Genomic DNA, 128,060 nt, shown 5'->3' on the forward strand with positions numbered 1-128,060 from the left:
CGGTGAATTATATCCTTCCTTATGAGTATATAACTCTTTACTATATGTATTAAATCTGTGGCACTTTAAGTCAAATTTTTAAAAGGTTTTACTTACTTCTTCTGAGAGGGGAAGGGAGTGAAAAAGGAAAACATCAAATCAGTTGCTTTTCACACGCGATCAACTGGGGACTTGGCTGAACGTGCCCTGACCATGAGTCAAACTCGCGAACCTCAGGTTCCCAGGCCTGCGCTGAAACCGATGAGCCACACCAGCCAGGAATAAGTTTTTAAGTAGTAAATTTAAGAAAAATGTGCGAGCTCTGCTCGCACGAGTAAGAACTCCGTTATTAGCGCAAGCCGCCCCCACTCTCGGTGCACCGTCTTTTGTCCTTCGGGGCTCCTACTCCCAATCCACCCTGCCCCAAGCAAAATGTCAGACCCTCCCCCTTTCTGGACCCAAGCCGTTGGTGCCACAGGGGGCGGGGCGTGAACCAAGGCCCCGCCCCCCAGCCAGAAAAACTGCGTTTACAACCTCAGTGGATACCACCTCTGGCTCTGCGGGCGGTGCTAGGCTGCAGCTGCGCTCCAGCCGAGGCCCCGCCCCCTGCAGTAGAGCTGTGGCGTCACATCCGGCTTCTCATTCCTCTGATTTCCGGCGCGAGCTGTGAGAGAGTAGTGTGAGTGGCCAACTCGTCGGAATCATGGTGAGCCTGGCCCCACTAGCCCTACCCCGCTATACCCCGCCGTGTCCTGCCGCTCCGCCGCCCCCTTTTGTGCTTCCAACGCAGCTGGTTCCGTGTGTCCGTCCCCCGCGGCTGCCGCACGTGGTGCCGGCTGTGGCTTGCGGCCTGCGGCCCGCCCGCCCGCCCTTGAAGCCCTCGGTGCGCAGCAAGGGGAAGGGTGGGCCTCCAGGCCCGCCTGGTTCTGACATGGCCTCTCCAGAGTCCCAGAACTCCAAGGCCCGGGACTCACCCCAAGCGGAGAAATTTCTAGTGCCCCGGGCGGGTCGGCGAGGCAGGCCCCGCCTTCCTCCGGGCGGAGTTTGGGGCGGCGTGGAAGGCGCGGTCGGGTGGCAGCTAGGCCGCTGCGTTCGCTCGTGTGCTTCGCATTTGTCCCGCAGTGGCCTGCAGACCCTGCCTGCCTTATCCTTAGATAAAAATCAACTTCATTCTTGCTGTTTCTAACAGTCAATCTCTTCAGTGTATGATTTTTATTTCTGGAGCACTTGTAGCTCCAAAGCGCAAGGTCGCCTTCCTTATACAGCTTTAGAAGTCTCTCCCTCCTCTTCAAATGAATGCCCGGATGATGGAGAGCTTTGTTTGAAAAAGTACACTGTTTTGTAAATTAGTTTTTTACTTACCTACTTGCAAGTGTAATGGAAGGCATGTAAGTACATGTATTGAGGAATATTGGCGTTCAGGTGGTTACTAGGCCTATCCTGGGGATCATTTTCTAAATTAAAGAAATGTCCAGCCACTATGCTGGACACCTGAAACTAATATAAAATAATATGGAATGTTAATGCTAATTGAAAAATAAAAATGAAATTTAAAACATCTTAAAAAGAATATCGGCATTCAAACTAGTTCTTGATTTTCCTTTTTAGGCGTCCCTTTCCCTTGCACCTGTCAACATTTTCAAGGCTGGAGCTGATGAAGAGAGAGCAGAGACAGCTCGTCTGGTAAACCTTGTTCTCTTTCTTTTAAAGATCCAGTTATACTTTTACAATTGTAAGACTACAACTGATTTTGAAAATCTCTTTGATTTTTACTCCAGTCTTCCTTTGTTGGTGCCATTGCTATTGGAGACTTGGTGAAGAGCACCTTGGGACCCAAGGGCATGGTAAGAAAAACTGAATTCTTAATGTTTTCATATTGTTTTAGAGTCCTTAGTAGAAATAGACATAGTAAATGACAGTTTTTTTTTTTGATGCCCTTTAATCTTTTGAAACTTAACTCAATTATACAGGCATGGACATATTCTTCTTACTAAAAATCACAGCAGTACCCCTATGGCTGAAATCCCATTCCATGCCACTTACCTCCCCAGGGACAACTGTTATTATTAGGATGTAAATTTTCCTAGAATCTTTGTTCACTTATGTGAATGTATATTCATCTTATGTGTTTTCTTCTCTACTCATAAGATTATGCTTTTTTTTTAATCATAGATACTACTTTTACATAGTTTTTCTATAGTGTGCTTTGTTGAAATCTTGCCTCTTCAAGTGTCAAATAGTAGTCAGCATTTTGATTATTTTATAGTTTATATTTGTGACTATATTGGGTGACACTTAATTTGTTTCTATTGTTTTGGCTATTACAGAACAATAACTTTGTTTATGTGTCCCTTGATTTTCTAGTGTTTTTACCAAGGTAGATATCAAGGCTTGCTTGTGGGTGTACGCATTAAAAAAATTGTAATGGATTCTGCCAAATAGCCATCCAGAATATGTACCCATTAGCAGTATGGGAGGGTATTGATAGACCCATGTGTTAAAGATATGCTTACGTCTTTAGCCAAATACATTCCTTTTAGGACAAAATTCTGTTAAGCAGTGGTCGAGATGCCTCTCTTATGGTGACCAACGATGGTGCAACTATTCTGAAAAACATTGGTGTTGACAATCCAGCAGCTAAAGTCCTAGTTGGTGAGTCTGAAGATGATACTGTTTTGTTAACTTTGAAACACATTTTTAATAGGTTATGTTGACTTTTGATTAACTGTTTCAAACTATTGTTAAAATATAGGGTTCTGGAATGCTGTGTAATTAATTTTTATTTATGGTAAAAGTATTGCATTTTGTACCAAAAAGTTCCAAAGAATTTGTCATGTGAGGAATCCAGATAGGTGAGATTTGGATTGGTAGTGGGTATATTTGGAGGATTAGGTAAGCTACAGAGAAGTAATTTAAAAGGCAGAATCAAATATAAATGAGTTAATAATCAACTTGTTTTTTTAGATATGTCAAGGGTTCAGGATGATGAAGTTGGTGATGGCACTACTTCTGTTACTGTTTTAGCAGCGGAATTACTAAGGGTAAGACTATCTGAACAAGTTGGCTTCATTTTATTAATTGTTTTTTGCTACTGTGGTTTTGAATGTCAGAAATAACCAAGTTCTTCCTACGTTTTTTACTATTGACAAGTATTTTCCACTCTTTATTTATAGGAAGCAGAATCTTTAATTGCAAAAAAGATTCATCCACAGACCATCATTGCGGGTTGGAGAGAAGCCACAAAGGCAGCAAGACAGGCTCTGCTGAATTCTGCAGTCGATCACGGGTCAGTATGCCAGAATGGTATTACAAACATTTGACATTCTTTGTAAAGTATGCTCAACTACAAAGCCTAGAGAATACAAAAATGTACACAAACGTACTGCTGCCTCATCCTGCCCCAACATAAAACCCCACATCACCCCCCAAAGATAGCCACTAAGTTAAAGTTTGGGTTTTCATTTTTTGCCTATTCACAATAAGTAAAACAAATAGGAGCATTGTGTAGTGGGTTATTAGCCTCTTTAATGTAGTTGAATAACAGCCACATTTCTGGGTGTTAATATTCTCTGATATTTTTTAATTTTCTATAATATATATATATTTTTTAAGATTTTATTTTATTTTTAGAAAGAGGGGAAGGGAGGGAAAAAGGGAGAGAAACATCAGTGCATGGTTGTTGCTCATGTGGCCCCCACTGGGGACCTGGCCCGCAACCCAGGCATGTGCCCTGACTGGAAATCAAACTAGTGACCCCTTGGTTCACAGCCTGCAGTCAATCCACTGAGCCACAGCAACCAGGGCTTATTCTCTACAGTATTTTTAATTGAGGTATGGTGTCGATTGTTGAGGTATGTAGTATAATTTACCTATCTGGAGTTGGAGTTTTGTATCATGACAGTGTTCAGCTTCATGTTGTGACAAACTTGTTACCCCCAAAAATGTTTCAAGAAGTGAGTGTTGCTGGGTTCAAAGATTTATAATCCTCCAGAAAAAAATTTACTAATTTACACTTCCAATACCTGTGTAACAGTGCCTGTTTCCTCATGTTCTTGACAGCGTTTTGTATGCTTTTGTGTGCTTGTGTTTCTTCATTATAGTTTGTCAATTTGGTGGTGGGGAAAATAGCGCCCTTAAATTTGCATTGCTTGCTTACTGGTGAGGTTTCATTCTTATTACATGAGTCCTCACTGGTTGGGGTGAAAGTATCTATTGACATGTGAGTATCTGAATAAATTTTGAAAAGTAAAATAGGGTTGATACCAACAAAGAAGTAAGTTTAAGCATTTCATTTTAAGAAAGTCATGAGTTTTTCTATTTGATTGTTTTTTAGTTCTGATGAAGTTAAATTTCGCCAAGATTTGATGAACATTGCAGGAACAACATTATCCTCAAAACTTCTTACTCATCACAAAGATCACTTTACTAAGTTAGCTGTGGAAGCTGTTCTCAGATTGAAAGGCTCTGGTAATCTGGAGGCGATTCATGTCATCAAGAAACTAGGAGGAAGCCTGGCGGATTCCTATTTAGATGAAGGTATGTATATAATGTTGAATGTGGGCAAACAAGCTATGATGGGATGTTGAGGGGTAGGTAAATACTGAGTGAATCCTATTTTTAACTAATCAGGACTAGTAACACTTTACAAAGCCAGAAAAACCTATCTATCTTTAAGGACAGAAGTTACATTGCATTCATTTTTTGTCATTTTCATCTATCTGTTGACATTGTTCTTCATTTCACACCATCCCAGCATTTTTGGATAAAATCTAGATTCTGTTTATGCCATGAAGATATTTTCAGTCTCTAATAAGAGAAATTACACTTATTTTTCTGGAAGCCAGCTATCTTTGAATGATGCTTTCTCTCAGGATTATATGTGTTCTCCAGGAAGGGTCTAGGGTAAATCATTTAGTTGGCAGGTGTTGAGGATATACAGGGTCTGGAACAAATAATGCCCATTTTTTATTCCAAAATCATAAGCACATAATTCTGTACCATAACATCACATTCAAGCACAACATGTGAAATTTTAGGTGAACTATTGAAATTAAAACTAGAAACTATTACACACATATTATTACCCTATCAATTACACAAAAGCAGGCATTACTTCTTCCAGACCCTGTATATTTATTGGTATTCTTAAAGAGTGGTTAGTCATAACAACTGCTACTTTCCTAGTGTATTTTGTTGATAAAGTAGGAATTTCCCAAGTACCTTTACATTGTATTTACTTAATAAAATGGCCTGTAGATGGTAGTTTATGCATTCTTTTCTATAGATAAGGGGGAAAAAAAGGAGTAAGTTGTGCATTTCAATTACTGCTTTACCAGTGATTGAGAGTCCTGGCATTGCTATATATCAGTTGTGTCTTCCAAGGGAGTAACAATTCTGAAAGTATTCTTGGTTGAGTTTATGTGCAAGGGCTCTATAACATTTCCAGGAGGGGCTGTTGGTAGGAAAAGATAAAACAAGGATAGCTATCTTTGTTTAAATATCTGCTCTGTGCCAAGCATTGTAATAGGAATTTTACTTAAAATCTCATCCCTTATGATACTGACCCAGTGAATGAGTTATGTTCAGCTTACTAGAGCAGGAAGCCCAAGATGATAATGGCTTAATCAAAGTTACATATGCATCTAAGAGAAGCCCGGAGAGGCAATACTGTGCTCAAATGATAGTTCTAAATCAGCAGGGCCTTAGGCTGGTGACTAATATCTGTGCCACTGGTTATATTCTTGTTTTACAAATGAGTAACTGAGGTTGAATAAGTTTTCCCAGGTTGCTACCATATATCACCTGTGTGCAGCAGAGGGATAATTGGGGCCATATTTGTCTGACTCCATTGACCATGGCTTTTTCATTTGATCACCAGCCTCAGTTCTTTACATTTCAGTAACTTCTGGCAATTCCCTGTGTATTTGAATCTTCACAGCTTGTTTTCTCTTGTATTGGTTTTAAGCTAATGATAGCAGACTTAATACCTTTACATTGTAACCCACATTCCTGTGTATGTAGTATGTTGTATATCTGAGATAAAAGTTTCAAAATACTGTGTTTACTCTAGATATTTGTGCTGTGCTCTTAAATTTTTGTTTCATATAATTTTTAAATTACCTGCTAAAATGATTTTTATAATCATTGTTCTAGTGGAATGCTTTATAGGGTCTCTCTAGGAGCTTAGACGAGGTCTAAGCATTAAAGTCTTAAATTAGACTTAAGTGTATTCTTTGAAAGTATTGGGTTGGCCAAAAAGTTGGTTTGGTTTTTTTCTGTAAGATGGTTCTAGTAAGCGTTTAGTTGTCTTTAATTTCATGCAAAACAGTTTTGTTAGATTGTATTGTGACAGCTGTTATATCAGTGTGCATTAAAAAAAACATCAAAATTAGTGAATTCAAGAAAGGTAAAAATGTAACTGAAGTACAAAAAAAGATTTATGCAGTGTATAGAGAAGGTGTTATGACTGATTGAATGTGTCAAAAGTAGTTAGCAAAGTTTCATGCTGGAGATTTCTTGCTGGATGATGCTCTGTGGTCAGGTAGACCAGTAGAAGTTGGTAGCAATCAAATCAAGACATAAATTGAGAACAATCAACATTGTACTATATGGGAGATAGCCAAAATACTCAAAATATGCAACTCAATAGTTATTGGTGAAAATTTGAAAAATGTGTCTTATTTTACAGAAAAAAACTAAAGACTTGTCAGCCAACCCAGTAATTTGATAAAGCAGACTTCATAAGAGTTACTAACTTGACCCTGAAATGTTTAATACAATACTCTCCTCATATTGTAGGCTTTCTGTTGGATAAAAAAATTGGGGTAAATCAACCAAAGCGAATTGAAAATGCTAAAATTCTTATTGCAAATACTGGTATGGATACAGACAAAATAAAGGTATGCTTACATTTCTTGAAACTTTTATTTCTAGCTGCTATAAACTCGGGCTGGGAATCAATTGCTCCCAAAAGCTTAGGATATATATGTGAATATATATACACACAAGCAAACATTTTTTGGTGTATTTACATAAAAATGTTTACATATGCTATGGGACTCTGAAGAGTAATTAAAGTGATGCTGTTTTTCTGCTTTCCCCTTTCTTAGATATTTGGTTCTCGTGTAAGAGTCGATTCTACAGCAAAGGTAGCAGAAATAGAACATGCAGAAAAAGAAAAAATGAAAGAGAAAGTTGAACGTATTCTTAAGCATGGGATAAATTGCTTTATTAACAGGTCTGTGTGTTCTTATGCTAACCTTATTTGTATCTAAGAAAGGATTTTTTCCTAAAAAGACTTATGGAAATACCTTATATTTAGCGATTTATTTAGGAGCTATTTTATTTTTTCAAATATAAATATAATTATATAGCAAGTCATTTGCATTATAATAATTTAAGGTAAACTTTGTGATTACACTTAAACCTTTTTCTGTTAACAGTAATAGTTTTTTGATTTGGCAGTTACTAGTTTTGACTATAGTATACATATATTTGGCGGAAAGTTAATTTTGTATTAAATAATGGGAGTTTGAAGTAGCAGAAAGCTAATAGCATAGAAATAAAACAATAGAGATAAAAATAAAAAGAATTTAAAGGCTTTTAATTTGTATGAAAAAATATACATAAGCCTTTCTACGTATTCTAAGATTTTATTTATATATTCTTAGAGGGGCAGAAAGAGGGATAGAAACATCAATGAGTGGATGTCTTTTTGCACACCCCCTACTGGGTTCCTGGCCCACAACTCAGGCGTGTGCCTTGCTTGACTGGGAATTGACCAGAGGCCCTTCGGTTGGCAAGTCAGCACTCAGTCCACTGAGCCACACCAGCCAGGGCTCATATATTCTTAATTACTAGTATTTAAGGCTTTTATGGATTTTTTAAATGAGGAAAACATCAAGAGGAACAGCACAGTTCAGTGAAACGGTCTTAGTTAACTTTGAGAGATGATGTTTGAGGAAAAATAATTGTTTTAGGCCAAATGTTTGTTGGCTTTTGAAAAGTAAGGTTGTAAATTTCTGTGTGATCTATGAATCTGATAACGCACATTTTGCCTAGCAGTGCATTATAAAATTATAGGTGTTTTTTTTTCTTGAACTTACAAACTTTTAGACAGATGTTTTTACTTTTGTTGTAAAAGTAACATGTTTATTTTGGAATGTAGAAAAGTATAAAGAAGAAGCAATCCAGGGTCTTAACCTCAGGAATTCTTTCCTTTAAGTTGACTTCTGTGTGTGGTGGTCTAATTTGTTATTCACTTAGTTGTGATCATGTGCTATAAATTCGTGATTCACTTTTTTTTTTTTTTAATACTACATCGACACAATAAATACACAAAATTAATAGAAATTACCTGAAGGAAATAGCAGGCCACCATCACTTTTTAAATCAAACAGTACATACTGTTACTTAAAATTACAAACTTTTAAATAATTTTTAATTGTCATTTATACACATATATTCTCGTAGGGGACATTGGGGTTACTGGCAAATTTTGTTATTCTACATAAAAATTCTTACAAATATCTTCATTATATGTTTTAATATCTAATTTTCTTGCTGCAGATTATCAACAGTAGAATTAAGGCATTTGAGTATTGTGGTTTTGATACATTGCTGTTGAATTGCTTTCTAGTTTATACCAATAGCAATATTGTAAAAAACTTGTTTGTAATACTAGCATAGATGCACTAGTGTTATAGTTTATAAATTATTGTATATTTAAGAAATTTTTATCTTGTTCTGATTTATATTTCATTGATAACTGTTGAGGTAAAATTTTTTCTGTCCCCCCCCATGGTTTAATTTTTGTTAGTCTGTGGTATTTTATCTTGTGATGTAACAGTGTATTTATGTATTTTATTTATAGGCAATTAATTTATAATTATCCTGAACAGCTCTTTGGTGCCGCTGGTGTTATGGCCATTGAGCATGCAGATTTCGCAGGTGTGGAACGCCTGGCTCTTGTCACAGGTATGGGGGAAAGTCATTCATTTCTAGCAAGCATAACAGTCAGTCTTGGATTTATTGAGTTTTCGTATAGTTGACTCTTTGAAAGGTACAGGGTGAGTTAGAGATGCCAACTCCCAGCCTCAGGCAGTTGAAAATCTGCATATAACTTCTGACTTTGCAAAAACTTACAGTCAGCCCTTCTCACCCAATTGCAGTGAAGAAGGTGATCCTTGAATAACATAGGTTTGAACTGCACGGGTTTAGCTTTTTACGCCCACTTATAAGTAGAACCATGGAATTCAAACTCATGTTGTTCAAGGGTTAACTGTATATGTAACACATTGCTGAGAGTACAAAGAAATCCCTTTGAGTTAGTCTGAAATCTCATGTATACTTTTTGGCTCTCTTTAGTTTAGTTACATTATTTTTGTTTTTTATAAAGACTTTATATATTTTTAGAGGGGAAGGGAAGGAGAAAGAGAGGGAGAGAAGCATCTCTCAGTTGCTTATTATACACCCCCGACTTGGGACCTGGCCTGCAACCCAGGCATGTACCCTCACTGGGAATCGCACTGGCAACTTCGGTTCGCAGGCAGTGCTCAGTCTACTGAGCCACACTAGCCAGGGCAGTTACATTATATTTAATATGCTAAATTATACGCTAGGTTTATCATTGGTATAGATGACTTTTTGTTGTGTTATTTTAAAGATACGTACTATGTTATCTTTCAAAAACCCATAGGGCCACAGTCCTAAACATAAAATCTATAAACTAGAGCTTAAAAAAAAGAATCTTAATGTCTTTATCTAGTAAATGCCTTACTTATTTTTAGTGCTAAGTGAGTAGTTTAGTGCTTTGTGCCATATATAATAGTACAGTTATGATAGAAATCTTTACTGAACACTTAAACAAATGACAGAGTGGGTTTCATTAAGTTTTGAAAATTTCTGAAAGTAGTAAACATTAAAATAGGTGTGAAACAGTCTGGCAGTGTATGATGAAAAGTTGGTATTCTCCAGCATCCACCCTTCTGTAGAGGTATGAGTGATGTAATTCCAGTTGTGTGCAATAGAAATGGTGTTTATAGGTAAGGTATGTCTAAATCAAAGTGATACAGAGTGCAACTTGTTAACTTTCTATTTGTGATAATGGTTTTTAAAGTAACCTCTAAGTAACCCTGGAAGGACTAAGCATTAAAAACTTACTCTCTTTTAACTTTTAGGTCCCGGAAAATAAAGGAGTAGGTTGGAAAGTTGGTTGGGGACCTGGCAATGAGAATGAAGGAGAGTGGGGTTTAGGGTGGAAAGCCACTGGGTATGGTGACTTTGGTTTGGAACTGCCCTGAGTGTTCAAAGAAATTAAAGGATACTAATTAATGTAGAGGGTAGAATTGGCCTCATCTCAGAATTCTTAAGCCATTTTTAATAATCTGAGAAGCATAATCTTCTGACCCAAAAAGACACATTTTCATTTTATTTATTAATTCGAAATGTGTTTGCCTGCTGTAGTTAAAGCCATTGCTTAGCCATGTTTAACCATGGCTAAAGCCAGTTTAGCCATGGCAAAAGCCATTGCACACTTGATGCTTAAGGTGATAAAACTTAAGATGCTCGTGTTTGTGTAACTCCTTTAATTAAGCAACAAAATTAGACATAAAGAAATGTAAATGATAGCACATTGATGGGATAAGTTAGTGATACATGAAATTGCCACATACACTCAGAAGAAAATTTACTGCACCAAGTGTACCAACCGAGGTTGACCCCGTGGTGGCTCCCATCCTATTAGCTTATATGAAGTCATAGTGTGTGAAATGGGTTTTTACAGATACCAAGAAATACCTTGTAAGCAGATAGAGAGGAGTGAGTGTAGGGTAAGTGAAAATACTCAAAGGCCAAATTAGTCTCATTTTTGGGATGTGCCCCAAACACCAATAGGATCTTTTTATCTAGAAAACAAAGTCTCAGAAATTTGCCAACCAAAAAGAATTATAGCCATGTAGATTATCAATTTAAGTTAGTAGAGTTGGGAAGACCAGGCTTCTTTTTAAAAATTGTAAAGTAGACATATGTATAAAGCATCAATTATTCAGCAGATACATCAATAAGATGAAGAGGTATTCTGCTTTATTAAAAGAGAGGTGGATGAGCTAGAGAAGAGGATTTTAAAATGGAAATCTAATGTGCTTAATTAGGATCCAGGAAAGAAAATGGCTAGCCCTTTCAATTTACAGCGTGGAGGAGGGAGGGGAAAACAGGAATAGAAATACGACATAAGGAATAAAATGAATTTACTTTTTTGACACTTCAAATAAGTTTGCTCTGAGAAATTCTCAGTATATATTTCCCCTTTCTAGGTCTTATAAGGGTCTAGGTCTTTCTGCCATTTTAGTTATTGTCATAATTAGCAGGTACAAAGTGCCCATTAAGCTGTTCGAAAAGTTCATACATCCGTTGACATAATAGGACTAATCAGGTATTTTCATTTTTGTCTGGGAAATTGGGTCATAAGGGTACTGATTTTCTAGACTGGATTCAGAAAATAATCTGTATTTAAATGTAGACTTAAAAGTAAATGTTAAAGTTTCCATTTAGGGGGCTTCCAGCAAAGATGGAGGCGTACGTAGACACGCTGTGCCTCCTCGCACAACCAAAAGAAGGACAAAAATTTAAAAACAAAGAACAAACAGAACTGACAGAAAATCAAACACTGTGGAAGTCAGACAATTAAGGAGTTAAAGAAGACATTCATCCAGACTGGTAGGAGGGTCAGAAACAGGCAGCCAGGCAGAGAGGACTCCCTGCAAGGCTGCAGCTGGCAGACCGGCAAGGCAGCGGATTGAGGACTGGGTTCCACGTTCATTTGCAGATAAACTGGGAGAAACAACTGGGGAGCTGGGTGGACTGTATAATCCAGGCCCCCAGGGCGGGGAAATAAAACCTCAAACCATTGATTGAAAACACCTGTGGGGATTGAGGCAGTGGGAGAAACTCCCAGCCTCATAGGAGAATTTGTTGGAAAGAACCACAGGGTCTTAGAACGTACACAAACTACCCACCTGGGAATCAGAGCCAGAGGGGCCCCATTTGCTTGTGGGAAGTGGGGGAAGTGACTGAAATCCAGCAGAGAGTGGAGCAAACACTATTGTTCCTTCTGTGACTCCTCCCCCACATACAGTGTCACAACAGTGATGTGGTTGCCCCGCCAAGCCCAAATGAGAGAACAGATCAAAGCTCCAGAGAAAACACAACTAAGCATTGAAGCGGTAGCCAACCTATCAGATGCACAGTTCAAAACACTGGTAATCAGGATGCTTACAGAATTGGTTGAATTTGGTCACAAATTAGATGAAAAAATGAAGGCTACGCTAAGTGAAATAAAGGCAAATGCACAGGAAACCAATAGTGATGGGAAGGAAACTGAGACTCAAATGACAGTGTGGACCAGAAGAAAGAAAGAAACATCCAACCAGAAAAGAATGAAAAAACAAGAATTCAAAAAGAGAGGCTTAGGAACTTCTAGGACATCTTTAAACGTTCCAACATCTAAATTATAGGGGTACCAGAAGAAGAGGAAGAGCAACAAGTGGAAAAGTTATTTGAACAAATAAAGGAGAACTTCCCCAATCTGGCAAATGAAATAGACTTCTAGGAAGTCCAGGAAGCTCAGAGTCCCAAAGAGGTTGGATCCAAGGGAGGAGCACAGCAAGGCACATCATAATTATATTAGCCAAGATTAAAATGAAGGAGAGAATTTTAGAAGTAGCAAGAGATAAGGGGACAGTTGCCTACAAAGGAGGTCCCATGAGACTGTCAGTTGATTTCTTAAGAGACCTTACAGGTAAGAAGGGGCTGGAAAGAAATATTCCAAGTCATAAAAGGTAAGTCATCCAAGATTGATCTATCCAGCAAAGCTTTCATTTAGAATGGAAGGACAAATAAAGTGCTTCTCAGATAAGGTCAAGTTAAAGGAGTTCATCACTAAACCCTTCTTATTGAAATGTTAAAGGAATTTATCTAAGAAAAAGAAGATAAATATGAACAGTACAATGACAGCAAACTTACATCATTCGCAATCATACCAAAAATGAGCAAACAACTAGAACAGGAACAGAACTACAGAAATGGAGATCACATGGAGGGTTATCCACAGGGGAGGGGGAAAGGGGGGAAAGGTACAGAGAAAAAAATAGCATAGATGATAGGTAGAAAATAGATGGGGGGAGGGTAAGAATAGTATAGGAACCATAGAAGACAAAGAACTTAATATGTATGACCCATGAACGTGAACTAAAGTGGGGGAATGTGGGTGGGAGGGGGTGTGGAGGGGAGTGAAGGGGGAAAAATGGGACAACTAATAGCATAATCAAAAAAATATATTTTTTTTAAAGTTTCCATTTAACCTTTAGGGGGCAGTAGTATACACTGTCTGCATAGGTCTGAAGCCAGACTGCTTGGATTTGAATCCCACCTTTATCTTACTTGTTCAAGCTGTGTAACCATGGATAAGAAACTAAATATCTTTTTGCCTTTATTTTGTCATTTCTAAGTGGAATAATAATGGGCCATATTTCATTAGGATTGTTTTAAGAGTAATCAGTTTCATAAGAGGTGTTTCAAAGAGTGCTTCACATATAATCAACTTAAAAAGGTTTTATCTGTTAATTACTGCTTGTTCAAAAGCAAATTTTAAACCTGTTAATGCATTTAATTATATTTATGTTCATAGGTGGTGAAATTGCCTCTACCTTTGACCACCCAGAACTAGTGAAGCTTGGAAGTTGCAAGCTTATTGAGGAAGTAATGATTGGAGAGGACAAGCTCATTCACTTTTCTGGGGTGGCCCTTGGTGAGTGATTATGTAGATCTTGGTTTAGGATCCTATATCCTTGCTAGGCTCTGTTAAAGTGAAAGAAACAATTACATCGTCACTAGAATATGATATGTTTTAATTCTCATGGAGCATGATAACATGTTAATTTTGATGTTTCGAGATCACCCTTATGTTAATCTTACCTTTGTGAACAGTGCATTTTCAACATAGTTGTTTTTTAGATAACAGTTATTATGAATATGAATGGTCAGCAAAGAGAATGTGTAACAGTGGAAGACATGTCAGCTTTCAAGATAAAGTAATATAACTAACACCTATATGAATGATAGGAGGCAAATTTTTGTTTTATAATTAAATGCTCACTGTGACATAAGAATATTATTTTTTAACATTAGGTGAAGCTTGCACAATTGTTCTTCGTGGTGCCACTCAACAAATTTTAGATGAAGCAGAAAGATCTTTGCATGATGCTCTTTGTGTTCTTGCCCAAACTGTGAAAGATTCTAGAACAGTTTATGGAGGAGGTAAAACATTTTATTTATTTTCTTAAAATACAGTATAAATTGTTTGTGGTTTTAAGGGTTCTTATAGAAACCATATATTGCTTCTGCACTTAATTTTAAAATGCTTGACATATCTGAGGGAAGTCACTGTCTTTGAGACAGCTAAGCATAATGATATTTTATTGGGTTTTTAATCCACAGGCTGCTCTGAGATGCTGATGGCTCATGCTGTGATGCAGCTTGCCAGTAAAACACCAGGTAAAGAAGCTGTTGCAATGGAGTCTTTCGCAAAAGCACTGAGAATGGTAAGTTGAAAGAAGAGGTGTGAACTTAAATTTTGTTGGTGTCGATGGTTTTTAAGTGGATATATTTTTCTAACTTGGGCAGAAAATGTTTTTTTTCTTGGTCTTAAGAAAAAGAGCAGGATCACAGCACCTTTAAATTTAATTCTGGAGTTTATCTTCTTTATGAGCTGTAATTAAAAAGAAGCAGATTTTACAATGTTTCCAAATATGTAATTTTTAAAAGCTATCCTAGTTAGGCATTATTGAATTTTACTAGAATAGGTAGTAACCATTTGTCTTCTTCACTTCATAGTTGCCGACTATAATAGCTGACAATGCGGGCTATGACAGTGCAGATCTGGTGGCCCAGCTCCGAGCTGCCCACAGCGAAGGTGATACAACTGCTGGACTCGGTAAGGAATCAGCTGGGGCCTTGGAATTGTCAAGAGTAACGCTTTACCAAGTTTTTTTGATAATGAATTCTCATGATAACCATATAAAACACTTTTTTGGCTCTTTTGTAAGCATTACATATTCTAGGAAAATATTTTACTTCTTATACTCAACACTGCCAAACTTTGTTATTCCATAAAGGGTGTGAATGTAGTTTGGAGATTTGTAACTAGTTTGTTATATTATGGTTATAGAATTAAAGTACGCAAACAGTTACATTCCAAAGTAAATGTAAACTTGACTATATCTCTTACAATATAAGCCACATTAACTCCCAGTCTCACGGTAAACTACTTCTGAGACGTTCTTGAATGCAGATCTCTGCTACATAGACAAAAGTGTGGCCAAAAAGGTAAACTTAGTTCAGATTGAAAAATATCCCAATAATCTAGGACCTTATGGGAATCATCTTAGAGGGTAGATAATCCTGTCACTGGACAAGAGGGAGTTGATGAATTATGATCTGTATGAAGATGAAAGTAAGTTTCTCTTCTCACAAGAAGAAAAATAGATGACATCTAAATTCTCTCATCCAGTCAAGGTTCCATGGTACTTAATGATGAGAAGTTCTTTGTAGTAATTTTACATATGTAAGTAGATTAAGATAAGTGATCTATGTTTTGTATAAATTTTTCATTATTTGACGTAGTTGTTCTCCATTAATACATATAGTCAGTACGTGTTTTGATTTTTTAAAGATTTTTCTTGAGTGATAGAGTTGAGTAATTTGGTGTTGTAGTTTTATTTTTCATGAGAGGATTAATTTTATTTAAGTCATTAGTGATGTTTTGATACTTGTTAAAACTGTAGTTTATTTAGTAAATGCATTTTCTTTTCAGATATGAAGGAAGGTACTATTGGCAATATGGCAATATTGGGTATAACAGAAAGTTTCCAAGTAAAGCGACAAGTTCTTCTGAGTGCGGCTGAAGCGGCAGAGGTGATTCTCCGTGTGGACAACATTATCAAAGCAGCACCAAGGTATATTGTAGCACTGGAAAACATTTCTTAGAAAAAGCTACTAACATGGAAACAAAAAAATAGGTAACTGCATATAATGGTAGTTGATAGAAAGTGTAGCCATTTTTGCGTAGATGAAAGTATTATGCAAGTTATTTTAAAACAGGTTATCACAGCTCTTAGATTTAAGCCAGGAAAGCTTAGTGGGGAGAGCAGGGTATGGTGACATGGAATAGCTCTTAGCTCTTAGGCTCGTAAAGAGCCAGGCTTGGAATGGTCAAGAACCAGAGAGCTTTTGGGCAGGGGTGTAGTAGTAGAAACTGAGGTCTTTTTCCCATGATGGGTCCGCTCCAGTTGTTTTCTGTCCTAGTATACTTTTCCATATCGACATTCTTTTTTTTTAAGATTTTATTTATTTAATTTTAGAGAAGGGAAGGGTGGGAGAAAGGGAGAGAAACATCAGTGTGTGGTTGCACCTCATGTGGCTCCCACTGGGAACCTCTCCTGCAACTCAGGCATGTGCCTTGACTGGGAATCGAACCAGTGACCCTTTGGTTTGCAGCCTGCACTCAATCTACTAAGCTACCAGCCAGGGCTTATTGACATTCTTAAGCATGTAATTAGCACAGTTCTTTACATGTTCTTACACCAGTAGTTTTTCTAAAATACCGAATTCTTTTAAAAAGAATTCTCATTTGCATAAAAATGGTTAAATGACCCTAGCTGGTATGGCTCAGTGGATTGAGCACAGGCCTGCTAACCATAGGGTCACTGGTTTGATTCCCAGTCCGGACGTGTGCCTGGGTTGCAGGCCAGGTCCCCAATAGGGGCCGCATGACAGGCAACTAGACTGATGTTTCTCTTCCTCTTTTTCTCATCCCTCCCTTCCCCTCTCTCTAAAAATAAATAAAATCTTTTTTAAAAATGGTTAAATGGCCAGAAAATTTTAACTTTTGAAAATTTATTTAATCATTTTAATTTTTCTTATTAATAGTCACCAAAACCATTTATTTTATCTCTTGGTGGTAGTTCAGGGAGGGGATAGTGCTTTAGACCAGGAGATGGAAGTGAAGGCGGTGAGAAGTGGTCGATAAAAGATGCATATTTTGAAGGTAGGGTCAGCAGGATTTGATTGTGGGTTGGATACATGGTGTGAGAAGAAAGAAGATTCTGGGTAATTCTATGTTTTGGTAGGGAGAAATAAGGAGTTTCTCTTAATTGAGATGGGAAAGGCTTTGGGAGGGAAGAAGTGCATTTCAATTTGGGATATTTGAGTGTCTTTTGATGATTCAGTTGGTTTGTTCTTTCTGTAGTTTAGGAGAGAAGTTGGAGCTGTTATAAATTTAGGTGTTGTCAGCTTATATGTAGTATTTAAAGCCATTAGACTGGTACGTCCTCAAGAGAATTAATGTAGTAAAAGGAGGAAAGCGGTTTTAGGGACTGAGTACTAGAAAATTCTGGTTATAAGTTTGCAAAGATTCAGAGCAACCAGCAAAGGACACTGGAGTGTAAAGAATGAATAATTATTTAAACTGTTGGAGGAACAAATATGAAGGACACAGGGACGAGAACTAAGGGGGGTGAAAATGGGAGGGAGGTGGGGAGCAAGGGGCAGGGGGGCTGGGATGGAAGAAATAGACAAAAAACTGTACTTGAAAAATAACTAAATAAAATTATTTAAAAAATAATTATTTAAACCGAGTGATGGCCACAAGAGGGTTCATGATACAGTCTCTGCTTCTATATGCATTTGAAATTTTACATAACACAGATTTTTTAAAGATTGGTTGGTAGGGAGTTGCTACTGAGGTGGGAGGAAAAACCAAGGGAACAAGTGTCCAGAAGCAAAATGAAGGATCTAGGGAGGAGGAGTGATCAATTGTCAAAATGATGCAAGTAGGTTAAGTAAGACAAGGTAAGGATGGCAAATTGACCTTAACAATGGATTTAGTAACAGAGGCAATTGGTAATCTTGACAAGCTGTTTAGTGGAGTGGAGGGAGTGGGCAAAGAGGAATTGGAGAGAGTATATATAGACTGCTTTTTGGAGGAGCCTTGTGAATGGAAGCGCAGAAATGGGGTAGTAGGTAGAGGAGGTGTAGGTGTTTACTTTAAAAATTCAGTTTAAGTGGGAGCAATTTTCTAGAGAGCAAATGATTGCACGGAAGTGGAGCTGTCCACTAAGCAGCTGCAAGAGGGAATGGGAGATCAGAGAACAAGAGCAGGAGTTGGTTTTGGACAGGAGCACAGGGAGTTCATCTGTAGTAACAGGAGGGAGGTAGGAATGCTACTAGGAAATGGCACCTGAAATGCACTGAGTTACAGAGGACCTTTTTTGTGCAGAACCTTGCAGTACTTATTTCATTGGTGTCTGTGAGTGGTAGCTATCCTAATATTACTATATTAGGGGAAGTAAAGTAGAAAATAGTGATTCGGATGTAGAGAGAACAGATGAAATGCTATTTAAATCCACTGTGACATGTAGTGGAAAGAGAAGCAGGCCGAAAAAATCTAGAGATTCTATGCTTCTTGTATTGGCAGGATAGGATAATGAAGAGTACTTCCTCACTGGTTTTCCATGTTTTGAAATGGAAAATTAGTGAGAGGAGGAATTGACAGAAAGGTTTTTTGGAAGTAGTTCCACTAAAGATTAAGGGCAGTTATGTTTTCTGTTGTCTTTAAGCAGAATGATAGCAAAAGGAAACAATTCTATAATTAAACTTTTCTGACTTGGGATCAAGGTCACATAACCACATTCACTCAGAAATTTTCACAGTAGTTCAGCTCCCTCAACCACCTTTGAAACACACATTCTTAATATCTAGCTTGATCTGGTAACACTGTTTTAGAGGTTTAAGCATCTATTAAATATATCAGAAATTCTGCTATATGGGGTGTGGACTTTTCATGCTAGTTAGTAACACCCAGGGAACCCTTTGACAGCTGCTTGATAACTTTTCCTGTAGTGACATCTTTTAGCATCCTTTAGTCAGACTCCCACTAGCCACCATGGTTGGAAGGGTTTATATGATTCCAGTATGCTGTACTCCTTGGGTCTGCTTGTAATCTTTTCTGCTTCTTTTAACCATTGTGCTTACCTCTAGAAGCAGAGTTTCTCAAGCACTTGCTCCTCGACAAGGCATTAAGTAAAAAAATTGCACTAGTACCCACACCATGTCATCTTCCTGAGCCATTCAGTATGTGGTTAGCAGAGAATAAAAGTTTAACATCTAAGATGCAAGAAGTACTAATGGCAAGTTGCTGGACCCCATCAGCACCTTACCTATTGACATTTGTTTTCTTCAGTTAGAAAGATCATACAGAGATTTTCATTTAGAGGCCCCAAAGCATTTGTACAACTTCTGGTTAAGAGTAACTATCTTTGACTAATTTAGTAAGATTCCTTAATACATAATTAGTTGAAAATATGAATTAACCATTTCCTGAAAAATACATGTTATCATTTTCTCAAAAATAACATTTGTCAAGTAAGTCATTTGGACAAGAAGTTAAGAACTTGCTAAATTAATACAGACCTTCATATTCCACAGATTTTTGTAATGTCCTCTTAATAAAATGGTAATTGAGGGATGCATGGGTAGATATAAAATTGGGTTATAATGGTCTTAAAATTAGGATTCTAGCGGTGTTTGTATTTAATATAAATTTTGATTACAATCATGCTTTTCATTTTCACCATTGACTTCTTTCTTAAGTTTGTATTGTATAATCCTTGCAGGAAACGTGTGCCTGACCACCACCCTTGTTAAGCATTCCCGTTTGCTGTTAAGTGCTCTGGACCAGTTCATAGTAAAGTTGTTCGGAAGACTTTGACTTCTTAAAGACGACTGTGGAATCCAAGTTTATCAGTGGTTCTTATGTCATAAGTTTGGACATTTAGCTGACCTTTTACTTTAACATGGGTCTAATTTATTTGCTGTCCATTTTCCATAAAATTTAGTTGATTTAAAAGTCCATTTCTCATACTGTGCACCAGAATAAAAATTTGAACAGTTACTTAGTTGTTACCTCTCTCAGTGATTTCTTGCTTCTTATAACTTAATGGATATGAATGATTGTAATTTCACTAGAGTTGTTTCAGCTTAACTACTGATTTATGAAATGGTTATCTTGGTTAATACAAGTCCAAGTCATATGTGGTAAACATACACTAGTGTTTTGGTTCTCAATTATACATAATCTTTAGTAACTAACCATTTATTTTTATTTAGTGAAACTACCATAGTCTTTAGTACTCATATAATTTTGTGGAATCTTAACTACTACCTCATTATATGGAAAAGCTTACATGGGAAAAATTTAACGGTGGTTTCTGTTACTTTGAAAGAGTTATAGGTTTAATGCTGGTTGTTGCAAGCTGCTTGAATTACCTTTGACGCTTTATAAGGTAATGCTCTTTTAAAGAAGGCAGGCTTTGTTAAGACTTCAGTGTTATTGCTAGGTTTTTTGTTTTTTTGAAGAGTTATTTATTTATCTTTAGAGGGGAAGGGAAGGAGAGAGGGAGAGAAACATCAATGTATGGTTGCCTCTAGTGCGTCCCCTGCAGGGAACCTGCCTGCAACCCAGGCATGTGCCCTGACTGGGAATCGAACCGCGATCCTCTGGTTCACAGGCCCATGCTCAAAGGTTTTTTCTTTTAAGCAGATGGATTCTAGAGAGAGAATGATAATGGGTATAAGTATGTGCTGAGTTTAATGGTCATTTTAGATTTGGAGGTTATTTATACAGCATTGTATAGCAGAATGCACATGAAGTAAAATGAGAAAGCCCAGTAGTAGGTAATAGGTTTTTACTGGGTATCCATCTCTGTGCATCATGGAAAGACATTTTATTTCTAGGGAACAGCAAGAGGATTTTAAAGAAACACTGAATTAACCAACCTTTTTGTTTTGTTTTTTTTCTAAAAGTTTGTTTCAACCTTTTATTACTATTTTGTAGAAGCTGTTAAAACTGAAAAAAATTGGTTTCCTTTGTTGTGATGCTAGCTTTTGTCTTCCAATATTCACATAAAGGAGAAATATGCTGAGATCATTAAAGAGTAATACTAATTTTATACTTTATAGCAGTACTGTTTGCTGCATGATTTTTTAAGTACTTTATCATGCATGATGACATTAGTTTACATCCCACAGTGCCAGTGGAGCAGATGAGCATATCAAAATAACTTGCAGAGGTTTCAGTGAGAGAGGTGCATTTAAGCATCTCTCCTGAGGGACCAGATGGCCTACAGTAGCATTTTATTTCTAAAAGCATTCTTGGGCACATTTTTTCCTCTAAAGATCTTAAAAAGAATACACCAGTTAAAAGTAGAAATATGGGAGTTGAGTTGTTGCGTTCAACAGTACACCCATGTCCCTTTTTGTCTTTGAATTCATATCCTTTGAAGCACTTAAAGATTTTATTGTCATGGCTGTAGAATATTCCAAGTTAACAAATTTTAAAATCTTTAGTTTTCGAAGTTCTAAACTAGTCTCCTCTAATTCCTGTAAGTCTTGGGATGGAGTTTCTGTAAGGTCTGAAATAGAAAATATGGAAGCAATGTTATTTGCACAAGACTTTTGTGACATGGAAATGAGAGTTGCAATGTACATAATAGCTATTGCATAGAAAATTGTCTAATGCTCAGGAATTTTAAATCTATTCTAGTAAACTTAGGGTTTTTTGCTGTTTTTCGAAGGAGAACGTGTGTGCTGGTTACTCACCTTTTAGCTCACCTCAAGCCAGGATCCATTCTTTACCTGTTTGGGTGCCATGGGGCATCGCCTTGACTGCTTCCCAGCTCCTTGTGGACTGGCTTCCTGTGGTTTAACTCAGGAGGGACCAGCAGGATGTGGGGAGGGGGAATTGTTTTCTTTCAGATTTTACTCTTTGTCTCTGAAAGTGGCTGCATCCTTGTGAGACCTATCATTGCTGTTGCTTCGCAGGGTATTCACAGCTCTTAACTAGATATGGGTGATATTTCTGTTCCACTCTCAGCTGTGTGAGTAAGGCAGCTGCTGCTATTGATCTTGTTTCTGTGTGTCAATATTACTACCTCAGTACTGTTCCCTCCACCTCCCCTTTAATCCTGTCTAGTAATCAATCCTTTGTTAAAGTCTCCCCATGTAAACCATATGGGGATGAATGAATTTTTTGGCCAGGACCCTGACTGATAAGTCAACAGAATGTTCTTTATACAGAATTCTAAGTCTGCTTTGTCTCATACTTTGGAGTATTAGAGCATCCCTAGAACAGGAGTGTAATTTTATTTTAGAAGAAATGAAGGAGAAAGAGAAACATCAGTGTGTGATTGCCTCTCATGTGTCCCATACTGGGGACCTGGCCTGCAACCCAGGCATGTGCCCTGACTGGGAATCGAATTGGCAGTTCTTTGCTTCACAGGCCCGTGCTCAGTCCATTGAGCTACACCAGCCAAGGCTAAAGAGGACTTTTTAAAATTAGGATTACTATAGAACATTTCAGATCCTCAATATGAAGAATAAAGCAACCCTGACTACACAGTTTTCATTTATAAATTGTGAGCTGTACAGTACATAGGGGTATTGAACAGGTTATGTGGATTAATTTAAGACCCTGAGGATAGCACCATTCTTGTGGGCTGGGTGCATGATAAAATCTCCAAAGTGCAGGTACCTTGGTAGAATTTTGCTAGCCACCAGGGATTCAAAGATAAATATCACCTGCTTCCTGTTCCCCAGAAGTAGGTTATGTTTAGGGGGGTCATGTAAACTTAGTTGTTTTTTAGTAGTATTAATATTCCTTCTGTGCTAGTGAGATTATAAGGTCTATGCATTTTTTTTATTATATTGACAAAAGCCAGAGTAAAGTGTCTAGCAGATAGACACCTGTGTCTTTAGTCTCATACCTCATGACCCTCAAGATACACAAAGGCTTAGTACCAAGGAAGAGTCTCATGTTTTCAAGTACAGCAGTTTCTTATATTTTTTTCAGTGTTGTTTCATTGTAACATTGATGCAATGCTATAGGAACTTAACTGGTTTATGTTAGCCTATGGTAAAATTGGCTGTTATGGGCCCTTTCACTTAAAGTGGTAGAACCTATCAACGTTAACTGCGGTCTTAAGGTAGTTTGGTGATTTTGCTGATCCTAGAATAATGGAAAGGGCAAGTATATTCAGAAATTTAAAAATAAAATCTTCGGTAATCATGTCTGTGATTTTAGGTAAGCCAGAAGAATTGGATGACATTGCAGTTATATTTCTCATATTCAAGACTGCAGATACTGTTGAAAATTTTATTGAAAAAGCTTTTTTGTTCCATTGTGTTTGTTTTTTTTCTTTCAAGCAAGGAATTGCTGATGGTAGGGTACATGTAAGTATTGTAATACATTATATAATAATGAGAGAATTATACCATGATATGTAAACATGAACTGCCACCTGTCAGGCACTGTTCTGTGCACTTTATACACAGTAATTTGTTTAATCCTTAACATTATTGTGAGAGGTAGGAACTTAACCGTTTTAATGATGAGAAAATTGAGGTACACGGACTGTAACCTACCAGTAGTGAAGGGCAAACTTGGGGTTTGAACTTGGGTAATTTGAAGGCTGTTCTCTTAACCATCATAATACACTGTGCTTTTTTAGTTAAAATTTAACAAGCCCACTTTTTAAGTGTGAAATTACAGTGATGTTGCATTTTAGGACAAAAGAGAAAAAAACTGTATTTCTATAGAATCCATGTTGATTTTTGCTGGCATCACTTTTATTTATGGAAGGTAAAATTCTATACAAACTTCTGAAAGAGGTTTTACTCTTTGTGTTTCAGGACTTTAATCTTACAAAAAATTACTTTATTGAAGTAACATTGGTTAATAAAGTTACTTAAGTTTCAGAGGTATAACTAGTTCTACAATACATCATCTGTATATTGTGTGTTTACCACCCCAAGTCCTGTCTCCTTCCAACACCCTTTATCCCCACTTTACCCTCTTCTTTCTCCCCTACTCTCCTTTCTTTGTGGTAATCACACTGTTGTCTGTCTGAGGGTTTTTTCTTTTCTTAATCCCTTCACCTTTTTCACCCAGCCGCTGCCGCCACCACCACCACCACCACTACCACCTCCTCCTCCTCCTCCTCCTCCTCCTTCTCCTCCTCCTCCTCTCTGACAGCTGTCAGTCTGTTCTCTGTATCTGAGTTCTATTTTGTTTTGTTCATTGGATTCCACATATTGAATGGTGTTTGTCTTTTTCTGACTGGCTTATTTCACTTAGTATTCCAGACAGATTTCTGTCTACAGGTCCATTCATGCCGTTTCAGAAGGTAAGGTTTCCTTCTTTACAGCTAAGTAAGTAGTATTTTGTTGTGTAAATGCATAGCTTTTTTAATCACTCATCTACTGATGGGCACTTGGGCTGCTTTCAGATCTTGGCTGTTGTAAATAATGCTGCAATGAACAGGGGTGCAGGTAGTCTTCTGAATTAGTGTTTCAGGTTTCTTCAGATACATTCCTAGAAGTGGAATCACTGGGTCATAGACTTTCAGGACTTGCAAAATCATAAGTAAATTTATATTTGGTACTTCAAACATTTTTTCTTTTTTTGCATTCTACTTATGTCAGAATTTCAAGAAAACATCAGAAGGTAATGGAAATGTAAATCTTAATTTACAGAGTCATTTTGGACAGCAAAATCAGTGGTACATTTTTAACCATATTGTTTGAGATGTTTATTGTGTATTGATTATTTTAGAAGAAAACAGCTTGACTAATGTGCCAAAATGTTTATGATTTGATGTTGATTCAGACCAGTTAGCTTGTTAGGTGAGGATTCTGTATAGGTCATGTGGCTATAGTGTTTCATGGCTTTGGTCTGTGGCAACACTGGAAAAAGGGGCCCATTAACCTTGGAGAGGGGAAGGTAAGGTCAAAAGAAAGCTGAGCACTCAAGACTGGCTGGAGGTGTACAGGTCAGAAGGTGGTTTTGTCGGCAGAAAGTTTTCATCAGTTGAGTATGGTTTAGTTTCAGTCATCAGGAATGAGAAAATAGACTATAAATCTTACTCTCTAAATCTGTATTCTGCTGAAGGAGTTAATAAGTTCGACAGCTTATGTAATGATTCAAGTCTAATCAATGAATAGGTTGCAGATGTTCTACAGACAGGATGGTGATAGGAAGATTATGTGATATGAAATTTCCTCTGGTTTAGCAAGAGGAAAAGCAAGAAATACTTGGTAGAAAAATATGAAAACAGTCTGCTGTGTAATGTCATTTGAGAACCAAACTTTGCTGAGTTAAGATGCTTTTATGACAAAAGTAATGTTTTAAAACTAACTATAGTATGTTAAAACATAGTATGTTTTAGCTAAGATGACCCTTTATGTCCTTGATTGCTGAAAAGGTTCACAGAAAGGATGGTGTTATCAGCCCTGGGTGGTGAGGCGCAGTGGGTGGACTGCCAGTCTGTGAACCAAAGGTTTGATTCCCAGTTAGGACATGTGCCTGGGTTGTGGGCCAGGTCTCCAGTTGGTGTGTGAGGGGCAACCAATTGATGTCTCTCTTGCACACTGATTTTTCCCTTTCTCCCTCCCTTCCCCTCTAAAAGAATAAAATTTTATTCTAAAAGAATAAAATTATTTTAAAGGATTGTGTCATCAAATTACCCACTAACAGCAGTTTAAAGTTGATATGTTCTGGGAAGAAAGTCACAATTCACAGTTTAAAAATGGCCAAAACACCTAGATTTTTTCACTGATCATCAGAAGACCCTATATATATGCAAAGGCAAATCAGAGCAAAGGTAGAGTAGGCTAGAGAGGCCGAAATTCTCTATGTATTCCACAACCTGCAATTCAAATTTCCACATGCTTGTTTCAAGTGAGCAGGTTTATCACCTACTACCTATAACCCAGTGTGGTTCTGGAAATGTGGTTTCCCTCCATGGGAAGGATTCAATTCAGCTCTGCCTTGTTAATGTGAACAGGAGCGCTCTGCTTCACAGAGGCAGCCAGGTCACAACTAGACTTGATTTTAAAGAGACCACAGTGCCGTAGATTTCGCTTTCTAGATGACTTCTAGCATTGTCAGTGACAGTAAACAGTTGAGAACACCATGGGTCAGACCTTTTAGGGAAGAAGAGCTAAGTCTGCATGAACCACTGTCAAGTTTGAAGGGGCAGATGGGCTCCAGCAAGAGGCATTCTTCATCAGGGGTCTTCAGCCTTCACTGAACAGGGGGAAAGCAAGGTCTTTCTGTGAGTCTTACTAGATGCAAATATCCTTTTAAAGTGGCCTGAATTAGTAATATTTTCACACTATTGTGGTCACTCAAAGTAAGACAATATATCCTGCAAAGGGCCGGAGACAGTCCAGCTAGGTGAGTACTATAAATACCTTATCTTAGGAGCTCATGAACCTCACGACCAGCCACTTTTGGAGAGTGGAGGACACCACCGTGTCCCAGCCCTTCCTCTTCGCTGTTTCAAAATACCTGCTTGGAGAGACTGGTATTCTGGCAAGGAAGTTGGCAGGCTGCCTGTAGCATACGACTTCCTTTTGGCAGAGATGTTTCCCAGAAAATTTTTCTACTTGGTGTGATTTAGAGGTTTCATCTGATTATCAGCTCCCACGGAAGAGATACCCCAAATGTCCCAGAACGGCTTTTGCACTCTGCTGGAGTGGTCTCCAAGGAGATGCTGGAGTTGGGTTCTTGGCATTGACCTACCACTGAAGCTCAGGAGGTGGTAGAAGGAAGTGCAGGAGCCAGGGCAAGTGCCTGAGCCTCCCGGCTTGCCTCGGCCAGAGCGTAGCGCCTGGCTTTTCTGAGATCAGGCTCTGGGGTCTCCTCTGCCCATCTTCCCACGCGCCGCACACCTTTGGCCACCTTGGGTGCATTCCTGCAAGGATTGTGGTCATAGATAACCAGCTTCAGACTCGGCAAGTGGGCCAAGCTGGGGAAGTAGCGGATGCCATTTCGGTCTACGTCGATCACCTCCAAGAAAGGCATGTGAAGCAGCACAGGGGGAAACTCAGTCAGCAGGTTGCCTGAGAGCCAGATGGTCCTCAGCTCCCGAAGGCGCCGGAGCTGACCTGGTAGCAGACGCAGGGCATTAGAGCCGGCATGCAGAGTCTTAAGGAGATGGAGCTCGCAGACCACATCTGGCAGCTGGGTGAGGCGGTTGGCCTCGACCCACAGGGTCCGAAGGTTCTGGAGCAGGCTCAGTTCATTGGGGAGGTCGCAGAGTTTGTTGTTGCCCAGGTAGAGGATGCAGAGCTGTTTCAAAGTACACACCACCTGGGGCAGAGCCTTGAAGTTGTTGAAATCCAGGGCCAGGATCTGCAGATTCTGTAGCTGCCCCAGCTCCAGAGGCAGGCTGCTGAGGTGGTTGTCGCTTAGGTAGAGCTTGACCAGCTCTCGGAAGGAGCACACGTGCATGGGGAAGCGGCGTAGCTGGGTCCCACTCAGATCCACCATCTTGTCCAGCGGCATCTCCCGGAGGTCTCCGACCACGTAGTTCTGGCAGCGCTCTGCTGGAATGAAGGCCACGAGGGCCCTGATGGTGTTTCCCATGCAGAGGCTGGAGGCATGGCCAGCTGTAGCCCACCAACGGCCGGGCTGCCACTGACTGCTCTGAGGCCTGTCCTCCCGTCCCATTATAACCTGGGGACGGTGCGACAAAAGCCAGTCACTTCAACAGAGACAAGTGCTTCTGATAGCAACCTGAGTGTTGGGTGACAGGCCCAGCAGAGCAGGCAGGCAAGGTCCCGGAAGCCAGGTCTGACTCCCACACTTGCTTTTCGTCCCTTAAACCCCCGATCTCCTCTATCAACATTGTTTTAAATTTGATTCAAGCTGAAAATAGTTTCACTTTTTCTTTTCTGATGATAAAACGAGACGTTAGATAAAGGTGTAAAAGAGGAAAGTGGAAAACACCCACAGTCATACTGCTCAGGGATAAATGCCATGAACTGTTTAATATATGTCCTCCACCTTTTTGCTACAAGAAATCAATTTGTTTTAAAAAATTATTTACACTGTTTAGGAGTATTATGTTTTGTCATAACATATGGACACATTTTTTATGTTTTGCAGGTATCTACACAATTATAAATAACTGCAGAGTCTACTATGGGTGCCCCATAATAGACTTAATTTAAACAGGTCTCTGTCATTGGATATCTAGGTTCCTTACAGTGTCACTATTATAAAATATCCTCCTGCACACAATGTGAGCAGTAATCCACCAATTTCCTTAAGAAACGTCTTCACATGTGTTCCTGGGTCAAAATACGAATTTTTTCAGGGCTTTTCATCAGTAGTGTCTCCTCCCTACACACCAAGTCTGAACCAGTGTGCCTCCTCTACAGGTGTCCATTTCTTATTTCTTCATTCTTAGCGGGTAATAGTTTCCCACACTTTTAAGAATTTGCCTTTGCCCTGGCTGGTGTGGCTCAATTGGATGGGCGTCATTCCATAAACTGAAAGGTTGCAGGTTTGATTCCCGGTCAGGGCACATGCCCAGGTTGTGGGTTCCATTGCTGATCAGGGCGTGTGTGAGAGGCAACTGATGGATGTTACTTCTCACATTGGTGTTTCTCTCTGTCTCTTTCTGCCTCCTTTCCTGTCTCTAAAATCAATAAGCATGTTCTCAGGTGAGGATAAAAAAATTGCCTTTGATAAGAAACAAATAGAAAAGTAGAAAAAAGAGAAGAAAAGCCAGCCTCCTAAACCTTCAATAGCTGAGAATGTGTTGACATAGTGGGTCTGTGCAGATGTAGCTAACTGCCCGTCAAAGGTCTGTGCTTGCCTGCCACGGTGCGGAGTTGCAGGAAGCAGCTGTCCAGCTGGGACATCTCCTTACCAGTCTAAAGTAGGGAGTCAATTCTGGCCAGTGGTGTGCAGGCAGAAGTGATATATGTCACTTCTAGACCTGGTTCATATAAAACAAACCCACCTTCCTCCACACTGTCTCCATCTGCTAGCTGGGTATCAACACGCAGGGTGCCTTTAGAAGACAGTGAGTATGCAGAAGTCACATGTGGAAGTTGGCAGGGCTTTGGTTATCTTGGGTCCCTGAATAAATGCTAGGATAAGAGCACCTCCCGCCTTCCCCAAACATTTCCTACCACCAACTGGATCTAGGTGAATGAAAAATAAATTTCAGTTATGTTAAGCCATCCAGATCTGGAGACTTATTACATGCTCTTAGTCAATAGAGCAATTGTTAAAAACGAGATAAAACTACATATATTGATATGCAAAGATATTTTTGGTTAAAGTGTGGGGGGGGAGCAAGTTTCAGGAAAGTTTTAAAAATAATCCCATGTGTAAAGAATAAGTGTATATTCTTGTGTATGCATAAAAGTATAAGAAATAACAGTGATTATTTCTGGGGAATCTGCCTGACGGATCAGGGTGATAGGAATGCTGACTTTTCTATTTACATCCTATTGTACTGTTTGATTTTTTTAAACTGTACATATATATTACTTTTACACTGGAAAACTCTGGTCCAAAAGAAATAGTCCATTAGCCTACCTGCTCTCTGGATAGCGTGTGAGTCTGGGGGGAGGCTCAGCACACCCTTTGACCTCCTGGGCTGCCTGCACTGAACGGAGTGATAGAAGAGCATTCTCTGTGAAGGGCCACTCTGCAGAGCTATCTGGTAATGCAGCGTCACTCTCCACCTTCTTTCCACTCAGTCGCACTGAGTGTCCTTGGACTTGCAGCACAGTGAATGTCAAGGGCTGTTATCTCGAGTCCCTCCCTGCTTTGTTGATTTGCACTGTAATAACTGGCCTATCAACAGGTCCTGGGCTTTACCTCTATATTTAGTGTGGCCAGTAGTGACCACAAATGGTCATGAAGCAGCTGCCCTACTGTCATCCCTAGAAATGATAACAGTGATAACAATTGCTACTCTTATTTATAACTAATTTGCTGAATACTAAGCATTGTGCTGGGTGCTTTACATATACTATGAATTCTCGCATCCAAGTACTAACCAGGCCCGACCCTGCTTAGCTTCTGAGACCAGACGAAATCGGGTGCTTTCAGGGTGGTATGGCTGTAGACATATACTGTGTATTCTCACAGTACCTGCCAGATGAATATTTTTATCCCCACTTTTCAGATGAGAAAGCTGAGGCTCAAAGAGGTTGAATAACAGCATCCAGTGTTTTTGAGCTCCCATTATGTTCCAGATGCAGGGAATCCATCTCTTGGTCGAGAAGATGGATAGGACCCTGATCCCACAGAGCATGCAGTTGCATCAGAGCATGTGTGTGTGTAGTGGGCTTAGGTCACGCCCGCTGACGAACTTTGCCCTTCCACACTGAACTTCACTCAGCACTTTAATGCCAGCCCTGAAATGTGAGCTAAGGATAACCAGAGTTGAGAAAGGCCTTTTACACAAAAGGTGGAGATCTGGAAGGTTTCCAAAGGCCTCTGTGCTCACGACATCCCCTATGCCCCCATTGTTCATGGCTCATAGGGGTGAAGACTATTTTTTTTAAAGATTTTATTTGTTTAGAGGGGAAGGGAGAGAGAGGGGAAGGGAGAGAAACATTGATCAGTTGCTTCTTGCATGCTCCCAACCAGGAACCTCACCCACACACAACCCAGGCATGTGCCCTGACTGGTAATCGAACCTGTGACTCTTCAGCTTGCAGGATGATGCTCAACCCACTGAACCACCCCAGTCAGGGGGCAGGGTTGAGATCTTGAGGCTTCAGGAAAAGACCATGGGCCTCTTCATCTCCATTGTGCTCTCTTGGACCCTCGCTGTATTCATTTCTCACTTGTCCTCCTGGGGCCATGCAGAGCTTTGTCACTTCCCGCATCTGGGCTGGGTGGGGGCTTCTGATTCCTGTAACACGAGGCCCAGACACCTCAGTGAGCCTTAAAGGACCCTCCAGGACCTGGTCCCTGCCCATCTCTCTAGTGCATCAGGGACTACTGTCCTCCTCCCTTGGCTCCTGCTGGGAGCCAGCCTTGCTCCCTCCCAGTCAGGGCCTTCCCACATGCAGCCCCCGCAGCCTGACATGCGCCCCCCTTCTCTGCTCTTACTCATCTGTGCTGTCCCGCCTTACGTGTCATTTCCAGACTTTCAGAGGGAGGTAGTGATTTTATAACGTGCTGTCAGTACTTCTCTCTGTAAATACTTGTCGAATGCCCATCTGCCCCACTGCACCATCTTCGCCACGCGGGCCCAGGTCAGCGGGAGCCCGCTCCCTGTCAGCTTTGCCGCTCTCTGCCTCAGTGCCCAGCACCTGGTCGACCCTCAGCAAGCGGCAATGAACGAGCTGCTAATTGGCTAGCGAAGTAGACATGTGTTTCCACTCATAAAATTATTTTTAAATACTTAAAATAGAAAAGAACACATTTAACTTATTACCCTTTGTTATAATAGCACTGCTACAGATAGTACCTTGTGTAAAAAACTTGTGTTTTAAATATATGACTGTACTTACCATGTATTTATAATGTGACATATACATGTAGTTTCACATATAAAAGTGGCCTTTTATTGGGAAAGGGGGAATAGACGTGGATAGTTTCAGATACAGAATAATCAACAGTAATAAAGTTAGTTTCCTAGGTGGTATTTTAATCATAAAGTTCTTTTTCCCCCTAAGCAAAAATGTATCATACTTCTCTGCCCATGGTCTTAAAGCCGAGGGCTGGGCCCAGGAATAAAGGCTTTTCTTTTTCTATTAACTATGGTATCAGTAGCAGTTCAAGGTCTTCTTACATATTTATCACCCAGTGTTATGGTAGATAGATAAAATTGTCGTGGGAAATAGAGTGTCTCCTTACCTTTTTTTTATTGAGTAATAAAACCTATCGTCTCAGGACCTTCATGCTAAAGTCTTCCCTCAGCTCTGAAATGTTCCCTTGAAGCAACGGGTGTATCGTGTCTGTGCGTGTGTGGTGCATGTATGCACGTGTCCGATGTGCGTGGTCTGTGGTGCCTTGCACATCTTTTTAGGCTAGCTCCTCATGTTCAAGTCTCTGCTCAGTGGGCATTTGCTCAAGGAGGTCTCCCCGATCACCCTGTGTAGGCTGCTTCTCCCCTGCAGTTTCTCTCCACTTGAGCTCTTTCCACCGTTTGTGATTGTTGCATTTGTTTCTTTGTTCTCTTGCTCCCCTCCTGGACTATACATACGCTGAGGCCAGCGACTGTGTCACTCCTGTTCACGGCTGTACGTTCAGCACTAACGACAGCACCTCAAAGTGGGCCTGAGCTAATTCAACAGATAAGCGGTGAGCCACAGACAAACTGACCCGCTCTTCTGGAGCACTTGAATGAGTGAATGAATTGATACTACCGATTTGATAATGTATACTCAAATTAACATTTATGAGTAAATGGACTTTTTTCTATCACTGATTATCATTGAAATAAGAGGGTGAGTGGCTCTGAGAAAGATTCAAAATATGTATATAGATACATGCACAGGAGAGGGCAAAAGAAGATTTACTTTTGTCAGCACCACAAATGTGAAACAAAGTTTTTTCTTATATCATTACTTATTAATTATTGTATTATTTTCTGTACAAATAGCTGTAAGCCTACTTTTGCCCACTCCTCTATATTGCATAACTGCATCTATATCTATATCTACTCATATATCTTTATCTATCTGCTCGGAAGAACCCAGAAAGGAACTCCCATTTGCTTTGCTTGGAAACCTATAGGATGAACTCCAATTTTGTACATCCCAGAGCACAAAGCCAGGGTGGAATCCAAGGGCTTCCCCCAAGATTTCGCCTGTGGACCTGCTCAAAGCTGGGTTCCAGAGAAGTCTCCCAAAATTCTCTGCGGAGTTAGGTTCTCTTTCAGTGTTGAACTGCCAGAGTCTGTTCAGTAGTGACCGCTGTGCCTAGACAGTTATTCTGAGAAGATGGGGCTCCAGAAATGAGCCGGGAAATGAAGCACAGAAAGAGTTCTGTTGACTGGGACGCCAGAGCAGAGGGGTGGGGAAAACGAGGGCGGGTGGGGAGGCGGCTCTTCCACAGCCTGCCCGTGAGTGAAGGAAGCAAGGTCTGGAGAAGGCCTTGTGGGAATCCCACCTCACTGTCTCTGGGGACCAGCAAAGAGGGGGTATCCTCTCGAAGCAGAGTTTCTTGATGGCCTGGTCAATAGGCCTTGTCCATGATTACAGCTGAAGGCTATTTCGGCGACCGCCTGCTCCCTGCAGTAGGGGGTTGGAATTGCTGCTGGAACATGGACCAGAGCTGCTTACTTTACTGGGGTGTTTCATGGCTCTGTAGGTTCAATGTAGCTGTGCATGTAAACGGGTCCTTTATCAGTGATTCTTAACTAGTGCTGCGTGGTGGCGTTGCTCTCCAGGAGACAGCCGGCTATGTCTGCAGGCATTTCCGTCCATCACAATGAGAGTGCCCCGGCATCTCGTGGGTCGGCCCGCTGCTGCTGCTGTCTTTCTGCAGGGCCCACGACAGACCTCACAACAAACTGGCCCAGAATGTCAACGGTGCCGAGGCTTAGAAACGCTGGGCTATCCTGCCGCCAGCCAGGCCTCTCCCGGGAAAGTGCAGCACTGTAGTTGTAAGGTGGACACAGCTGGTATTGTAATCGCCTTGGCTGGAATACATTTTTGTCTGCAGTTGTAGAGACAATTTTCTTTCAATTTGAAAAAGTGGATTGTATAGTATAGAAATGCCCCTATACTTTTAAGACTTTGCTTTGGCATTCTTGACATTCCCCAATCTTCTGGGTAACAGGGTTGATAACGTGAATGCAGCTTTGGGTTTGGACCTGTGAAATTTGAATGGACTATAAACCTTGAAAAAGTTTCCTGTAAGTTGTTGGTTTTGTTGGGAGGGGTGGCAGGGAGCAGAGGGGTGGTGGATAGATCTTCTAATGCATCCTCAGTAGAAACACTGCTACACATACTGGTGCCCCGGGTTAATTGACAAGAGTTGGCATACTGTGGAGCAACAGAAGCACAGTGATAACACCGTGCTCACAATCTTACTGACTGCTGTGTGTAAGATGGTTTCTACGAGATAACCAGTCCTGAGCTGCAGCTGAAGCATCAGGCCCAGTAGCTAGAGATGATTTCAGCAGATGGTAGATGCTACTAAGCTCCAGGCCACCTGGAGCTGGGCCCATTGCTGCCTCCATGCAGCCATGGTTCTGTCAGAAAGGAAAGGTTCAGTAGAAAACCAGCGGCGTCTGCCATGGGGATGTCTGGCGTGTGCATGTTGGAGGTTGGGGACCTGAGGTGGCATTTTAGCCCTGCCATTTCCTGCCTGTCTGGCTTTGGTGAGGGTGCTGAACACCCTGGGAAGTCTTTAGATATTTGTCAAGTGGAGATGATAACAATGTCATGGTGAGGATTAAATGACAGAAAATGCCCAGAACACAGTAGGAGCTTAATCCATGCCCGTTTTCCCCCTCCCGCTGTAAACTGTCTCTTGTCAGTACTTGCTTGGTGCCACCTCAGGTCTTTAGAGAATGTCAGTGTTTGTCCAGGGCAAAACATTTGACTGCCACCAACTTAGAACCTCCTGGAATTGGTGGAGCAACCTCTCAACTTTGTCAACGACAGCCTGGGGAGTAGTGAGTGACCCCTGAGCAAGGACAAGGAAGCTTGTCTTGCCGATACTGGTGCGCCTGCAGATCCTCAGAGCCCGAGGAGGCAAGGGAACCTGGGCACAGCGAGGCAGTGACAGCCACTCTCCCTGACTGCCGCCTCTCGCTCCCCACCCAGAGGAGCCGATAGTGGGACGGGGTGAGTGGAACCTGGGATGGACCGATGACACCATGCACTCACTCACTCACCCCTCTCTGCTCTTTCAGGGTTTCTTCGGTCCAAGTTCAGTCCAGCGGCAGCAGCTTGGACAAGCAGGGGCCCTGGAAGAGTTTATGAAAGACCATCGGCTGCAGGTTTTGCTTGTAAATATCTGCAAGGCTGCCCTCAGGAAGTGTGCTTATAGAGAGAATAACGGAAGAGCAGTTATGTGAGTAGACTGGGGACCTGGGGACGTCTGGCTCTGAAAGGCCACAAACCCACTGGATTCCCCAGAGGTCCAGGACAATCTGTGTTCCTCCTGTTGGAAAGTTTCTCCCATGTACTTCTGGTTCAGCATTGCCTTGCCCTAGGCATCCCCTCGACGGTAGGGCTCAGCTGGAACCCATTCAGCTGGTACACATTGCTGAATCCTGCCCAGGTCGAGTCCCACTGATGGGTGGGGTGGTACTGTGGGAAGGCCCCACATTCGGACTCTGTGTTTGAATTTCTCTAATTGCTGTGTGACCTTGGGCCAATCGTTTTACTTTTCTATCTCACCTTTTCCTCACCTGCAGACTAGAGGGTGGGACTTGGTGGTCCCTCAGGTTCCCAACAAGTTTGGCAGCAAGGCCCTCCCACTGTGTGACTCTGTGTCCCCAAACTGGTTGTGTCACTCGGCTCTAAATGTGTGTTAGGGGCAAGGCAAATGGTAGGGGTGGGGAGCGGTGCCAGAGAAAAACGTTGCTTTGTTTTGGTGTGAATTCTAGAACATGAAGTTGACAAAGTCCTCGACCTGGCCTTCCTTTTGTGTGACCTCCCAAGATACTTAGCGGGGCCAGGATGACAAACGGAAAGAGAATGCATGGGCTGTGGAGGCAGAAGAGTTTGAGTTTGCATGTCAGCGTTGCCATTCGTTGGGGTAAGCTGAGCAATTTCTCTGAGCTTCAGTTCGCTTACCTGAAAAATTTCAGTGGTAACACTCACTGCATGGGCTGTCCCGAGGTCTATAAGACAATGTGCTTAAAGTATCTTGCATGCAAAATGTGTCTGAGAATATGGTTGCTATTATTATCCTTTTGTTATGAATGTTGTTATTAGCTCTTGGATTATTCCAGGGAGTCCTAAAGGATGCTCAAGTGAGTTGAACCCTGAGCCAGCTCTGGGCTGCTTCTCTGTTCCTGGGGCCAGTCTGGCCTCCTGGTTTAGTTGGGAGGGCCTGGGGACGACTCCATCTCCTTTTGCTTCACTGTCCTAACTTCTTCTCCCACCGTGATGCATTAAAACATAACTTAATCCTGCCCTGGCCGGGTGGCTAGGTTAGTGGGAGTGTCATTCTACGCACCAAAAGGCTATGGGTTCAATCCCCAGTCAGGGCACATGCTTAGGTTGCAGGATCGACCTCTGGTAAGGGCGCGTGCAGGAGGCAACCGATCGATGGTTCTCACACTGATGTTTCTCTCTCTCTTTCTCTCCTCTCCTCTCTCTCTTAAAAAGGAAGTATCTAGGGTAAGGATTAAAAAAACAAACAAATAAGCAAACAAATAAAACAATTTAATCCTCTATAGGATTTCTCCCATGTAGGTATTTGCTTCCTTACAGCAACAAAAAAGGCTTTTTCCTGACCTTGAATGGTCCTCTTTGACATGCTGGCAAGGTGCTCTCATCTGAGCAGGACAAGGTGTCCTTCCTTCCCAGGGTGGAAAGCAATACCACGGTGGGGACCCCTGCTGGGGATGAGCTAGCCTTTTATAAATTCTTTGGTCAAGTGCTTTGAATGTTGGTCCCCAAACACACAGAAAATGAGCCGTAAGTCAGACAAACGAGAGGAGTGGCTAGATGTTCACAGGCTGTGCCTGGGGACAGAGCTGGCTTGCTCCTTGGTCAGAGGCAGCGCCTTGGAAAGAACGCCTTTCTCTAAAAATAGGGCAGTTTAGCAGATAGTCTTTCCAGCAGCTTTGGGACGGGCCAGCTGATAAAGCTTTCTGCTCCCGGTGCCCCAGATTACTCACAGCTGTTTTTCCAGACCAAAGGACCCCGGGGACGTTGGCCTCACGCCACACGTCAAGTGCTTTTCACCAAACACTACTCATGAGGCAGGAGTCGGCTTAATCAGCCTTGAAGCCTCGCCTGGCCTCTAGGAAGGATTAGGAAGGGCTGGAAACCTTAACTGTAACCACATTCCAAAACCCACCAATCTCCTTGTCTCACCTTACATGTGCACATTTTTTTTCTTTTTTACTTCTATTAAAAGTTGGATTTTCCCTTCCATTAGAACTTGGGGGATAGTAAGTATAGCATAGTGATTAAAGGGCTGTGTTCAGGAGCCAAACTCCCTAGGTTTAAAGCCTAGTTTCTTTTTAACTCATAGTTTTTTTTTAGAGCAGTTTTATGTTCACAGAGAAGCTGAGCTGAATAAAATTTTAAAAAGAAGAAAAAAAAATACAATGTTTTTCAGAGATAAAAAAAAAAAGAAGCTGAGCTGAAAGTACAGAGTTCCCACACAACCCCTACCCTTCCCCGCCACTCACGCCTGATGCTGCTGTGCTCATCTGGCCCCAGAGAGGTGCATTGGTCACAGTCACACCGACGCTGGCTTGTCATTGTCTCCCCTGAGTCCGTGGTTTACTTTGGGGTCCAGTCTCGGTGCTGTACCGTCTATGAGTTAGAACAAATGTGTAACGACAGGTGTCCACTCTTATAGTGTTACACGGGGCAGCTTCACTGCCCAAAAGTCCCCTGTGCTCTGCCTAATCATCTCTCCTGGTCGGTTCCCTGACAGGCCACCATGGATCCTTTTACTGTCTCCATAGCTCCCCCACCCCTGCCCGGAGTGTCATTAAGTTGGGATCACACAGGATGTAGTCTTTTTAGATTGGCTCCTTTCACTGAGCAGTATGTGTTTACATTTTCTCCATGTCTGTTCATAGCTAAATAGCCAGTTTCATTTTTAGTGCTGAATAATATTCCATTGTCTAGATGTACTACAGTTTATCCATTCAGGATGTCCTGCAGGACATCTTGGTTGCTTCCAAGTTGACATTTATGAATAAAGCTGCTGTAAATATCTGTGCTCAGGCTTTTGTGTGGACATAATTCTTAAATTATTTTGGGTAAATACAAAGGAGCGGGATAAGTGGGTCAAATGGGAAGAACAAGTAGTTTTGTGAAAAACCATGTTCCAAAGTGGCTGCACCAGTTTGCACTCCTGCCAGCAGTGGGCGGGGACCCCTGTTGCTCCACACCCTCCCCGGCGTCTGGAGCTGGCAGCATCCTGGGTTTTTGAAGACGGATTTTGTTTCCTCTTAGCTTTTGATGACTTGAGGCAAGTTGCTGAACCTCTGTGCTTTGGTCCTCTGTTTGTGACACTGGGGAACTCTGGCACCTTTATTATGAGGTTGCCCTGAGAAGGGAATAAAGTGAGCGTGTCGGGCGTGTAGGACAGAGCCGGCATCTGTACCTTCTCAACGCACGTTAGCTAAGCTGTTTGGAGTAGGTCGGATTTCTTTTCTCAAAACACTTGAAATCCTTGAGCATCAAATGATGTTTAGGTTGGGGGTGGATTCCACAAATTTATTTTTAACAAGCGTTGAACCCAGGCCATTTACCATGCTGAGGACTTCATCATCTGGATATCACTACTGCGCTACAGAGTGGGGGTCAGCATTATTATCCACTTTTAGATGTGGAAAGTACAGCCCGGATAGGTTGAATTGACTTACCCAAGGTCACCTAACTCAGAAGAGGTAGAACTGGGACTCGAACCTGAGTTTATGGGATACCAAAGCCCAGCATTTAGCCCCTGGGACACTGCCTCCTACACTCCCTGCCAACCTGCACCCCGGGCTTGGAAATTTAGATTTACAGGGTCTTTCCAAGCCATTCTCTAATTAGGCAGGAAGCCAGGCCCATGTGTTAGTGTTAACTGCACTTCAAACTTGACATATCAAAATGAGTAAGTTCATGCCAACTGTTTTGTTCTTCTGATGGCTCCCACTTCTTCCACCTCTTCGTCTGGTCAGCTCCCACACAGCCTTCAGGTCTTGGTTTAGACGTTACTTCCTGCAGCGAGACCTCTGGGTGCCTCCCTTTGCTCCCTTAGCACCCTGTCTCTTCTCGTTGTGGCTCTTACCACCCTTTATTGTAATTTTATGCCTGGCTCCTCTACTAGGCGGAGCTTCAGGGGGCAGAGACCCTATTGGTCTCACTCACTGGTGTGTGCCCAGCCCAAAGGACAGCGCCCAGCACTTATGTGGGCTTAACAAGTATTAGTGGAAGGAATGACTGAATGACCGGGCATACAAGGCTGGTGCTGGGCTGCAGCACTGGGTTTGGTGTATTCTTCTTCCGAGCCAAGTACTGTGGCTTTATCAGCATTGGCCCTAACCTCAGGAATTCACTGTGGTGTTTAACTTGGGATCGTCCAACTTCTGGGTCCCTTTCTCCGGCTGCATCAGCAAGGCAAGCAATGAGGAATGAGGTGGGCAGGGGTGGTTCAACATATGAGGAGCCTCCTGGGCTCTACAGTCCTTCTCCCACTCACTCACCCTGCAAACAGGGCATGAGCCCCGGATGGACGACATCCAATCTGTGGTCCCTGTATTCCTCATGGGGGCCCCACAGTGATTTCCCATAGGAACACGGTGGTTTGGCCATGTTGGTTGTTAAAATGCCGACATGCTTCCATACCGGTTGGTAAAGGACCCTTGCCCAGAGCCTGCTGAGTATTCCCCTCACGGCTCCAGCTTCCCTGGCCCCTGTCCTGGAACCTCTGACCTCCCCACAACCCAGGAAATAAGGGGGACACACCTGGTGCCACAGGCCCTGTTTGAGCACTACGGCTGGCTGGCATCTTATTGCTTCAGTCTGTCTTTACATAATTTGAGTATTGCCCCTGGTATAGTCCCTCGTGTGTTCCTGAAAAGGGGCACAAGGAAGAGCAGGGAGAGGTGAGGAGGTGCAGGAGGGCTCAGGCAGGCTCCCTACCCCCTTGCACTTGCTCAGAACTAAGAGGATGTGGGAATTTGGACATTCCAGAAGAGTGACGTGGTCCCCAGCTACCGACTGCACAGAGAGCTGCTCTTCACCTTACTTCACAAGTCAGCCATACAGAGACAGTTTCTAGAACAGCAGCCATGATTGTTTTTTAAATTTTTATTTGTTGATTTTAGAGAGTCAGAGAAGAAGGGAGAGGAAGAGAGAAAGACTGATTTGTCGTTCCACTTATCTATGCCTTCATTGGTTGATTCTTGTATGTGCCCTGAACAGGGATCAGACCCACAGTCTTGGTGCATTGGGATGATTCTCCAGCCAACTGAGCACCCAGCCAGGGCCTGAACAGCCACCATTTCCGAGCTCTTACTGTGTGCTCAGTACTCAGCTAAATGTCCATTTACTTCTCCTAACAGCTCTGTGAGCACGAACGATTACTATACTATTTTTGCAGATGAGGAACCAGGTGTGAGAGATTAAGGGGTGCCCAGGTCACAGAGCCAGTAAGAGGCAGAGCTGGGGGTTGGGCTCCAGAGGCCGTGGCCCCACGGGGAGTGTCTCAGCACCGAGGGAGAGGGACAGAGGTTCCTGGTGGGGGAGGCACTCTTCCAGGAAAGAGTGCGGAAAAGTGGAACAGATCTGTGGAGTGGGCCGCCCCATCGCCACGTCCCTCGTCCCTCCAGCCACCACAGAAACCCTTCCCAAGAGTGCTTGCCCTGTGCATGGCTGCCGGGACCTATCAGTGCCCTGAGCCTCTGTGTTGGCTTCTGCTGGGAGCCAGTCAGCCACCAGCTCCCAAAGGTTCCCTCTGGGCCACCTGCCCCGAGGGCATGCACTCTGCTGGCCCTGGGACCCGTCCTGGGTTTCGGTCTCTCTACACTCAGTCTCCATAGCGACCCTGGCTCCCTGGGAAGCACACTGGGCAGGCTGGGCTTACGAACTTTGGGCGTGGAACTGTGGGCCACACTCTTCCTGGGTGTTCCAGGGCAAATTCCTGCTGCTTTGACTAGAGAAATGTGGAAATCACATCCAAGAATGGAAAATTCCACTTTTCATAAAGGAAAAACATCTTTAAGAATATCTTCAATGAAGAATTTATATTATATCTAGATTGCAGTTATAAAAAAATGGAAAGGATAAAAAAGATTGGAAGGAAGCATGTTAAAATGCTAACAATGGTGTTGATAATGGGCTACTTATTTTCTCTTCCCAATTTTTCCACAGAGTTTACCTTTATAATGAAAAATATGTATGTTTAAATTCCCCTTTCCATCTGAGATGGCTTAGGGTCTCTCCTGAGGTGTTAGAAGGGAATAGATGACCAGGAGACCAGCCAATCTCCTCTGTCAAGTAAGTCGCCTAACTGCTTTGATCAATTTCCCCATTTGTAAAATGGGGGCAATAGTATAACAGTAGGACTTTGTAGAGTTAGGATGAGCATTAAATAGGATAGTTTGGGTGACGTTTTTATTACAAGTCTGGGTCATGAGAAGTGCTCACCTGCTCATTATGATCACTGACTCACTGATGGACTTCCTCTCATGAATATTATGACCACCAGAGGGCACTCCCGGCCCACAGAGGACACCGGGATTGCGTCACTGTGCTACTCTAGATGGACAGATGTGAGGAGGAAGTACAGAAATGCCCCTTCCTTGCTTGCTGACCTCTAGGTTTCCAGCCAACTGCTGGGAAAGAAATCAGCGTTAGAGTTGGAAGTGGCCGACTTTCTCTAGCAGTGGTAGAAGCTGACCTCACTGCTCCCAGGAGTGCACATTTGGTTCAACTCTCCCCTCTGGAGTTCCCGTAACAAGGAGGGCAGGCCTTCTCCCCTCAGTGTGGCACAGTGGCTCTCCTAGGGATGGTGGGGGTGGAGACAGGGCAGGTGGGTGCGCCCGAGGTCTCCGCTGCCTGGTTCGGCTGTGGGCTGTGATCCGTTCCATGGTCAGTGGCTCTGCCGGGCACGTGCAGAGGCTGGGGGCCTGGGCTAGGTGAACTCCTAGGCAGGTTCATGCAGTAATGTGGCGTCATTCTCTGTGATTTGGTGATCTCTCTATTACCAGATGGGGCTTGGCCCTAAGCAGATCGGCCTACAGCTGGCTGTAGTGCGTGGGTTCTTGACTTGGTGTAGGAAAGATTTCACAACACGAGTCCAGGTGACTGTGAGGATGCATTTATTAAAGCCGGGACAGTGAAACAAGGAAGGGCTTAGCATAGAGGAAGCAACAGGAGAGCCTAGGCTGGGCTGCCTTGGCTCACTGGGAGGTCAGAGAGAAGGGGGCTCTGGGGACTGGGTCGGGGGATCAGCCTAGGACAAGCTGCCAACTGCCTATTGCCTTAGAGTTGAGGAGACGTGTGTCTGTGGGGGAAGAAGAGGGGAAAGGAAGCTGCTCCCCAGCGGGAGAACCTGTGCTGGGTCCTTGGTCTTGAGGCTTTTCTCTCTTTGGCAGATGAGAACCTTAGGGGAGGTCTCAGGGGAGGGTTTCAGCAAAATATTAGTCTGTTCTCCAGGTGCCCTTTTAGGGTCATGGTCTCCTCTGATTGGTCAGTGGCAGCGCAGGGGGTCTTTAGTCACTGTAGTTGGTCCTGGCGTTGCTCACCTGGTTTTGCTGCTTTTCTGGGCCTGGAGCTGAAATATAACTGAGACCCAGATGTTTTCTCTAGGGAGAAAAGTCCAGGGGAGGAGAGGTTACCCTGGAGGTGAGGTCCCTGTTTTCCCAGTTTTGTTCCTGCCAGGCCTTCCACCCTGGTGACCATGTGCACCCGGCTGTAAATTGCTCAGCCATTTGTGTTCAGTTCTCTGCCTCAGTTTCCCTCTTCCATTGCCAAGGAATTTTCCTAGATTCTCACTATCCTGCCTTATCTCAAGCCCTGACCTCTCCTATAAGCCCAACTTGTCTGCATATCCAGTTGTCTATTTGATATGTTTACTTGGATGGTGTTTAATCACACAAAATAAAACTATTCCTCCACCAACACTAAGTACTACTGCAACTGAGACAAAACAAACAAGTCTGCACTCTCAAAATGTCATTCGCTTACAGAACAAAAACTCCAGTGCAGACGTGCACCGACCTCTGGTGTGCAGCAGAGATGGAGCAGACGTGACTCCCTTCTCATGGGGCCGCAGGAATAGAAGCCGAGCGTTTGTAACAAGGAAGCTGATTATGCCGCTCTGCTGTGCATTGGTGCCCAAAGCAAAACACAAAGAACACAGGGAGGACTGTGCTTGCTTCTGGATACAGATTTGAGTAGGACCGTTGGGAAATTACGACGTTCCCTGTAGAGAGAGATCAGGATGAGGAGTCTCAAGGTCACGAGACGTAAAGAACAATTTGATTCTTGGTTTGGCAAGATTTGGCCTCAAGAAAAAAGTATGTGTGCCACGTGTGTGTGTCGGATGCTTGTAATGCAGTAGCATGATGGTGTTTTTCAGCCTTCCGAGGCTGGTCCAAGTGCGGGAAAGGATGGCTGGGTAGGTACGGACCCAGAGGCGGGAGGAGAACCAGTGGGGTCTGGTTGCTGGGAGGCAGCTTTGGCTCGGTGTGGAGTGCGATGTTCCAGCTCACAGCAGGTCACCCTGGGAAAGCAGAATGGTCGCTAACTGGAGTGATTCCTGCTGGATGGATCTCGGCAGAGAGAGTGTATAGAATTCTTTCACACAGCGGGACACTGAACTAGGAGACCCCAACATCTCCTTCCCACCACAAGGTTCCAGGGACTGGCAGATGGGGGACATGGAGACCCGATGCGAATGCATGTGCTGTAACCAGCCTGGTGCCAGGGGCCTCTCAGCAGCCTCTGAGGCCTGTTTCTTGGTGTCCTGTGGATGAAGAGTCTGTGGAGTAGACTCTCTATTCCATAAGGTCACATTGATTCAAGAGAGGCCTGCTAGGCCAGAAGGGCCCCAAGATGCAGTGAAGGCGAAGCTCCCTGGCTCTGCTCAGACTGGTGTGTTAGATTTACAGCTGCGGCCTTGCCTTCTGTCCCCATTCTGACCTTCCTGCTCAATGGGACTAATGTCCCCAGGCACTGAGCACACCTGGGAAGAGCCTGTGGCGTCACCTCCTTGGTCTCAGATGACACACTGTCTTTATTGCATTGTTCTCCCTCTGGAGAAGATTCCCAGCTGCCAATTTCTTGGAATCTCTCATTGATGAGCTTCCAAATGGCCTCTTTCATAGAAATCTTAAATGTTAACAGAAGTTTTAAGGATGTGTGTGTGACTGGGCTACCCTCAGTCCCAGTGTGGTAATGCCCTTGGGTTACAGGGTGGGGGTGTCTGGGCCTCTTGTCCAGAATTTAAGGAGGAGACAGGCCACCCATGTCACGGGGGTTACTGAGCTGGCCGGGAGATTATGTAAGACACTCCTCTCATTTTTGCCTTTCCCCTTTTTCTTCTGCTTCAGGAACTCTTCCTTCTTTTACTTCCCCCTTTATCATCCTCGATAATAGGAGCCAGGCCCCTAGTTGGCCTTGCTTTCATCCCTCAAGCCCCTTCATTCTTGGAGCAAATTCCTCTAAACTTTCATATGTTCAAGTCCCTCCCTCGTCCCTCCCTGGGACTGGTGGGGGGTGCAGTGCCAACCCAGCAGAGCATCCTGAGGCTTACGGGTTGTCCTTTGCTCTGTATCAGGCACTGGTTCCAAGAGGGACCTGTCTGGCGAGTGGATCACTTCTGGGGGCCACTGTGATTTTGAATTTTTTCTTCTTTTTTGTGTGTGAGATTGGGCCTCCAGAAGGGACATGCTGATTTGAGGCGACTTAAATTGTTTACATAGACGGGCGGCCACCCATCTGTGGTCCTGAGGGTGGTCCTGATTACCCCCGGCCGAGCCCATGTTCCACATCTCCTCCCCCAGGGTAATTTCAAGTGCGTCTGACAACCTGCAGCAGCCCTGAGGGACCAGCAGCGCTTCATCCTCAGTTTGGATGGATAAGACCAAAGGGCTCTCCTCTGGGGCTTGTACTCAACTAGCTAAAGCATCGTCCCTGGGAGGCAGGCTGGGCCAGGCCATTGGAGAAGCGCCTCGCCTTTGCTCCCCTCTTTGGCCTTTGCTTCTGCAAGAGGAGTTTGCTACATTCTGTGTTATCAAATTGGTCTGAGGCAGGATATTTAAGAACTTATGTACCTAGATCTTTGACTCAGCAAAGAGTTATTTTTATACCATCAGGGAAGTGACATTCAACATCCTCAAATTTTACTTTTGCTCTAACGTCAGACTCATCTCTAACTAATAATAAAGGTAATTAATGATTACTCCATTCCAACTTTGCATCAGATAGTGTAAATTGCTTTATATGCACTATTTCACTTAATTTTTTGAAAAGATTTTATTTATTTATTTTTAGAGAGAGAAAGGGAGGAAAAAAGAGAGGAAGAGAAACATCAAATGTGCCAGAGGAGAGAAACATTCATCAATTGCCTCTCATGTGCCCCCAACTGGGAACCTGGCCTGTAACCTAGGCATGTGCCCTGACTGGGAATCGAACTAGCAACCTTTCAGTTTGCAGGCTGGCACTCAGTCCACTGAGCCACACCAACCAGGGCTATTTCACTTAATTATTTATGTATTTAAAAGGGATATTATTTATGGGAGAGAGGGAAAGGAGGGAGAAACATCCATGTGTGGTTGCCTCTCACATGCCCCCAAATGGGGACTGGCCTGCAGCCCAGGCATGTGCCCTGACTGGGAATCGAAGCAGCGACCCTTTGGTTCACAGGCTGGCACTCAGTCTGCTGAGCCACACCAGCTAGGGTATCACTTGATTTTTTAAAACAACCTGATAAGGAAGGCACTGGCATAAATACATTTTAAATATATTTTACTGTTGATAAAACTGAGGCAAAGGCACATCAGGTAACTTGTCCTAAGTCACCCAGGTAGGAAGTGTCTGAGCCCAAATAGACCCCAGTGTCCTGGCTCTTACTCACCACACTACTTAATCACATACCGGCATAGTAGTAACAGCAAGCATTAAGTGCTTACTATATGACAGGCCATGTACTATGAGTTTTGTATGAATGAACTAATTAAATACAATAGTGGGGATTACTATTATCTTCATTTTATCTGCGAGGAAACCAAGGCACAGAAAGGTTAAGTAACTTCACAAGTAGTGGCCAAGCCAGCATTTCAGCCCACACAACCTGACCACGTTTGGAATGTGGGTTTATGAGTGCAATATAAGGTGAAAATGAGCCCACCCTGCCCTCTGTGGCCCTGGTACACTGTGGACCCCAGAAGACTGTTGATCCATCTTACATAATGTTCGCCATTGAAGAACACGCTGGGAAGGTGCATCCCTGGTACCCAGCTGGCACCGTGCAGGGTGGCGTAGTGCCCGTGTGATCCTCACCTGCTCCCTCCAATTCCAGGAGGAATGGGACTGTGCGTGTGTCAGCAGTTTCGAGTTCTGGAGGTTGCCGCCCTCTCTGGGCAGCTCCGGATCTCAGGAGCTGCACCTGTATCTCATTTGGCTGTGTGTTTGGTGGGGTAACGACAGAGTGGTGTTTGCAGAAGCTGTGCGTGGAGGTGGCATTGACCTCCCTAGGCCTCGGGTAACAGAGGCGAGGCAGCTGCAGAGTGCTGTCCTGGTGGCGGGAGGCCGGACCCCACGGGTGCTGAGGGACAGCGCTGCTTCTGATCCAACGCCGGGCTTCCTACTCTTGTGCTCGGACTCCTCAGGGCTTCTCCCCCAGGCTCCCTGGGCACCCCCGGAAGTACACTCAGGGAAGTGACTCTGGACGGGGTGCTGGCCACACAAAGCCGGTGTCCGTCAACACACGAGTGTTCTTTTCTTTTTTTAAAAAAAAAAGTTTATTGATTTTAGAGAGAGAAGAAGGGAGGGAGAGAGAGAAAGCAACATCAATGTGAGAAACATCAGTTGGTTGCCTCCCATATGTGCCCTGACCAGGGACTGAACCCAGTCCTGACCAAGGATCGAACCCACGACCATTTGGTGTACACGATGACTCTCCAACCGACCAAGACACACGGGCAAGGGCAGGAGCGTTCTTGTCCCTTGTATTTCTCCCGAGATCCTGTCTTTTATCACCTTCTGATCCTTTGGGCCTTTCAGGGATTTTGTTTCCCAAGCACCCAGCGTGTTTGGCCTTCCTCCCAGCCATCCCCTCCCCACACCAACAGGGTCTGCTGGCTCTTCACTGTTTCTTCTTTGTCTGCTTACTGACTCGCCCTTTCCTTAGGAAACTGAGGCCGACTTTTAAAAATTACATAATTTTTCACCTCCCCACTCCTTGCAGTTGTCCCTGCTACTCAGCTCCGTGTCACTTGCTCTGGAGCTGACCCCGGACTGACCCATGGGTCCTGAGGTTGGCGTCTGAAAATAGCAGGCTCCGGGCTGCCTTTACCCATCGCAGGAGACAACCAGCCTGGCAGCGACTGTGAGCAGCAGCAGCTGCGGCTACGTGAAGCTGAGCGGAGAGGCTCAAGTTACTCCGGTGGGAAAGACACAGAAATGACATGCCGTTCCCGGGCTGTCTGGGATCTGACATCCTTGCCAGGCCTGTTGCCAATAGGACCTGGTCAGTCGAGGTGATTAGTGCTGGGAGTCCTTGCATCTCTAATGATTTGCACTGTCGTGCGGCCAGGGAGATACTAAGGCTGTACCCAGAGAGGCGGGTCAGAGAGAGAAAAGTAATCAGGTTTAACATGTCTGAGTGGGGAGACACATGGTGCAGCTGGGAGATTACAGCAGCAAGTAGAAGGATGACCTGAGGTGCTGGCTTTTCATCTTCTTATTCTTTCCCTCTTTGCACAGTTTAGGGATCAAACAATGGCTGAGGTCTCCATGGAGCTGGTGATGCATTAGTAAAAGAATTGAAAACTCAAGGCACCCACCAGGATCAAGTAGGCCACAACTGAGTGAAGCAGGCCTAATGAAGGGCAGTAGGGAGTGGTGGAGACTGTGGTAGACTGGAGAATCCCAGCAAGGAGAGAACATTCAGAAAATCAGATTCAAACTACCAACCACCAGTTTTCCACCACAGACCAAGGTTTTATATCTAACATTGTCTCAGGCTACTGAGTAAAGGAACTTACTGATAAATGTTATTCTGCTTAGTATGAAAAAAAAGACAAAAACAAACCCCAGACCCAGTAAAATTCATTTAAATACTTCTACTGTTATACTTTCTCTTCACGGAAGCTGGTACTTCTAGAATGCCCCAGGATCAATTCTTGGGTAATGAACGTATCCATAACCTTGTGTAGGGGTTAGGCCCTACATTCAACACATAATGAGAAAATTAGTAGAGTGAAAATTACCACTGAAAATCTCTTAGAAAGAGGCTATGTTGGGTGGTAATGAAGCATGTTTCTCAGGAAGTCTAGAAGGCTGAATGCTAAAAATCGGTGACGATTTTTTAGTAGAACTGCAGCTGAAATGGTGAGCTTGCGTTTAGGAGCCGATCTGTTTGAGAAATTCTAGCATTGTTACTTTAAACCCCAGGCTCTCTCAGCACATCAGAACTGAGGCTGTTCCAGTGGGCTTCACATCTGCTGCCTCCCACTCACTGTGCGGCAAGTGTTCCTTGGGGAGAAGGGTGGAAGTGAGGAGACTCTTTTCTTTACACATGTATGTGAGTGCTTATCTTTCCCTCGTCCAGGTCGTAGTTGAATTCATGCGCAGCACACACATTTAATGTGACCCTGGGGGTCGGGGGATGCAGCGATGCGCCGAAACCCTTCTCATGTGCACGGAGAAGGAGCAGTTCAGGGTCTTGCCCTGGATCCACAGACTCGTTTCAGGCACCCGAAGCAGCTTTGACTAATGATGCAGTGCAGCCCTGTGTCACATCCAAGTTGTTCCCTTGGAGGGAGGGATCATGAGACGAGGCGCAGCCGCACGGGAGCCGTTTGTAGAGACAGAACGGCTGGCTGTCCTTCAGGAAAACGATGTGTTTGCCTCACGGTTCACATGCAGGCCCGAGTCTGAATCCCAGTTCTGCTGGTCATCAGCTCTGTGACATGAACACACTATTTTGCTCCCCTGAATCCCAGTTTCCTATTCCGTAAAATGGACACAGCGACACGACATAGTTTGTTATGAGGCTTGTGTGAACATGTGTGTGTGACACTTGCACATAACAGGTGTCCGATACATGTCGGCTTCCCAAGGTTCCTCACTACCTTCCCAGGTTGTCAGTGGGGCTGGTTGAGTGGCCGCATAGTTAACTGCTAATCTGTTGTTCTAGTTAATTGTTTTTGGATGCAGTGTGGAATCGTAGAATCGGCAATGCACCTAACAGACCTGAGTTCAAATCCCAGATTGAAATTTTAACTGTTCAGCAAGTTATTTAACTTCTCTATTTCCTCCCATGCAACGAGCGGTAGTAGCTTGTGAAAACTGATTGAAGAGATGTGTGAGAACACTCAGCACACCCAAGTACCCAGTAGGCATTAATTCTGCCCTTCCCCACCTCTTTCCTCTTTTTATCTCTTTCTGCCATTTGGCTCCATTTTCTCAATGTTCATCATAACCGTCTCTTCCTTCTCCTCCCATATATAGGATCTTGAGAAATTCACTGGAACAGCATTGAGAGGACCCTTAGTCACTTAGTCTAACCACCCATGTTAGAGCTGAGCAAGGTGAAGTCCAGAGTGTTCAGATAACTTGGCTGAAACCATGCAGCTGAGGTCGTGGTCATATTTGATTGAAATTTTAGGTTTCCTAACTTTGGATCTAGAGCTACTGTGGTTAATCCATTCATTCTTTCTTTCAAGCATTCATTCATCAATTTCTTTTTGAGACGTATTAGGCACTGCCCGTAGCACTAGGGATCGGCAGGTTGAACGAGACAGTGGGCGGAGCTTACACCCCAGCAGAAGGGGCGTGGCTGCCCCTGGGTGGGGAGAGGATCTGCCCTGCAGGCACTGTCGCTGCGAGAACTGCGTTATCTCACCGGCTCTCCCCAGCCGGCCCTGGACCTTCTTCCCTGGCGGGGCAGCAGGGGCACAGAGCCTCCGAATCCTGGCCAGGAGGAGCAGACTTGAGGAGAGGCGCCTGGGTCATTCAGGAACCCACCTGTGTTCTCGCATTGTTCAGTGATAACAGTAATCAAAATCCATTTTCACTGGGGAAAAAATCTATCTGATCTTTTGTTGGAAAGTGTTTTCTAATCTTGAAAATTGTTTTTCCCTTTAGAATCTGTAGGGTCCAATGACCATGTGATAAATAATGAGTCTATTATTAATTAATATCAAGGATGCTTCCAATTTCAGAAAGTTTCATTTCTTAAGGAATAAAGAGAAGATGAGATCAGTTCTCTTCTGAAACCATCTGCGAGCGTCCCAAGCATGGCAGCAAACACCCAACACCCACCCACGTTTGAGCACAGCCTGGTACAGGAGAGTGAAGGACCAGGCTGCGGGCAAGCCCCGGGGCCCGGACGGCTCTCAGGCAGCAGCAATGAGTGTCCTGGCCTCCTGCTGTACCTCCTCCACCGCTGCTGATCCGGGGCCCCGAGTACAGTCTGCGGGCGGGCTCCACCTGTCTGGAGTCCATCTGGCCTTCTTTTGAGTGGCGAAGGGCCCTGAACTATCCCTGTACCACGATTGCTGGCTCTTCTTTAGCAAGAGCTCCTTGTGTATCAGGCTTTACTCTTGCAGCTTAGGCTCAGCCTGCTCACAGACAGGCCTATTTTTAGCGGGTTTTTGCATAGAGCCGTGTCACGAGTTTACACACTCCAGACACTGAAAGGGGGAATCACCAGTTGGAAGATAAGAGCGGATGATACATTTGGAGAAATTTTGTATTCTGTGGGGAGGAGTTAGAGTTTTATAAGATTAAGACTCAGATTTCTCTTTTCCATTCATACCACCCTATTTTTTAGTTCTCTTAGATTCTGTTTTATTTCATACCAGTCTCTGATTTGCAAGAAATCCATTGAACTTATAACTGGTCTTTTAATAGGAAGGATTGGGGGAAACTTGCTCACTTTATAGAGGAAAGTAAAACTGGATTCCTACCTAGTGTTATAAAGATAATAGAAAAAATGATAGGAGAATAATCACATAGGGGTGGGGAAGGATTTTTTTCAAAACTTCAAAAGAATAAAAAATATTGATGAACTTGATTATATCAAAATTATGGATTTCTATTCAACAAAGAATGCCAGTAATACCTTTACCAGATACACAAAGGATTGGCAAAGACTGTTGTGATGTCCAAAACCAGCAGGGGTCTATGATCATTCTAAAACCAAGGCAGAACTTCTGAAAAGCAACAGGAGAAATATAGATAAAAGGGCAAAGAACTTGAAAAGGCAATTTTCAAAAGTGGAGGTACCAACAGAATTGAGAAGTATATGAAGGGATACTATGTCTCATTAGGAAATCAGATAAATTTACTACAGTAATGAGTAATGTCTGTCAAGTAAATGCCAATTAAAGAGTGATTACATGTATGTCTACTGGAAAAAATCAGAAACCTAGGTGATAGCTCATTGAATGGATCATTGTTCAGTTTTCAGCACAAGGAGGAAACAGAGGCCACTGCAGATTTTGATGATATATCAAGGAAATTAAATAATTCTCTGGACGAAGGTGCATGAGGGATGGACAAAAGCAGAGATAAACCACACTCCCTTGGGCTCCACAAAACGTATGATTCTATTTATCAAGGTGCATCATTGATCACCTTGGATTTAGGCACCAAAAATTGATCATATTTCACAAGCAGCCAAGTAGAAACATTTGCCTTTGAGCAATAGATAAAGCCAAAGAGAGGAGATAGAGGGACTTCTGCTGAAACATCTGAAAGAGCAAGGCTGGGAGAAGGTTAGGTTCCTGCCTTGCAGCGGTGTTATGCTGGGGCCTGGTCCCCTAGTGTATATGGGATGCTTTGGCGGTATCACTACCTCGCCAGGTAGTAACACTATTGACCAACAGAGAAAACCATCAATGTACGGCATTTCTTTTATTATTATTTCCCTTTAGTCCTTGGGCCAGTTAAAGTAAGTGTCATGGCTGTCATGCAGCTGGGGTGGTCCGTTTGGCTGCTGTAATGCCCTGTGAAAATGGGCGAATTATAACACTGCATGTCAGGGGGAGTTGAGGAAGGGAAGGGAGGGCCCTGCCAACTTTCTTCTTCCAGAAAAATATAGAGGACTAGGGCCAGGGCTCAAAGGTGGAGCAATGCCCTCCTGAACGCATCTACAAAAGATGCAGGCAGACGTCAGCAGGGAGGCCTCCCAGGCCGGAGAGCCTCAGACTCAGTTCCCCTAGGGCATCCCCCAGAATTCTGGGCAAACTGCTGGCAGACTCGGGGCCTTGCACGTGGCGCAGTGAGGGAGCCCCCTCCCTGAGTCACAGAAATCTGGGTTTGAGTCTGAGTTCCGCCACTTCCTGGCTGTTTTTAGTCAAACTACTTTACCTCTCCAAAGTCTGTTTTCTTCACCTTGAAAATGGAGATAATAGTATATTATTAACTCATAAGATTCCTGTGAGGATTAGTGAGGTCATCTGTGAACATTACATGCTGCTTCCTGGAACACTGTGAGCACTCAATAAGTGGTAGCTATTAGAGTTATTTTATTTCTGAAACCATATGTAGTCAAGCTTCATCATATGACGAAAATAGGAGAGCAGTACCCATAAGACATGGCCTTCCAGACAAAATCGGGGCCCCCAACAAACAGCCACCCCCAGAGCTCCTTGGAGGGAGTCCACACCCAAACCCACGGTGCAGTCCTGGACCCCTGAGACCCCCAGCTCCAACATCCTATCTTGTCCCAAACAACCTGGCAGATACAGTCACTGGTCCCACATTGAGACATAGTTGGATTTTTGCTTTAAGAGTTTGAGTAAAATACATTCAAGCTTTGTCATTCTTTGGTTCCATAGCATTTGGGTGTACGTGTTTCATGCCCACGTTGGCCTCGGTTTTCTCCAGTGTTCCAGACCTAGAGTGGCTGCAGCAGGAAACGGCTGTGGCTGCCGAGGGTGTGCTGGGAGGGCGCTGGCGCCCACACCCCCGACCATGCGGCTGGAAGTATACTGAGCTGGATTTGCTGACGTCTCGGTTTTTCTGTTGGAGGCTTTGCCAATGCCTCGTATTTTGAAAATCGTGCCAAGAAGAAAGCAACAGAATTGACAAGAGAAAATGGTGTAGCTTGCAAGGTGGGACAGATGAGTCATTAGAGAAGGAGCAAGACTAGGAAGAAGGGGAGGAGAAAAGAATGGCAGATGGAAGGGGAAGAGAGAAAAATGAAGTTGTGAAAGTAGAAAAGGAAATTGGAGAGAGATGAAGCTCTCTGATGCTGATGAAGCTTAAGAGTATGGGAGTGATAATAATAGTGGATCGAGTGGGAGTGAAATGGTTAGAAAGCCTCAAACAAAATTGTTATGATTAGAATGAGGCTTTTGAGGCATTTTATGATCCATCTCCCTGTCTTTATAATTGAAGGCCAGAAGGAAAACAAGGAAACAAATAGGGACTCCTTTGTCTCCCTGTTTGCAAAACTAGGGGATTGGGTATGACCTACGAGGTGCTTTCCAAAGCTCACAGTCTATCAATTTATAAATCATACACATATTTAAGATTCCTTATTTGGTTAAGAGAGATCACTGGGGCCTGTGTAGTGCCCATGAAAACCACTTTGGGGCAAATGATGTGAAAGAGCTTGATTTTATTAGTTTTGAAAAAGTCAGGATTATAATGCCCTTCAAATTTTAAATAGCTTATGCAGTATGATTGTTTTTTAAAAAATTAACCAGCCCACAGGTGTGTTCTGGAACTAAGGTTGGACTTTTGGGAAAGTAGGAATTTAGACTAGAACCAGGCTTTGGAACTTTCTGGGATTCCTCTGGGAGCTTCCTCCCTTTGCTCGTGATTAAATTCTATGATATCCGTTTCTTTGGTGTCCAGGTTTTCCATTAAATACAGCACGTCAGCAGGGACATCAGGAGAGGTCTGAGAGCCAGCCACAAAGGTGATGCCGCTGGTCTCTGAGGATGTTTCTGTGTCAAGTAAAAGAGGCGGCTCAGGGCTTGGCTCCGGGCTGTGGCCTCTCTGGGCGGGGTGGCTGGACTCCAGGAACTCCGGGAGACTCCACCTTTTCGGGAACTTGTCATTCTCAAAAGGGTCTTCCTCAGCCACAAACTTGAAAATGTTCTTCTCAGCTTTGGCTGAAACAGTCTGGGGCCTAGGGTCTAGAGGAGGCGCCTCCTCCCCTGAGGGAAACAGGATTAGTCCCACGGGGTCTTCCCGCTGCCCAGTGCCGCTTGGTTGGACCCCGGTGAACTCAAAGCTCTGGATGGAGGTGGTGGAGTCCCAGTGTGGGTCCTCTGACGTGGGCCCTGGTGCTGTGATCAGCACCTCGGGGACCTGCGGCATTTTGGTGGGGGAGGCCTTCACACTGGACTGTGGGCTCAGGCTCTGCAAGGTGCTTGTCCGGCTGGTCTCCCTGATGGTAGACAGTTCCCCCAGGCTGGAGTACAGCTTGGGGCTCCCCTCTGGGGATAACTGCTTCCGGGAGGCGCGGTGCGCTCTCCTCGAGGGCACATTCAGCAGATCCTTGGTCGGGCTGAGGTCTCTGTCGGGGAAGAACATGGAGCTGTCACTGGCCTGCCTCCCATAGCTTCTGCTCCTGGGGCTGGAGGGGTGCTCGTGGGCACTCAGGAATCTCTTGACTCTTCGGATCACGGAGTGGCGATGGCCATGCTTCTCATTGTCCCACAGCCACTCGTCACCAGGGTAGTCGGACCCAGGCAGCCTGAAACACAGAATGGCAGCTTCAGAGGCCTGTCTTTGGGGGCAGAGTCTCAAAGTTAAGCATGAGTTGGTATTTTTGCACTGGGATGGGTAGGGAGGTTGACTTCGACTGGGAGTGGTCAAGCAGAGGCCCCCAGCATTTCTGGTTGCAGGATCCCTTTAAACTATTAAATATGATTGAGCACCCCAAAGAGATTTGTTTATATGGGTTGTAGCTGTGGTAATCATTTCACAGCTTCGATCAAGCCATTGTGCTGTATGAACTTACACAGTGATCTATATCAATTACTTCTCAGTAAAAGAAAATAACGCTTTGGACCTTAAGGATTTGGGTCTTGGGGATCTGCAGGGGTCCCCGGATCACATTTTGAGAATCACCTATCTAGAGACTTGAACATTAAAAAAAAGATTAATAGTTTGTGTTCTTTCTCTGTTATTATAGATGAACTTAGGCCATATTTTCCCAGGACTCATACAATTCCCAAAACAGTGGCTCATGGCTAAATTTAAGACAGGGCAGCTAAGAGCTAACATTTACTGACCTCCCATACATTAATCCACTTAATTACTACACCAATCATGTGAGTTGGTACTGTTATTACTATTCACTGGTCACAGATGAGGAAACTGAGGCCCAGAGAGAATCGCTGAGGCTGTGTAGCTAGTGAGGGCCATGCCCAGAAGTCTGACTCCTAAGCCTCCGTCTTTAATCACCGTGACATTCGAGGCTCTTCCTCAGGCTTCTGTCTGAGGAAGGAATGTGGGCCTTGTGGGGACAGGACAGCCTTCAGGGTGGAGTGGCCTCACACCGTGGGTGGGCCCCAGCAGGAGTAAGTTTGCCGAATTTGCTACTGCTGAGAATTTTTAACATTTAAGACACAAAAGACTCTATGACTTTAAAACTTCTTCAAGGCTGAAATAAAATGGATAATTGAAAAAACAATAAGGGCTACTGGGTAGTAAGGCTTGCTCCTGCCTCAGATTACATGGTTATTTGTCTCACATCTCTGGTTTTACAGTCCTAATGAGGTTTGAAGAACCACTTAAAGCTTTGCCCTTAAACTATAAGTGCTATGTTGCCTCTGGGAGCCATGGTGATCGAGCCGACCGGGTCCAGTGTTCACATTGACATCCATGGTGATGAGACGCTCTAACTATGCCAGGTGCATTTTGTGTGGCAAAAGGAAAAAGTAAGGACAGCCTATTGTTGGTGTAACCTGAAGGGGCAAAGGGAGCAGTGAAAAGAAAACATCGCTCCTTTTGTTTATGAATAAAAGATGGGTGATTGAGATGATTAATTGGCTAAAGGTCCTGGGATGGCATCCGATTACAGCCTCGCACTGTTATTCTGCAGCCCCAGCCGTGCCCTTGGCTACCAGATAGCCTTCTGGCCCACCGTGGGCTGTGCGCGGCCCAGATTCTGTTACACTGACTTGAGAAATGCAGACTCATGCTCCGGCGGCCCCGTGACCCTGCTGGTTGGGTTTCATTAGGTCCAATCTGCGGTCACACCTCAGGAACCCAGACCGTTGGGGAGGGCACCGGGGAGCAACAAGCGCAGCTGTTCACTACCACTGCCTCGCCAGTGCGCCCTGGGATTGAGGTGGGCAGGCCTCTAGCTGCCACTTGGGGTCTTGACTTTTTGTCCAGGATTTGTTTTCCTTTGCTCCTCCTGAACCACACAACCTGGTAAGAATAAACAAAAAAAAAATCTAGGAAAAAAACGTAGTATTATTATTTCAAAAATTTAGGAGTCCTAAAAGAAAAACTCCCTGACATTCTCACTATACACTGGTATGGTGGTTACGCACATTCGACTGAGGCAAACGATTGCGGCCCCTGGGTCACAGAATGGGGAAGAGAGGACCAGATGCGAAGAGCAGGCTGCACAAAGGCTGATGCTTTCACTGATGTTCTGCTGACTCACCGACTGACATCGAGACCCTCCTCCTCCTTCCTGCCTCATGAGACAGTGGTATGGACATGTGAGATCTATCCACTTACCCAACCATGTGTACTGAGCATCAAGCATGAACAAATCGGTTGCTTTAAGTACAGTGTAATACCATTTAAAAGGGGGGTGAAGGCATGAGCCGCTGATCCTTGAACAGCGTGGGGGTTAAGGGCACTGAAAATCCACCTGAACTTTAGACTCTCCTAAAACTTAACTACTACTAGCCTGCTGTTGACCAGAAACCTTACCAGTAACAAACACTCCATTAAATATATTTGGTATGTTATATGTATTATATATTGTATTCTCACAATGAAATAAGCTAGAGAAAATAATAAGGAAGAAAATCATAAAGAGGATATATTTACAGTATTGATTGAAAAGAAAGCCCCATATAAGTGGACCCATGGTGTCCGAATCTGCGTTGCTCAAGAGCCAATATATACAAATAGGACAATTTGGAGCAAGGACAGTTTTTGAGCTGGACTTTTCACACTGAGCAGGAATCAGATAGGCAGAGAGAGGACAGAGTACTCGGGTGAAAGAAGTGACAAATGAATAATGTGGCTGGAGAGTTTAGAGTGTTTGTGAGGAAAAGGCAATGATTGAGTTGGTGTGAAACGCTGGGTGGAGTCAGGAGTAAGGCTAGAAAAGCAGCCTGGGACTGTGCTGGGAGAGTCTCACAGGCCATGCAGAGGGACTCGGGCTCGAACCTGGAGGCAGTGGAGAACTCAGTCTGGTGCTTGAGAAAGGAGAGCACAGCTAGCCTGTGTCCTTTGGTGGTAGTGTCCAAGCAGGCAAAGCTACATGGAGAGCAACATTAATTATTGTCAAACAGAAATGCTTTGAATAAGAAACAGGACTTGGGAAGTTTCCACACCATCAGTCAGAAAATGGGTCTTTAGAAGGACACTCAGTGGTCTGTGACCTGTGGGGCAGTTTCATGAAACTCATGCTGAAGTGATGGGGAAGCCCTACAATCCCTGAGCTACCCAAGAGCAGTGTGGCCCCGCCCCCTTGGTGAACCTCATGAACTTTCTTCTAAATGAAACCTTCCATGAGGAATTCATTGCCGACACGCAATGTCCATCTCCTTTGTCTGATAGTCATGGTTCCCAATATGACACAGAAACTGCAGTTTAAGAACAATACAGAATGGCCATCATAAACAAATCAACAAACAAGTGCTGGTGAGGATGTGGAGAAAAGGGAACCCTAGTGCACTGTTGGTGGGAATGCAGACTGGTGCAGCCACTATGGAAAACAGTATGGAATTTTCTCTGAAAACTAAAAATCGATCTGCCTTTTGACCTGGCAATTCCACTGTTGGGATTAAACCTTAAGAATCCTGAAACACCAATTCAAAAGAACCTCTGCACCCCAATATTCATAGCAGCACAATTTACAATAGCCAAGTGCTGGAAACAGCCAAAGCACCCATTAGTAAATGAGTGGACAAAAAAAAACAACTATGGTACATTTACACCATGGAATTCTATGCAGCTGAAAGGAAGAAGGAGCTCCTACCATTTGCAACAGCATAGATGGAACTGGAGAGCATTATGTTAAGTGAAATAAGCAGGTGGTGAAAGACAGATACCATATGATCTCACCTATAAGTGGAACCTAATTAACAAAATACACAAGCAAGCTAAATAGAACCAGAGACATGTAAATAAAGAACAAACTGACAGTGACCAGAGGGGCAGGGTAAAGGATAATGGGGAAAAGAAGGGGAAGAGTCAAGTCAAGGAACACAAATAGGGGACACATGGGATGGACAATGAAGGGGAGGACTGAATATTGGAGGGGAGTGGGTAAGGCAGGGGAGAGTAATGGGGGAAACAGGACAACTGTAACTGAAAAATAATAAAAAATTTTAAAAATACATAAAAAAAGAACAAAATAGTTTAAGGCTTAGAGTATACAGAATAGGATACATAAGTCCCTCTTAACACCATCAGTAGGTTTTATGGCTTTCATTGAAATGACAGATAAGGAAACCAATTTTACTACAGGCTAATTAATATACACAAGAGTTAAGTTCTTACAGCATCTTATAAACATTATAATAAAATGATGTTGAATGAGATATTATTCAAGGACCTGCTGTACATGAAAAGATTTTTTATTCCCCACTTGGGAGGCTTGGGTCTAACTGTTAGGGACTTTTAGACTTTCTATTTCTCCTAATTTGATTTTTAAAGTGCACCCTTAGCACAGGCCCAAATATAATACCACTTAAAACACTCCAAACAATTACAGCAGAAATAGTATATGCTAGAATGTCAACAATATTGCTATATATTAGAGAAGGTCAGCTGAAAAAGCTGGGTCTTATATTCTGGAAGTCACTTGGACTGAGCTAGGCAGGTAATTAGAGAAGGGGACATTCATGGAAAGTGCCATGCAGCCATTAGTGTCCAGAAGATGGAATTTGAGAACTGCCTCTGTGGTGAGAAAAACCATTTATTGGGGGAGCTTGCGGATCCAGGATTGCTGCTGCCCAGCTGACACCAACTAGCTGTGTGACCCTAGGAGACCCAGTTAGCCTCTCCAGGACTTAGCATCATAGTCCATCCGTAAGTGGGGACAAGCTTACCTTACTCTACCTGCCTCACAGTTTGTTTGGGAGAGCAAAAGGGGTAATCTATATGTGGGAAAGCTTTGAAGAGTAAAAAGGACATAAAAAGAACTCTTTTGATGACTGGCAAACTTTCAGAAGTGGTTTCTGAATCACCACTGACTTGTCGATGTGATTGGAAGAAGTGGCAATGTCTGCCTCAAAGTCACTCTGTCTTCTCCTTCAACAGCGCCCTTTACTTTTATAGATTTTATTTATTTATCTTTTAGAGGGGAAGGGAAGGAGAGAAGGAGAGAAGCATCAATGTGTGGTTTCCTCTCGTGGGTCCCCTGCTGGGAACTGGCCTGCAACCCAGGCATGTGCCCTGACTGGGAATCGAACTGCAATTGTGTGGTTTGCAGGCCCACACTCAATCCACTGAGCTATGCCAGCCAGGGCTCCCTTTATTTTTTTAAAAGATTTTATTTCTTTATTTTTAGAGAGAGGGGAAGAGAGGAAGAAAGAGAGGGAAACATCAATGTGTGGTTGCCTCTCACACGCCCCATACTGAGGACCTGGCCTGCAACCCAGGCATGTGCCCTGACTGGGAGTTGAATGAATGACCTTGTGGTTCACAGGCCAGCACTCAATCCACTGAGCCACACCAGCCAGGGCAAGGGTGTCCTTTAAAACATGTTACTGCACCTCGGAGCTGCCACCTAACAATGAACACATTGGAAGTGATGCTGTAACAGCCATTTAGTGGTGAGACTAGGGCACTGGGTGAATGAAGAGGAAATACACAGAGGAGGGCAAGCTGGATTTTAAGGGAAGGAAGATGGGGCCAATCAGGTGGTGGGGCCGCTCGACCTTGCCTCGAAATGTGTTTTGTGCTGTTTGCAGATATTGCCAAACCCTGCAGTACAGACACATTTGTTGCATAACACAAATCATGTACACAGAAATACAGAAAAAGTGAGCGTGAGAAAGGTTGTGCCATGTATCAAGCTATTTTTGAAAGGGAGGGAAGAGTCGGTGCAGGAGACAAAATAGGTTGCATTAAACTCAGGGTAGTTGGTTATCATTTAGTCTAGACCAAGGGTGTCAAACTCATTTTCACCAGTGGCCACATCAGGGTTGTGGTTGCCTTTGAAGGGCTGAAGGTAGAGCTCCTTGCCCCACTTAAGGAGTAGTTACATTTACAGAGTCCTAAAATTACATTCGGCCCTTTGAAGGCAACCTCAAGGCTGATGTGGCCCCTGGTGAAAATGAGTTTGACACCCCTGGTCTAGAAGGATGGAAAGTATGCACTGTTTCCACAGGTCAGATTATTGTCTAGATTGGCATCAGTGTTCTAACTTCAGTTTCAAATATTAAAAAAAACAACCCTCCACTTTTTCAAAGTATGTATTGAGCACCTACAAAACTATCGGCCCCACAATCTTCCTTGCCAATGACAAATCTCCAACAGTAGCAGCAGCAGCGGCGATTTAATGAAGGCCCTTGCAAAGATGCTGGGCTGGGAAGGGGTGCAGGACACTCTTGGCCTCTGGTTGCCATAACAAGGAAGAGGTAGGAAATGGGAGGTGGCCGATGGCAGCCCGCACTCAGAATCCCTGGGGTGTGTCTAAGACAGAAAGACCAAAAGAGCCCTGAAGACACAGAGTGAATGCGTTTTTTTTCAAACAAGCTTTTTGCAAAGTGACCCTCTTCTCCAGTGTGATGAGGTAAAAAAGAGCTTCAAAGGACTGAGGGATACAACTGGATGATGCTTGCCTTTTATCCCTCCGTGCCACTCTGAAAGTGGTGTTTTGACATTTTAAATTCAAATAATAAGAGGGCATTTAACAGAATTGAAATGAAAAATTTAGGAAAATGATATTTATATGAGTCCTTTTCATGTCAGATTTATTGTTTGCAAATCTCTAGTGCACACAAAATCAGGCTTGGAGGGAGCTGATAATCTGCCTGAAACTCTGTCAGGGCAAAAAGGCACAGTGTGTGGAGGGGCATTTATTTATGGGCAAGGCAGAGCCTACTCTTCAGACCCATTCGAGGCAAATGCTGTTATGTTTAACCTGCACTGCAGAATCACCCTCAAAGCTGCGGTCAAGGATTTGTAAGCCAGGCAGCGTAACTCTCAGGCTGAGCCGGGCAGGAGTTGTGGGGCCAAGCGATGTCAGGAACATCCAGGGGACAGAAGGTGTGTCCTCCCCATCCTCCTCTCTGCTCCTTTGCTGGGGACAGTTTCAAGGTAGTGGAGCACCGTAAGAGGCGTGCTTAGCTCAGAGAGGCACACAAAGCTGGCAGCCCTACCTCTGTGTCTCCGTTACTTCTCTGCTGGCTTGGATCAAGCGTGACAGCAAAACTGGTTCAGGAACAGGTGTATCTAGCCTCATGTTACCACTCTGGTTGTGGTCTCCACTGGCTGCTGCAAAGAGAAATTGTGGCCCAAAGGGGGGGTTCGCTTACTGTTCCTGGCCTTTTAGTACTGTCGTATTCTACAGTTCTGTGAGAAAAGAAAATTAAGCCATCTATACCTTTCGTAACTTGCAGAAGGTCAGAGCACTGAAGGCCACCCCGTGCCGGCGTATGAGAGAACCCCAGGCTAAGGGCTAGAATCAATAACCTAATGCACGGTCGTCTCCTCCGGAGGGTCCATCTCTCCTTCCTTCCTGGTACATTACGTGAAAATCAATGTTCCAAGAATACATTTTTTGTTCACGTGGGTGATTCAGAATTTAAGATATTTTTGGTTGTTTATGGCACACACATGTATTGTTCTATCTTTTTTTTGTAAAGTGAAAAATATTTGAATATAGTTGGCTAAAAAAGGATTACTGAATAAAATATCCATCTAGTATATTTAACCACACTGTAATAAAGTCTTTCCTCACTAAAATACATATTTTGGTATATTTGAGCTAATATCACTAAGAATACTTCTGGTCTACTAAATAATTCTAAATGTTTCTACACATTAAATACGCATTCGTATAATTGCAAAAAAGTATGGTATTATTGTTATATATTCTTAGAACTTTTGGAATGAAGATAGATAAGTAAAATTCATTATTTCTGGGTAGGTGGTTATAGTTTTATATAAATCTTATATTCTTTAACTTCTAAATAGGAGGAACTTTTACAAAAATTTGAATATTTCTCCCCTTTACTAAAAGAGGCCTTAATGGACTTCATGGACACATTCCTTACACTGACTGAAGGTGTGAGGAAAGTCCGGCCTGTTTGAACCCCGGCAGAAAGCCCCATGAAACAGTGTTCTTTAAACAGGATCACACTCAGCAGGTGGAGGTTCTCGGGCTGAGCACGGGCTTTTGGATTAGGACGCTTAGAAAGAGCACACAGTCCGAGCGCATGCCCTCACACCCTCACAATGTGCTTGTGTGATTCGTTTTGTAATTTTCCAGAAGTCTGAAGCCTTCAGTTGCTCCGGATGTAAGTTTTTGTTAGGGTTTTCCAATGCCGTTAAGAGATTTTTGCTTTTTTACTGTTGGCCGTTCTGATCTTCAAGGCAAGATTAAAGGGAGTTGTGAAACTTCAGGTCTTTAATTTCCATGTATCCCATTCCTCAGAAACTTAGCAAGTTGTGCTAATGGATAATTCCAAGTATTTAAAAAATGATAATAATTTTGGAGCAATTTGTGATGGTGTAATGTGAAGAATGGAATGCTTCTTCCACCTCCAGCGAGCTGTGTGTGGCAGGCCAGGCCTGGAACTTACTTGTTGCTTTTTGTTTTAAGTAGAAATTTATTTTCAGCATTGCCGTCTTGAGTTTAAACATCCTAAGTCTGTTTAGGTGAAGTGAAGTTTATCAAGCATAGTGTTTACTTTTGCCCAAATAATACCCATTTTTATTCCAGAGCTTGGGTGTGTTTTCTTGTTGAGCATCTTAGGGACAACTCTGATTTTTTTCAGAAGGTTTTGAAAACCTTGGTTAATAGTGTCTTCATGGTTAAACTAATGAAAAGATGCCTTAATTAAAACAGCAGATCAGATAATGTTTCACATTAGGACAAGAACATACTAATCAAATTAAAATGAAGTCATCTCAGCTGTGTGATGGAAAAGAGTTGAAATAGAAAAGGTTTTTTTCATTGCTCAGTTAATTCATAGAACAGTTTATGAAGTGGACAGTGCTGGCCACACGATAATCAATGCTATTTATTAAATGCTCATTATATTTGTGAAAATAAATATTTTTGTAAATAGAAATTTCTATTTTGGGAGTTTAGTTCAGAGTTTCAACTGGCCTCTTTTCATTCAGAGTGGACATTCTGAAGTTGATTTTTAATATGCCCCTTACAAAGACTGGGAGATAGAAATTCAGCACTTCATGTTGGAAATTACAAAATATAATTTCAAAATGGAGGCTTCTTGGTCCCAGATTGGACAGAGTAAGATGGGCCTCGTTGAAAGTTCCTCTGGGTTCAGACGCAATGAGCGGATGTGGAGAGAACACTGGGTCCCGGCTCACTGGTTGCACAGGCCCCAACCCCCCCCGCCCCTCCCTCCGCCCTCAGCCCCTCCCTCCAGCCCAAGCGCTGAGGCCCCTGCTGGCGAGGAGCCTTGGCTTCCACCCTCATCCTCCCCCGTATTTTCTCTAGGACCTTGCTCTGTCAACCCCCCAGCTCCTGGGTCTTCCTCATCGTCCAGAGGGCTCCTTGTGCTCAGCCTACCCTTTTTCCTTCCTTTGCCAGAGCAAGAAGATTTATCATTTTGTTTCTTCATTACATCTTGCTTCATCTCATAAAGGGTTTGATGTGGCTTATAAAAAAAAGTACATAAAATACAATAATACATAAACTTAGGCTACTCTAGGAAAGCTAGAAAAAAGAACAATGACAAGATGAGACCTAGCAATACATGCCCCCAAGCCCCACAGACTTACTACAGGTGGGCTACAAATTTGATTTTCCACTTTTTAGCAGCCAAATGAAAAGGAGACCATCCTCAATGATAAAACTCACAGTCTGTAAGATAAATAATGTAAGAGTTGCCCAGAAGAGGCAAAGCTTTCTTCTCCCTACTGATGTCTGAGACAAATTTTCCCTGACAAAGGCACGCTGAGCCATACCTCGGACGGTCCTGCAGTAAATGCCAGGAGTCTTCCCAATGGATCTGTCCAGACAAGACCAGGACATTAAGCGAACTCCAGCAGAGATGGTTCGAGAACTTCTGAATGGTGGCAGCAGGGAGGAGGGCAGCTTCTCCTTCCCTTTGAAAAATGCTTATGGTGCTCCCATCCTTAAATGTTCTTAAAAAAATATGCCATTACCCTCAACTCCATGTCTTTTACTGGATACTGTCTAGTCTGACTCTCCCCGCCCATCCAGATTTCTCCAAACAAACAAACAAACAAAAAGTAGTCCATAGATTTTTAATCAATAAAGGAATTATTGTGAGGATAAAACTTTGTGTTATTTTTGTCTCTTAGTAAGCGGAATTGTGGTTATATTTGCTTCACAATGATCCAGAGGCAGGGAGGGTAAAGGTGGGTGGGATTATGGGTAAACCAAGGTTGGCGGTAATTTGATACTCGAAGGTGGGCCCATGGAAGTTTATTATGACTTGTTCTTTACTTTTATATATGTTTAAACTCTTCCACAATAAGACTGTATTTAAGAACTAGTTTTCACGGGCAGTCTTAAAATCCTTACCTCCCAATCATGCCTCAATTTACTGCAATTTAGCTTCTGCTCAATCCTCTCCCTGGTTTCTCATGACCTTAAAATTCAACCTCCTATGGTGTTTTTCAGGCTTTGCATCAAAACTTTGCACCCTTGCCCTCTACAACAAGGGATTCTCTGGGTTCATCTCCTGCGTCCGTACTGACTACTTCTGTACTGACTCTTTAAAGGACTCCTTTTCCTCTGACGACCCTTTAAGTGGCATTGTTCTATCTTTTGTCCTTGACACTGTTTCTGAGTGTTCCCACCCACTTTATGGCTCTACTAAAAACCCATGTACTGATAACACTAAAATGCATCTCCTGCTGGTCATCTGTGAATTTCCCAGAGATGCCTCAAATTCAAAACAAGCATAGGGGAGCTCGTCAATTTTTCCTTTGAGCAGCTCCTACTTTTCTTCTGTCTATTGTCCTTTGTCCATTACCAATCACACAGTTGTTCTCCATTCCCCCTTTCCTGAATCTGCCCCTATACCTTCTCCACTGTCTGCATCCCTTCTAATGCCAACCTAGTTCAGGCCCTTCTCGTCTCCTGTCTAAACTATGCCCACAGCCTGCTTAATGGGTCTCTCTGGCTGGAGTCTTTTCCCTAGCCATCCATCTTTAGCTGGCTGCTAGGCTAACCCATCTAAAACACAAATGTGACTGTGTCATTTCACGGCTTTGGAGAAAGGCTGAAGCTCTTTACCCAGACTATTAAAACTTCTGTAATCAGCCCTTACCTCCCTCTCTGGATTCATGTCTTGGCTCTTTTGCTTTGCGTGTCAAATTGTTACTCTAATAGAGACAGCAGAAAAGTGGCTGCAGGGCCTGGGGTGGGGGTGGGGGATGGGGAGACACTGGTACAAGGATACAGACTTTCAGGTGGGAGATGAATAAGGCCTGAGGATCTAATGAAAACCACAGTGGCTATCACTGATAACACTGTGTTGTATAACTGAGCTTCGCTAAGAGAATTTAAACATTCTCACTCTCCCCTAAAAAAGGTAACTAAATGAGGAGACAGATGTGATAATTAACTAGGCGGGGGAATCCTTTCACAATGTGTATGAATATTAAGTCAGCACAGGTATACTTTAAATATCTTACAGGTTATTTGTCAACAATACATCAATAAAGTTGAAATTTAAAAAATATTACTCTAAAAACATTATCATTCCTTTCTGTCTTGGCTCACATTGGTCTGGAATGTGTCTTTGGCGAAATCCCCTCACTCCTTAACCAGCTCTTAATTCTCATAGATGCATGTTAGACCCCCTCAATTCCAAGAAGCCTTCTCTGATTCATGAAGCCGGGGGAAATGTCTCTTCCTTGTGCTCCCTAAGACTCCAAGCATTTCTCATCTCCCACATTATAACTTGTCTCCTTGTTAAGAGTTTAAGAGACAGTTTTATTTTTTGCCTATCTTGAGCATCTGGCCTTGAACCTACCGTATTATAGGGCTTCAGACTTTTTATTTTGACAAACGAATGAGCACATTCCATATGTGAAGATAAAAGGGAAAACAGGATTGTTAAATCTGTACTGGGGATACAAAAGGAAAAAACTAATTTCAGTAACATATATTTGGTACATATGTAGAAAATAGGGTAATGTTTTGGACGCGTTCCTGAACAGAGAGAACAAAACACCTGCCTCGGAGGAGTTGCCGTGCGATGCGGTCGGCAGTGTGCTGACTGCGCAGGGCGCCGAAGCGGAGTGATTTCTCAGGCTGCCCCTGAGGGGCCCTTCTGCTCAGTTACTGAAGGGTGCTGGCTTGATTTTAGAATTTCTGGGTCATGGGAATTGTCGTTACACACCTGAAATGTTGATATGAAAAGATAGGGGAAATTTGATTTCTGAATTAAATATGCTGGGAACATACACTTTAGACAGAGTAAGAAAACAAGAAAATCTTACTCAGAAGGATTGTATGTATTTATCAAGCAGAAAACATTTTTCTGAAATGTGTGCATCCATATGATGTTGGTACCTGGTCTTTACCTTGATGTGAAGAGCTCAGTGGTTCAGTTATCATCAGCAGAAACACCTGTGCTACATTAATCTTTATTTTTATCTTCCTTTTCACCTGAGCCATGGTTAGATGGGTCACTTAATATTGACCTTGTATTTGGTGAGTGGACAATTCAGTGCTCAGGGAACTATCTTTTCTCATTTGAGAAGACATCTATTGTTTTGCCAGCCTGGAAACCCATTTACCCCTTTCCTGGTAATATTACCCTGATTTTTCTTAAGATATCACCCATTCCATATGGATGATTGGGGCTGACTGCACCCCTTGGTCCAAACATGGACAGGTAAAGCAGCCTTGGCTAATCAGAATACTATGTCTCCCTGCCCATAGTGATTGGTTCAGAAATGAGCATGTTAGCCAAGCTCAGCCAATCACAGCAAATCTAGTACTTCAGTTTTAAGAGCTGAAAAGAGATGTGCTCTTTCCATAGGATTTGCTAAGAAGATAGGTGTATTCCTGCTGTCTGTCATCATGTCATTTTATCATCAAGAGGGGACAACTGCCTGAAAGCTTAACCAGTGGAGAGAAAAGCTGAACTGAGAGACACTAATGGATTGAAGAGGGAATTCCTGGGAACACTGTTTTCCAAATGCCTGTATTCCTGAGGGATCTTTCCTGTACCGTGAGGCTGCCGTTCAATGGTCCTCGATCACACAGAAATTCAAGGTCAAGTGAGCTTTTGCCTAGTGGTTTCTTTGATCACTTGGTCCTAGTGGAGTTCATTTAAATGTCTCATGAAAACCTCCCTTAATAGGCTCTGGCCTTGCTGGGGCCTGTCCCGTCATGCTAGTAAACAGGCCATCTTAATTAGAAGAGTCTCTCTGACCTCTGATGACTTCTCACTGCATTATTCAACGTTGCATTGCCTTATTTTCTCTCAAGCATTTATTGTCTGTGCCAAATTTCTAGGATTATAGTTTAATTTGAGAAACAGCTTAGTTTTGTTTAATCTTTCTGTACCTAAGTTTGATATCCACAATTAAGAGACCTGTAGTAGTGGATAATAATAATTCTCTATAGTTTTATCTGGAGTGTTTTTATGTTTATAATCCTGTTTAATTTTCCCAATAATCTTTTGGGGGTAGGTATTTTCTCTGAGATTTTGTAAAGCCCTAATTCTATGTTTTGATATTTAGAAATAGGAGAAGTGCATATTTTAATACTTGCTAAAGAATGTGAACACTTAATAGGATTGTAAAATTATGATGATTAGGATGAATACGTGTATCAACATAAAAATCTTGAGACCAAAAAAAATCATTTTAACCAGCACACAAAAACAACTAAGTGGACAGTAGCACTCAGAGACCAGATAGAGTCATCACACTAATTCCCTGGTCCCATCACAGGGGCTGGGCTCTCTACCTTTCCAAGGTAGATCTTCAAATACTTTGGATTAATCAGTGATGGGAATGGAGGGGAAGGTTAAAGCATATTTAATTATCTAAAACCAAACTCACAGAAAAGCATCTATTTTCAAAATCGCAAACGTTGCCAGACATTCATGAAACTGCCACTGCAGAAATGCTGAGTAGTGCAAACAACAGGAAATGACTGTTGATAGAGATGGAGCCATTGGCTGGGGTGGATGCGAGCTCCCTGGCTGGAAGAAGCCCTGGACGCAGGGCCCCGGCTCAGCAGTGTCTCTGGAAGTGGAAGCAAGTCTGGCCTGGATCAGGCAACCTTCTCTAAAGTGTTCTTGAGGACAAGGCCAACCTCCTGGCTCCTTGTCTTAATATGTACTACAGCTCCTGAAGTGCTACTTTGTCCTGCTTTTCTTTGGGTCTTGAAGGGCTTTCAGTCTCAGAGGCTCCTTTGGAGGATAAACACTACAAATCACTATTTATGGGGATTAGGAGACATTTGGCTAAGAGCAAAGCCTTGTGGAAATAGGATTGAAGCTAGCTATCCTGATAGGAGTGTTAAACAAAACAAGAAGCTCCACATGAAGACCCTTTGCTAGGTCCCACATCACTACATGGGGTCTTAAATACAATCCCTGCTCTCCTAGAAATGCAACCTTAATCCAGTCCATCAGGAATCAGCTGATCAGCCCCAGTTGGGTGTCCGCCTGACGGGCCCCTGCCATCCCTAAGCAAAGGAACCTTGCAGTCACCAACTTGCTTATTTCCCTGGCATCGCTCCCTTGTTCTTTCTCGGAGCTCTTGTCTGTCTGCTAGATTGGTTGCTGCCTGACTCATGAATCATTGAGTAAAGCCAATAGGATCTTGAAAATATACTCAGATGATTTTTTTAAGCAGTAGGGAAAGAGGAGGGCTGAAAACTGTGGGGGGTGGGAGGGGAAAGAAGGGTCACACATGGCAATTCAGAGTGCTACAGAATCACAAACTTGTTTCACAAATCCGCTCCAAGCTGGCCTCAGGGAACAAGCCACCGTTTTTCCAAAAGTTATAAGGAAAATTACACCAGTTTTTTCTTTTTCTGTAATTTTTGGGAGGTTTATTCTTACTTTTCTAAATTTGTCCATATTCTTTTTAAGTTACTTGGAAACTGTGGCATCTGCCTTCAGCAAATATACTCCAACATCCCTCATATTCACACATTTCTCCAAAATCAAATGCATTATCAGATTTAATAAAATTATTCAAGAACTGTGCATGATTTACTTCAGGCCTTGGCTCATTTATTTAAAGCTTGTTGTGCGCAGGGACAGACTGTTATGTTAAAACCATGGAGCAGAGACTGACTTTTACACTAAACAGTTGGACTGAATTATAATCTTATGGAAGATTTGGTAAAACTCATCTCATTCCTTAAGATTCACTTGTTTCCAAGTAGTCTAATACCACGCCTGCACATGGTACATGCTCAATAAATACTTGTTAAAAAATACATTTAACCCTGGCCAGGTAGCTCAGACAGTTTGAGCAGCATCCCTCTATGCCAAAGTTTCAGGTTCGATCCCCGGTCAGGGCACATACAAGAATCAACCAATGAACGCCTAAATAAGTGGAACAACAAATCAATGTTTCTCTCTCCCCCCCATTTCTCTCTTTCTGAAATCAATAAATTAAAAACCACACTTAATTAAGTGTATTAATTAAATAATAAATGCCAACATAATTAAATAAACTACTGTTCGAATTGCAAGAAAAAAAGAGAATAGTTTCACAAATATTGGAAAAGTTTGCTGTGGTGTAAAAACAATGTACAATGCAAATTACCGCAGAACAAACATACTCCCTCTCACGCCCACACACACACACCATATTTAAACCAGAAACTACATCTCTACTCTCTAACTCCCTAATGCATGTTAATTATATCTGCAATTTATAAGATATTAATAATTAAAAGCTGTAATGAAAGTGACTTCAAGAACAGAGTAAAAACAGATCAGACTTACTTATTTTTTAAATATTGATGATTTTTAAAAAATACACTTACCCCATTTCGACTGTTGAGCCCAGAAATGAGGGTATGCAGTAGTCGGCAGCTGCCAGTGTGTATGGTGGCCGAGCAGCAGAATCGTCCCAGTAGATGTCCTTCTTCATCTTGGGTAAGCTCATGTGCATTTCATCCACAGCTAAAAGAGAGACCTACAATCATTGGGACAGTATTAGAATGATCCAGATGTGAATTGCATAGAGGAAGTTCCACAGGGTGGATGGGATCTGGAGCGGGATGGAACACAGCCTGGTGAGTGAATGTACAGATGTCTCTAGTTCTTATTTGCTGCAACCAGGGCTGCTGCAGAGAGTTGCACATGCCGTTTACTGCATGAGAGCATTTGACTGTGGGGGTAAGTGGGGCTGTGAAACTGGCCAGACTGGGCTCATCGAGCCACGTGCCTCAGAGTGGAGCTGCTTCTTACCTCAAGGCATGAGAAGCAGCTTTTTCTTCTTTGCTCAAAGGTACCATATTGTCTAGTGGTTATCCCAATATCCACCACAAATCAGGTATTGCAGGAAGCCGAAGATTCCCAGTTCCCCATTCTGTTGATTCCATAAACACATTTATACTTGATATCATTTCCTATGGGCCTTGAGCTTTTGTTGGTTTGGAAAAGTATGTCGATATTCTCTACTGCTTGGGGCTATCGTGGGCTCTCCTCTTGACTTTGACCAACTGATGCATGATGCATCCTCTGGGAATTCAATCTTTACTGAGTGAATCGCTTAAGCATTATGCTTTCTCCCTAGCAGATTGACAGTGCGATTACTGAGAGAGGTAAAGGAGAGGATGTGACCACCAGATGACCCAGGAGCTGGACCAGGGCATCTGGAAACTCCTCACCCTGCTCCCCATCCTTGGAATGTGTGTTCTGGTCATAGAGGGAGCCATTTTCAAGGATGCAGGGTTGAGAGAGCAAAGGGTTCTTGAGACGATTAGGATGATGTACATGACTGAACCCAGCCAGTCAAGGCCTCTGGATAAACTTCTGATCGGGTGTGGAGATCTACTCCGTCTCGTGGTCGCCTCAGACAAGCCTTGCAGGTAAGTGTTCCCCCTTGCTTATTAAACCTGCCACCTACCAAGCTGGAGTGGCTTGCCTTTTTTTCCCAGTCTCTCATTGTCCTCCCTCAACCCCTTGCCCACGACATGTACAGGGGCCAGTTTGTGAACCAACAGTGACCAATGGTGAAATGTTTGAACCTGTTCAAGAGCTGAGTGAGGGCTTGAAACAAATAGATAAGTGGAAGGTTTTTTCGCAGTCCATGGTCCTCAGGGTAGAGAATGGCCTGAGGAGAGTTTTGCCTAAAAGGAAAATTATCTCATGCTAGTTCATCCTGAAATAATGCCTCAGGGTAAGGGCCCTGAGGTCTTTTGGTGCAATTCAGGCCGATCTGAGATGCAGGCCTGCGCAGCCCATGTTCCCAGGGTCCAGGCTGATGGGCATCTGACTGCTGGGACCTACACGGTAGGAGTTTGGGAACTCACATCGGGTCGTGTCTGGCTGCCACTTTATGTCACTGTTAACCTCTCTGGGTGGCAATAGGAAACAGATTAAAGAATGAATTAAAATTTTGTTCTGTATAACACTAGTAATAAAACTTACAAAGGAGACTGGCTTGAAATTCTACTTAAAAGAGGATAAATTTCACTGGGACTGAGATCTGGGACCTGTGAGGCTCCAAAGGGCCCTTAGACAACACACTGAAGGGCCAAACCTCCTTCACTGGTGGTTAAAGCTCTGAAGTTCAGGGCCCTGTGGTCAGAGTCTGTTTAGATTTAAAACATCAGAAGTAACACATTATTAATGTTTGTAAATGGAAAAAAGCTCATCTCACCTGCAAATTTCTGTCAATGCACCAGTTAGTTTCAAAATCATCATCATCTTCTCCAAAAGGGTTGATAAGCTGCTCAGCCACCTGCAGTGGAGAACACAGAGTAAGTCAGTCACGATGCTTGTGAAGACTAAGAATGAAGGTCAAAGATGATTCCTGTTTGACTCTCTGCTTTCTTTTGTCACTTTTATAATATGAAGCCTAGAGAGGAGTGGGTTGTTCTATATACACAGATACATGTATTTATCAGCAAATGAGACTTGACTCTCAGACCATGAGTGATGCACCTGCACGGGCAGGCTCCCCAAGAGATCTATTGAGCTGGTGACAATGCAGGCCCTTTGCAAAGCCCGTTTAGGGGTCAGATAACTGATTTGCAAGCACAGATCAAACCAGTGGCTATTGAAGGAGTGCTGACAATGTGCGAGGCAGGCGCTAGGCATGGTGAGGGGCACATGTGGTCTGTGCTCTTAAGGAATTTACAAAGGCCCAGGTGACAAGTCAAAATGTACACCTGGGAAAGGTTGAGACAGCAAAGAAAGAGTTAAATCACAATTAAAGAAAATAATACAAGGAGCTTTCATAATTATTGGACATAACTGTTACATAAATGAGTCAAAGAGCTAGTAAGTCATACAGCTGGCATTTGTCTGTCTTAGTTTTACCCTAAAGGGTTTACTATTGACTAGTAGTTTTCCCACTGGGAAAAGGTTAGGTGCCTTCTCATCATTTTCCTTCTAATAGTTGGTCAGCGTTATATGTGCTCACCGTGCTCCTGATTGAATAGCCTTCTTGATGAGAGATTTAATGCCAATATGACTCACCCATTGTTCTCATTTTTTAGTAATTCCCTTTGATTTTTACTCTCTGGGTGTGTGGGTATGTAATTTATCATTGGGCCTAGATGGGAAAAAACTTACGAGTATATAAAAGAAAGGCATCATTGATTAGTAGTTTCCAGAAAAGCTACCTACTTGCTTTTTAGGATTTAAGTCTAACCACTTAGAGCAGCTGTTCTCAACCTTGGCTGAACATCAAACTCACCTGTGGAGCTTTTAAAATAAGTGATGCCTGGGTCTCTCCCCCAGAAATTCTGATTTAAAGGGTGTGAGGCTGAACCCGGGTGGCAGTGTTGGGTAGATTTTACCTGTGGCCAGGGTTCAGAACCACCATCTCCCTCATTCTGAGGGACAGCCCTAGACAAGGCCTGAGCCAGTCAGCCTCACACGGTATCCACATCCAAGTCTTTTACTGTAAGTTCCAAGGGGCTACCTACCCTTTCTCCTTAAATTACATGGGCCACTGGGTGGGTCTTGAAAATATGTTTGTTATATCCAGAACTTCTTTTTATGGGATCAGTCCTACACTCAACTACCAAAATGACATCTGTCTCTGAATAAACTCTCGCACAAAGACACGTTGTACTTTCTTAGTAAAAACTGGAGGCTCCATTTCTAGCAAATAACTGAATAATATACTCTTCATAAGGTTAGATAGATTTTCTACACTTTGGAAAGACTTAAAAATATTAGAATGGTCAAGATAAAACAGCTGTTCAGAAATTGAGATGCAGTCTGTGGTGAAAAAGCCTAGTTGTCCATCTGTTAATGGAGCTAAGGTTGTCTTCCCATATTTTTCTTTAAAAGTACTTTGTACATGGAAAGAACATTATTTTAGAGGGCATGTCAGAGGGCAGGAGCCAACTGCTCCCTGCAAGGTGCCCGAGCCCCTCACACGGACACAAAGCAAACACTGAAAAGCTCAGCATGACTTGGAAAAACCAATGAAACACCAGGATGATTAAGCATTTGGGCCAATTTGGGTGATTTTTCTCTTTACAAAAATAGAATCCACTCTTTGCTCTAACGGGAAATGGGAGTGATTGGTCTCTCTTGCTCTTTCTCTGTCCTAATTGGGTAAAAAATAATTAAGAATTATTGTCATCTGGTTAAAAATGTTTGTGCTATTTGTAAAGGATATGCCTTTACTCTTCAAAGTATAAGTTGAAATGCCGATGTAATTTATTTTTTCTGGTTGAGATTCAAAGCAACAAAAATGAAGGACCTGCAGGGACATGCTGCTGCCACCTGGAAGCCCTGCTGGCTCACTCCAGCTGATGCGGCCGCTTGGGGGGTCGGCCATTTGGAAATTCCATGTTATTAATGTCCTCTTCATGCTGTCATTGGATTTCAATTAGCCTAATGTAGCCAAAGTCTCCAGTATTTTTTAATCACATACTGTACTTCTCTTTTGGAAGTTCCCAAAAGAGATGGAAGAATCGGACCTCTGATATTTACATACACCTAAGGGAGAGGTAAAAGGAGGTGGTGGTGGGAATAAATAAAATTTCACACCAACGATTGGACAAGTTGTCCTTACTGTTCTAACCTGGTTTTAATTTACTGGCAAACCAGATGCTGTCATTAGTTCTGGTGTTTCTGGTTTTCATTTCAATGAACTTTTCTTTGTTTCTTCCTTTCTTCTTCCTTTCCTTTCTTCTTCCTTCCCTTCCCTTCCCTTCCCTTCCCTTCCCTTCCCTTCCCTTCCCTTCCCTTCCCTTCCCTTCCTTCCCTTCCTTCCCTTCCCTTCCCTTCCTTCCCTTCCCTTCCCTTCCCTTCCCTTCCTTCCTTCCCTTCCCTTCCTTCCCTTCCCTTCCCTTCCCTTCCCTCCCCTTCCCTTCCCTTCCCTTCCCTTCCCTTCCCTTCCCTTCCCTTCCCTTCCCTTCCCTTCCCTTCCCTTTCCATTTTTAGAAAGAGGGGGAGAGAAACATCGGGGACTGAACCTGCAACTCAGGCATGTGCCCAGACCAGGAACCAAACCAGTGACCCCTCACTTTGCGAATGACACCCAACCCACTGAGCCACACTGGCCAGGGCTTGATGAATTCTTTTCTGAGTCTGAATTCTGGTTTTCAAAATGGGATGCAGTTAGTGTTGTGGAACAGCTAATGGGATTTCAGGGAACTGCAGCTAACTATGTACAGAGTTGAGAAGAACCACAGTAATAATACAATATTAATGCTTACGTCTAATATACAAAACTTCTTATTTACTCTCTTTTACTGCCTAGTTGCTTATTGTGGTATAAAATATCAGTGCAGGTAGAGTTATTACTTTACTTACATTATTGTAATCCTCATGGGAGCGCACAAAGACTTAAAAAAATCAATAGCTGTAAAACAATCTTCTTATCTCTTTGCAAAAATGAGCTGTTCTGTTGCTGCAATATGGGGCTCACCCACATCCCTGTCACTTTAATCCCCAGTTAAAAAGTAATAACATCTCTGAGCTATTAAATATTAAATCTACCTGTGACTCACTCAGAAATGATTTGCAAGACTCAGTAAAGGACCCACGTGCAGAGTCTGAACATGACAGTGATTACATACAGAGGGGGTCTCATGGCACTGGGACTGGTGTTACCTTGAGCCATCCTGCATAGAAGAAGAATTGTAGAAGAGTAAAGATTGGAATGTAAAGATCTAAGTCATGCCCCGCGTAGCCTACGGTGGGATCCAAAAACTGGCGTCCAATCAGGCACGCAAAGAAGAAGGTGTAGACGGCCAGAGTGACAACCTGGAACAGAGAGAAACCCAGTGAGAGCGAGGCACTGGCCGCCCCAGCAAGTGCAGCAGTGGGTGTGCAGAAACAAAAGTCACGTGCACGGTATTCCATACCTGGGTGTAAACCAGCGGGATCCCAACCCAGTCGTAACCAAACAAGAGGCTGCACCAAGATCGGTACCGGTTCATTTCCTAAGCCAGAAACAGATAAAACATGATTTACTGAAGTGATGGGTGTGGTGGGACTAGGAATGTGGCCGTGGCTTTTATGACTATGTTGGTGAAATGATGGGACTGCCTTGTAAGGCTCACACATTGGTTCTGAAGGCCACTGCAAAGGAAAATTCTGAAAATAACAAGCAATGAATGCCATTTGAAAATGTACAAAAAGAAGTACACCTGAAGATAGATAGATAGATAGATAGATAGATAGATAGATAGATAGATAGATAGATAAGTCAAGACTTTATAGAAGTATCTCCTACCAAATTCATAATTTCCCACATGACATTGGTCTGAAGTGGTGATGGGAAGGCAGTGGTTAATGTTTTAAATAAGTCATTTCTAGCCATTTTGGTAAATTATGTGGAGATGGAATATTTTTGTTGTTTCTCTCTTTTGAAAACATGCTTACTATAGATCTTAGAAAAAAGAAATCCATCCTAACCCTCATCCCCCCCAAATGAGATGCTTATAATTAACAGAAAATCTATCTTCCTTCAGAGCAGGAAGGACTGATACCCATTGATTTTTTTCCCCACTACTGCACATAAATTATTACCTGAGACTGGGAAGAAGAGTTCACACTCATTTGGGAGCTATTTTAAAATCCTTCACTTCTCTTAGGCTGATCCAGACAGGAGACTACCATGGCACAAACCCCTCTAGCCCTCACATTAATTTGTTTCTCAGGTGAATTTAGCATTATTTTATTGAATAAAAACGCAGTTTTATTTTCTGGAGCATCTGAAAAGCTGGCCTAACCTTGAAATATTCCAGTTTGGGGAAGAGACTTGGGGAGGCCCTGGAGCCAGGGATGCACCAGATCCTGCAGAGCCCTCGCAGGCATGGCGAGTCAGTGAAGGGACACTTTCTTACAGAGCCTATTACAAGCCTAATTTCTGTTTCATCCAGAGCTTCCAAGCAACTACTGCCAATCAGCCTGAATCAGAACTTGTGTGCGGTGCTGGTCCTGCATGTTGAGGGCTCTGAATGAAACAAAACGGATTCATCCTGGTCCAACTGTCGCATCCAGGTCTTTGTTAGTCTCAATGATTAGCAAATTTTCTTTTGGCAATTTTGATGTACTTACAGTCATCAATGATTGCAGATCAACACTGTCTCTGATTCTACCTTCCTTCCGGGCTTTAGCGGCCAGATTTCCAAACCAGATGAATGGAACCCAGTATTTCAGGTGAGGAGATTTGAGATGGTCAAATAATTTTCTTTCATCTGCTGTCATAAAGCCTTTACACAAAATAAAAATTGCTGGATTATACAGACTTAGTTACAGCACAAGAATCCAAAAGGCCCAAACGAATATTAATGGGGACAGGGAGTCTCATCTTCCAAGCCACAGTTTCCCTCTCTGAAGGAAATCACTACGACCCCTTTGTTGTGTATCTTTCCAGAGAAATACCATAAATTTCATACAGGCCTAATTTTTTAAAACACAAAGGGCTTTATACTACATACTTATGTACCATTTGCTTCTATTATCAGTTATATCTTGGAGATATTATTTGTTACTGTATAGAAAGCAGTATCATTCTCTTTAATGGATGCATCCTACTTAATTGTATACAATATTTATTTAACTAGTCCCCTTTTGAATAGATATTTAGGTAATTTAAAATTTTTTGTTATTAAAAGTAATGCTGCCATGACTATCCTTGTACTTACTTATCCCTTTGACTTGAAAAAAATATATTTTATGAATTATGCTATCACAGTTGTCCCATTTTTTTTCTCCCCTTTATTCCCCTCTGCCTTACAACCCTCCTCCCACCAGCATCTCCCCTCCTTAGTTTATGTCCATGGGTTGTACATATAAGTCTTTTGGCTTGCCCATTTCCTATACTACTCTTAATCTCCCCCTGTCTATTTTGTACCGACCACTTATGCTTCTTATTCCCTGTACCCTTTCCCCCATTCTCCCCCTCCCCCACTGATAACCCTCCATGTGATCTCCATTTCTGTGATTGTGTTCCTGTTCTAGATGTTTGCTTAGTTTGTTTTTGTTTTTGGTTTATTTAGGTTCAGCTGTTGATAGTTGTGAGCTTGTTGTCATTTTACTGTTCATAGTTTTGATCTTCCTCCTTTTCTTAGCTAAGTCCCTTTAACATTTCATACAGTAAGGGCTTGGTGATGATGAACTCCTTTAGTTATTTCTTGGCTGGGAAGTTCTTTATCTGCCCTTCCATTCTAAATGATATCTTTGCTGGATATCTTGGATCTAGGTCCTTGCCTTTCATGATTTTGAATACTTTTTTCTAGGCCCTACTTACCTGTAATGTTTCTTTCGAGAAATCAGCTGACAGTTTTATGGGAACTCTTTTGTAAATAACTGTCTCCTTTTCTCTTGCTGCTTTTAAGATTCTCTCCTTATCTTTGACCTTGGCTAATGTAATTATGATGTGCCTTGGTGTGTGCTTCCTTGGGTCCAACTTTTTTTTTTAAATTAATTAATTAATTAATTTTTAAATTGATTATGCCATTACAGTTGATTCTATTCCCCCCTTCATTCCCCTCCACCCTGCACACCCCTCCCCCACCATTCCCCCCTTTAGTTTATGACCACGTGTTTTAAGTTCTTTAGATTCTATATCTCCCCTACTATTCTTGCCCTCCCTCCTATCTATTTTCTACCTACCATCTATGCTACTTATTTTCTTTTTTTAAAAAATTTTTCCTGTGCTTTTTTTTTTAAAGATTTTATTTATTTATCTTTTAGAGGGGAAGGGAAGGAGAGAGGGAGAGAAACATCAATGTATGGTTGTCCTTCATGCGTCCCCTGCTGGGAATTGGCCTGCAGGGAACTGGTCTGCAACCCAGGCATGTGCCCTGACTGGGAATCAAACCGCGATTGTCTGGTTCGCAGGCCCGTGCTCAATCCACTGAGCTACACCAGCCAGGGCTCTATGCTACTTATTTTCTGTACCTTCTCCCCCCTTCTCCTCCTCCCACTCCCCTGTTGCTAACCCTCCATGTGATCTTCATTTCTATGATTCTGCTCCTGATCTAGCTATCCTTTTAGTTTGCTTTTGTTTTAGGTGTGGTCGTTAATAACTGTGAGTTTGCTGTCCTTTCACTGTTCATCTTTTTTATCTTTTTTCTTAGGTAAGTCCCTGTAACATTTCATATAATAAGCGCTTGGTGATGATGAACTCCTTGAATTTGATCTTACCTGAGAAGCACTTTATCTGCCCTTCCATTCTAAATGACAGCTTTGCTGGATAGAGCAATCTTGGATGTAGGTCTTTGGATTTCATTACTTGGAATACTTCTTTCCAGCCCTTTCTTGCCCATAAGGTCTCTTTTGAGAAATCCACTGACAGTCTGATGGGAACTCCTTTGTAGGTGACTGTCCCCTTATTTCTTGCTGCTTCTAGGATTCTCTCTTTCATTTTAATCTTGGCTAATGTAATGATGATGTGCCTTGGTGTGTTCCTTCTTGGGTCCAACTTCTTTGGGACTCTGAGCTTCCTGGCCTTCCTAGAAGTTTATTTGCTTTGCCAGATTAGGGAAGTTCTCCTTCATTATGTTTTCAAATAGGTTTTCAATTTTTTGCTCTTCCTCTTCTTCTGGCACCCCTATGATTTGGATGTTGAACGCTTAAAGTTGTCCCAGAGGTTCCTAATCCTCTCCTCATTTTTTTTGCATTCTTGTTTCTTCATTCTGTTCTGGTTGTATGTTTATTTCTTCCTTCTACGCCAAATTGTTGATTTAAGTCCTGGTTTCCTTCCCTTCACTGTTGGTTTCCTGTATATTTTTCTTTATTTTACTTTGCATAGCCTTCACTTTTTCCTCTCACAAAATAGATCATTCTATTTTGTGATCCTACTCAGCCATTTCTCTGAGCATCCTGATTACCAATGTTTTGAACTCTGCATCCGATAGGTTGGCTGTCTCTTCACTGCTTAGTTCTATTTTCAGAGCTTTGATCTATTCTTTCCTTTGGGCAATATTTCTTTGTTTTGGTGCAGTTGTTACATTGTAAGGGGTGGAGCCTTAGGTATTTGCCAGGTTGGGGCTACCCACATTGTTGCATTGTGGTGCTGTATGTGGGGACTGGGTCTGAGAGGGAACAGTACCTCTTGCTGGGCTCCAGGCCAGCTTTCAGTAACATCCCCCACTACCCACAAGCAAATTGGACCCTTCTGGTGCTGATTACCAGGTGGGTGGCTTTGTTTATGTTCTAGGACCCTGTGGATCTCTCTAATGAACTCTTCTGTGAGGCTGGGAGTTTCTCCTGATGCTGCAACCCCCACAGATTTTTACAGCCAGAGGTTTTGAGGCTTTATTTCCTTATGCTGGAACCCTGGGTCGTGTGATCCGTCTTACTCCCCAGTTGTTCCTCCTGGTTTATCTGCATATGAATGTGGGACCCTGGGTCCTCCAGCCGCAGCCTTGCTGGGGAGTCCTCTCTGCTCTGGCCGCCTGTCCTCCCCTCCTGCCAGTCTGAACGAATGTTTCTTCTTCAGTCCCCTGCCTGTCAGACCCCATACAATTTTGATTTTCTGGAAGTTCTGGTTATTTTTTGTTTTCAAATTTGTTGTTGTCCTTCTTTTGGTTGTGCAAGGAAGCAAAGTATATCTACCTATGCCTCATCTTGGCTGGAAGTTTATCCCTTTGACTTAAGTGGGCTTTTAAATATTCATTATGGTTTAGTATAAATTAAATTATACTTAATTAAGTATATAATTTAATTAGTATATAATTAAAGTTTAATCTCCTGAATTAAATTTTATTTCTAAAACCAATATCTTGTGAGATAATAATTTTGAGCTACTTTCATCTTAGAAATGCAATTTATTTATTTATGAAGTTCTGATAACATGGTAGATAAAAATCTACTTTTGCCCTAATGTAACATATTTTTTATCCTTAAACATCTTAATTAGCTTATGAATCTGGCCATCCTGTTTGAAGACTGAGTTTTAATTAAGAGGTGTTATTATAGTACAAAGAAGTCAAAGGAGAAGCGATTCTCATGTTGAGAGGCACCAATTCATAGAGCTTCAAAGTGACCTAGATTTTTGATACAACCTGGGCCAGTGTGTTTGAGAGTGAGGTCCACAGATTGTGGGCATGGGACTCACATGTGACACCTAGACCTGGAGGGGCTAGGCCCCACCCTCACCTACTAAGCCACTCAACAGGGCAGGACTTCTGGACCTAGGCCTGCACCTTAGAGTCTCAAGTGGCTACATGAGTATTTTGGGAAATACTGAGGCATTGGCCTTATTCCCAGAGACAGATTCAACTGATGTAGAGTGAGGCCCAGGTATCAGCCTTTCAATCTTTGGTGACTGAATGGAAGTGGGTTCAGGAAGCTGCGTGTTTATCGAGCTTTGCAAGAAATTCTGACTTACAGCAATGTTTGAAAACCCCTGCCTCACTGACCGAAGATTCTGTTTATTTGTACTTGAAATAAAGAGTAACAACTACAAAGCCAATATCTACCAATGGGAGACTGGTTTTAGATAATAGTTGGGTTGTGTTAGCTGAGAAGGGCTCTGCCTGCACCTGGGGCATTAGGTTCCCTCCAAGGTCAGAAATAAAAACAAGCCTGATGATTCTCTTCCTGTTCCTCAGTGCATCTCACAGTTGTTGCCTGAGTCAGACAATTGGTTTTGTTTTTTTTTTAAGACTTGCAGAGCATGATTAATTCTTATTATAAGAAGTTAATAGAATAGATAAACTTGACGTGTCATGGTCTCTGCTTGAAGGCTTGTTGCAGCACATCATCCTTTACCTGGAAACTATTCTCAGACGTTTCATGTCAATTATCCGACAGTCATATTCTTGGGATTATAGTGTAATTAAAAAAATAACCTCATTTATATGCTGGCTGCAATCTTTGTCATTCAACCAAAGAATAACGTTACCTCTGGTGATTTTTTATTCAGGAGTATGGAGCAAATTGTGCTGGCAAATTCTCTCTTGGTTTCTTAGCCAAAAGCAAATATGAAGAGCAAAGGTTTTTAGTGCAGACACCAAAGCTAGCGTCACCCTCCCCACCATACAGCACACTCACGGCCGCCTGGAAGGGACCTGCAGAGCAAGGAAAGCTGGCGGCTGTTAATTTTAGCCCAAGTTTACTGAGCACTTTGCTGTGAAAGATGAGTGATTAACCAGACATTAATACATCCTCTGAGAGTGTACAGGCAGAATAATTTTTATTATTCCCTGCAGGGTCACACATCATATCCAAAGTAACCCCATCTTTGGAAATCGAGTTTCAGGTCCATGGAAAGAAAATCTTTAGATTGTTGCTCAAATCAATTCAAAGAGCACTTGCTATCAGAAATGAAATGTTATCCTCATCAGCACTTCAGGCCATTTTAGCCAGAAACTGATGATCTTTTCCAGAACGTGATCATTATCCTCATCTGAAAGGCTGTGTGGACCACAGGTATTGACTTGCTCCGGTTCGGCAGCCCTGTCGGTGGGCTGGTCCTCACACTGCCCTGCCTCCTTCACACGTCTGTCTTCAGGCCTTGCTCCCTCAGGCCCCGCCCATGCCCCTGACATTGCTGTTTTATCTTGCCACTGCACCTGCCTAGAGTTTCTTGTGTTAATCTTTCCTTCCAGCTTTCTGGCTGGTTCAGCTCTGCCCAGCAATTTTCCTACTGTTTATCCCAAGAAATCTTCCTTAATATTTCAAGCCAGAATAGTAAAATTATCTGCATATGCATACATGTATATATTTACTTGCAACTTGAATTGTCATTTGATGGAGTAGGATCTGCCACTTCAAGGCAAAATTTGATTGTCCTCAAGCCAAAGGGCCAATTAAAGTCATTGGTAAACAATATTCCAGTTATTGTAGATTGTGTCTGCACAGTTGATTTATTTTTCCTCGGTTGAAGCCGAAGCAGATGTTTTTGCCTTTAAAGCAGAGTGTGCAAATGAGCCTCTATTACCAGAAGAGCTAAAAGCTCTGTATCTCAAAACTTGAAGGCGAAATGGGTTTGTTGCCAGTTCTTTCTAAAAGAGAAAGTTGTGCATTCAGCAACAGAACCCTTCCCAGAAAGATGACTTTTTCAGGAACACTGCAAATATGGCTCATTTTCATCTGTGTATTTTCCAAATGAATGGAGTGAAGCCACCAGATTCAACTATAGCTGTCATTTAAATTCAATGGTAGAGGTTTAGAAAACCCTGACAAGTGGGAACATCAAGAGGAAGCAAAATGAGATTGAGAGAGATGGAATCACATTGTGAAGACATTGTGTAGGGCTGTATGTCAGGCATTTTTTACTGTGAACCACAGTAAGATATGCGTGGCTCACAAAACAATGATGGGCTCTTCTTCATGATGTTCTGTCTGATGTTTTCCATTCCATTCCACTCCATTCCACTAAAAACGTTCATTGTAAGCCATTAATATGATTTAAGGACCCAATAATCAATTACACTCACAGTTTGAAAAGCTCAAAATAGGATATTGTTGGGTAAAATCAGTTTCTGAAGTAGCAATGCTGAGCAAGACAGAGCAACTCCTCTGTTTTCTGAGCAAAACATCTCTAGTCATCCATACTCCATCCCTAAATTAGCATCCTGTTTGGTAATTCACTGCCTTGTACACGTGACACACAGGAAATATCACACACCTGCCCAGGTGGTTGAGCATTTTGTTTGCTCTCAGTGAACAGATCTGAAGCAATTTGCAGATGAAGTTGAGGATTTAACAGATGCACCCTATAGCAGTGGTTCCTTAATTTTGCTGCAGATTAGAATAGTTTGGGGAGCTTTAAAAACTGCTGATGTACCCAATTTCTATTGAACCTAATGTATGGGAATGGGAGCTAAACATCTCTAGTGATTTCAATTTGCAGCATAGTTTGGGGACTACTACCCTGTGCAACAAGTCATTTGGCAAGCAGGCCATTTTGGCTTTTTTGTCTGGGTCAGCCACCCTGCAGTGCTGCTGAGGATCTCATTTAAAATGTGGATTCCCAGGTCTTAAGCCCCAGAGATTTTGATTCCGTAGGTTGCCTGGGAACCTGCAATTGATATATGTACTCTTGATAATTCAATGAATATAGTCTATGACCATACCTTGAGAACCAGGGAGGGGATAGCCTTGATTTAATGCCTAAAACAGACTGTGGGGAGCCTTCAAACGCTGACCAGCTGAGACTGCCCATGCACGGCATTAATTCAGGGAGGGCTGGTTCTACTGTGCATTTTCTCTCCTGTGTAATGCAAGTGCGCACAGGTGAGTCAGGTTTCACTCACAGGATGACGTTCTGTCTGTTTTGGGCTCATCATGTGAGACTATAGGGAGACTGACTCAGCCTGTAAAAGTTCAGCCAACAGAGGAAGACCTGGCACAGCTGTGAATACTATGGTCCCCTTGTTCATCTCTCCTGGGACACAGAGCAGTGGGAGATTTCAAAGAGCCTAAGATGCCCCAGAACCATGCAACATGCCAGGAAAAACTTGAACTGGAGACCACAGGGCAGAAAGTCCACAAAATCCATTTGATTTTATATAGAGAGAGAAAGTCACAGATTAAATGATCTAAATATGCCAGAATCTCGAATGGGGCTAGCCTTCCAGCCAGAGCATCTAAAGTCAGAGTTTTTTTTTATCTCAATAGCCACCTGACCATTGGGAGCTTGCTTAGTTGTATTCATGTTTGTTAATGATAAGCACTGACAAATATTCTCATCACGGAGCTTTCATCAAGCTCTTTCTAGTCAGAGAAGAACCTCAAGGAAATTCATGTAAAGATTCTAGGGCTTTAGGAAAAGTAAAGAGTACCCTTTCCTTAAATTTTACTATATTCTAACCATTCTTGTGGACACAAAAAGAAATTATTTTAGAGACATAGAAATGCAATACAGAGATGTACAATTACCTGTGACTAGTGCTCATCTCTGAAAATGATCCATGTAAGCAAGGATTTGTACTAATTTTTACTGATCCTTGAGGACAGGAGCCATTTCTGTCCTTGCTTACAGCTGTGCTCTAGGCCCCAACACAGTCCCTGGCATGTAGTATACACTCAATAAATCTTTGCAGAATGAGACAACACATGGCAGATTTAGCAATAGCTTCAGTAATTTTTTAGAGGAATGTATATAGTTTCTCATTGTCCATCTTTGTGTCCTGGTGAGTAAATTTTGAAGAGAAACCTTTTCTTCTCCTGATCACTGTGAAACACTAGATAAAGTATTTCAATTCAGTGTCATGCTATAATGTAAGCACCCGATTAAGGTTGTACTTGAATTAGCAAAGATCTGGACTTGTGCACCTGACGTGACTTGGGTGAGTGACATCTTCCAAGGCAGGTGATTGGAATTATTGCATTTTTCCAGGGCAAGTTTGTAGCCAATAAGCAAGATGACAGTGACTGTATTGCCATTCTTCTGCTAAATAACTGTTTGACAACAGTCCAATTCAGGGAACTTTTAGCATGATAGACATTACTTAGCATTTAATTGTTATATTTCTATTTTCCTGTGAGCAGAAATGAAAAACTTTTATTTTTAAATTGAGAAATTTCACCTGTAACATCAAAGCATATGTATTCCCCCAGTTGAATGCATTTTGGTCCTTTTGATTTACCAGAGTAAAATAACATGACCATCCAGCTTACAAGCAAACAAAGTTTAAGGGTTACCAGGTGAGTGACCCCTAGCTCATCAGGCTTTAGTCTTGCGACTGCCAGTTGCTACAGAAGGAGACACTGCTCTTCATTCTCTCTGTGCTCCCACTTACTTCCTCATGGCCAGCCTGGAATCTCCGTGGCAGGGACCCTCCCTGAAGCAAGTAGAGGTTGGAGGGAAACCCCAGTTATCTTAAAGCCCATTGTTTCTCAGAGTGGGATCCAGGGACCAGCTGCCTCAAAGAATGCAGAAGCTTGTTGAATATACAAGCCTAGATCTCACTGACCCGAGACCTACTCAACCAGAACCTCCAGGGTGGTATTTAGAATCTACATTTTTAGCAATATTTATTTTTAGTAATATTTAATGCACACTTGAAGTTTGAGAACAGGTACTTTTCCAGACAAGTGATATTATGTAGGGGCATCACCTGACAAGGGGTGTTTTCTGTGCCCTTACCCTTGTGTCCTGCCTTTGCCCTCACCAGTTTGGTGCCCCTGAACTTTACTTCTTGGCCCTCTCTACCCTCCGGCAGGGCAGGTGTCCTGGCTCTGGGCTCAGGGGACCTGCCAAATATTTAACTCCATCCCTGGACTTCCTGTTCTTCCCAGAAACACGGACACAAAGAGTGTCTTTTGACACTGGCAAAAGACAGAGAGTGTCGGAGTCACACTCTGCCCCCACGTGCAGACTGAGTCAGCCTTCTCTACTGGGGAAAGAAGCAAGAAGCCAGGTGAGCCAGTGCTGCCCCTGCACAGAGAGGGGCCCACCCACGTGGCTGACTGTGGAGCAGCCAGGAAGAACCCCGCTCTGAAGTGGCTCCCTCAGCTTCAAGGGCCATGGCTGGAAACCTTTGTTCTGCCATCTAACACACAAACCTGCCCTTGGCAGTGAGGCAGGCTGTTTCACTGCCCTTATTCCTGCTCTTGCAAGAAAACACTTAGGAGTGAAAAGAAAGCAGTAGGGACCCTTTTCCTGCAATAATCAGTGATGACCCCAGAGGGTGCTTGCAAAGGCTCCAGCCCCCTTCAATCCCCCTCAGTTCTTTTCCTCCTTCAGCCTTTGCACAGACTGATACTTGTGTGTTTAATCAGGTCTGATTCCAATCCTCTGGGCAGTAGTCTCTGACCAGACTGCTGCCCTAAAGCCCCTCTATAATTCTGGAGCTTCTAGCATGGCTGAAACCTTGAATTCACTCTTTCTTTTTTTTTATTTCATTTTTATTTTTAACGGTGGGGGGAGAGAGGGAAACATTGGTTTGTTGTTTCACTTATTGATGCATTCATTGGTTGATTCCTGTATGTGCCCTAACTGGGGCTCAAACCTGCACCTTGACGGGAGCAGGTTCGGGATGATGCTCTAACCCCCTGAGCATCAGGGGGGGTATTCCAATATTCCAATATTCCAGCTGCCTTAGGAAGCAAAAATGGATAGACACAGTACATGACGAGCATTTGCACAAATTTGATGGGGAATAAGCTTTGTTATTATAAAACTTACACCTAAAGGAAATGCAATCTTGTCATTCTCCTGCTCACCTCTCCCTCCCTACTTGCCCCTGCACCTGCATACAGCTCAGCCTTCCGGAGCTCAGGGCTGATGAAGGCCCCCCTCTCACACTGACCGCTCCATCACCAGCCATGCTGGCTTCCTCGTGATTTGCTTTTAATATGAAGGTGATGCCAACAGGATAGGATTTGTTCTGAGAATTGGGCCTGGTGTCTGGTTCCTGTCAGAATGCACTCCCTTCATTTCAAGGATGCATCAGGACTAGAGAAACATCACCTTTATTCTTCCAAGTAAAGTTTAGCTCTCACTCATCACTTCGGAATGGGTCTAACCTTTCTGGTTTATTTTTAGGTCTTTCTTCAGATGTAGTAATTCTTATTGCATTTGATTCCTATAGATATTAGGGTAAGAAAATTAAGTTGTCACGTAGCATTTTCAACTTGGTCATTCTAAAGAAGTATTCACCTTTTAAATTCGGAAGAGGTGTCGTAGTTACTTTGTTTGAAGTTCCTACTGGTTTTATAGCATAATACATTTATATCTGTGCATTTGCCAGGCCATTATTGACATCCACCTGAATTTTTTAACTAACTCATTGTACCTTGTTACTTTCTCACATCTATTACCCCAACAGTATCTTCTGCACCCCTCCTGATTTAGTTCTACCTTGACTTCCCCAACTTTCTGGTCATTTAGTTGAAGAAGACCTGGGATGCCACAGCAAATGAGTCTTCTAAAGTGACCAAAGGACTGTGTCACACTGCTGTCCTGGATGATTTTGGTATTACTAGCAAGAACTCATGTAACATTTACCATGCTCCAGGCATGTCTCTAAACCCTTTGTAAATGTGAACTTATAAATCTTCACAACAAGCCAATGAGGTATATGAAATAGGTGGTATTATAAATTACTATAAACTTAATTTGTGGATGAGGGAACTGAAGTGTAGAAAGTAACTCATCCAAGATCATGTAGCCAGTGAGTAAGGGGAAGGGTAAGAACTTGAACTCCTTCTCTGAGTCTCAGTCACTGTCTACACTGTCCATCTAAGAAGGCAAAGCCAAACCAAAGAAAAGCCAGGAAAAAAGCCCTCCAAAAACAAACAAAAAATACTATTCGTAAAGAACAACTACTTCCAAGGACATTTCAGAGGAAGAGAATAGATAGAACAACCTACTTTGAGAGCATACTCAATGTAAAGATGGAATCGTCACATGATTCTTTTATCTTCTCCACACTCATTAAGCCCTTTCAACAAGCTACTCGATCTATTAACAAGCACCTGGCAAAAGTCATTTAACCCTCACCCCACTGAAGGCTGCTTTAACTAACAGCTTCTTCACTGAACACTAACACGCCGAGGAGGATCATCCTTCTAACACCATCAGTGCTCAGCACAGTGTGTGGAGCAGCGCAGAGAGAATAATTGTGTCCACTTTGAGGGAGAGGAGGGACAGCAGACCCACACTGAGGCGGCCTGTCACTGCCCCCTCTCAGGGTCTGCCTAGATAAAAACCCACGCCACTGGGTCCTACGTTTGGGAAAAGTATCAGTCTAGTTCTGAGCCTGAATGATAACTGCACTCTGTGGCCCCAGACAGATCATAAGCTCTCCGAATCTGTTTCCTTCCTTTCTAATTTTTTTAAGGTCCAGGGGAAATAATATTTATGAAAATGAACAAACTGTGAAGGGGTAGAGAATGTAAGAAAATATTATAGATGGTTTAAATAAATGTTATAATAATTATATTTACCTAAAGGCCATGTGACTGCTGCCGCTCCTTTCCCCCAAGTAAACTTTTTGAGGGCAGGAACCGTGCCTTACTCATTTTTGCCTCTTAAAACTGTTTCTGGCACATAGTAGGTAATCAAAAAACGTTTCTGGTCGAATACCTAAATAAAAGGAATTTTTCAAAGGAATGGGGGCACGTCCCCATCTATGCTGAGGGGTGCCCATGGAAGGAAAGGCGGTTCACCGTACCTGCTTCGACCACGTGGTCCATCGTTGGGAACCTTTTGTACACGGCGGTGCTCACCGAGCGGAAGATGAGCAGGGATGTGAGATTGACATAGCGCATCAGGGTCCTTCTGAGCAGGCGCCCGTGCTCGTCCCTGCCGTGGACACTGCTGGAGATGAGGAACATCAGCCTGTCTGGCCAGGGCAGGTTCACAAACTGGTTCCACCACCGGTTCACTACCAGAGTGACATAAAACCCTGCAGAATAACAGGAAAACTATAAAGCCATGTCCTGGAGCAGACACGTCAACACTGATGCTTTTAGCAGAATTTTAGCCTTTTTGGGATTGGGGTGTAAAAATATGTTGTTATCCATACCTTATGATTTTTTGCCCTCCAGAAAAATAAATGTAGTTTGTGCCTGGCAATGCCGTGGCACCCAGTAAGCGGCTATTAGAACTCACATATTGACAGCAAAAGTGGAGGGTTAGTGAAGAGAAAGCTTCATCGTCCCAGAGCAGATTGTTACCTCAAACTTGTTTGGTGTTAATGTAGCGAAAGCAGCCCTGAAGGCGAACCTTATGGACGGTTTTTGTTCTATCGCAAGCAGTGGCTTCGCGGCCATGCCTCGCAGCTCGGAAGCATTCCCATGCAGTCATCGGCGTCATCCGGACGGAGACAGCTGCGTGCCGGCAGCCTGCGAGTCACCTATACTTACCAAGCACAAAGGTTACTGGAATTTGTTCAGCATATCTGTCACAGTAAATTGATAATTTTTCAAAGTAACGTTTTTGGGCTCCTGTAAGTAACAATCTGGAGCAAAAATAAAATGCACAGCCCTTTATGATATTATACTTCTTCACCTGCGTTGCAAGTGATATTCAGTGCAAACAATTAAGCACAAATAATTTTTTAAGGAGCGATACTTTTTCTTCTAAGTTGGTGTATCTCAAAAGTTGAATATTTCAAGTACTAACATTGGTAGTGCATAATTGTTATTGGCCATTAGACAGATTCATTAAACATTTTATTTTTAAATACTTTATATTTTTAAACTTTTATATGATTAACACTTTGGATTTGAAGCACAATACTTCATCAAAGAGTTTGTTTCTCAATCATTCATCAGGTGTACTCAAAGGGAAAAAGGAGTGTCTCGATTAGGAGGATTACAGTTATTAAGTTATCATTAAATAATAGCCCTGAATTTGACATCCTGATCTTACTTTTTCCTGAATATGCTACTCAGCAAATTCTTGATTTTCTGTGTTATTTTTCAAGGGATATTATAACTTTTAAAAACCCTGCAATTATTTAAAATATAAGAGATATAACAATTAGAAGTGGACATTTTTACTATTATATTTGGTGGGTTTATATCAATATAATATAAATATTAAAATTTATATTATAGGTCTGACCCAAATCCATTTCACAGTATTGTTAAACATAAATTTATTTACTAAAACTATTCTGGATACTTCTGTTGTAGGGAGGAGATTCAGAGTCAGAAGGAATGTCTCAAGGCGGGTTAATAATAATGATCAAAATCTGGAAAGCAAAGCAACAGAGATGAATTCGCATCAATGAATGAGTGTAGCTGTTCCAGAGGAGAAAGGACTCCCTTGGAAAAATCCCTGTTAACATAGACCGAAGGCCTATTTGGGTCAGTAGGACTTTGATAAAGGAAGCAGAGGGATAATGAGGTAAGAGTGAGCCAACACTCAGGTCGCAGATGAGGAAATGGGAGCTGGTGCCCACGAAGACAGGGTGCGGGGTACAGGGTGTGAGGTGGGCTTGGAGTTCTTGCCTCAGCTTGGGAGGAGGTGTCAGCAGTTTGGGAGTCAGGAAAAGCCGACAAGGAGGCATCACCTGTTTGCACAGTCCTGTCAGGGTCATGCTGATGAACAGTTACAGCCAGAGTGGCTTTCGATAATCAAATAGAAGTTGTTGGGGAGGATTTGATTGTGGACAGCACAGACCACAGGGTCAGGGGAAGCGGGGTTTGAATCCCAGATCTCCCACTTACAGATTTAGAATTTGAGCATATTTTTAAATCTCTGTGAGCCTCTGTGTCTCGTGTGTCAATGGGGATAATAACATCAGTGCATCAGGGATGTGGTACAGATTAAAGAATATGTTATGTAAAACAACATAACATAGGGTATTGTACTTAATAACAAAGTGATTGTTATTATTAATAATTGGCCAAAGGAAAAATATTCAGCTAATGGACACATAGAAATTTTACTAGTTAGAAAGTAAGTGCAGCAATTATTTTGTCAAATCCATACAACAAATGGGAAGAGATACAATCCAATTAATGAATTCTTGTGCTGTCTTACGATTTTCGCTAAATATATTTTGTTACTTTTAATAGGACCAAAAGAACTTAGGGCATCAGTAGACGTGAGACCGAAACTAAATCTACATTTTTCTACGCAGGTTTGACTTGAAAAATTCAGCCTATAGTTCTCGGTATTCCTTTGATCAAGATATTAGGATCTGTTTTAACAAGCTTTTACAATTAGACTTCAGAAAATGAAGAATGACTTAAATAATGGCTACTATTATAAGTGTAAGCACTCTTCGGCCTTTACAAAAATCGCACGTATGATTTTGTGGGGTGCACATAAGATAGTGGAGCAAAAGCTGAAGCCCCACTGAGCCTTTCCGGCCACAGTGCAACTGCTCTGGGGGCTATTCTGTCCTAAGCAGCCGTAGCAGCAAGAAATTCATATTAGTACAAATAAATTGAGACGACATCACGTGTCTTCCACCGTCTTGTATTTTGAAGGATTAGGTGACCCATAAATAAGTTGTCAACAAGTATTGTAAGACAGATCTGAAAAATTATTAGAGGTTTTTAATAAAAATTCTATTTAAAGACTTTTTGCTAAGATATATACCCATATATACATTTATTTGGAATGGCGGTTTTGATATTTAGCTAAGTAGATCTTTCTATTCTGCTTTTGATAATGATCAGTCAACCAGATTAACATCCCTCATCTTCAGATGGGGCCCTGTTGCTGCAAAGAAGAATGTAGGTGAGAGCAATGCTATTCAGATTTGTTCATTTGTATGCAGAAGGAGAATAACAAACGGATGTACATAGAAAAGGTGGAAATACAGCCTCAAAAACCTTTAGCTTTCTATTTTAAGTTTTAATTCCTCCCCAGAGAAGAAATGTATGCAACCAATTTTAATTAAAAAAACTCATAAAGCTTCTCTTTTATAATGCTGATAAAATTTTATTAAAAATATAATTTTTAGCCTTGGCTGGTGTGGCTCAGTTGGGCATCGTACCACAGAGTGAAAGGTTGCTGGCTCTATGCCTGGTCAGGGCACATGCCTCAGTTGTGGGCCTGGTCCCCCACTGCGGCACATGGGAGAGGCAACTGATTGATGTATCTGTCACACATCAGTGTTTCTCTGCCTCTCTTTCTCCCTCCCTTCCCCTCTCTCTAAAAATAAATAAATAAAATCTCTTTGCAAAGTAGAATTTTTATTCATAAAAAGATTTCTTGGACATAATATTGCTCAAGTTTTCTGTCAGTCTGACAGGCATAAGTTGTGGTTATGAAGAATAAATATCATCTCCTTTTGTGAATATGACATACCCCAACCTCAGAAGATATAAGGAGAATTACATAGTTTTCAGGACTTTTCTTTAGTTGGGTTGTGGTAAGGCTGGTGGGCACCATCCTGGAGGGGATCTTGTCACTCCAGGCAAAAGAAAGGAAAGCGCCTGTATCAGGTGTGTATGCCTGACAGACATTATTTGCAAACATGCCAGTTACACAGGTAGTTGCTACACGCTGTCAAATCACAAATTCAAACCACGAGGGACACAGTTGAGAGAGGCACACATAATTATTCATTTGTAGACTTTGCCACTCAAAATCACTATGTAGCGAAAATCTAAGTATAACTCTTCCATTCTGTGCCTATAGCAACATGCTTGACCCACGACTAGCAGCTCATCATGATCACTTTATGTGGGGCTGGAATGAGAACCACTTGAACATGATGGTTAGAGTCTATTTAACATCCTAAAAATGGTGGGTGTGGGTTCAACTGTCCTGTCCTGGGAGAAGGAGGCCACAGAGAGGATCATGCAAAGGAAGTTAACGTACGCACAAAGGTCAGCGGCAACCGCAGGGCTCAGATTTCTGAGACTGTATTCTCACTTGATATTTGATGGCCACTTAAGGAGACATGCAAAGGAAAGTACCTGTACACCAAACTTATTGCTGTGTAAAAAACAGCAAAAACAATAAATTCCCTGTACAGTAGTTTGTAGATGCTGCCTCTCCACTTGAGGAGTAACCTATGAAATCCAAAAAAAGTCGCATTGGCTACTTTACTGGAGTAAGTGACAGTCATCTTGGATTGTTTTTTTTCTAGAAGAGCAAGAAGACAAAATACAAGTAAGAAGCCATGTTTAAGACCAAGCATACATCTGTAACTCACAGGAAACCCACACCAGCAACCAGTCAGCCAGCTCCCCTTTTGTTGCCTTTCTCAGTTCGTACAGTTTGGAATTTGGGGGTAACCACCACTGTAATGCTAAGTGATTTAGTAGAAAAAAGGAGGAAAAGCAATTCTGGAAAGAGTAATTTTAGAAATTGTAAGTTTGCCTTAATTTCTGAGTATTACTTTTATATAATATAGCCATCGCTCTAAAACTATTTGAATGATTAAGTGAGGTATATGAGATATGCTGTAATGTTACCTATCATGTACTTTCTTAATCCACAGGAAGATTTAGAGTATTGATATGCTGTATTGATTGACATTTTCAAAAGCAGTAGCCAAACTTATACTTTGGGGCTTTCTTTGCTAAAGTAGGTAAAGAAGCATGCATTTCACGCTTAAACTTCCTAAGGGGAAGTTATGGCTTTTTTTAAAAAATCAGGGGATACTATTAGAAATAAACAAGCCCCTTGTGGGAATTTAATTGATGGGTTATTTTTGCTGATTTCAGTCAGATGTGGGTGTCTCTCTAATGGAGCTCCGGGAGCATAGTGAGCCCTCCATGTGTGTCAAAAGGCGGACAGAATGCTGGGCTGCAGTGATACTCGGGAAGGCGTGCTTTCCCATGGAGAAGCGCAGCACAAAATGCTTACGGATAGTTTGCTTTGTGTTTGGAGCTGAGCAAAACAAGGCCATTCTTTAGGACTTTTCCACTTGGATCTGTCCCAGGGATGTGGGTAGGATGAGAACTGGGCCCCAAAGCTCAGTTTTCAGTAAATTCTCTGGAATTCCATTGCTTTTCACCAAGAGATTAAGCATTCAGGTTTTGAGAAGGTGGCCCAAAGTTAATCTTTGCTTGTAAATCCTGCTCTCTATCCTGGAGCACACTGATAAAATGAGACTTCTTTCAAACCTTTTGGTTCCCCCAAAGGGATCTGTGAGAAGAGCCTTATGGAGTTACGTTGTAGACAGAAATTATAGAGCTTTTAAGTAGCATCGTATGAGACACAAGAAATAAATCATGCAGCCAACTTCTTGTAAAAAGTAGCCTGTAGCGTACATTTTAGTATAAACAAGAAGACATTCTGCTTTTATCCAGAGCTAAGGAAACAATGCAATTCTAACTTGCCAACTTCCCTAAGGAAATAAAACTCTGGAATTACATTCACAGTGTTTTTTGTAATCACAAACATAAGCCTTCAACATAACTAATCTTGATTAAAAAAAAACAAAAAACTGAGGGTCTTTTGGCATGAGTAAGCGGCATTACAAAAGGACGGGACTCACGCCACGAAGCTGGTTTCGTGGTTTCACCTTTACCTTCTCTATTCGTCTAATGTGAATAAGGCCAAACCTGGGCGAGGACCATGATACTGTTCAGCCCATTTCATAATTTGTCCTCATAGTAGTTTTAAATAACAGTCCTCAAATAACTTCCCTTCACGGAACAGTTCATCCTTCTCATTAAGCTCTGTCAGAAAAACAAAGATCAGATAGAGCAGAGGTCAGAATTAAAATGCAGATGTATACGCTTTGTGCACTAACCTATTTATCTGATTTGGAGTCTCCGACGGGAAAGGAGATCTTCAGGCTCCTCTGGAACAGGAGCCGCAGGCCGGGTGGCACTCTCGGTTTCACCCTTTGCTCGTGTACAGTCAGATTCCCTTTCTGTTGTTCTCTGGCCACTGAGAGGACCCAGACAAGGACAGGGGTTAAATGATTTTCCACTTGTGGAGGCCTGTTTATGCCAGTTTGCCCACTGGTGACAGTTATAGCCGGGAACAAACAGGAGCAGCAGCTGCTGATGGGGCTTTTTTAAAATCTATAATTATAACTCCACCTGCCGTCCCAAGTACCTCTTTGAGTGAGGAGTCGGAGGTGACGTGAAGGAGGCTGGGCCGTTTAAGTCTGTTATTTATCATTTTTGATTTCGCTCTGGGATCAAGGAAGAAAGAGCCACTTTCCACTGCCCCCACCCCGCCCAAATAGTTCTGAAGAGGCTCTACCAGCCAAAAAAGGGAATCAGGTGTCTGTGTGTGCTCAAAACACAGACTAAATTTTTGTGAAGCCATAAATGGGGGCAGACAAGAGTATAAACAGGATTTACACTCCCTGGAAAGGTATTGAGAATGCTCTCCCATTAAAAACATCAAGCATGCCTTATCTGAGAGAGACAGAGGTGTCTTTTAGAAGGCCATAGAGAGTTATTCCGTGCTGTGGCTTAGTGAAGTGGGAAATGATGGTGCACATTCGTCACCACTGCTGTCTTTACATGGCCAGCTGGAAAAGTTTTTAATTATTTGAAATGTGTTCTCTTAAATTATTCCTCCGTATTTTTCCTCTTGAAAGAAAGAGTTCAAGAGAGCATTCTTTAAATAATGAAAGAAATAATTTCAGGACTAATTCCTGCAGTTTTCTAACCTTCTGAAGTAACATGTGTAGCAAGCACCTTCAGCTTTAATAAAATGACTACAAAAAATTTGTGTTTTTGTGGAGAAAGATGTAGGAAAAAAATGTTTACTCTAAAGCTGGGAATATACAAGGAAAACTTTTTCTACAGTATTCTTAAGTTTCATATGTATTAGGCTGGTGTCTTTATGAAGCAAACTATGAGCACCTTGGGGCAAAGGTGGTGGTAGGTGTGTGATTTCTTGCCTCATCCCTTGTTCCTAGTTCCAGCCCGGAGCTCTGTGCAGAGTGGATATTTAGTAAGTACTTATTGTTTGGTTATTGCTTAATCTTCGCCGTGATACTTCTGTCAGTGCATTTGGGGGAATCCGTGAACATTTTAAAAGCATATGCACGGTGCCGCCCATTTTATACGTGGGTTGCCGTAAAAAGTGGTAGGATAGAGCTGATGTTGCATTTGTAAATGTTTTCAAGACTGATCAATGCTATAAAAATTTTAGTAAATCTAAGCTCAAGTGCTTACAAATTGGAAACACTGGAGGTTTTTTCTTTCTGATTTTCACTCTTGTGTCTTTTATTGGATGTGCGGCAGCCCCGACCCGTGGCCTGCTGCCTGGCGGTCAGGAGCGCGCCCGGGCGTCTGCCTCTCCCGTGGGGCACTGTGGCTTCGAAACGGGTGAGTGCAGTCATCTCTCCCCTCAGGCTGTTTTGAGGAATGACTAATTAATAGTTGAGATAATATTCTAAATTGAAATTAGTCAACAGTAATTAGATTGAGTGAACAAACCCCCATTGCTGAGCTCTGAGTCTGGTGGCTATTTTTAACAGGCACCAAAAGATGTCATTTAGAAATTAACTCATTAGAGGGGACAAGCCACTCTAGCCTCTTTCAAAATATTTAACAAACACCAAATTGCAAAGGTACCTGTTTAGATGACTTTTTGAAGAAAACTTTAAAGTTTATTGTTAAAAACAGACATTTTTCCAGATTCTTAAAGTATTATGTGTTTATTAAAAAATAAGGAGTAAAACAACACAGAAAGAACGGAGCAGCTCTCTGTCATGCTCCCCTGCAGGGTGACCATCATTTGGCATGAAGTTCATATTGATAGACTTCTGTAGAACATATTTTAATTCCTATAATTAACGGCAAACGATACAGTAGACAGGCAGTGTTAGGCCTTTGTGAAGTAGCAGGGCCAGTCCTATTCTCTTTTGACAGCAAGCGTTGGGGTTCGTAGCCCCGCCCACTCTGACTTTCCACGGTCCCAGTAAGCACATGCGGTCTGGGTTCCAGGGAACCTCCAGGGACAGGACAATCCGTAAAAAGAAAAACTGACCATTTTTCAGTGATGGGAATACTGACCCTTAATATACAGACATCAAGATAGATCACCTTTGTTCCCTGAGGGAATAGAAAACAAGTTTAAGTAGCCACCGATCACCACTTCCTAAAGGAGAACCGTTATTTTAAAAGCTCACATTCATTGTAAACTGATCTACTTATCCCATTGGTGTGAGAAATTTTTTGCCAAATTTCTTTTGAGGGCTTGGTTGTACATAGTCATGTGTGTTAAAACGTTGCGTTCAAATATTAGCCAAAGACCAGAAATTGTATTTTGGAGAATTTGATTCTGACTTCTGGATGTTATTAAATGGGGACTTTGGGATATTATTCAATGGGGGATAAGGAATTATTAACATTTTGAACAGGAAAAGGGCTTGGAGAAGATCTGTGTTGCAGAAAGGTGAGTCTGTGAGAAGGGTGACAGATTTGAGTGGGCAGGATCTGGTAGGACAGGAATCAGCTAGACGGTTATTGGGGTTGTTCTGGTATGAATGGGGGGTGGGGGTGGGGGAGAGTGGAATGCGGAGTCAGGTGGCGGGAGGGAACCCGGAGGAAAACTGCTGCTGGAGGGCGGAGAAGAGGACGGCGGTGGGGAAGGGAGAGGAAGAGGAGGAAGAGAGAGAAGTCAGATGTAACCTTTGCTTTGCCCTTTGAACCCATTTGCTCATGAAGAACAAAAAGTACAGAATATGATTTCAAATTTGTGCAGGTGATGCAGTTCTTTGCAAGGTGTCATTTTATTTGATCCCGTGAAAAGGTATACTTTATCAGCAAAATGAGACACAAAGTAAAATGACAAGTAGGAGCTCATGTGTCCCCAAAATCAAGGTATTGAACTGGTGGTGGGACTATGTACGATGAGCTGATCCTCAGTTTTTTTTGTTAATAATTGTTTCTGGGACTTATTCATTTTGCTGTGTGATGGATCTCTCTCTCTCTCTCTCTCTCTCTCACTCAAAAAAAAAAAAGACAGTAGTCATGCCAAAGTTTCAAGAAAAATTCGTAGAGTAAACTTTCAATTGAAAGCATTCATTCGTTACTTTTTTCCCCCACAGCAAGCTATCTTGCTTCAGTTGGTTTGAGAATCACTCACAGTAATGTTTCCCTACAGGTAAATTTTTATTAGCTCAGTGGGACTGTAAGTTTCTTGAGAATGCATGCTTTACTCTTTCCTGGTTTTTCCTCTTTACCCATTGCCTCGATGGATCAGTACCTGCAAAACCGGCAGCCAGTTGGAATAAGTCACGTAGCCATCCATGTGTGTGGAGGTGCCAGGTACATGTTGCAGACAGAACTCTGCAAAAAATCAAACAAAGCAATGGGAAACCTTCTCAATTAATTTTTTCTTTTTGACTTCAGGGGAGAAAAAGAAACTCCTCGGGCTAGAAAGATGATTGAATTTCATCACAGCTGAAGCTCTAAACTCATAAGAAACTGGATATTTGAGAAGTGATCATTACTTTCCTTATGTGGAATAATTGCCAACTCAACAAAACAGAAATGCATTAGTTCAAATTCTGAAGGTTATCTTTTTCTTTTTTGCTGGAAGGTACAGAAACTTTGTACTATTTTAAGATGAAAGCTTAGAGTCTAGAGAATTATTACTATGGTGCTTAAAGTGTACCTTATAATCAATAATATTCTTAAGTAGATGGCACTGCTTAGCTAAGATACATTCCAAATGGCTAAAAAATGCAACATAGAACCAATTAAAAATCAGTTTATTTCACATGAAAAGGCATGCAAATCTAAGTATATTCCAAGCAGCTGTGAAATCTTCACCACCATCACAGTAGAAAGTAGCCATTCCGGAAGTTACATTACTGTATGGGTAAAAGGAAGGTACACATCTATAAAGTATGTATAAAAGATACCTGGACAATTCTAAACACTTTTCCCATGTGGTGGGATGCATGTGGAAATGAAAAACAGTGGTTGGCTCTGGTTCTCACACGCGGTGCGTTGAGCACTCCGAATCTTCTTAGTTTCTTAATGCATAACTGCTCCTTAATAGCCATTACTGCTGGGGAGAGGAGTGGGTTTGGATAAGAGAGTGAAGGGGAAACTTCAGTTTTATTTCACATAATTTTGCATTTTTAAATAACATCTATATTTTCATACTAATCGCATGCTATGAAAATCTTATTTGGCGCCACTTCCAAATGCAGTCCTCCAGTCCAGAGAGTTTACCTGGATCCAGACTAAACACTTGACCTTCCCTTAAACATCTTCAACCCCGTGTGCCTAAAACCGAGCTTGGATCTTTTCCCCGAAACAAGGCTCCACCTGCAGTTTTCCATCTCAGTTGAACTTTCCTTCCTTCCAAAAGGCCAAAAACTTCGGAATCAGCCTCAGCTCCTCGCTTCCTCTCTCACACCATAGTCCACTCTGTCGGCAAATCCTGCTGGCCGACTCTGCCCCTCACTCCATCCTCTCACCCCGTCTCCACTGCCCCCGCCTCGTCAGAGCCACCATCCTTCTCTCCCAGCAGCTCTCCCTGCTTCTCCACCTGCTTTCTCCAGTCTGTTTGGACGAAACGGCAGAGCGACCTTATTAAGGGAAGTCAGGTGAGTCAAGTCACTCCTTTGCTCAAAACCCCTCCACGGCTCTTGATGTCTCTGAGTAAAAGCCTATGACCTTACATGGTTTGCAAGATCTTTTGTGACCTGTTCTCCTGTCATCTCTGGTCTCATTTCCTACTCCTCTCACCTAAACTATGGACCCCTTTGCAGTCACCCCCGTCTGCGGTCTTCTTCCCTCCCTAGAACCGATCAGGAATTGCTCCATCTTAAAGCCTTAAGAATGGCTAGTCTTCCTGCCTGGAATGCTTTTCCGTCAGGTCTCCGAGGGGCTAGCTCCCTCACCTCTTTCAAATCTTGCTCCAATGTCTTCTCAATGAACTGACTGCACGCAATAATTAAACTTGCTGCTGACGCTGCAGTTTTGAGGAGCGCTCCCTCCCCCAGCACTCCTGACCCCTCCTACCGGCTCTGCTTTTGCTTTCTATCCACACTACCCACCTCCTTTGAATAACAGGTGGGGCAAAAGTAGGTTTACAGTTGTTCCTATGGAAAATAGTACAATAATTAGTAAATAATAATACAAGAATAAACTATTTCACGTACTCACAAATGTAAACCTACTTTTTCACCACCTTGTATATCATATAGTTTCCATAATTATGGTGTTTATTGCCAATTTATCCTTACTAGGAATTTCATGAGGGCAGGGGGCCGTTTTGTTCGTGGATGAAAACAAAGTACTTGCAGTTCAATAAATACACATTGAATGAACACATTTAAAAGGAGGCTACAGAAACTTCTACCTTTTCTCCTGATAGTAAATTTCATGAGGACAAGTTCCATGACTATTTGGTTAGTTGCTTTACATCCAATGTTGAGAAAAGCATGTGGCATTTAGTGGACACCCCATGAATAACTGTGAAATGAGTAAGTCAACATGTATTTTGATTCGGAGGTTAGCCCATCTTTTTCATAGAAATAGTTTTTAGAGAGTGAAACAGAAGAGGACTCCATATTTTTGCTGTGGGGGGTGCAGGGTTTTCGCAGTCCAGAAAAGTAAAGACAGGTGTCATTTACGGAGCCCTGAGCACCAACTCTGCCTCCTGTGCGCGCTGTGGAATGCTACACCCGTGTGGTTACCTCTCTTCTGAGTTTCTGTCTCCGTGGCTGCCCAGGACTTCGAGCAGGGGCGTGAAGGGTTCTTCCAGGCAGTCCACCTGCAACACTGCCTCTCACTTAAAGTTTTTCTTTGTTTTACTGATCTCAAGGAGGTTCAGAGTAGGAGAGTACTGTACACTAAAGGACAACAGAATATTGAACATGGATATAGATATATGGCAAATTGATTTCTTTTACCTCCTGTCGACTACTCCAGAGCCTCATATTGTTCCAGGCATGGGACTCAGCACTCACTTGGCTAGTGACAAATTCATTGCACACTCCCTAAGGTAACAGTGTCATGAAAGGATGAATACAGTAAGTGTTCTTGTTTTGACTTTAGTAAACATTCTTTGTTGATGATCTAACTGGTGATAATATCATTCTTGTATCTCTGAAGGGGCCTTGTGATCCGTGACCTTGAATACCCTTCAGGGATTGGGATTATGATTCTTAGTGAAGATTAAGTTATAAAGTCCTTTAGAGGAATTTTAATGACTCAATCCCAATAGTAGAGTAGTAAGTCATAGTGACACCAGGACATTTAAAATGATGCACTGAGAAAGGCATAAGCTCAATTCTCTGATGTTCTTGCCCCAAATGTGTAAACTCAATCTCGTCATGAGAAAACAGACAAACATAAATTGAGGGACATTTTAAACAAAAATTGACCAGTACTCTTCAAAAGTCTCAGACAGAGATAAAGACTGGGAACTGCCTCACACTGAGTGATATGGAGGGAACAAGACAACTGGATTTGGACCAGAAAAAGGGCATTAGTAAGACAACTAATAAAATTTGGATAAGGTCTGAATATTGATACAATAGTATTGTATCAATGCTAACTTCCTGGTTTTGACCAGATACTGTGGTTAAAAGATGTTAACATTATGGGAAGCTAGGTGAAGAGTATACTAAGACTCTGCATTATAATTGCAACTTTTTTCCAAGTCTAAAAAATTTCAAAATGATAATTAAAAAACAAAAAAGTCTTTCTCACTTAAATTTTTTTCTGTTTATCTTGTTTGCTTTCACATTTAGCTGGGCCAAGATTTTGAAAATATGTGTAGAGTGACATGAATTTGCCCTTTCAGAAAAATTTTAAGGGATTCAGAAAGGAAATTGAGACTATTTAATTAAGTTGCCTTGGTCCCTCTTCCTTCCTGGAAAAAGGGATTAATCTAAACGGGAAATGGTGGGGCAAGATGTGAGTAAAGGGATGCAGGAGGAGGATGAAATGATGTATGCCTGAGTGAGAGAGAGGCAGGAAAAGGTAGTAGAACCAGATAGGGTAGCTGAGTGTTCGTCAAGGGCAGGCACAGCATCTCATGGTAACAAGCAAGGCAGCCAGGTGAACAAAGGGTCCCATCTTAATCCCCACCTGCCTTCCAAGCTCCTACCAGGGCTTCCCATTGGCTATAGCCAGTCAGAAGCTACAGGTCAAGAGAGACCAGTGATGCAGTTTAAACATATTCACCTCTTGGGGCCCAGAGCAGTGAATTCTGGAGAGTGGATCTGTAGGAAAAAAAGGAAAGGTGTCTAGCATTGAAATTAATAGGGGACTCAAGACTTGGAAAATTTTAGCTTAAGGTAAAAAGTTGTAAGTCTAGCAAGTAATATATATGTTTAATTAATTAATTAATTATATTAATTATGCCATTATAGTTGTTCTATTTCCCCCCTTCATTCCCCTCCACCCTGTACACCCCCTTCCTTACCATTCCCCCCTTTAGTTTATGACTACGTGTCTCAAGTTCTTTAGATTCTATATTTCCCCTACTATTCTTGCCCTCCCCCCTAGCAAACTCACAGTTATTAAGAACCACACCTAAACAAAAGCAAACTAAGAGGACAGCTAAATCAGAAGCAGAACCATAGAAATGAAGATCACGTGGAGGGTTAGCAACAGGGGAGTGGGAGAAGGAGAAGGGGGGAGAAGGTACAGAAAATAAGTAACATAGATGGTAGGTAGCAAGTAATATATATGTTAAAGCTTTTCGGAAACTACAGATAAGGCCTGTCCTGGCTCCTGGGAAAAAAGCTGACCTCCTAGAGCACTGCTAAAGTTTACTGCCCGGGAACAACTGGAGGCATCTGGACCTTTGTGTTCCAGGGAGAAACATAAGACCACCACCCCTGGGAACAACTAACTGCCCAGGACAGGAATGTTGCAGCTTCTATCACCTAATCCTCCCTGAATCTCAAAGCCCTCACCACACCTTGTTTATTTCCTGGTACAAAAAGTCTGGCCTGGAAAGAGAAGGCAAGATGGTCTGTTAGGACATCTTCTCAGATCGCTGGCCATCTGAATAGAGCACCCATAAAGATTCAATTGCTGTCCTTGCTTATTGGGTTTGGTAGTGACAGGCAGCCTGAATGCCGCCGTCTTTTCCAGTTACAAAATCGACTTGTCCCTCTCATTTTTCAGATGAGAAAAATAAGCCTCCAAGATGGAACAGATTTATCTGAGGGAACACATCTATCCAGGATCATGAGAAAAGGCAGTGTGATCAAAAACCCACTGGTCTGCAAGTGGAAGGACCTAGGTTCTAGTCTTGGCTTGGCCGCTGCACGGGGCTTCAGTTTCTGTATCTATGAATAAATGAGGTGGACTAAAGCGACAGTCTTCGAACTACAGTACACGTATGTCTGGGTATATGTGAGAGTTTCCAGGGCGTAAAGGGATGGACAGTTTTAACTGAATAATTTTTCCAGATCCACCACTTCCTTATATATATTCTCCCCTGAAATTAATTTGCTTTCCCTTTCATAATTATATTCTTATTTGAGGACAGAAAAATTTCTCTCACTCATCCCAAATATCACAGTGCAATTTACTCCAGGATGTAAAAATCTGGACACACCAAGGGAAGGGACATTTTGAAAATACACAGTTTCTGGAGCAGCACCTGCTTAGGGCAAGTGTGCATTCATACATCGTCTTTCTGAGAAGAGTGTGAATCTCACAAATGAACCTTTCAGACACAAGGTCCAGGGTGGGTCTTTGTCTGCTGAGGAGGAAAGAAGACTGTACACCTGTTCAGAGGATGAGCGGTGAGAGCTCTGCCAGGAACTGGTTCTGCCACATTCCAGGTTGACTGGAGCAACCCCTGCTGATGATACACAATAGTCTCTACCTCTGACACATGTGGTTTGTTTCATTCTTGTGTGATGCTCTTGCATCTTCACAGAAAAACCAGCTCCCAGTGAGCTCTACAGAGTCGGGAGCTTCCCAGGCCAGGTGTCACTTCCTGCACACAGGCTTACACCTGGACACGGGAATTGTCCCGCTGGGTCAGCCTCATGATTCATCCCACTCTGTTGTCTACTTGGAGAGCAGCAGGGATCTCTTTGAAGACAGCTTTAAAGTTAATAATTCCCAAGTTTCTGTGAGTTGCTTCTGCCCTTCTTACATTTCTCTAACCAGCCCATCCAATGCTTGAAAATAGCATTATTGTTTTATTAAAAATTTTACAGAATTATTATAAAAATTCAAACAATTCAGAATGTGTAAAAATGAAAAACATTCTAAATTCACCCATCAACAATACCTGTTACTATCTGGTGACTATCTTTCCAGACACATTCTACACCTAGATACATATGGATGTTATTTTCCATAAATGAGACCATACTATACACTCTGTGGTAATATGCTCTTTGCATAAACAACATGCTGTGAAATGCATGCTGTGTATCACGTCTGATGTATGTGCTTGACACTCCCTTACCTGAAGTCCATTTAGAGGGTTTCCAATTTTTCACTTTCAGACAATGCTGTGACAAACATTCCTGTGTTTATTTCTTTTCACGTTTATGCACATGTGTCCTTGTATTAATGGTTTGTACAATTTTGGATCATGGACACCTTTGAGAATCTATTGAAAGCTGTGGATCACTTCCTCTGCAAAATGCACATATGGGGTTGGGCAAAAGTAGGTTTACAGTTGTGAGTTTGTGAAACACAGAGTTAATAAAGCTATTGTAATAAAAGACACAACCTGCGTGTCTTTTCCACACAAACAACTGCAAACCGACTCTGCCCACCCCTGTGTTCACAGATGTCATTTGACTGTGATTTTTTCCTGTGGTCCACAAACATGCATCCTGAAGTCCATCCTTGGACTTGCTAAGGATCCATGTATCTCTTTGAGGTTCATTTCAAGACATGAATTTTTAATAGCCTTTACATTCATTTATATTAATCTGTCACTTGTGTGAGATTTTCATATGCCCCTCTGTCTCTCTTAATTGGGTTGACCATCCCATCTGTGTTCAACTCTGGAGGTTTGGTGACATAATAAATAATAAGACTGAATAAATTTCCATTGACTTCCAATGGGGGCTAAAGGAATTTTGATCACAAAAAAGTGCATTTCACCTTACTTTATAGGCTTAAAGAAAGTTTCATATGCAAAAAATTTCATAGGTTAAAAAATGTATCTGAGCATTTGGTTTCTTCATTCAACAAATAGGTATTGATTAAGGACTATGTTCCAGGCTTGGTACAAGGAGCTAGGGATACAAGGCAGATAAGACTCCATCCCTTCCTTGGAGGAGTTCACTGTCTGGAAGGGGAGACAGACATGTAGAGGAATCCTTGTTAGGCAGGAGAGAGCACATTCTGCTATGTGCGAAACTGTGAAATTGCAGGGTACTGAGGGTGCTTCAGCAGGTGAGAGCTCTGAAGGGTCTCCATCGGGAGGTGTGCAAGCGAACCTGCTCCCTCCACCCGGCCCATTCTTCATCCCCTCACCCCCCATGAAACCTTCCTCCCTTCTCTCTAGACAATATTTATTTCTCTTCTCAGGGAGACTCCATACAAACTTGAAATTCAACAATATCTAAGACAGCTGAAGTGAATTTAGGAAGTGAAATAGTTTTCTAGATATATTTAAATCATATCCAGCAACGTTCTAGGCTATTTGATGATAACATTCACCTCTGCAGAATGCAACTCTAGATGTCATCGCTATTAAATCATTCCTGTAGAAAAGAAGCAAAAGAAACTGTAGGTCAGGTTCACATGTATAGGTAAGTAGGCAGCTTGCTGTCTAGTGCAGTAAAGTTTTTTGCCATATGCTATTTCTCTTGTATTGGACTTAATAATTCAGTGCCCTTAGAAATAAGCCATTTCATTTGTTTCCACCATAGTCCAGGGATCTTCGGTAGCTTGATTTCCTCTGGAAATAGGTCAATCTTACCTCCCTGCTGTGGCTTGCGTGCATTTTAGTCCTCTATTCATATCTACCCCTCTCATTCCCACCCCCACCCAATGTCTGTCTATTTCCTCTTCCCTCACTGACCACCATCTCCTCTTTCTGTAGGCATCTCACACTAAACGATGAACACGGAATTCCACAGGCGCTGACTAGGACTGAGAATTAACACAGCTTCTCTACTTTTTCATCAGAAAATGGCAATGGACTGCCATTCATTGGTAACTCCTTTTAGTTCTCCACATTTGCAACAGGCTTTAGCCTCCACTTACTTACAAGTCAGGCTTGGGGGTTCTTAGGGCGTGGCAGGAGACTACTGCTCAGCTAAGGTCTTCCCTATATTGGGGACAGAGAAAGAGGAGGAAGATGAGTGTAACTATTTCCCCCATCAATGTATTTCTTAAGGATGTCACTCATAAAAAATATTTCAGTTATATTGACTTCCTGAAGGATTTTGATGCATGGTATCAATCTCAGGATAAAGATTGATTTTTTAAAAAAAGTGAATGTATGTGCACTTTTCATTCAGAATGAAAGTACATATCATTGCATAAAATATTTTTAGTATACTTATTATTTACTGATGAGTCACGGTATCTGAGGCCGAGCATTCAGGCTGCCGAGAACAGAGATAAACAGCACTGAAACGGCGCGGAGGAGCCCAACGCACCGCCGGTCAGCATCCCTGTCGCCCGTGTAGGTTAGTGCTGGTCTTTTCTCTAAGACTTCATGGTACAAAGAAAACCACTGAAAGATCTCTACAATATTTCTTGCATATTCAGTGTTGACGAAAGCATTATGTTAGTGTCTCTTGTTACTTATTTTGTTTTCTATGTGAAATGCTATTTATTTCCGTTAACTTTTTAGACTTCATTGATGTGGAAACACATTGTATTATGTTTTCCAAATGTTTTGGAAAACATAATACAATGTGTTTTCCAAATCTGGTTCACTCCTATAGCCAGGGGTCCTCTCCCCTTTTTTTAGGTTTGAACAGTATCATGTTATGTTTTAAGAATTAGTATAGCTTCTCTTTTTTCATCATGAGAGAGGGCTCTCTGTAGGGCTGCCATAGGGTGCCAGGGTTGTCAAGAGTTTAAACAAATCAACACATATCAATGACAGCAACAACTAACATTACCTGAATATTTTCCACGTGCCAGGCAGCACTTTAAGAGGTTCAGGCGTGGCTTAGTTGGATGGAGCATGGTCCAGCGACTGCAAGTTTGCAGGCTCAATTTCCCATCAGGGAAGATGCCTAGGTTTTGGGTTCGGTCCCTGGTGGGAGTGTATGTAAGAGGCACATGGATGTTTCTCTCCTTCTCTCTCTCCCTTTCTTTCTCTCTCTCTAGAATCAATAAGTATATCCTCAGGTGAGGATAAAAAATAAGTGCTTTATCTGTATTACTTCATTTATTCCTCCCCACAACCCTATGTAGTAAGTGCTATCATTATCGCACCCCCCATTTTTTACAAACGAGGAACCTGAGCGTTTGTGTAATGCTCCTAGGTGACATGGTGGTAAATGGCAGAGCTCCGTCCCCTGGATTCCGGAGCCTGCACTCTTAATCATGGAGCTAGACTGCCTTTCAAGTATAACAGTAGCTAAAAGGCACAGGTGGGAATTTTTATTAAAATAAAAAGTATAGATCTGGCCAGTGTGGCTCGTTCATTGGGACATTATCTTGTACACGAATAGGCCACGAGTTCAATTCCCGTTCAGGGCACATACCCAGGCTGTGGGTTCTATCCCCAGTCAGGTCGAGTATGAAAGGCAGCAGGTAGATATTTCTCTCTCACATCAATGTTTATCTCCCTCTCTTTCTCCCACCCTTGTTCTCTCTCTAAATATAAATAAAATCTTTTTTAAAAAGTATAATCTAGAGCAGATGTAATGAATGTTTTTATGTCACTGATGCTCAGTATAGTTTGGCTAAGGCGTCTCTAATACGGAATGGCTACTATTTCAGTAGATTTTTCAGGTCCCCTGCTTCCTCCTTTTCCTGAGTGCTTTCAAACATCTGACTTCAGGGAAAAGTCTGTTAAAGGAAAGAACACGAGGTTCTGAACAAGAAAAGGGCTCGATTCCTTACCAACTGTGTGACCTCAAGCAGAGCAAGTTACCTGTCTTCTGGAACCTGCTTTCTTATCTGTAAGGATCACAATAATACCTGCTCCTGCTCCTACAACAGGAGGCATGAAATGATTACACATTCAAACACTGAGGAAGGCATTTAGGAACTAAACAATGAATATGGAGTTCGACCTCCACTGACTAGGAGGGAGAGCACTGTCTTCACTGCCTCCCTGCTCAGAGTTCTGTCAGTTCTTTATTAATTAATATTAATATTAGGATCTCGCCGATTATCACCATCTTGTTGCTTACATACTTGCGTTTTACATTCTCCCTATAGAAAATTGTATATTGTTCTCATTCCATAATTCAGGTAATACCTTAGTGTACCTTTTTGTTATTTTTTATCAAGTCTGAACATAGGAAACTTTTTAAGGCATGCTATACATATGTCTGACTTGTGTTGTTAGTAAAAATTGTGGCGTACAAATGATGTAAACAAATAATTCACAGAACAGAAGACACGTCAGCCAGGGTGCGGGAACAGCCAAGCCTCTCTAGAAACCAAAGAAATGCAATATGAAAAACACATCACATCTCACACAGGAGAACATCCTGTGTGTGTAAGGGTCATAGTCATTGTTCCTAGGCATATAAACTGATAAAAACCTGTTGGAAGACATTTTGTAATATTTAACAATAATCTTATATAGGTTAATGTATTTTAAGATAACTTCTGGCATCAAGAAAAAACATAAAATACAAAAGAAACTTTTAGTATGAAGTGTTCCTTGTTGCATTATTTATAATAAGAAGTTGGAAGCAACCTAAATGCCCTACAAGTTGATAATAGTTAAATAAACAAGATATTCTCCACATAGAGATTACTGTGCAATTACTTAAATTATGCTTAAATAATTTAAACAACATGGGGCAATACATGTAATATAATTTAAGTGAAAAGCAGAATATATTTTTATAGTATGATCACGAATAAGTTAAGAAAAAGCTGTATAAGTACAAATATTTTCAAATAAATACACTAGAATGTTGAAAATAGGTGAGGTACTGACTATAGATGGTTTATTCTCCTTCTTTTAACTTGTCTATATTTTTCAATTTTTTCCACAAAGAGTGTGTTATTTCACATTAAAACGCACGGCGAACGCTGTACGCGGAGGATTTTGCCGCCAGGCCGAGCAGTGGCGCCCGCCGAGCAGGGCGCAGTGACGGGGCGGAGGCCTGTCCGCTGCGCTCCCATCTACTCTGCTCCGCCCGCGGGTTTCTGGGAGCAATAAATATTCCATGACATGTAACCAGGACCAGCATAGATCACTATTTTGTAAGAAATTGTTACAGAAAAATAAAATTTTACATCTGTACATAAGAGATAGGAAAGTACATTATGAAGGGAAATTTTTTTAACATTTCCAAACAATTCCATTTCATTACTGAGTGAACTTTCCCATGCATTCTATAGCATGCAACTTCTCACAAATATTTCCTTTTGGTGTGACGTGAGGAGACATTTGTATATATTGGAATCTTAATCAGCAGCAGACCAAGGAAGAAGAACAATCTTTAATTCAGTCAGTGTTTCTCTGAAAGCTTGCACCCCTTATTTGGTGGTGATGAGCAGGGTCCTGCTTTACCCTGGGTAATCCGGTTGACACCTGTTGTCCGGCCCTAACTGTTAACAGTGCTCTCTTGTTCTAAGTTGCTCTGGTTCGGACAGTGCGTTATATGGTCTCTATGGCAATATCCGACATGGGGGAGGGGAAAAGAGGGTACCCTCAGGATGCGGACCCTTCAGTGGAGAGGGGTGTGTGGGAGGGGCTGTTGTCTCCCCACAGCCCGAATCTAGGGGAACGAGCCAGCAGCAGCCCCAGGAGGGGCAGAAACCAGCCCAGCCGCCAATAAACACTGGCCCACCGGCTGTATCAGTTAGTCTGCATTAATCGTCTGGTGCTCCACAGTGGGTCTGTCAGCATGGGCACTACCTGAAGGTGGAACAGATCTATCTGGTTAATTTAAGGTACTAAAGACACACCTGGCACAGGACTCTCTTCCGTCAGCCCACTCGGATGCCTGGCACTTTCACCATTACAGTCATAATGAAATGTTATCAAAATAATTAAAATCCTTATTGGACAGAGCAGCACAAAAGGAAAGGGGAAACGGCACAGTTAAGGTGTTGGAAGGATCCCTGTGCGGACTCTGCTCTTCCCAGCCGAACAACCCTGGGCAGAGGACTCGACTTCTCCGAGGTCCAGCCTCCTCAGGAGTATAAAAAAGAAAAATGAAACCTGCCCTCCCCTGTCTCTTGGGGTAGCAATGTGAACAACATGTTTATTGTATGTGAAAAAGCTCTGTTACATCTGAAACTGTTCATACAAAAGCACTCTGCAAATATCAGAGTATTAGCACTGTGAAATTATCACAATAAGGTAACATATTACCATTGAGCATGGCCTGGGGGAAAAAACACAAATGAGGTAAATTTTGATGGGTGGTAGCCAGGAAGAGCAAGAGGACTGAAGCAGGCTGGCTGATCATCTGAGCCATCTGGAGAGTGTTTTAGAGAATAACAAAAACAACAACAAGAAAACAGATTAGTGGGCTCTGTCCCAAGAGCTTGAGGTTCAGCTGGACAGACATACAGCCCAGAGTAAGTAGTTTTGAGGGGTGGCGAGTAGGAAAGCTGCTGAGTGTCATGAAAACGAGACCAGGCAGGACCAGAGAGAACATGTGGGGGGAAGAAAGTAACAGAATTCTGTTGCTTTGACAATTTTCTTTTCAGAGTTAGACTTGCTAGAAAATTGAAAGCTAAAATGAATTTTTGAAGCTTTTGGAAACTGTCCCTCCCAACCCACTTCCCCCAGTCCCAGAATGTCACTCCATGTGGGTGGAGATTTTTATCCCTTCGCTTCATTGCTGAATTCCAAGCACTGAGAACACATCCTGGCACCCAGCACCAGGATAATAAAAGTTGCGTAAATGAATGTCATTGGCCTGTGTCAACTGTTTTCCCCACTCATGTCTGTAATTTACAGTTGGCCACGTTTTGTTTCTGGAGCTACCAAGGGCAGGTTGTCAGACCAGGTTGAGGATGAAAGCCTTGATCTAGGTCACGGCTTCACCTGTGGCAACTGCTACTCCCACCACCAACCTTAATTCTTTGTTGGTGACTTGTCAGTTTCTGATGTTGTAATGTTTGATGTAGACTCTTCAACACCAGGATTACCCTACCATGAGCAGAGTTCTTTTTAAAGTTGTGTCTAATTGGTTATATCTGGAAATACTATGGAAACAGGAGTCTGATCTTTCAATCTCATTGAAGTTTGCTGCTGTTCTTTGGAATATCCAGTGCAATATAATAAAGATGCAGTCCGATGATTATTTTTTATAGTGACTTTACCGACAGCCTTAAGTTTTGTGGATAAGAAGTGATTCAAATTTTATTTTGTGTACCCTCCCTTCTCTGCTACTAGTTAACCTACTACCAGAGATGTAATATGTAAATTGTAGACTGAGATGAATAGATCTAATCCGTTCAAGTCTAGAAATGTTTGTTGAGTGCTTACTATGAGCAGGTATCATGTTAGGGGCTGAGGATATGAAGATAAAGAGATAAATCTTACCTCAGTCCCTACTGAGATACATGACACCAGAATATATGTACATATGTATATATGTGTATATTATTGTATATAAAATTAGATACACATATTACCATACGATCAGTCCAGGGTGCTTTTAAAGACAATTCATGAAACACCCAATTTAAAATGTCAAACAGTGAGCATATTTATTACTCACAAATCAGGAATTTTGGGGGTGGGAATCTCATGGGTGCTTAATGCACTGCCTTGATGATGTCACGGCTCCGGGTGCTTCTCTGCACTTTTCCTCACACTCCTGAAATGACAAGGGCAGCAGCCGGAAGTGTGACTGGGGTCTGCGGACAGGAAGGAAGTGTGTGTGAGGGGGTGGCTGTGTCTGAGTGTGCGAGTAGGGGGACTGATCGACTGCCACACCCAGATGTAAAAATTTAGGAATATTGCAGAATAATTCTTCCAGAGAGCAACAAGTTACTTCTGTGTACAACAAGTTAGTACACAGAAACCTGCAAAAGAGCAAATCAGGGAAGCATATACTAGGCTTGTTAATATATGGCATCATTTTATGGTATTATAGTTTAATACACAAAAGTAACAAGTGGTCACTAAAAACATAAGCAGCAAACACAGACCACTGTTTAAGGTCTGATATGTATCTTTTTCACATTTCTATGAATTCCCAAACGAAGGCTTAGGTGTATACATACGTATACACATTCACCAAAGAATGTACATAGAATGTCAATATCTAGTTTGCTTGTGTTCTTAGCCTGGATTCCCTAGATGGGAAGGCCAGACAGAAGGATCAAAGTGTGGCCACTTTGCTTGGGAAACGCACGCTAAAGGTGGTGACAATGAGGAAACAATAGCTGCAGGGTAATAAAGAGGCAAAGTGATGCGCTGTGATGTGTCACTGCACTGGCTGCTGTCTCACAGCTAGATTGGCAAAGACGTGGCAGGTGCTTGGCAGGGGTGTCCGCTTGGTGTGCAGGGCTCCCCTGGAAAGGCTGCGAGAAGAAACCACATGCAGAGTAGTCGCCTGGAGGAAGGAAAGGGAGGGGATTTCTCTGCTCAGATCCCTCCTGCCTCTCATTTCCCATTGGCCAAGTTTTACCTGTGGGGCGGAACTCCCTGTATTTTCAGACTTTGGCAGCCGCTCAGGAAGTTGGTTCCCATATTCCATAGTGTGGCATGTCATTCAAATCTAGAGGGCTGATTCAATGCCAGTAGGGCTCATTGTGGAGAAAGCGAAGGCTATGCAGTACAGGGGTTCCAACTTGAACTTCAAGCATTTCAGGGAGCTCAGCAAAGGCAGCGGTCATGGCCTGAGAAGTGCTCAAAGACAGCATGCCATGGCTTGGTTTGCAAGGAGGAACAGAATACCCGTTGTTCTGACATTTGCTTCGTTAAAAAATAAACAACGATGGTCATTTTTCCCAGTCATCAATTTGAGATTGAAATCATTCTTTTTAACAAAGGCTTAAGATTTTAGACACTGGGTCTGCCATAGTTTATTTCGCCATTTCCTTCTTCGTGGGCCTGCAGGTTGTTCCCAGTTTTCCGCAGTATAGAAATCATCCTCCAACAGCACGTACAAGCCTTTCTGGAGGATAAATTTAAAGAGCTGAAAGTAATTTGACGTGAAAAAATCTTATTTAAAGTCAGCCCCCACGCTCACCTGGGGCTTTACTGATCTGATCCTTGAGGCTGCGTGAATCAGGCCACGCTGCGTTTGGCCCAGGGCCCCGCGGTTCTGAGCCCGCGCCCCGGCCTGGGGTCGGTGGGCTTTGCACGTGGAGGTCTGCAACGCGGGAGGCCCGCCGCTCTCCCAGGAGGCGCCCCACCCTGACGGGAGACCACTTCCCATTTCTGCGCGTGTCCAAAGCCTTTCCATTAGAATTTTCTCACCAGTGAGTGTCTTGAATGAACCGAGAAATGAAACCCCTGCATTCTGACTCTGCCCGGCCAGATGTGGCCAGGCCACAGCCTTGGGGAGGGACCCTGAGGAGGATGCTGTGCCTTCCCCGACGGGTTCGAAGGGTCGTGGATAAGAAGAACACCCCCACGTGGGGAATTTGACCTGTCTTCTACATCACGAATCACCTCAGGTTCCACGTGTGTTTTAGAGGAAAACTCCTTTATATTTTTATCCTGTTAGTGCTCTGACATCTTGACTATTTTGAAGGTAACAACCCCTTAGGGGAAGCAACAGGGACTCCACCTGCTTTTCCTTTTTTCTAGACAGAGGCCACCTCAGTCTCCGGTGGACGGCCACCGCCTCTGAAGGCCGCTCAGGCGCCCTTCCCCGCTTACCCTGCACTGGGTAACTGGCATTCCCCAAACCTGCAACCTTCCCGACTTTACTGAACCCATCTCTTTATTTTGAGTTAACTAATCCCTCAATACAAAGAATACAAAATATTCTTTATTCCAGTGCCCTTTTGATTTCTTTCACATAGAAGCTTAATAACATAGATTGGCTTTAAAAAAAATCAAATTCTGCATGAAACTATGTAAAATATTGATCAGGCCAAACAGGAAACACAAAATTATTAATGTAACTTAGCCCTTAAAATGACTGACTAGCAATGTTGAGTGGAAGAAAGAATGTGCCCTGGCCGGTGGATTGAGCACCGGCCTGTGATCTGAAAGGCCACCAGGTCAATTCCCAGTCAGCGCACAGGCCTGGGCTGTGGGCCAGGTCCCCAGCTGGGAGAGTATAAGAGGCAACCAATCAAAGTTTCACTCACACATCACAAGTCGATGTTTCTTTCCCTCTCTTTCTCTCTTTCCCTCCCTTCTCTTTTAAATAAATAAATAAAATTTTAGAAAATGCTTCTAGAATTATTTTAAAATTAAAAAAAAATTTTTGTTTATTTATTTTTAGAGAGAGGGGAAGGGAGGGAGAAAGAGAGTGAGAGAAACTTCAATGTGTGGTTGCCTCTTTAGCATCCCCCACTGGGAACCTGGCTGGCAACCCAGGCATGTGCCCTGACTGGGAATCAAACTGGTGACCCTTTGGTTCACAGGCCTGTGCTCAATCCACTGAGGCACACCAGCCAGAACTGCTTCTAGAATTTAAAAAAATGCATCTGACCACTGAATTTAGAATCAGAGAATAATACATTATGTTTTTATTTTACATAATACTATTTAATATTTTTATGCAAACATACTGTTTTATTATCATATTAAGCCTGAACAATGAGTCAATAATTCAGGGGAACAAATTACAACTCTTTTAGTTATCATAGTCTAATAATGAAATACATTTTGTGATTTTTAGGGGTAAAACAAGTTCATAAATTGCCTTCTAGATTCATTGATTAAAATCAGGAAAGGCCTAGAGTTTCCCTAGTCTTGGAATCTGTACTTGTGGCCTTTGGGCCTTTGAAATGCTTCTCCTTTCTTATTAATCAAAGTTGTATAAGACCATATCACACTGCTGATCGGCATGAATTCATACTATCCCAGCTCAAAGCTAGAAACACATTTCTGTTTGCTTGTACTGTCCTATCAAAGATAAATGTACAATCTCTTTGTGATATAGTTTTTGAAATGTTGAAAATCGCTCATTGAGCCCCGACTACCTTAGAGCATCCTGAAGAATGGAGAGCCTCTCAGATTGGTAGCCGTCCCCCTAGGCAGAGTCTGACACCAATTAGTAGATGGAATTTGTACCCTGCCTAAGAGCAGTGACGATTTGATAACTACATCTCTCCAAAAGTGGCCCACCAAAAGTCAATTTAATAATTGACTTTTAAATTAATTGACTTTTAAATTAATTATTATTGACTAATAATAATTGACACAGTTTCTGAGTCACTAGCCAAAAACAGGAGTGAAAAGAGAGAGGTCTGGCACTGATTTCCCCAGCTCCCATCTTGTGGAGTCATCAGAGGCCGGTTGCCTCCTGTCCGTGGGGCAGCCCCCAGCCCCCAGCCCTGTCCAGGCAGTCCCCTGTGCCCTGACTCCGAACCTGCCCCCTTCCTCACACAGACTGCTGAACCAGGCTTTTAAAGATGTACCTTTTGTTTGTTTTCAATATTCTTCTCTTGAGAACAATACTGAAATGAATAACTTTGTATATATATGTCATTTTCCCTTGATTAGGGATCAATGGATTGTTGGGGCTGGGCTACTAAAGGGAGTAAACTGGAAAGACAGAAAGTGAGATGTCGGAAAGAAAATAGCATGATGAAATCAAGGTTAGGGAGTTACTGATAGTGACCAGGTCTAGAGCAAGACTAGCGGGTGAGTGACTGGGGTATGGTGAGGAATGTCATTTGAGTGGAGGAGTTAAAAAATACTGAAAGACTATGGTGCTGGAAAGATCACCTGAAATATTGATTGAATCACTAAGAATTAAGACTAAAGAGAGAGATTATTAGACTGGAGTCAAGATCATTAAAAAACATGGTAGCATTATTTATAATAGCCAATATCCAAGACTGCCTGGAAACAATCTAAGTGTCCATTAACAGACACATGGATAACAGTGATTGGTACACATACATGATAGAATATTACTCAGTCATTAAAAAGAACAAAACCTTACCATTTGTGACATGATGGACCTAGAGGGTATTATGCTAAGTGAAATAAGACAAGGACAAATACCATATGATTTCACTTATATGTGAAATCTAAAAAACAAAGAAATAGAAGCAAACTCATAGATTCAGAGAATAAACTGATAACAGGCAGATGGGAGGGATACTGGGGGGCTGGGTGAAAAGGATGATAGGGAGTGAGAAGTACAAATTGCCAGTTATAAAAAGAGTCACGGGGATGTAAGGTTCAAAAAAACTGTAATAACTATGTATAGTGTCAGATGGGTACTAGACTTATTAGGGTGATCACTTTGTAAGGTTTGTTAATGTCTAATCATTGTGTCATATACCTGAAATTAATATAATATTGTATGTCAACTGTAACTGAAAAATAAACTTAAAAAATAAAAAATATAAATGATGAAATTAATCATAATTAATAAAAACTAACACATAACAGGCAAAAAAAGAAAAGCAGTAGATGACAGCAACAATGAATAGTATTGGGTGAACTAATCTGATAAGGTCTTTTCTTAAGTTTATTTTCTTTCTCACTTTCCTTCTGGTTTTATATTCATTTCTGTGATTTTTTCCCTACTACTTCTCTTCTGAATTCTTCTATCTCTGATTTCATAACCTCCTGTTAATCTCACTGTATCTTCCTTGAGTTACTGCATTTCTGCTTTATGATTTTCTTTTTACAGAGGTGATTGCCTCATCCCAGACTATCCCCTGCTTCACAATTCAGACAAATACATTTTTCAAAAATTCATCTGCTATAGCAACATTTTAAAAAATTGTCCTCTTGTGCCTTTAAGAGCCAGCCCTGCCTTGGCTGGTGTAGCTCAGTAGATTGATCTTGGGCTGGGAACCGAGGGGTCACAGGTTCAATTCCAGATTGGGACGTGTCCCTGGGTTGTGGGCCAGGTCCCCACTGGGGGCCATGTGAGAGGCAACCACACATTGATGTTTCTCTCTCTCTTTCTCCCTCTCTTCCCCCTCTCTAAAAAATAAATAAATAAAATCTTAAAAAAAAAGAGGGCCAGCCCTACAGTCAGGATGGCCCTCCAAAACTGAGAGGGAGATTGCTGTGTACACTGCCGGACTCCCCCGCTACAACTGAGCAACATTTTATTCATAAAGTGTTCTTATATGTTAAGTTTTGCTACTGTTTTTCCAAAATTTCTGTTATAGTTTCTTTACATTAGTACTGTGCTACTTCCTTTCTCATATCTCACCATTGAACAAAGAGTGTTTTCCTGGCCCCCGTATTTGCAAGAGCTGATTTTTCACTAAGTGCAGGGTCTCTTCTCTGCTGCCACGTGAACAGACTGCTTCTTGCAAATATAGGTTATCTGTGTGATTCTTTGTTCAGACTCACTTTGTGCGGTCTTTTTGATTCAAACTGGGTACAAGGTCTTTTACTTCCAGCACGGCTTTCTTGCCTCAGCTTCCACCCCCCACCTTTGCAAACAAAGGATAAAGCTTTTGTAATTCAGAGGGTGTTCCTTACCTTCAGGAGTTATACTTGGCTGTGAATGTCTAGCTGGGCCTCCTTGCTGCCGAGCTCTGTCTCTGTGTCTTCCCTGTACTTCCTCCCACACGGTTTCTTCAATCCCAGCTGCTTTGGCAACTTTCATACACGTTTCAAGATCCGAGAGTCCACTTGTATCCTAGGTTTGTGAAAGAAAGAAAGAAAGAAAGAGAGAGAGAGAGAGAGAGAGAGAGAGAGAGAGAGGAAGAAAGAGAGAGAGAGAGAGAGAGAGAGAGAGAGAGAGAGAGAGAAAGAAAGAAAGAAGAAAGAAAGAAAGAGAGAAAGAGAGAAAGAAAAGAAGAGAAAGAGAAAGAGAGAGAGAAAGAAGAAGAAGGAAGGAAGGAAGGAAGGAAGGAAGGAAGGAAGGAAGGAAGGAAGGAATTCGTGGATTTTAGGGAATGTAGGTTTTATCTTTATCCTTGTAGCCCTCAAATAATTTTTAAAGAAAGAGAAAATACTAATATAGCCAGTCACATTCACACTAGAAGTCTTCTCTAATTCTTTAGAATAGTGATTTCTACATTTTATGGATAATCAGAAAATCCTATGTGTGTGGCCTGAATTCTCTCCTAAGTGATATTCAAAACTATGAATTTTTAGGAAAATATACACAGGTTTCTTGAAAATTATTTAATCAACTATTAATAAAAATGCACATAAAGACTACCCAAACTAGGGATGACTCATATATTTTGGTTAGGTCTTACTCAAAGCCTCACTATTACAGTATGCTGGAAATTTCAAGATCCTAAGAGAGACTAATTAAGAGTTTGTACTGTTCATTTATGCCTTGTAAAACATCATACTAAGGTATATTTAGATAATTCCCATACTGCTCCCAGTTCTTTGCCTCAAGGTCAGATTCTACAATGATCTGAGTCATTTGGGCCTTGAGCTGGCATTGCTGGCATTGAACTGGGGACAGATGCCCATTCCTTGCAGCCAAAAGTGCTTGCTTCTTTGGCAAGATTTACTTCACATGGGATGACGTCAGAGTATTTCTGGTCCTGAAAGATACTTATCAAAAGCAAAAATCTGTTGATTAACTTTGATTATGTCAGCGAAAATACAGTCATGTATTTGAGCAGTTCTTGAGACATCTGCACTGTATTCAAGTGGCATAGAGCTTAACTTCTGCTCCCGGTTTTTTGTTACTGACAGCTGCAGTCAGCCTGGATTTCAGCCGTTTCATGAAAGAGAGGCATGTAGACAGAAACTTAGGGCAGTCTTGTGATTCAGATGCCACTTCTCAAATTCTAACTGTGTTTTTATAGCATAATTTCTTTCAGGTCTGTAACATTAAATTCTGCTTTAACCAAGCTGCATGGAGAGGAGAGATACTTGGTAACTCAAACAGACCTTGAGATTTGCACACCCAAAGCAGCTGCAGAGGATTAAAAGTATGCTTCATATTCGTCGAAATCAGTCTTCTGAAATTTGGACTTCGTGTCTACCAAAACAGTACAGCATCTCCTCAAAAACCTTTAATTGCATCAACCTTAGAAGAGTTGCCAGGAGCGCCATTCATACGCCTGGTTTGAGCCTGAGGTCTTCACTTCCTGAAACAAAAGCTCTTCCTTTCCCCTGGGATGTCAAGCTCAGCATATTCTAATGTTTCATCAGACCTGCAAGAAAGCACAGTCTCTGGGGTCCCTGCATGTTGAGCAAGTCAGGCCCCTGAGAGCTTTTCATCACCAAAGTCCTTGACCTCAAAGCATTTCTTAAACAAAACAAACAAAATAAGCAAATGAACAACAACGAAATCTCTTAAACAAGTTCCTGTAACCTTGACTTCTGATTGCATTAAAATAAAGCCAAACCGCACATACTCCTTTGTCTTTATGCCTGTGGTGATGGTAAGGGGCATAGGCACAGAAAATGTGGACACCCCAGTAACTTCCACTCTTGCACCAGGGAAAGACTCTTTCTTACACGGCTCACATCACAAACTGGCCTGATGCAAGGAGCATCAGACTCTTTTTTTTTTTTAAGACTTTATTTATTTATTTTTAGAAAGGGAAAGGGAGGGAGGAAGAGACAGAGAGAAACATCAGTGTGTGGTTGCCTCTCCAGCGCCCCACACTGGGGACCTGGCCTGCAACCCAGGCATGTTGCATGTGCCCTGACTGGGAATTAAACCAGCGACCCTTTGATTCGCAGGCGGGCGCTCAATCCACTGAGCCACACCAGCCAGGGCTCTCTTTTGTTTTGAATTAGTGTTGAAGCATTTCCCCCTCTTTCACTCCACCTATAGTAAACATCCACATTTACACAAACTTCTCAAATTCCTTATTGGCAGAGATAGGCCTTGAAGCATTTCTGTGTTCTAATCATAGTAAGTCATCAACTGGATACTGCTTTTTTTTTTTTTTTTAAGATTTTGAGTTTATTTTTAGAGAGAGAAGGGAAGGGAGGGAGAAAGAGAGGAAGAGAAAGATCAATGTGTGGTTGCCTCTTGCACACCTCCAACTGGAGACCTGGCCAGCAACCCAGGCATCTGCCCTGACTGGGAATCAAACCAGTACCTTTTGGTTTGCAGGCCAGCACTCAATCCACTGAGCTACACCAGCCAGGGCAGGGTAATGCTGCTTTACAACGTTTCATTTCATACACTTAGCACATGGGCTTGCATCTTAAACTTAAAATAAGTACTTTTACATTGCTGTTTAAGTGTGTGTTGTCACGGTAATTTTGAAACCTTTTTTTCTAACATCTGGGAGTTCAACATGTAAATGACCTAAAAGAAAAGCTGTAGTAAAAGGGGGCTGATAAAGAGGAAGCATTCCCTCTGCCGAGGAGACACAGAATCCCCAGACTCGTCTGAACCCCGAGTTCATGTGCAGTCAATTTTTGTGAATAGTCCACGAGTATATGAAAAGGAGGTATGTTCTTATTCTCTATTTATATGTATTTATAACTATATAAACTTATGTGTACAATACACCTTATTAATTATATTTAGGTCTTTGTCCTTGCTTATTTTATTATTTGTAACCACGTGATCTGTTCTGTGTGAGAGCTAAATTAATTTGTCATGGATTGCTGATTTCTCATTGAATTTCTTGTAGTTTTTGCTTAGTGAATTTAAATGCTGTTATTTGGTCTATGGGTATTCATAGTGTGAGAGATTAATTTTGCACTTCACACTTCATTGTTTAAAGTGCCTGTCTTTGTTTTATTTAATGCTTCCCCCCCCCAAATTATGCTTTGTTTGAGGTAAAAATTTTCATTTGCTTGGTATTCCTTTGTTACTTTGTTTTCATTATCTTATGTTGACAGCATACATTTGGGGTTTGATTTAATATTCCATTTCAAAAAAAATCCAATTAATGTGTAAGTTTAATTTTTTTACATTTATGAAAATGATAGTTATATTTTTAGTCAATTTATCATTTTTGTTATGCTTTTAGTTTCTATCACTCATTTAATTTTTGTACTATATGACCTTGATATTTTTTAGGTATGCATGTTTTTATGTAAGCACTAGAAAGGCATGTATTTTTGTTTCAGTGGATATCTTTATAACTTTATAACTATTCTTAGATATTATTTAAAGCAGCAAGCAGTATATTTCCTGTTCCTCCCCTTCCTGATTCTCTAATAATATAATTTTCTCTAATGTTTACCTTATTTTTTTCTTTGTCAACTTCTACTGGTTGTTTCATTGCTATATTGCCGGGATTTCATAACATCTATTTTCTGTTTTGTGACCACAGTTATCATATTTGTTTTAGACTTAATTGTACAGGTAAATGGAATCAATAGAACTATTTTTTTTCCCCTAAACTTCTTGGTTGGTTGACGTTCATCCTCAGCTAAGATCCTATAATGGGCTCCTGCAAACCACGCTGCTCACACATCAGAAATGTTGTCTACTCCATTTGTACCTGAACAACTTTCTCTGGCATAAAATTCCTGGGCCTAAATTTCTTTGGGTTACTTTTTGATATTTTTTTCCTTACAGATGATTTGATCACTTTAATCTAGACACCCAAAAGATTTTTAAAAATATTTTATTTATTTATTTTTTAGAGAGAGAGGAAGGGAAGGAGACATTAATGTGTGGTTGCCTCTCATGTGTCCCCTGCTGGGGACCTGGCCTGCAACCCAGGCACGTGCCCTGACTGGGAATCGAACCAGCGACCCTTTGCTTCACAGGCCTGTGCTCAATCCACTGAGCTACACCAGCCAGGGCCCAAAAGATTTTTATTATTTGAAAATCCTGTAGCTTTACCAAAATATTCTGAGCCATTTGGGTGGAGGGTTATTATATGCTCTTTCTAGATATAGATGTAGATCCCTTTGTATTTCTGTAGAGTCTCTTAAAATATATATTTAAATTTTTGTTCCAGTATCTATAGATTCTTTTCTTGATCTTCTGTCTTGATTATGTATATATTGGATTTCTTTTGTCTCTCATTTACATAATTTTCTCTCATCCTTTTAAATAGTTTGTTCATTTCTATTTCATTTGACTTGCTTTGCTTAAGTATCTCATGACTTTTTAAAAACATTTTTTTAAGTTTTTTCCTTACAAAGGTTTATTTTCCTTTGTGCCATTTCCAAACCTGCCTTCATTTTTGAAATAGTTTAATTTCTTTTCTCCCACTTCTTTCAATTCATGTTTAAGCTCCTCCTGTGTCTTTGCTTCATTAAAAAAACGTCTGATGAAGAGAGTTGGGAAAGTTCAGTCAGTCAGCTCCTCAGTGCGTGCTACATCACGGTGGCAGGCCAGGAATATTTACTTATTTTCCCTTTTTATTCTCTCCCCCTCTTCCCTTATAGGCAACAGTACATATTTTTGTTTTTATAAAATGTGTATTTTTTAACATATACAATTTTTAAATGTATATACATGGTATTTTTTTGATCACACACCTAATTTTTTTCCACTTACCACTATGTTTAAGATCCACTGCGCTGCTCTGTGGCCTAACGGTGCGTGACCGCCCCCCCCCCCGTGAAGTGCGCCCACTTCTTACCTACTCACCCTCCTGTGGTGACGCTGGGGTGCTTCCAACTTGGGGCAGCCACAACCAGTTGTCTTAGTCCGTTCTGGTTGCTGTGACAAAACACCATAGACTGGGTGGCTTATAAACAACGGAAATTTGTTTCTCACACTGTGGAGACTGGAAGTCCAAGGTCAGGGTGCCAGCATGGTTGGTTGTGGTGACAACACTTTTCTGGGTCACACCCTTCACTTTGAAAGTTTATGGCAATCCATGTAGTTAAAAATTTCTTTTGCTTAATAATGGCAACACTTTAAAAAATGTTAATTGTAGAGAGAGATAGTGAGAGAGTAAAGCATCAATGTGAGAAACATCAATTGGTTGCCTCCTGTACGTGCCCCAACCAGGGATTGATCCCGCAACCTTAGGTACGTGCCCTGGCTGGGAACCTAACCCCCAACCATCTGGTTATGGGACCGCGCTCCAACCAACTGACCCACAGAGGCCAGCTAGGGCGATGGCAACAATTTTTTTATGAGAACTTAATTTGCCACGTTTTCCTATTCCCTCCTTCCTTTTTTCTTACCTGTGTGTGCTCGTTCCTTTCTGCTTGACTCCTCATCTTTGAGGGAGGAGAGCTTTTCCACATTGCGGACGATCTGTGCTGAGTGGGGCCTGGGCCGTGCTCCAGCCTGAACAGGAATTCTCATGACACAAAGGTGGTGTGGCTGAGTTCCTTCAGCTTCTACTTCTTTTATTTAAAAAAAATGTATTTATTTCGTTTTTAGAGAGAGGAGAAAGGAAGGAGAAAAAAAGGAGAAAGAGGCAGACATCGATGTGGGAGAGAAACATCAATAGGTTGCCTCTCACACAACCCCACACGGGGACCTGGCTTACAACCCAGGCACGGGCCCTGATGGGGAATCAAACCAGAGACCTTCTGGTTCGCAGGATGACCCCCAACCCACCAAGCCACCCCAGTCAGGGCTCAGCTTCTCCTTCTGAGAGGCTGGCAGTTGTGGGGATGGCCGCACTACAGGGTCTGTTAGAGCCGTGCTCCCCCCATCACTCCAGAGCAGAGTGCTTCCTGCACACACGGCACATCTCGACATTCCTCTCTCAGCCTCTCCCTTCTAATAAGTATCATAATAAATCAGTTTGTCTCCTTCTCTTTTATAATTAATCAGGCTAAGGAGAGGCACTGCTGCCAATCCAAGTACTTGATTGCCTTGTTTCAAATGAAAAATTGTTGGTTTTGCCCGTAAGGTAAGTCAGTTGTGTGAAGTGTGCTTTGTCAGTGTTTTTTGAGATCTGTAGCCTGGAACATCTTTTATCAGAGTCTTCCTGCTCTTCACTGTACTTCAGGGTACAGCTTACTTCAGGGTTTTCAGTACCTTTCGTTTTCAGTGAAAATAAATTCTTCAGTCTTGTCATCATGCTAGGTAATTTCTGAGAGGAGGAGGAGTAGAGGGTGCTGTATGTACTTTACCATTTTAATTCTGAAAGTTTCTCCAGAGCATATCTTAAAAATTGGTGTTTTATGTATTTATTATGTTATCCCATCTAGATTACAATTTGGGGACTTTTCTGCAGGCCCGTTACCAGTGGCCAATGCAACATTGTTGGGTTCCTTTATGTACCGTGGTGTGAGTCGTGGCAGCTCTGGGCACGAAGACCATCCTGCCTCACAAGAATGTGCTGCGTACTGCTGCCACTCCCATGCTTCCCAAATGAACACCGTCCTTCCAAAATAGTCACTTCGTAGGGAGCTGTATTTGAAACCATGTTGTATATGTCCTGTCTCGAAGTGTCAGAATGAGACAATGGAAATACACAGACCAGTATTCCAAAGATCTGGGTTTAAGAACAACACGTCAGCTCTATGACTTTGGATAAGTCATTTCATCTTTCTGGGCATCAGTTTTCTCATTTGTGAAAATAGGTGGTGGGCAGGTAGGTGACTGAAAGGTCTCCGCCAGCTCCAGTGTTTTATGACCCTACCATTATTTTCAGAGCTTTCATAGCATAATTTGTGATCATTTCCAATGATACCAAACATCCTCTCTTTGAATGCAGATTTGATTTTTTGGAACAGATAAAATTGATCAGTGCCAAGTCTATTAATACCATGTATGACAAAGGTCGATGATACTGTTTTTAAAGCTTGGAATTGCCATTGATGGCTTCTTTGCCTTTATTTCTGCATACTGAGTTCCAAGTAGCAGAAACTCAACACAAACTGGCTTACACAGAGAGAAAATCACTGGCTCCTATAACTAAAAAGTTCGGGTTCTTCAACTTTAGTCATAGCTTGATACAGGAAGTCAAATAATATCATCGGGACTCATGCTTATCTCAGATCTGCCTTCTGCCTGTTATGTTAGTTCCGTTCTCAGCCATGTTTTCTATTGGCTGGCATGGGCGACAGGGCTGAGAATGTTGGCCCTGCTTGAGTTAGTTGCTTGTTGTGAAATAATCATAGAGACCAGGAGCATTCTTGAATGGGTCATACCTGGGTCACATGCTCACCCTTCAAGTGGGGGGAATTCAGTTCTACCTGAATCACATGAACTGAGTGTGGTAAAAAGGCATGTTCAAAGAGAGGGGAACTTGCTGGGTTGATTCCCCCAAATAAAGTATTGTGCTGACCCCAGAAACGCACAATGGATGCTGGATGTGAAGAGAGACAGAGAGGGAGGGAAGAAAGAGGAGAGAGCTAGAGGGAAAGAGATCTAATCACTTGTATTAGACAAGTTTCATCCCTGGAAATGTTTCATCTTTCCTGTTTTATTGTAGCACGAGCACTCACTATCTCGTAGTAGCTTCCTACCTAATTTCTTTGCCTCTAGTCATTCCCCACTCAAGTACATTCTGGGCATGGCTACCACATGACTCTTCCTAAAGCAATGTTTTCATCATTTCACTGTCCAGCTTAAAAATCTTTCAGGAGCTCTGACTTCCAAATTCCACATTCCTCCATCTGGCGTTTATGATCTTCTGCAGTCTGGCTCCCACATATCTGTCTACCTTACTTCTCTACCTGCACTTCTTCCATATGATAACTAATCTGCATGGCTCACTGTCACTGAGCACACTGCATGTTTTCCTTACCATGCCTTTGCTCTATTCGTGTATTCTACCCCATCACCATTTCTATCATCCTCAATCAGAGCTCACATGGTGAGACAAAGACTGCTAGTTGTATCCAGTTATTCATTCTCCCTTTTTCCTTTAGTATTAGAACCACTGATTTTATGCTGGGCACATGGCTACTTAATAGAGACTACATGTTTCAACATCACTTACAGTTAACTTCTGACCAATAAGGTATAAGTGTAGCGATGTATACAACGTCTGCAAATGTTCTAAAATAAAGGTATGTGTTCTTTTCTGCCCCTATTTCCTTTCTACTACTTGGAAATAAGGATGTGATGGCTGGAACTTGAGCAGCCTCCATAGACCATAAGGTAGGACCTACATGTTCACCATATGGTGAAGACACACGATAGAAGGAGCCTGTGTCTGTGTTGATCAGAGAGCCACCATACCAACCCTGGGCTTCCTACACTTACACAACGGGAGTGAATTTTATTTTGTTTAAGCTACTGTTATTTTGAGCTTTTAACCACTATGAAAAAAACAATCTCTCCACAAAAAGATATGCTTTTTCCATTCAAAAATCTATGCAAACTGGCGGAATGACTTTAAAGATATATGGATTTCGCACAGACTCTCTGAGCAGGAATAAAGGAAAGCCTCAGAAATACACTGGAACCTGGGACTGCAGCACTGTGGGGGAGCTGGGAGGTCCTCTCATTAAGTCTCATCTCTCCTGCCCTTCCCTCCTGCTGCAGACTACTTACGTGCTTGGCATAGAGAAGCAATAAATAAATGTGTTTAATGGATGGCAACTAGTGTGTCTGCGAAATAAACTGGATTCGAAGCCAATCCTCAAAACATATCCTTATATGTCTGTAGCTTGTTAAAGTGACTCTTTTGAAGGAAACCATACTTTTTAGCGTCTAAGTTATTCCGTCAACACTTTCTCTTAGCCCTCAGATCTTTTCAGTTGTTTATTCCTATGTCAGAAAAAGGCCTGAACTACAGTGTTTATCCACAACTGAGCTAATAAAAAGACACTTTAGAGACAGCTCGTCTTTTGTACAGGAGTTGCAAAGGCAAATTTTTTATGGGAATGTGAGCAGTGAGCACTGGCCCACAAGAACTATTTTGCTAGACAAGACAATGATAGATTGCTTCTGGTACTTTTTTCTTAAAAAGCTGGTATCAGCTTTTTAAAAAAAATTTGCATTGTTATTATTTACTGTCTGGATTCCTGCTTTTATCTAGTTTTTCCCCTTGAGAATTTATGTTCTTGTCAGCTTACTGATATGTTTGATAAGATGTTTTACATATTTTATCTGGCATTTTGAGTTGCTTTTGGTGGGAGAATCAACTAGTTTCTAGTCTGTCACACTGAGGAACATGATGTCCAGTAGGCTTTTTAAAGAGTTTTAACTTCATTTGTTTGTAAGACATTCTGATAACCAGAGTCCTAACTCTGGTGGTCTGATCTCACCATCTGTAATGATGAATAGTTAGTTACCTTTCTACCCATGTCAAATTATTTTTTGTAAAGGACCCATGAGATAATTTATGTGAAGTCCGTTAGAACCTAGAAAGTACTGTGTAAATACACAACATTTTCTGAGCTTTGAAGACAAAACAGAGGTAAACAAGCAATAAAAGTTATAACCAATGGTAACAACCTTAAGTCATTTATTAAATTTTAAGTTTCTAGATATTTACACTCATCTCATTTGTTTTCTGACCCCAGGTACAAATGGGAAAACCTTAAGATTAAAAAATGTATTTATTATTTTATATGTAACACTTGACACTAGTTTTATACCTTATTTTTTAATGAATGAGAAGGCAAATGAGCATACTACAAAATCCATCATCATGTTTTTAAAGTGTCTATCTCTTTAATTTATGGTTGGGCAATGTACCTTTGGATGCTCACAACACTATATATTTTGCAAGCTGACATTCTGAGTGTTTAACACTGTGTAACGTACCTTAGTTTCTGCTGCGAGGACACTGAAGTGTGATTATAGGCAACTACTCATACCACTCTTCACATTCTCTAATTATGCTAGCAGGTTAAGTATGTGAGAGAAAACACCTCTAAATACATTCCAAAGAGCCTTAGGGATGGTAAGTGGTTTGTAAAAAACCAACATAGACATATGGCTATTGCTTACTATTTCCTACAGATGCATGATGTCTTAGGTCCTATGTAGAGTATATCATAGGACTTGTCCTCTAAACTTATATACCAAGACAGTACATCTCCATGTATGTCATTCATTCATTCTGCACTTATTGAGCCAATCCTAC

The 128,060-nt window shown here is 42.3% G+C and overlaps 3 protein-coding genes across 7 annotated transcripts; 1 reads left to right on the forward strand and 2 right to left on the reverse strand.

Annotated features, from left to right (window-relative positions):
* The first annotated feature begins 598 nt into the window (after positions 1-598).
* On the forward strand, positions 599-19,984 carry CCT2 (chaperonin containing TCP1 subunit 2). Its single transcript, XM_037132153.2, has 16 exons — positions 599-685; positions 1,588-1,662; positions 1,758-1,823; positions 2,520-2,631; positions 2,944-3,020; positions 3,153-3,265; positions 4,313-4,515; positions 6,778-6,878; positions 7,089-7,216; positions 8,852-8,955; positions 13,664-13,783; positions 14,164-14,292; positions 14,473-14,576; positions 14,869-14,968; positions 15,848-15,989; positions 19,707-19,984. The coding sequence occupies exons 1-16, from the start codon at positions 683-685 to the stop codon at positions 19,735-19,737; spliced, it is 1,608 nt and encodes a 535-aa protein (XP_036988048.2). The 5' UTR covers positions 599-682; the 3' UTR covers positions 19,738-19,984.
* A 6,621-nt stretch (positions 19,985-26,605) lies between these two features.
* LRRC10 (leucine rich repeat containing 10) lies at positions 26,606-27,588 on the reverse strand. Its single transcript, XM_037132154.2, has one exon. It carries the CDS (start codon positions 27,515-27,517, stop codon positions 26,681-26,683), a length of 837 nt encoding a protein of 278 aa, XP_036988049.2. The 5' UTR covers positions 27,518-27,588; the 3' UTR covers positions 26,606-26,680.
* Positions 27,589-53,332: 25,744 nt separating this feature from the next.
* On the reverse strand, positions 53,333-95,061 carry BEST3 (bestrophin 3). 5 transcript variants are annotated; one of them, XM_037132177.2, is made up of 10 exons: positions 94,817-95,061; positions 93,030-93,198; positions 89,511-89,605; positions 88,817-89,050; positions 76,797-76,951; positions 75,599-75,676; positions 75,345-75,497; positions 71,926-72,006; positions 70,082-70,233; positions 53,333-54,436 (listed from the first exon to the last, which is right to left on the reverse strand). In XM_037132177.2, exons 2-10 carry the CDS (start codon positions 93,179-93,181, stop codon positions 53,494-53,496), a joined length of 2,043 nt encoding a protein of 680 aa, XP_036988072.2. In that variant the 5' UTR covers positions 93,182-93,198; positions 94,817-95,061; the 3' UTR covers positions 53,333-53,493. The 5 variants fall into 5 exon arrangements, with proteins under 5 accessions (XP_036988072.2, XP_053518266.1, XP_053518264.1 ...); XM_053662291.1 differs by having other exon boundaries at positions 93,030-93,125; positions 94,817-94,854; XM_053662289.1 differs by lacking the exons at positions 89,511-89,605; positions 93,030-93,198 and adding an exon at positions 89,322-89,500 and having other exon boundaries at positions 94,817-95,060.
* Between the last annotated feature and the right edge of the window lie 32,999 nt (positions 95,062-128,060).

Source organism: Artibeus jamaicensis, unplaced genomic scaffold (genome assembly GCF_021234435.1).
Source record: "Artibeus jamaicensis isolate MK-2021 breed Jamaican fruit bat unplaced genomic scaffold, CSHL_Jam_final contig_233, whole genome shotgun sequence".
NCBI classification, from domain to species: Eukaryota; Metazoa; Chordata; class Mammalia; order Chiroptera; family Phyllostomidae; genus Artibeus; species Artibeus jamaicensis.

What these genes read in the sequence shown, in the direction of transcription:
- CCT2 (XM_037132153.2), top strand. An exon ending in AGCAGCTAAAGTCCTAGTTG is followed by an intron (nt 2,632 to 2,943) that starts GTGAGTCTGAAG and finishes TTGTTTTTTTAG; the next exon opens with ATATGTCAAGGGTTCAGGAT. An exon ending in AATTCTGCAGTCGATCACGG is followed by an intron (nt 3,266 to 4,312) that starts GTCAGTATGCCA and finishes ATTGTTTTTTAG; the next exon opens with TTCTGATGAAGTTAAATTTC.
- LRRC10 (XM_037132154.2), bottom strand. Translation starts at nt 27,517, where the DNA reads ATGGGAAACACCATCAGGGCCCTCGTGGCCTTCATTCCAGCAGAGCGC.
- BEST3 (XM_037132177.2), bottom strand. Translation starts at nt 93,181, where the DNA reads ATGACTGTCACTTACTCCAGTAAAGTAGCCAATGCGACTTTTTTTGGA. An exon ending in ATCTGCAATCATTGATGACT is followed by an intron (nt 75,677 to 76,796) that starts GTAAGTACATCA and finishes TTTCTGGCTTAG; the next exon opens with GAAATGAACCGGTACCGATC. An exon ending in TCTATGCAGGATGGCTCAAG is followed by an intron (nt 72,007 to 75,344) that starts GTAACACCAGTC and finishes TCTCCACTGCAG; the next exon opens with GTGGCTGAGCAGCTTATCAA.